At 48.8% G+C, this 142,508-nt stretch overlaps 1 protein-coding gene and 1 pseudogene across 1 annotated transcript; both read left to right on the top strand.

Annotated features, from left to right (window-relative positions):
* The first annotated feature begins 29,361 nt into the window (after window positions 1–29,361).
* SLCO2A1 (solute carrier organic anion transporter family member 2A1) lies at window positions 29,362–119,944 on the top strand. Its single transcript, XM_055569648.1, has 14 exons — window positions 29,362–29,576; window positions 75,465–75,602; window positions 80,360–80,522; window positions 98,053–98,280; window positions 99,315–99,413; window positions 101,221–101,357; window positions 103,530–103,608; window positions 104,101–104,265; window positions 105,738–105,927; window positions 107,534–107,699; window positions 110,229–110,392; window positions 114,503–114,567; window positions 116,972–117,095; window positions 117,976–119,944. Exons 1-14 carry the CDS (start codon window positions 29,481–29,483, stop codon window positions 118,094–118,096), a joined length of 1,935 nt encoding a protein of 644 aa, XP_055425623.1. The 5' UTR covers window positions 29,362–29,480; the 3' UTR covers window positions 118,097–119,944.
* Window positions 43,609–45,799, top strand: LOC129644169 (KAT8 regulatory NSL complex subunit 2-like; annotated as a pseudogene).
* Window positions 119,945–142,508: the final 22,564 nt, after the last annotated feature.

Raw genomic sequence — 142,508 nt, forward strand, 5'->3', positions numbered from 1 at the left:
TTCTTCTGTGAGCCCCATGTCTGGAGGGTTCCCATTTGGGGCAGGGGATCAAGGGCTCAGAAACCCAATCCGAGGGGCCTTGACTGAGCTGGCTGGGACTGAATGCCCCAAAGAATTGATGCTTTTGAACTGTGGTGTTGGAGAAGACTCCTGACAATCCCCTGGACTGCAAGGAGATCCAACCACTCCATCCTAAAGGAAATCAGTCCTGAATATTCATTGGAAGGACTGATGCTGAACCTGAAACTCCAATACTTTAGCCACCTGATGTGAAGAACTGACTCACTGGAAAAGACCCTGATGCTGGGAAAGATTGAAGGCAGGAGAAAGGGACGACAGAGGATGAGATGGTTGGATGGCATCACCAACTTGATGGATGTGAGTTTGAGTAACTCCGAGAGTTGGTGATGGACAGGGAAGCCTGGTGTGCTGCAGTCCATGGGGTCACAGCGTCAGACATGACTGAGTGACTGAACTGACTGAAACGCCCCACATCCATCCATCCATCCATGGGTGATTCTCCAACTGCTCTGTGAGGCTGGCATCATTAACCCTGTTTTATTTCATTTACTAAAGGAGAAATCTGATATTCTGAGCACTGAAGCAGCTATCTCTGGCCCCGGAGAGCTGCTCACTGGGGACACCAGGACTGGAATGTAGTCTGCCACATTCCAGAGACTTTCCAAAAAGAAGGAGGCAGAGATGGGGAGAGGGAGAAAGAGCAACAAGAGCAGCAGAATCTGTCAGCATCAGGGCCACCTTGTCCACGCCACTGTCCTATTAACTGGTATCCTCTCTTCCTCTCTGTTCCCCTGCCAGGTATTCTCAACACAGCAGCTGGGACCCCACTAGAAAGCGGTCAGACCATGCCTGCCTACTCTGCTCAGAGCCCTGCCGAGGTCCTGCTTCTAGACCAAGCCCAGGTCCTGGCAGTGGCTGTGAGCCTGTCCCGGGAGGCCCTTTTCCGCTCCGACTTCCCCTCCACACCGTCCTCACCCTCCTCCCTGCCTGTCTGGCCACAGGGCCCCGTGCTGTCCCTACGAAACACCAAGCACCCTCCGGGCCCAGGGCCTTGGCACTTGTTCTCTCTGCTCAGACCTTCTTTTCCAGGCATCCTCATTGTCTAACTTCTTCCTTCCCCTGAGTCTATGCTCCAGAACACCTTCCCTGAGCACCCCGTTCAATACTGCAACTTCTTCTCCCCAGCCCAGTGTTCCTGATCACCCCCACTCTGCTGCATAGGACTTACCACTTTCTAACATATATTACAATTTGATTGTTGTTGCTTAGCCAGTCAGTCGTGTCCAACTTTTTTGTGACCCCATGGACTTTAGCCCACCATGCTCCTTTGTCCATGGGATTTCCCAGGCAAGAATACTGGACTGCATTGCCATTTCCTCCTCCAGGGGATCTTCCCGACTCAGGGATCATACCCGTGCCTCCTGTAAGTCTCCTGCATTGCAGGCGTATTCTTTACCACGGAGCCACCAGGGAAACCATAATACAATTTACCTATTTACTATATTTATTGTTTGTCTCCCTCTGGACAACTCTAGCTCCATAAACACAGGGCTCAGTGTCTCTTTTGTAAATAGATTAAACCCAAACAACTAGAGTGGCACCTTGAACAGTGCCTGGCATGGAGCAGACCTCTAATAAACACTTGCTGAGTAACTGAATTTGTTGAGGGTTGCTACCCTCGAAAGATAAGGGCTTGTGAATCACCCTTTCCTGGTTTCACTGCACCCTTCCAGCACTGACCAGCAGCTCAGTTTTACCTCCTTAAGCCGCCATTTCTCATCTATGAAATACGATTAATTTTTGATATAATATACATGAGGGGCCTTGCAGAGCACCTGGCTCACAACAGCTGTGTGAGAGCCAAATGTAGAGAGAAGTGACTTTATTTAGCAAATAAATGTTAACTAGAAGAAGCTCTGGCACATTAAATAGGACGAGGAGCCTGAAAGCCTGCAAACTTGACTTGGGTGTTAAGCTCTTATCAAAGGAAATATTTTCTTCCTTCCTTGAAGGGAAATGTTGTAGTCCCTGAAGTAGGGAGTTTGAAGGAACAGTGCCAAGGAGTGAGGAGCCCAGTCTCAGCCCAGAACGTTCACTTCCTGGCAGGGGGCTTGGGGACACTAACTTTAGCTCTCATGACCTGTTTTCTCATCTATGAAATGAGACGAGGATGCGTCTCTGCTGACTCCAGGGGAGGTTATAGGGTTTGAAGCAGAAAGCACTTGTGAAATACCCAGTGGGCAACATGGATTGCCTTTACGGAGGGAGCACCCAGATGCCATCCAGAAGTAGATGCTGCTTGGGCAGGTGTTATAGGTTGGGCTACGCCATCTCACATTCACATGTTGAAGTGCTGCCCACAGAATGTGATCGTACTTGGAAATAAGATCTGTAATGTTGTCTAGTCACTAAGTCGTGTCCGACTCTGCAAACCCATGGACTGCAGCATGCCAGGCCTCCCTGTCCCTCACTATCTCCTAGAGTTTGCTCAAATTGATGTCTATTAAGTCAGTGATGTCATCCAACTGTCTCATCCTCTGTCACCTCCTCTTCTCTTGCCCTCAGTCTTTCCCAGCATCAGGGTTTTTTCCAATGAGTTGCCTCTTCACATCAGGTGCCCAAAGTATTGGAGCTTCAGCTTCAGCATCAGTCCTTCCAATGAGTATTCAGGGTTGATTTCCTTTAGGATTGACTGGTTTGATCTCCTTGCAGTCCAAGGGACTCTCAACAGTCTTCTTCAGTAACAATTTGAAAGTATCAATTCGTTGGTGCTCTGTCTTCTTTATGGTCCAACACTCACATCTGTACATGGCAACTGGAAAGACCATAGCTTTGACTATATGGACCTCTGTCAGCAAGTGATGTCTTTGCTTTTTAATATGCTGTCTAGGTTTGTCCTTGCTTTCCTTCCAAGAAGCGAGCATCTTCTAATTTCATGGCTGCAGTCACCATCTGCAGTGATTTTGGAGACCATGAAGAGAAAATCTGTCATTGCTTCCACTTTTTCCCCATTTACTTGCCATGAAGTGATGGGACTGGGCCCTGATCTTAGTTTTTTGAATGCTGAGTTTAAGCCAGCTTTTTCACTCTCCTCTTTCACCCTCATCAAAAGGCTCTTTAGTTCCTCCTCACTTCCTGCCTTTCAGTTTCAGTTCAGTCACTAAGTCGTGTCCGACTCTTTGCAACCCCATGAATTGCAGCACGCCAGGCCTCCTTGTCCATCACCAACTCCCGGAATTCACCCAGACTCACGTCCATCGAGTCAGTGATGCCATCCAGCCATCTCATCCTCTGTCGTCCCCTTCTCCTCCTGCCCCCAATCCCTCCCAGCACCAGAGTCTTTTTCAATGAGTCAACTCTTCGCATGAGGTGGCCAAAGTACTGGAGTTTCAGCTTTAGCATCATTCCTTCCAAAGAAATCTCAGGGCTGATCTCCTTCAGAATGGACTGGTTGGATCTCCTTGCAGTCCAAGGGACTCTCAAGAGTCTTCTCCAACACCACAGTTCAAAAGCATCAATTCTTTGGCGCTCAGCTTTCTTCACAGTCCAACTCTCACATCCATACATGACCACTGGAAAAACCATAGCCTTGACTAGACTTCCTGCCATTAGGGTGGTGTTATCTGCATATCTGAGGTTGTTGATATTTCTCCTGGTGATCTTGATTCCAGCTTATAATTCATCCAGCCTGGCATTTGGCATGATGTACTCTGCATATAAGTTAAATAATCAGGGTGACAATATGTAGCCTTGTTGTACTCCTTTCCCAATTTTGAACCAGTCCATGTAGAAGCCTAACTGTTGCTTCTTGACCCATGTATAGGTTTCTCAGAAGACAGATAAGATGGTCTGGTATTCCCATCTCTTTAAGAATTTTTCGCAGTTTGTTGTGATCCACATAGTGAAAGGCTTTAGCATAGTCAATGACGTATAAGTAGATGTTTTACTGGAATTCCATTGCTTTCTTTATGATCCAGCAAATGTTGGCAATTTGATCTCTGGTTCCTGTGACTTTTGTAAATCTAGCTTGGACATCCGGAAGTTCTCAATTCAAGTATTGCTGAAGCCTAAATTAAAGGATTTTGAGCATGACCTTACTAGCATGGGAAATGAGCACAATTGTCCGGTAGTTTGAACATTCTTTAGCACTGCCCTTCTTTGGGATTGGGATAAGCATTGACCTTTTCTAGTCCTGTGGCCACTGCTGGGTTTTCCAAATTTGCTGACATATTGAGTGCAACATTTTCACAGCATCATCTTTTAGGATTTGAAATAGCTCACCTGGAATTCCATCACTTCCACTAGCTTTGTTCATAGTATTGCTACCTGAGGCCCACTTGACTTCACATTTCGGGATGTCTGGCTCTAGGTGAGTGAGCACATCATTGTGGTTATCTGGGTCATTAAGACCTTTTTTTGTATAGTTCTTCTGTGTATTCTTGCCACCTCTTCTTAATCTCTTCTGCCTCTGTTAGGTCCTTACTATTTCTGTCCTTTATCATGCACATCATTGCGTGAAATGATCCTTTGATGTCTCCAATTTTCTTGAAAAGATCTCTAGTCTTTCCCATTCTATTGTTTTCCTCTATTTCTTTGTATTGTTCATTAAAGAAGGCCTTCTCTCTCCTTGCTATTCTTTGGAACTCTGCATTCAGTTGGGTATATCTTTCCCTTTCTCCCTTGCTTTTCACTTCTCTTCTTTCCTCAGCTATTTGTAAGGCCTCCTCAGACAACCACTTTGCCTTATTGCATTTCTTTTTCTCTGGGATGGTTTTGGTCACTGCTTCCTGTAAAATGTTATGAACCTCTGTCCATATTTTTTCAGGCACTCGTCTACCAGGTCTAATCCTTTGAATCTATTCATCACCTCCACTATATAATCATAAGCCATTTGATTTAAGTCATTGCTGAATGGCCTAGTGGTTTTCCCCACTTTCTTCAGTCTAAGCCTGAATTTTGCAATAAGGTGCTGATGATCTGAGCCACAGTCAGCTCCAGATCTTGTTTTTGCTGACTGTATAGAGCTTCTCCATCTTCAGATGCAAAGAATGTAATCAGTCTAATTTCGGTATTGACCATTAGGTGATGTCCATGTGTAGAGTTGTCTCTTGTGTTGTTGGAAAAGGGTGTTTGCTATGACCAGGGTGTTTGCTGTGAAAAGAGTGTCTGCTTACAGACCAGGTCTGTAAGGAGGTAATTAAATTAAAAAAAGGTCTTTAGGACCATTCTAATCCTATATGGCTAGTGCTATAAGAGGAGGAATTTTGGTCACGGACACACAGGGAAGGAAGACCATGTGAAGATTCAGGGAGAGGACAGCTGTCTACAAGTCAAGGAGAGAAGCCTCAGAAGAAACCACCCTTGCCGTCACCTTGACCTTGGATTTCTGGCCTCTAGAGCTGTGAGACAATAAAGTTCTCTTGTGTCAGCACCCCATCCTGTGGAACTAAAGTTACAGCAGCCCCAGGAAACTAAGAGAGGAGGTCGGGATGAGATTCACGGAATGTTAGGAAGCCCAGGAACTCACTTCCTCTCCAACTTAGAACCCCTCCCCAAACTTACAACTGATGATGACCCCAACATCAGTCCTCTGGGGCCCTGAGTTCACCCGCTGCCTCCCTGGGTCCTGGAGTTGTCCAATTGAGTCTCTCAGGGAAATATTAAGTGATTTAAGGGGAGTCCTGGTGGCACCATGAGGCTTCTCTGGGCAAAGACCCTCAGGAATACACCCCATTGAGGTTTCAGGAGGAGAGGTGTCTGGGAGGGTCTTGGTCACATTGACTGAGAGGGGAAGGGCAGCCTCTGCTCACCTTTTTCCTCTTGGCAGTGCAAGGAGAGACGGTGCCTGTTCATTCCTGAAAGGACTGGCACCGCCCAAGGCCCTGTGCCCACCCACTCGGCCCTCTCATGCTCCTAGGCCCTGCCTTGGGTGCTGGGCTGTCGGGTTTGGGAGAACTGATTGTGTGGAGGGATTCCCTCTGGGCAGAGATGGCTCAGACCCCTCCCATGAGAGTGCAGGGCTCTGGGGACCTGTCCTCAGATGGTCCTCACTCCTCTCTGAGGTCACTTCCGCTGGGGCAGTGCATCTCCAGATCCTCCTCTCCTGTAGTGGACTTATTTAGTCATGACATGCAGTGGGTCCACTCGCCTCCCCCAGAATCACCCACCTCTGTCCCCATTCAGATCCCACACCCCTTTAAAGTGCTTCTGTCAACAATGCAGGCTAAAATCAGGGGACTGAGACCCACATATCAACTTTGTGAAGGTGGACCCTCTTGGAAGAGTTTCCAAGTCAGGTGCTGGGCTAGGAATCCTGTAAAACCTTGGTAGAAAGTTGCCTATTTCTGCTGCAGAATAAGGGGGGGAATCAAGGTTTTTCTTGCCAAGCAAGGCCACTGACATGCACTCCTTTAAAAAATCAAGGCAACTGTGAGTGTTGGTCTGTTGTCGGGTAACTGTCAGCCTGCAGCACATGGTCTGAAGCCATCTCCTCGTTTGGCTCCTGACTTAGGAAAACAGGAGCCCGAGGCCAGGCCAACATTCCCCCAGTTACCCACACCCATGCGCCCAGGCCCGTGGGGAGAGAGGTCTGAATTCCAGCCCCACAGCCTCGTGCCTAGCTGCCGCCTGGGCTGAAGGAGACTCTAAAGGTCAGTCATCCTCGGTCAGTTCAGGGCACAGCTCCCAAGGAGATGGCTGTCCTGGAAAAGCCCTGCTTCCGCAGTAGCTGCTAGCATGTGGGGTTTCAGATCCACAGGGAATACTGTTTGACGTTAGGCAGAGTCCAGAATCCAGATTGTAGCTTTGGGTGTGAATATTCCCTCCCACTCGGTCATTTTCAGTGAAGGATTTGGGACTTTTGCTCCTTCTTTTAAGCTTCTCTATAAATACGGATATTTTCTAACAGGATCTGGACCACACGCTGACATGAAGTCTGCGGCCTCTAATGTTTTTATGGAAAGGATCAAATTGAAATGGGCTGCTCCTGACAGTCCCAAGGGAGGGTGGCTTGGTGGCCTGTGCTTGCGGGTGTTATGGGCTGAGTGACCCGAGACCCCCACCTCTGTCCTCTATCAGTGGAGGAGGCTCCTGGGAATGCAGATGACTGAGGAGCTGGCCCGGGACCCTCCACGCCTAGGTGCCCCCAGAGGCCCCTTGATGTGGGTGGCCTTCTGCAGCCAAGGCTGAAAATTCCCAGGCGAAGGAAGCTGCCTCACCCAGGGACCCTGCCTGCATCTGCAGCCACGACGCTTAGCTCACTGAACCTGCTGCCAGGGAGTTTCCTCTTTGTTGCCTCTAAATTAACGTTAAGGCAAAAAACTCATCAAGAATGTTTAAAAAGATGTTTAGGGAGTTTCCTGGTTGTCACCACCATCCGCTCTCCATCCCTTCTGCTTTGGCTGCTTGATGCACTTGGAATGCAGAAGGATGCCCCAGTAATCATAAAATCCTGACTAGTTTTTGTAGCTATTCAATTATGCTTACTAGATGAATCTTACCAAGTCAAGACAATGAGAAATATGTTCAGAAAAAAATTCCAATAACAGTATTTGAAACCACACTGGACAACCTGGGGTTGGTAGTGTGTCTTGCCCCATCCCCAGGGCATCTGAGAGTGACTAGCTGTCCTGACCACAGCTGAGCGCCTCGCCCCAAGGCATCTGCTCACTGTGGGAAGGAAGGGAGTGGAGCATGGGTCCAGTCTGGCTGAAACTTCGCTCGTTTTACTTTCAGAGTGGTTCCGCACTGGCTAGAATCTGACTGATGCTAAGGGTCCCCTCTCGGAAGTTTTAGATAGAGACACACAGAGTAGGAAGCAGAGACAGACAGACAAACATCCAGAGATGGGGGAAGTCATCTCAAGAGAAAGCCAGATACACCAGGTCGAGAGCCACAGACACCAGCTTCTGGGAGCGGCATTGTGGGGCCTCCTTGGTACGTGGACGGGCCCCTGACCGCGGGGCTCACGTCCCAGCCTGCACTCACTAGCTGCAGGACTTCAGGCAAGTCACAGACTATTTCAGCCTCACCATCCTCTTTGAATGGACAGTGATGGGAACTCCTGCATAAGGCTGCTGTGAGCACCCCTTAATAACACACCCTAGGCGTCTGGTGCTGTGCTTGGGACCCAGGTGGGGCAGACACTCTTCTTAGGGTTAAACCCAAACTCAAGTCCCAACTGCAGGACACTGCTGTGGTCCTGCCCATGCATCTCTCTCTGGCCCTCCTTTTCTTCCTTCCAATGAACAGCCACCATTCCAAATAACCCGAGTGTCTATGTTTCTGTGTTTCTGACAGCTTGGAATAGCCTCTCTAACACAGAGATAAGAAGAACCATATTGATTTGTTCCAGAGTCCAGGTAGCCAAGATGCCAGTTCCTCCAGCGCTGCATGTTCAATGTGTGGGAAAAACAGCTGGCAGGTGTTGGCTTGGCCTTCGAAGGGCGGGGTCTCAAAGGGAGTGCCCTTTAAGTCAGTGCAAACAGAACCAGATGCAGTTATGGGGCCCTGCCCAGTTGGTTGAGCTCAGGAAGGTGGTGGAGACCATTCCTAGATGGCAGTGGAGGGAGGGGCTGGTGTCCCTGCCCTGTGCACAGAGGAATAGCCACCCAAGGGCTTGAAAGCCATCAGCAGAGAGGCCCATGCACCTGTCTGTGTACTGGGCATGAGCACACGTAGGGAGACTGGATATGCAAGAATGCAGGGTTTCCCAGATGGCACTAGTGGTAAAGAACCCGCCTGCCAATGCAGGAGATGTAAGAGACGCAGATTCAATCCGTGGGTGGGGAAGATCCCCTGGAGGAGGGCATGGCAACCCACTCTAGTATTCTTGCCTGGAGAATCCCACGGACAGAGGAGCCTGGTGGGCTACTGCCCATAGGGTCACAAACAGTTGGATGTGACTAAAGTGACCTAGCACGCACAGGGTGTTCCGTGTCTGTGCTCGTGAGTGTGCTTCTGCCAGGATGGGTGTGTGAGGGCTGAGCTGGGAGAGGGGTGTGTGCAGGCTTGTGTTTGGGGAGAGCTGCGGGGGTACCTGAGGACAGGTCCTGTGCACCGGTGTGAGTTCTGTGTGAACCACATGCAGAACCACATGCTCGGTTCTGTGTGTGGCTGGCATGTGGGGAGATGACCCTTTGTCAGTGCAGGGCTGGGTGGAGCAGCCATCTGGCTGACAGGGCCATGATGACAGCCTGTGCAGGGCTGTGTGTGCCAGGAACCAGAGCCACGCAGGAAATGCGACGGAAGACAGGAATGCGGAAGTCACAAAGGTTTCTCTGGGTCTCATTTCAAGGGACACAAAGTGATCTTTGCCTGCCCCTTCGGGAGGTTTCACTTTTCTTCCCGTTGTTTTCACTTTCAGACTCCCTTGATGAAACACCGGGGCAGGATGGTAGGACAGCTGTGGTGATGTGTGCCCGGCTCAGGTGCCAAGGCTGGCCATCCTGCGTGGAAGCCACATGCTTGGTCCACACCAGTGGCTGTACTGGGCCAGCCTGGCTGACCCGACATGAAGCTGTGACTTCCCAGAGCACATGAAGGGGGTCTCCTGTGTTGCTGTGAAAATAGCTCCTGAGAGGAGACACGGTTTCTCCAAAGAACACGGAGTCGGTGCCAGAACTGGGACCAGACCCACTGTCGGGCCATGGTGGAAGGCACCCGGCCGATTGGCCAACAGCAGGTGAAGGCAGGAGCTGAACCCCTGACCCCTGTCCTAAGGGTCTAAATCAGACAGTGTGTGTGGCTCCTTTCAGCCCTGTCCACTCCGGCTGTGTGGCTACTGCTCTCTGTGGCCGCTCTGTCACCATCCTCACTGCCCCCTCCTGCCGATGTGCCAGGCAGGCCCCAGTCACTCCCACTTGGGCCACACTCACCCAACAGCCTCTGAGGTCCCCTCAAGACTTCTGCCAGGATAATAAACCTGGGCTTCTCAGCTCTAGTCTCCAACCCTTCAGACAGACTTCCCCTGCCACTCTCAAGAGGGTCCCTTCTGTGTGGCAGGCCAAGAGCAAACCTGGACTTCTCTCTGGGTGGCTAACCTCCAGCTCCCATGCCACCTTCCACTTATGATACTGAGCAGAGCCCTGTGGGGCTCCTGGGCACAAAGCCTTTCTGTGTCCATTATTTCTTTGGTTATAGGAAGCAGCTTTCACTCAGCCTCCAGGACCTTCCTGGGTTCCAATGGACAGATTTCAAGCAGTTACAAATTAGGGAAGGGAGAGTATGTGAGACCAGTGAGAAGCAGTTAAGAGCAGCCTTGGGGCAAGGTCCTGATTCCCCATCAGTAGATACACCACAATATATTTGAGCTATTTTGCAGATACTGAAACACCCTTTGGGTGGGAGAAGTCAACAGTTAACAATGGTATGCTGCCCACAAACATGCAGATCCCAGACCAGCTGGAACCAGAAAGTTGATGATGCCGACTCCCACTCACCTCCACACCAACCAATGAGAAGAATGTCCGCAAGCTGACCATGTCCTCTTTGAACAATTACTGTAAAACTTCTCACTATTGTCTCCCAAGTTGGGACAGTTGGTTTTGAAGGCCTTGGCTTGCTGAGGCCCCCTTTGCCTGGCAGAGTAAGAAAGCTATTCTTTTCGACTTCACCCAAAACTCTGTCTCCAAGATTCAACTCAGCACTGGTACACAGAGAAGCTGAGCTTTCAGCATCCCTTGGGGTCTGCCTGATTTGCCCCTGCTCACTGCCCTCCAGGGCCTTGGGCTCTGGTGGACAGTCATCTGGGCTCTGCATTCTCCAGAGTGCCCCCCAACAACAACAATGCCACACACATGTGGGAGCACATGGTCCCCAGGTGGCCATGTGCTCCCACAGACACCATGCATCCTTAGGGAACACCCCCTCTCCCAAAGCACTGCTTGCCCCTCTTCTGGCCCTTGTGAACCAGTCCAGCTCTGCCTGAGGCTTGCTTTCTTGGCTTCTTCTCCTATCATCTCCGGGGTCTCCATCTGGGTTATGAATCTATTAACAAGCAGTGTCCTGATGGGTCCTTGACAGTCCTCAGGCTGGAGTATGTATGTTCTCCATGTCAAATAAAATAATGGCAGTCTTTCTCCAATTAACAGAAAAAGTTCATAAAGAGAACTCTCTGTTAAGTCCTGTTGCCATTAAACTTTTGACATCTGTGACCTCAAAAAGAAAAAAAGAAAGAATAACACATTTGACATAAAGCATCTAGATTCCAGCAGCAGTTTGCCACCCTTAATCTTCACATTAAATTTGCGGCTGTTTATTTTTACCCCGCTGACATATGTCAGAAGTGAAATGGTGGCATGGGGACCCTCCCGCACTGGTGGAATGGGTTCAGTGGCCCATCCTCTCAGAAGTCATTCAAGAGCAGCTCTGCTATCACCTGACCGGGGGGACACCTGATCTCAGTGTCTGGGGAGGCCTGGCCAGGTTGGATGCCTGTCCCCAGCACCCTGACTTGGTCCAGAAAGGCCCTCAGACACCTAGTATAGCGAGTTGCTAGATTTAAGGAGTAAAAATAAAGAGCACACAGTTCAATGTGAATGTCCAGTTAACAATGAATAATTTTTAGTATAAGCATGTCCCATGAGATATTTAGGACATACTTATGCTTAAAAAAAAACCCAAAAACTGTTGTTTGTTGGAAATTCAAATTGAACTGGGCATCTGGCATATTTTTGGAGAACCCTAACCTGGCACTTACATCTATGGTGTGTGCCATCCAGTGTCAGAGACTCTGCAAGCAGCTTGTAACTGGCAGTCAGAACTGAGCTTGGTCAATGATCTATGTGTGTGGGCAAGTGGAGGCCTCTCCTGGCATAATGCCCCTCTCTGGGGTTCTAGAAAGTGCATACAGCCTCTAGCCAATCTTATGGATGCCCAGATCCTCAACCCCCACAGAGGTCACTCCAGCACAGCAGTTTATGCAGTGGTCACCAAACATGTAGTGCTCTGGGTGTATGCTTCCATCATCTTTCTTGCTTTTCTTTCTCTTCTTTGTGCATTGCTATAGATTGAATTGAAGAAGGAAATGGCAACCCACTCCAGTATTCTTGCCTAGAAAATCCTGGGGACAGAGGAGCCTGGTGGGCTGCTGTCCATATGGTTGCACAGGGTCGGACATGACTGATGTGACTCAGCATGCATGCATGCATAGGTTGAATGCTGTGCCCCTAAAATTCATATATTGACACCTAACCCTGACAGTGATGATATTTGGAGGTGGGGCCTTTAGGAGGCAATGAGGTCATGAAGGTGGAGCCCTCAGGAATGGGATTAGTGCCCTTATATAAAGGACCCTAGAGAGCCTCCTTTCCCCTTGTGAGGGCACAGTGAGAAGACGCTGTCCACGAACCAGGAATCTGCCAATGCTTTGATCTTGGACTTCCAGACTCCAGAAGTATGAGAAGTAAATTTCTGTTGCTTATTAGCCTAGGGCTATGGTATTCTGTTATCGCAACCTGCTGCTGCTGCTAAGTCACTTCAGTCGTGTCCGACTTTGTGCAATCCCATAGACGACAGCCCACTAGGCTCCTCTGTCCCTGGGATTCTCCAGGCAAGAACACTGGGGTGGGTTGCCATTTCCTTCTCCAATGCATGAAAGTGAAAAGTGAAAGTGAAGTCGTTCAGTCGTGCCTGACACTTAGCGACCCCATGAACTGCAGCCTACCAGGCTCCTCCGTCCATGGGATTTTCCAGGCAAGAGTACTGGAGTGGGTTGCCATTGCCTTCTCCATATTGCAACCTAGACATCCTTTTTTTTTTTTTCTGAACACATTTTTGGAAAGGAAGAAGGCATCATGGCAAAAGCCCTCAGCTCAACAACATAAGCACCATAGACATGGAGAGCATCTCTGTGACTGATTCCCACGTGAGCTCAGAGCTGGACATTTTCTAGGTTAACAACACTGCTGTACGTATCTGTAAGTGAGATAAACATGTTTTCTCTATTCTTCATCTTCAATAGCATTTCTAAACCTTCTTAATAATACTTGTGGATTGGAGATATACAAATAGAATCAACATTTATTGAAAAATACTCAGTATTTGAAACTTAGATTAATTATTCACTTTTCCTCTGAAGAGTCACACTTTAGGCTGGTGTTTACTCATACACTTGTAAAATACTTTGGGATGATTGCTCCAAAAGCTGCAGCAAGGTCTGCCCCATGACCTTTCATGGGTTTCTGGGGTGGTGTCCACGCCCCAGTCAGCCCTGGGAGGGGTGGAGGACTGGGTTCCTGCCCCTCCCCAGCTTCGAGGGGCAGCAATCACATTTTCCTCGACATCAGTCTGGGCTAAAATTGCTGGCAGGTTGACTCCTATTTCTTTTTGTCATGAGTTCCCTGAAGATGCCAGGTCATGAAGTGCATTGGATGTTGACAGAAGGAGTGGAGAAGAGTGGAGCTGGACTGCCTTTTATTTGTGGAGGCAAAGGGCCAGGATGGGAGGGTGGTAGACCCCGGCCTTGGCTGAGTGGTGAACACACTTCCTGCTTGCTGTGCTCCAGGGCTCTGCTCCAACAAGTCACTTAGGCATCTGAGCCCACAGAGGAAAACCTGGGTTCTGATTTTGGGTCATATGGCCCAGTAGGGCAGTGCAATCCAGCCTCATCCAGCATGCTCCATGTCTGCCTGGCTGGCCTCGGGGGCAATAGTTATCTGCTAGAGCCACATATGGGGAGTCTTCTTAGGCCAGGGGCTGGAAGTCACACTGTCCAAGGAAAGGAGCACATTCGGTGGGGGACACTTGGTGTGAGTTTAGCCACATGAACTTTAGCATTTTTGTAAATGGTTATAAATTTTTTCCTAACTCATTCAAAGCTAGAAAAATGTGACACCAAACTCACCAGTAATCATTTATGATACTGTGACAAGCTGTAGAATGATTTCTTTAACATCTGCCACATTGTCAAGTTGTGTGGCTATTTGATGAAGATGGCTTTGTCTGCCCAGCAACACTGTGACCTTACAGGGAGGGCTGTGTGGTGACAGCTTGGTCCATAAGGGGAACCATGCATGAAAGAAGCAGAGTTGAGCGAGATCTTCCCAACTCTTAGCTCCAAAAAGCAGGTTTATTTTACAAGTTGGAGATCAAATCAATTCATTAAAAACATCTTTCATCTGCCTTTTATTGACACCTGGCTCACCTCCCTGACCCTTCTTTGTTCTTAGTCCTTCTTCGAGGCCCCAAATCTCCTGAGGCCTGAGAATGCAGGGCGCACGTCACGAGGAATCTACAAGGGGAGAGACACCTGCATAGTTGCCAGGAGACACCTGCCCTGGCAGATTCCAGGAGCTGCAGATCTCCAGAGAAGGAGAGGCAGCTTTATGTTCATTTAGGGGGCTGCCATGGGCTCCCTCTGTGGTGTGGCCGCTGGAGGAATGGCTGGGTTGGCTGAGTGCACAGGGAGCCCATGGTCAGGGATTTTCATGTGTGTATTGGTTCCATGTTCCCTGGCAGGATGAAAGAGGATTTGTTATATGCCCCATCTGAGAACTTTAGAAAGGGAAAGATGAAAAGAAACAGGAAAAACTCGGTTTAGATGAGAGCAGCCAGGATCACGTCAGATTTCTTGGAATGAGCAGATTATCCTGGAGTGAACACATTCATTCACTCAACAAATATTTATTGAGCATCTTTTGAGTGCTAGGCAAGGATCCAGGGACTGTTCCACAGGCTCTAGTAAACTGTGGCTGTTTTGAGTGATTGAGTAACATCTGGGTCAACCCCTGCCTCAGAGACTTCATGCATTCATGAGCACAAGCACGCCAGCCCTCCTTCCTATGCAGATATGATCAGCCCATGCTGCTGTGGGAAACAGGCAGACCCTTGGCAAGGGCCCAAGGTGAAGTTTGTTTATTTAGCCCCTCGGGCAGATGCAGAGCAAAGAGGAAGGAGCCTAGCAGCTCTGAGGCTCAGCCCTGCGGAATGACCCTGGCCTTGGTATTAGGCTGTCCTTATGTTCCTATAAGGGGATTCCCTGGTGGCTCAGAGGTTAAAGAGTCTGCCTGCAATGTGGGAGACCCGGGTTTGATCCCTGAGCTGGGACGATCCCCTGGAGAAAGAAATGGCAACCCACTCCAGTACTCTTGCCTGGAGAATCCCATGGAGGGAAGAGCCTGGCAGACTACAGTCCACGGGGTCGCAAAGAGTCGGACACGACTGAGCTACTTCACTATGTTCCTATAGCAGGAATACGTGCATTCTGTTCCCTCTTCGGGGGACATCTGCCCTGCTTGGAGAGTCCTCTGACTCTCAACCCAGAAGCAGGTGCTGGGGATGGAGCTCAGGGAGTCAGAAGAAACTGAGGGAGAATTCTGAATGCAATTACTAGATAACATTTTTTAGGTCTCTGTAGAAGTATGGCTTGATGTGCTCTTAAAACACGAAAGATGGGGCAAAGAGAAAATGCAGCGGAGAAAAGAAAGGCCTGAGTCTGACCTGGGAGCAGGCAGAACACCCTTTGATGGGCATCCCTGCCTCTTACCTCCACTTTGAGCACCAATAATGACCCTCAATGCCTGTGTTCTGTTCTTTAGCCACAGCAACAATGACTAGGAGTAAGCTGGAAAATGAGCCAAGAGTCAGCGCAAGCCAATGCCAAAGGCCTCACTGCTGTGAGCTGAGCCCAAGTGGAGCCAGAACCTTCCCCAGCTTGGGCAGCAGGGGCCCACTTTGCGATGAGCCTGCTATGTTCACTGAAGGCCTCAGGCCAAGGCTGACTTTCCTCTATAAAGTGGCAGTTCTGAAGCGTGGTCTGTGGACCAGCAGCAGCAGCATCACTCAGGAACTTGTAAGGGATGCAAATTCTTGGCCCTTCTCAGACCAGCTGCATCAGAATTTCCCCTGGGTGTTTGAGGAGTGTTTACCATGAGGATGCCAGGAGGGAGCCTGAGAAGCAGTTGAGGTGGGGACAAGGGAAGCAGGAAGGGGTGGTGTGTAGACTAGACTGAGAGCAAATTCCCATGAGTACATGTTCGAGGCTGTGGAGAGCCTGCCAGGATCAGGCATCTAGGGAATAAGTTAACAAGGTCCCTGGTGCTCTTGTCGAGAGCAATCCATTGTGATGGTGTAATCCCCAGGCCAGCGTGCAATGGATCGAGAGAAAAATAGAGACAATCTCAGGAAGCTTGACCATAAAAAAGGACAAAAGACAGAGCAGGGGCAAGAGGAAGCCAAGAGGTAGGTGATTGTTCTGTTATTAATGTCGGAAACATGGACACATAAGCAAATTTGCTGAAGGAAGAGGTTCAAAAGAGAGAGTTGAGGCTGCAGGAGGGAGGGGAGCAAATCTGAAGGAACAGATTACTTCCCAAGGGAGCAGAAGGGGATGGACTCAGGGTGCAGCCTAAGGGTTGGTCACTCTTGGTCAAGGAGATGGATAGCTCTTGCTGGAAATTCTCTGGGTTCTAAGCTAGAAGGAGATAGAAGCAGGTGGGGACAGATAAATGGGAGAATCAAAGGTGTTAACGCGCTGTGTGATGGTGAAGTGTGAGGTCAGCTGCAGTGGGATGTGCCAGCATAGAGTGTGGGTGTTCCAGGCGTGCAGCAGCGCCCAGGGGAGGGAGGCAAGGAAGGGGCCGAGGGGGCCTGGGCTGGATGTCTGAGCTTACAGGAGGCAGGGCTCAAGGAGCAAAGGCTTGGAAGTGGCCTCAGGGACACAAAAGAAAACCTCCAGCTGGCCCCATGGCCACCACCTGGCCTTGGAGTTTGGAGAATGAGCAGCTTTTCTCAGGCATGCGTCCTGAGGGCAGTCAGTCCTACAAGATGCAGGTGGAAGAAGCAGAGGGGCAGAGGCTGAGCAGGTGGGGAGTGGGGACCGCAGACCCAGGGTTCAAGGTGGGCTAGGCTGGGCTGAAAGGGGTGGGATGGAGGGAGCAGTTGGGTCTAAGATGAAACATGGAGGGCTCTTGGAATAGAGGAGGAGGAGGATCTGACTCCAAAGACCTTGAGTTTGGGGCCATGTCCTGGGCCAGGGTGGGAGCCTAACTGCTGGACTAGGTGGACACAGGCTGAACCTCAGGGGCCCAGAGGTTGCCAGGGCCAGCCAATGCTCTGCAGGCTCTGAGCCTGAAGGAGGTAGCAGGGACGAGGGGGCCAACATCCCATTCCCTGAGTCAGCAGAACCCATCCCCACCAGGCTGTGATGTTGCCTTTGAAGGCCTCTTCTCTCACTCTGCCCAGATTAACCCATCCCAGTGCAGCTCCCACCTTCTCTCCAAGCCTTTCCTGATCACCGTGATGCATAGTTTCATGTACATGAATGCATGAACAAGATCATATGCCAATCAAAGAGTAATCACCTATGTTTTATAAGGATGTCACTATAGAGTATGGGCTTCCCTGGTGGCTTAGTGGTAAAGATTCCATCTGCAAGGCAGGAGACATGGGTTTGATCCCTGGGTGAGGAAGATCCCTTGAAGGAGGGCATGGCAACCCACTCCAGTATTCTTACCTGGGGAATCCCATCGACAGAGAAGCCACAGTCCGAAGGGTCACAAAGAGTCAAACACAACTAAGCCACTGAGTACACATGTTGCTGCTGCTGCTAAGTCGCTTCAGTCGTGTCTGACTCTGTGCGACCCCATAGACAGTAGCCCACCAGGCTCCCCCGTCCCTAGGGTTCTCCAGGCAAGAACAGTGGAGTGGGTTGCCATTTCCTTCTCCAATGCATGAAAGTGAAAAGTGAAAGTGAAGTCGCCCAGTCGTGTCCGACCCTCAGCAACCCCATGGACTGCAGCCTTCAAGGCTCCTCCATCCATGGGATTTTCCAGGCAAGAGTACTGGAGTGGGGGAGTACATATGCAGTATGCAGTATATCATATGTATTATAAATGCTTAAAAATAGAAATGAAAAAATATTAGAAAACAGCTACAAATAGAAGTTGGGATGTATTCTGCCTGCTCCTTAAAAGATGACCCAGCAACCCCAGGCTGCACACATCCCGCTTTGAGACAATAGGGCTGCAGTGTGAGCTGCTGGGGTGTGCTGATATCTCAGATTTTCTCCCCACGTCTCCTTTGTGAATAATAATTGTGTCATGGGCATAGTAAGTGGTCAGTAAATATTTGTGAAAGGGACAAAGAAACAAGTGACCCAGGAAGGTTTTATTTTTTTATTTTCTTTTTTTAATTTAATTTTATTTAACTTTATAATATTGTATTGGTTTTGCCATATATCAAAATGAATCTGCCACAGGTATACATGTATTCCCCATCCTGAACCCTCCTCCCTCCTCCCTCCCCATACCATCCCTCTGGGTCATCCCAGTGCTCCAGCCCCAAGCATCCAGTATTGTGCATCGAACCTGGACTGGTGACTCGTTTCATATATGATATTATACATATTTCAATGCCATTCTCCCAAATCATCCCACCCTCTCCTTCTCCCATAGAGTCCAAAAGACTGATGTATAGAACAGGAAGGTTTTAGAATAGAGGCTGCGTCACATCATGGCCAGAGGTGTGGACTTTGGAATCAGATGGATTGCAGTTCAAGTTCCAGCTCTGCCCAGCCCTGACACTGAGGGCAAATTCTTAGGTCTCCTGGACCTTGATTTTCTCCCCAGCGAAAGGGGCACAATGCCCAGAGTTCCCTGTAGGGTGCTGTGGGCTGGAGCTCACCATGAGGGGGACTACTGCCAAGCAGCGGTGTGATGTGAGCCCCCTGAATAGCCAAGCTCTCATAGGAAGGCACAGGGTGGGTGTGAATTTTGGCCAAAGTCAGTGACTGGAACTTGAGCGCCAGGGGAAAGTGGTCAAGGCAGGACTGGACCAAGAGTAGCTTCCCTGATGTTGTTTCAGACAAAGGATTGGTTTGTTTTCAATTTGGAAAATGGTACTTATGGAAAACTGCTATGTGACCAAGCGATTTTCTGTTTTTTTCTTTAAATAAAGCTTATTATATTTGCTTCATTATAAAGCAAATTTATCAAAGAAATGAGAAAGATGTAGGAAAAATGAGATGAAAAAACTCACATTTCCACCACGGAAAGATCCTCTTTCTAACATTTGCTATATGTTTAGTCTTAAAAAAATTCTATGCCTTTTGAAAAACATAATTGTGAATATTATATAAATACATATATGTGTGTGTAATCTATAAGTTTGTCCTATTTTTTATTTGACATTATGACATAGTGTTTTCCTCATTATTACAGATTCTTTCTGAGCATGAATTTTAGTGGCCATGTCCACCCCCAGAGCTGTTTCCCCATGTGTTTCTGGAGCCTCTGCAGCTTGGCTGTCTCCTCCGGTGGTGCGCGGTCCAGCCTCCATCCTTGTGTCTTCAACGGGCAGAGCCTGACTCCAGCACGGCATGGGGCTCCGTGGCACATGGACCCAGCAGCAGGATGAGGTCTGTGTTCAGAAGACGCAGGTGCCGAACCACACTCACCTCTGACCTTTACTCCTCTACTTCTTCCGAGTAGTAACCACGAGACCTGCCGAGCAAGGCAACTTTGAGGTTATGTGAGATTCTGGCTCTGAGGCCGCTCTCTGAATTGCCTGGTGTTGTCCAAACCTTGGTTTATTGGATTCATCAGTGTACTTTACCTGTGAGCAACAGGAAGCCAAGGTCAACACAACTGCCTCACAGACCTGCAGAGTCCAGATGCTGAGGTCCAGTGGGACCCAGAGCCTGAGGGACACAGTCACAAGCCTCAGTGACCTTTGTCCCACATTCCTGTTCCTTCAGTGGCCACATCCTGGGACAGATTCACCCAGCATCTGCGCCCTCCCCCACCCCCACATCCAGGAAGGAAACCCCACTGCTGGCAGCCCCCGAAGAAAGCATGCTCTCCCGACTGCTCCAGCAGAGGCCCAGGCCCCATGCCCTCTGCCTCAGTGGGGCCCACCCACCTACACTCATAACCTGAGAGTGGGAAGGGGGGAACCAGGAGATGTGGGGAAGGGTCAGCAGGAGATGTCCACTTCGCTGGCCATCGTTCCTGCCACTGCGGCCAGAGCGAGGTTCTAAGAGCACCTCAGTGTGAGGGAACTGTGGATCTCCCGGGTCTTGGGTTCGAACACTCCGGGTGGCCCTCCTACTCCTCCCCCATTGGCTTCACACGGAAACAATCAACATTCTCTTCCCGAATTCCCAGCAATGGGGCCACACCCCCCAGAGCTCCCGCCTGGTGACCCATGACCAGGGAGGAGGCCTCACGGAGAAGAGATCACTGGAAAGTGACCTCATCAGGTGACTCAGCACCCGAGGAACACGGGCCAGGGTGTGTTAGGGACCCCAGCCCAGTTGAAGGACCCCACAGAGCTCTAGAGGCCCCAAAGTTACCGCTGAGAAATCAGAGCTGTTTCTTCCTGGAAGGGTGGGGGCGGCAGAGGACAGACTGGGGAACTGTCAGAGGAAGGGTTGGCTGCATCAGGTCAGGTGCCCCAGAAGGCCCAGGTCTGTTTATCTGGGAGGTAAGATCTGTGTGATCAGTGCAATGGGGGATCCCAGGTGTGGTGGGGGACTCTGCAGACAGCAGGGCTCCTGTTCTGTCTCCCGGGGCATCCTGCTATCTCCGTGTGTTTGTCCTTGGTCCCTGCCCCGAAAGCTCACAATCCACCTGATATGGGGTCTGTCCAAACAGTGCAGAGGGTGTGTGCACAGCCAGGTAGGACCCATTCCCTCTCAGAGGAGGAGAAAGAAGCAGGCCTCAGAGAACCTTTTGGAGCCCTGGCAGGTAGGAGGGGAAGGAAAGAGGGAGCCACAGGCCTTTCTGATGAAGAGGCCCCAGATCTGGACAAATACAGGAGGATGAGATTTGGGTCAAGAAGCGACTGATAAAAGAACCGACTGCCTTCAGAAGCCAGGTGGGAGCATGAGGCCAGACCTTGACCCAGAGCCTGACAGGGAGCAGAGGAGGATCCGGTGCCCCGGGGGACAATCAAAATTGTCCAGGCTGGGTGGGAACTTTCAGAAATTCGAAAAGTGCTTAGCACACCCTCCATCGGGGCTCCCGTGGATTGACCCTGCTGTGGACAGTGTGAAGATTCAAGGAGAGGGCGGGATGAGGAGATGTCTCTGTGTTTGTGTTGCAGCCCAGGCCTCCAGCTCCCAGGCAGGGGGTGGTGGGGGGGTAGAATTCCAGGGCGGGGACTGGGACGCCCAGCTTCTCCTAGTGCACATGGAGGGAACGAGGCAACGCTTCAGTGTGGAGAGTGGAGAGGGGACCTGGGAGGGTCCCACTCTGGTGGGAGGCTCCCACCAGAGTGGTGAGGGTGCCTCAGTCTGCAGTGCCTCTCCTGGACCCCCAACTCCATCCCCACCATCAGGAGAGGGTGGGGCTCCAGTTAAGCTCCTTAGGGACAGGCAGGTTGGGCCTTTCATGCCTTCAGCCACCTCAGGCCTGGGTAACAGGTGACCCCCCCACCCCGCACGCAGCTGCCACAGTGGGGGCTGGATTAAGGGTCTCCTTGGAGAAGGAAATGGCAACCCACTCCAGTGTTCTTGCCTGGAGAATCCCAGGGACAGGGGAACCTGGTGGGCTGCTGTCTATGGGGTCGCACAGAGTCGGACACGACTGAAGTGACTTAGCAGCAGGCTCCCTCTGGGAAGACATTTCTGGAGAAAGGAGGCCTCCTAAGGAGAAAAGCAGGGAACAGCTGAGGATGGAACAGGGCCTAGGAGGGAGCACTGCTGAGCTGGGAGAAAACAACCACGCTACCAGTGATGATCGTATCGAGGGCTTGTGAGTCCCGCTCAGTCCTCAGGCAGCTCCGAGAGGCCGATGCTGCATCAAGAGGTTGAGCGACTTGCCTTAGGCGACACAGCCAGTAAGCTGACAGGGCAGAGAGAAAAAGGGGTCCCTCTCTGGACCATACAGGTGCGGATCAGCTCTTTCTGGGAAGGTGCCTACCCGAGGCCTCTGACCTACAGTTCTTTCTCCAGAGCTGGGGCAGGGGAAAGAGCTGCAGATCAAGGCAGCCACATCACCTGGCACCCGTGGATCAGCCTGGAGGTGTCTCTCTGAGTTCTGGGGCTCTGTTTGAGCCACTGGAAACAAGAAAGACCTTCGGAGGTCCCCAGGACCTGGGTGGACTTTTACAGCAAGTCGGGCCATTTCCCCTGGGGGCCAGCCACCCTCTACAGGAGCCAGGAGGGATGTCATTGGTGAGGAGAAGAGACCTAAATGGTAGAAATATAGCAGGAGGCATAATTTTGAATATCACAGAGAAAAATATCTAGCAGTGTTCAAATGACACTGCTGGCCATCAGTCCTAAGGCAAAGAGTTTTTTTTGCAAAAAGTTATCCATCAAGTCCCTGTGTATAAAAGACAAAAGTTAGAGACACCCCCAACATTCAACAGCAGTAGAGCTTACATAACTCCTGGTTGCCCACACAGCCATTCAAAGAATGGTGACAAGCCCCTTGCAGCATGGAAAAATGCTTACTGTAAAAAGTAGGAGCCAAAGAGTACACTGTGATTTTTCTAGGTGAAAACATGCTTATTGGAAAGAAACAGGAAAAATAGAAAAGTCAGTAAAGGTTTAATAGTGTTGCCAAATGATGGGTGGAGTAGAGTTCAAACACAGTTAAATTATTTTTGAAAGTCTATAACCTAAAGATTAACAAACAGTTCAAAAACAAACGCCATGGCAAAGAGACAAAGCACTAGTTTTCTGGTTACTTGGCAACATCCATAGGACAGGATCCATGGGCCTGGGGCCCTCGCATGGCAGGATCAGGAGGTTGAAGTGAAGTCTGTGTGCTGCAGGAGGCTGGCTGGTGATCACACAGGAGGACTGGCTGTGATAACACCGCTTGGGGACAACCCGAACCTGGGTGGATGGACCACAGAGGGTGGGGGCCAGCTAGGGCTCCTTGCCCAGGGGGAGGAGTGCAGAGTCAGGGCTGTGGGGGGTCTCTCTTCTTCCTGCCTCTGCTGAATCTCCTGCCATACCTCCCCTCAAAGCGGCAAGTAACCTGCACTGGGTGAGACCCAGAGCTGGAACAAGACATCAGGCCATGAGAAGCCCTTCCGGGAAGAAGGTAGACAAGCCATCAGTGTGCCCACCCTGAGCAAACACTGGTGTCCCACAGGTAACACGCAATGCAGCTGGGGTCCCAGGAGTGGGACACCCTGCCCCTCCCTCTCTTTGCTGCATTTTCCCGTGGGGAGAGGGGAGCAAGATCAGCCCCAAGTGAGGCCCAGGTGGCCTGCTGCCGGTGCCGCAGGAGGGAAGGTGCGGGTAGAGAAGAAAGGCGTGAAGGGCCCTCAGAGCTGGACTGAGAAGGACCCCAGTGGCCCCAGGCTGTACTCAAACCCCCACTCAGGCTGGTGTGCTGCTGGCAGCGGAGGTCCTGAGGGGGCAGGGATGGGTGAGGCCCAAGGTGGGTTTCAGACCCCTGAAGGGCCCTCCGGTGGGGGAGGGGGGAGCAGGGGACGCATTTAGGAGCTGAGACTCTGCTCTGAGCGGCCAGGGTTTGAATCTCGGCTCTGCCACCTTCTAGCTGTGTGGCCGTGAGCAAGTTATTTTAAACTCTCTAAGCCTCAGTTTCTCCAAATATGAAATGGCACTAATAAAAGTAACTCCTCTTATTGGGTTGTTCTGAGGATTAAATGAATCAGCTTTGTGCCAGTGCGAGGCAAGGACTGTCAACACTGAGCGTTCGTTCAATAAAAATATAAACTAGTGGCCAGAGCTTCACAGGGGACGAGGCTGCCACACCAGTGTCAGTTGGATGCAGATATACCCTGCACCTAGTGGGGTGTGTAGTCACTGGGGGATCCCTGCCCCACCCCAACCCCACCCCACCCCATGCCCATCACCTTGGCACACAAGGAGCTAGGTGGGCAATGAAGTGAAGTGAAGTGAAAGTCGCTTAGTCGTGTCCAACTCTTTGCAAACCCATGGACTACACAGTCCATGGAATTCTCCAGGCTAGAACACTGGAGTGGGGAGCCATTCTCTTCTCCAGGGGATCCTCCCAACCCAGGCAGAGTTAGCCCAAAATCATAGTTAAGTCCAAACTGTCATAGATCTCTATCTGTGGCTGCAGGAGTGGTGGGTGTGGCCCGGGGACCGATAAACACACCAAGGGGCCCCTGGCCACTCAACAGTGACAACAAGGCCGACTAGGGAGGCCTAGGGTAGGGGGTGGAGGCGGCGGAGTGGAAGGGAGGGCAGCGGGAGGGGGGAGCCTGGTATGCAGGCAGTAGCGGCTTGGAGGCCTCTGGAGCAATGAGGCCTTCCCCAGTCACTGGGTCTTTCTGGGATTCATTTCAGCTCAATTCCACTTAATAAACATCTTAAAGCTACAGGATATGGTTGGCGAAGAGAATGAACACAGAAGCTTTGTCCCAAAGGGCTCACAACTGACTTAGAGGAAGAGACCAAGCTCAATCCTGCCAACCACTGGCGCCCACTGGGCACCAGCAACTCCCACACCAGCACTGGCAAGTTAGCACGGCCTCATGCACACTTACAACAGCTGGGAAGGGGCACAGAGGCACCGAGAGGTGATGCAGGCGTCTTTATTAAAGTAACAGCTTGTGAGGAGGGGCAGTGGTGTTTATGTGTGACTCGGGGGTCTGTGCCCTCAGCAACACACGTATCGTCTCCACTGCTACCTGTGATAATAAAGGCAGGAGGAACACATGGTGTGTGTTAGGAAAGAGCTCCAAGCCTCAGTTTATTCATCTGTGAAATGGGCACAATGGCCTTTAGTTTCCTTTAGTTCTATTGTTGTTATGGGGGCCCAGAACAGATAGTAACAGGAGCCACCCTTGAAGGGCAGAAACCAAGTGCTACAAGGCAGGGGGAGGACCATGAGCCAAAGCCCTAGAGGAACGTAACTGCTCCAGTTTCAGGCGGAGAGGAAGTTTCAGGGCTAAGATGAGAAGCTGCTTGGCTCCTTTGTTTTTCTCCCCCCCTCTGCACCTGGAGCAAGTTCTACTGGCCCCTGTTTGCACTTTCTCCCTCTCAGATCTTCCTCAGGCCACATAGTCTGGCCTCTGCTCATATCACCCATCACAAACACTCCTGCCAAGGTCCTATTGCCGGTCCAATGGCCATCCTTGGATCTTATCGTCCCTCCTCAGCATCCCAGGCATGCTCCCGACCTCCTCCTCAGAACACTGCCCTGGGGCTCTATCAACATGCGGACGTGAGTTCTGGGGTTTGCTCCTCTCCATGTTGGACTCTTCCCCTCTGTCTCCTTTGCTGGCTTCACCCCCTGTGCCACCTGGGTGTTGCTGGGGCTGCTCCCGGACCTACTTCTCCAACACATGCTCACCAGGAGACACATCTGTTCTCGAGGCTTATCCACTGCCTCCATGTGGATACCCAGCCCCTGACCTCTAGCCCAGCATACCCTCTGAGCACGGGACCCCTGTGCCAAACTGCCTGCTGGATCTCTTTCCTGCATGAACTCCAGGCAATGTGAACTCAAATGAGCTTCAGGGACTCACCACATTCCTCCAATTGCTGCTGCTCCTGGGCCCCTCTTCAGCACTCGGCATCACCAATGCAGGTTGCCCAAGTCAGACCCTGGGAGTCATCCCTAACATCTCCCTCACTGACACTTGGATGCCCAACATCTTTTGTGCCTTTCCTTCCTCCCCAGAATCATCCCCATTGCTGCAGAGCTCCTGGGATGTCTTCCAGACTGCCCACTGCACACTGACCCAGCTGCCCCAGAGGCCCAAGTAAAATGCAAACCAGCATGGTCACTCTCTGTTCAGAAGCCTTTAAAGGCTCTCCATTATGTTGGGCAGAGAAGGCAATGACTACCCCACTCCAGTACTCTTGCCTGGAAAATCCCATGGATGGAGGAGCCTGGTGGGCTGCAGTCCATGGGGTCGCAAAGAGTCAGACACGACTGAGTGACTTCACTTTCACTTTTCATGCATTGGAGAAGGAAATGGCAAAAACACTCCAGTGTTTTTGTCTGGAGAATCCCAGGGACAGGGGAGCCTGGTGGGCTGCCATCTATGGGGCTGCACAGAGTCGGACACGACTGACGCAACTTAGCAGCAGCAGCATTATGTTGGAAATAAGACCTGCACTTCATTGCATGCCACTCGGTGTTCCACCTTCTTCACTGCACACCTCTCACTGTCTTCTGGTCTCATTTCCAGCCAGGCTGAAATCATGGAGTAGATTTACCTTCCTTCACTCTAATCCTCCCGATCCTTATAGTCCCTAGGGCCAGGCAGCTTTCTTATTGCTCTTCTTTTGTGTTCCCACAGCCAATGTATGCAACAGCTCTTTCGCTACATTACGCTAATGCATTCTCTTCTTGCTCCCCACCCCGAGATCCGAGAATCTTTGGAGTCAGGAACTGTCCTTGCGCTTTGTTTTTCTAGTGCCGAGAAGTATTTGCTGAAATCACAGGATCTGAAAAGAATCTTAGAAACAGACGCTGAGGGTGTTCTTTTAGGGGAAATGGGTTGCTGTAGACACTGAAAGGAAGCAGTCAGATATTAACTACAATTCTTAGCCTCCTTCTAATGGGTGACCGTGTGACCCAGTTTGGGCCAACAAGATTTAAGGAAAAGTAGTTGAGCATGCTGGAGAAGGCAATGGCACCCCACTCCAGTACTCTTGCCTGGAAAATCCCATGGACGGAGAAGCCTGGTAGGCTGCAGTCCATGGGGTCGCTAGAGTCTGACACGACTGAGCGACTTCACTTTCACTTTTCACTTTCATGCATTGGAGAAGGAAATGACAACCCACTCCAGTGTTCTTGCGTGGAGAATCCCAGGGACAGGGGAGCCTGGTGGGCTGCCGTCTATGGGGTCGCACAGAGTCGGACTTGACTGAAGCGACTTAGCAGCAGCAGTAGCAGCAGCAGTTGAGCATGCACAGGAGAGATCTGCTTCCCTGATGTGATCACAGCCCCTTCCTATTTTCTGTCTTCCACCTCCTCCCTGGAATTAGGAGAGGAAGCTGGTAGAGGAGCCAGCCATGAGGACAAGAAAGTGAAAGTGTTAGTCGCTCAGTTGAGTCTGACCCTTTGTAACCCCAATCACTGTAGCTCTCTAGGCTCCTCTGCCCATGGGATTTTCCAGGCAAGAATACTGGAGTGGGTTGACATTCCCTTTTCCAGGGGATCTTCCCAACAGAGGGATCAAACCCAAGTCTCCTGCATTGCAGGTGGATTCTTTGCCATCTGAGCCCAGGGAAGCACACAAACTAAAGAATCTTGAAGGAACCTAGGTCATGATTTTGGACTACCTACTAGCGTCTTCTTGCTATGAGAGACCAGTAAAACTCATTGAAGTCCCAACTTCAGTTAGCCCAACTGTTGGGTCTCCACTACATTTAGGTGAACTCCCCCTAGGAAAGGTAGATGATGGCAGATAACCATCTGTGGGCATCTGAATAGACCTTTCCTTTAAAGATGATGCTAGTCCTGAGAATGGGCAAAGGCAAGATTAATGGAGGAGGAAAAGGTGGGGTTGGAGAGGCTGACCCTGCCTGGGATTCTATCAGAGGACCACAGCAAGGCCTCACTCAATGTGTGAGGAAGATGCTCTAGTGATGCGGCCCTAACATGACCATAACCTTGACCTGGGCCTTCTCTGCTAACTGCTTGGTCTCACTCATGAAATGAGGCTGTTAGAATAGATAACTTTTCAAAGGTATAGTGCTATAAGTCTGGACTTTGGAGTCAGGAAAGCAAGGTCCATCTTCATGGCTTACTAGCTATATGACTTCCAGGCACTCTTTTTGGTTGACCTCATCATCATCTGTAAAATCCAGGTTATAACAGTGCTAATAACTGTTGGGCTAATGCTGGGGTTCTGTGGCATCACATCTGGGAGTGCTAGCAGAATGCCTCGTGGAGTCCACCATGGCTGCTAGAGCCCAGTGCCCAGCACATGCTGAGTGCTCTGTAGGGGGCCATTTTTGTGTTTCAAATTCTCCAAGCTGGCTTACTAACCACTGCCGTTTCGTGCTTCCTCTGGGTCTGGGCCTGGGCCTGCTGCAGGGCTCCCAAAAGCCTCTCTGGTTGACTCTTGATCTGTGGGTGAGAGAACTGGCCCAAAGCCACCTACAGTCCAATGGCTTTTCCTCCAGCACTCTGTGCTGTTGTGTCCAGGGTCCTGGGGCCGCAGGTGGAAAGGAGAAGCCCCTGGACACAGACAGCCCAGACCAGGCCCAGAAAGGCATCAATCAAGCCTTGGGTAGAAATAAGAGACCTACGTGGTCCATCTGTCCTGTGGCTCCTGTCTTAGCCAAATCTCCCTGGGAATTGAGGAGCGTCTTTTCCTGGGAATAGCTGGGAGGGGGGATGTGTGTGTGTGTGGGGGGGGGGGGGGTGGCTTGAAAACGTTGGCTCTTCAAGAATGACAGGAATTACGGAGCTGGAAAAACACCTCCAGAACTAGATTTCTTAGTGCAGCTGCTTTGGGTAGAACCTTCTTATCCTTCCCTTGGAAGTCTCACCTTCTTTCTCTTTCCAGCACTATGTATCTTGGTGGAAAAAATCTTAGGGAAAAAAATTAAGCGTCTGTTCTATTCCAGCCCTGAAAAGGAGATCAGTGGGTGTACCCCGTTTGTCCACGGCCCCACTCTCACCGCTCCTCCCGACTCCCACCCTCCTGGCAACACTCCAGGCCAGAGCGAGCCAGGCTGACACTGGACAGCACCTCCAGTTTACCTTGGCTCGGGTCCAGCCCGGGGCGGCCCCCACTTCTCCACCTTTGTTACCCGGCCCCTCTCTAGTGCAAAGAGCAGTTTAAATATAAATCAGTCCTCGACACAAACAGAGCCTCAGCGAGTCTCAGAGCCATCACCGGAACTAAGAGCCCAGGTTTTCGGCGAGTGCAAACAAGCAGAGACCGGCTCTGTAAATCTCCCAGATCGCATCGGGAGGGGCGCGGAAGCTCCCCCTCCCTTCACAAACTTAGGCTCCCCTCCAACCACCCTGGCTCCCGTTGGTTCCCTCAGCGCCCCTCGCCCCCGCCTCCTGTCTTCTACCCTCGTAGCCCTGCCTATCCCTTCTCTGGCCCCCTCGAGTCTGCGGGCCTGCGGCGCCCACCCTGCCACGCCAGCGCCCCGGGTGCCCCCACGCTCTGCAGCCGGCCGCTCCCCCTGCAGACCTCCCTCTCCCCGGCCCGCCACCCCCGCCCCCACCCTCCGGCGGGCGGGACCTTCTCGAGGGGCGGTCGAGCCTTGCGGGTCCCAGCCCAGCTGCGGACGCAGAGACAACTTCGGCCGGAAAGAGGTCAAGTGCCGCCGGCCACCGCGTCACACCTGTCTGAGGGGGCGGCGGCGGCGGGGCGGGGGCTCGCAGCGCCTTTGACACCGAAGGGAAAGAGGGAGGAGGGAGTGCGCGTTTCATCATCGGCCGCGGCGGCGGCCACTTATAAAACTTCTAGGCGCGCACCCTCGCGCTCAGTCTCCTCCGGCCACCGACACGGCGCCCGCCACCCGCTGGCCGCCCGCCCCAGCCCAAGCGCCCCGGCCCCGCTCTCCCGGCCTCCCGCCCCGTGCTGCCGCCTCCATGGGGCTCCTGTCCAAGCCCGGCGCGGGCCAGGGTAGCGCCGCCTCTACGGGCCAAGCCGGCTGCAATCCCCGCTCTATCTTCAGCAACATTAAGGTGAGCGGAGAAGCGGGGCCGTCGAGCCCGAGCCGCACAGGGCGCACCGTCGGCGCGGTCCCGGCGTCGGTGCTGCAGGCGCCTGGGAGGCGCTGAGGATGCGGGCGCCCACCCTCGCAGTCCCTCGGTCGGTGCTGCGCTCCCCAACGCATCTTTGCGGACCCCGCACCGCGGGCAAGGGGGCGCCCTGCCAGGCAAGCCGGTGCTGGTCGTGTGTGCGTGTGCGTGTGTGTGCATGTGTGTATGCATGCGTGCGTGTGTGTGTATGTGTGCGCGTGCGCTTACTCACACGCTCTCCTCAGGGTAGGAAACGGCGATGAAAGTTACCTGCTTATTGGGCCAACTCTATTCAGGTAGTCTTGGCACTAGGGTAGGGAATTACCCAGTTCTTTGAAAAAGAACATCTCCGGGACACGGTTTTGGGCTCCTGTGGCAGTTACTTTGTTAAGGGCGTGGGCTTGGAAGTGCCTGGTCTGGCGCCTTGTAGGGGACAGGCTGTGGTCCCTCTGAGATGAAGATCAGAGCCCGTTTCAGCTTGAATGGGTGGCAGAAGAGCCATTCTGCACTATGCTTTCCTCGTCCCTGAGGGCGGCAGCCAGCGCGTGGGCTCTGCTACCTGATCGGACTGCTGCCTGCAATGTTAAGAATTCCCCCCAGGCTGGCAACCTACACTGCAGCTCTTGGACCAGCTTTCCAGGTCCGGAACTAGCCCCCGGAAAGCAGCGGCTTTTGGTCTACGCAATAAAGTCTAGGCAGGTGCCTGGCAAGTTATGGGGAGTGGGTGAAGAAAAGCTGGGTGTAGGCAGTTGTGTGGTGAGGTTGCTTTCCTCCACTCACAGGTCCAAGAGGACTGGAATGGTGGAATCCACACTCAGGCTTTTTTGCCTCTTCTGGGAGGGCAAAATGCACCTCCTGTGGTGAGGATGTGGGAGGTAGTGGAGCCCAGGTCAGGTTTCCTTGGAGTCGGGGCAAATGGTGCAGACAGGTTGTTTATGGCAGTCACACAGTCAGAATCCGGGCGGTAAAGCCTCCAGTGGTACAATTAAGGGGGACCCAGAACACACGAAGGGAATATAAAGGTCTCTCTGGGCTGGTTTTGTGTCCAAAAGAAAGGGATCTGGAGGTCACAGTGGAACCCATCTGTGTACTTAAACATATTGTTAGCAATAGAGCTGGGCTCCCCACTCCCGCTTCTCTTCTTTCCCCATACCACACTTGGCTGAATTGATTCCATGGTTGGATGTAAGTAAGACAGAAATTTTGAGAGAGTTTAAAATAATCCTCAAATCTCCTCACCTTTGGCCAGACCCTGATGAGAACACTGTGTGTGGTTTTGGTCCCATTATTTTAAGAAAGTTTAGAAAGGTTTCAGCAGAGAATTGTGGAAAAATTTGGTGTTTATAAATTAGGAATTGGGAGGAAAGGGCCAGAGTAATCATCAGATGGTCTGAAAAGAAAGAGGCCCAGAAGGGAGCCAGACTGAGGCTAAGTCCTCTATTTTCACCACTCTTAGTGTTGGGAGCAGGAGGGACAGCTCATAGCCAGGGTAACCCCAAATGAAATTGATCTGTTTAGACCCGCCCTGAGTCTCTAAAATAAATGAGTTTACGGCAGCAGTTTCTTTGAAGATCTATAAAAATAAGATAATTTATCACATGCTGATGATTTAGTCACACGTGCGTGAGGCCTGGGCCCAGGCCAATGGGCCTCCTTAAGACTCATACCAGTTAAAAGTTTTTCTGATCTCTGAAAACCAGAATTTTTTCAATCATTTCCTCCCTTAATCCATAGTAATTCTAAGGCCAGAGTTAGGAGCAGCTTCCACTTAGCTTCACTTACCAGCTTGAAAACAGGTAGGAAATTTGATATCTCAAGGCAAATCTGGGGGCTGGAATTCCATTAGTTAAACTCCCTGAAGCCTTTTCTTCCAGGGGACATTGCTGACATGTGGGGGCTTTGCGATTTGATGAGAGATTTCCTCCTCCCAATAAGAAGGTTGGTGGCTGCCCTGCACCTTCCCAGGGGGTGTGGACCGCACATGTCTTGTGACATGTGTGATATGGGAGGAACAAGGGACACCCAACCTAAGGACCCATCATTTTTCCAGGTTCCTCATTGTTGGGACAGATTGACCAATAGGCTTTAGGTGTGCATGTGTTTAGTCGCTCAATCATGTCTAACTCTTTGCAACCCCATAGACTTTAGCCGCCAGGCTCTTCTGTCCATGGGATTTCCCAGGCAAGAATGCTGGCATGGGTTGCCATTTCCTCCTTCAGGGGAACTTCTGACCCAGGGATCAAATCCTCCTGCATTGGCAGACAGATTCCTTACCACTGAGCCACATGGGAAGTCCAATAGTCTTTATGACATTCCTGCAATACCCCACATACCATATGGTTTGGGAAAAGGCATGAAACAAGGGGACTAAGACCCAACCCTCATGCCATCCCCTTACTTAACTAGGTGACACAGGAAAGCATTCCTGAGCCTCAGAGTCCTTAAGTGAAAAATACTGGGTAATATGAACAATGCCTACCCCCCCGAGGGCTGGTAGGGGAGGGCTTCCTAAGAATTATGTGGAAAGAGGCAGAGGAAACAGCTTTATAAATCATGCTGGGCTTTCTGGTATTGGCATCATTGTGAGGTCAGTTCTTGCCTCAGCAAACAAGACTCAGCATACGAACGTCATTTCGGATCTATTATTCCACCAATTATACCTCATTCTGTGAGACACAGTTAATAGTTAAGAGAAGCTGCAGTTTATAATAATAATATCCCAAAAATAACAATAGTAGCTAACAGCAATGGATCTGTCTGAATGTACTTCAACTATGGAAATAGTTTACCCACATGCAATCCTCATTACAGCTCTATCAACTTTATACTGTTACTGTTCCCTTTAATCATGAGGAAAACAAGGCTTTGTGAGGCTGGTCTCTTGGGTGTGGATACATAGGAAGGGTGGTGTGTAGAGGAACCAGGAATGTGAGCCTCCGGAATCAGAGCCCCAAACCCTAACCCCTGTGCCTGGCCCTGTCTATTGCACGGTGCTGGTTAGCTCTGTATAAGCACGTGGAGATACCTTGGATGTACTTAGTCCGAGGCACTAACAGGTTCAGATCTTCTCATTCTCCCTGGTCTCATTTCAAGAGCCTGGTGACTCTCAGGCGTGGGGTGGGTTTTTGGTACCTCCTTCTGCAGGAGTCAATACAATTGTTATTTACTCTGGAGAGTCACTATTGCTTCTGACTTGTGTGCATGCCTGCATAATTGCTCAGTTGTGTCCAACTCTTTTGTGACCCTGTGGACCGCAGCCCACAGTGTTAGTGAACAAAATCTTGTCTTTCTCTGTCCACTGAAGCCAAATAAAAATTACAGAGACAGAGTTTGGAGGATATAAAAAGGTGGCTTTAATCCTTAGCTGGCGGAGAGGGCAACATAGTAGGCTCATGCCTTAAGAACTGTGCCAGCCTCCCCGCCCCCCTCCAGGAGGGGCCTAGGGGTTTATATGCAGTTAAGGGTCAGTGATGAGGAACAAAGGTGTTAGGATCTTGTCTTCTTCCTCCTGCATTGTTTCAAAAATAGCCATAGGCTGGCTTCAGGTAGCCTCTGGCAGTCTGGTGGCCCAGTAGTTGGGTCCATTGTGTATTTTTACTTGGGCCTTCTTTCTGATACAGAAAAACTTCTGAGGGTTGATCTGCCAAGAGAGTGCTATAAAGGTGAACACCAAATACAGGATGTAATTGGCATAGAACCAAAGGATAATAGGTGCAAAATGTAGCTTATGCAGAATTAGGGGGCAGAAAACCAAACTTATTTACAGACATGCAGAGTTAGGGGGCAAAAAAGCAAGCTTAGTTACAGAGTACAGATTAGGAACAGTTAAAAGTAAAAACTAGGAAAGTTTGGGACTGTTTACTGTTCTCTTTATCTTCTTTGTTCTCAGGAAAGAGAAAGAAAAACTCATTCCTCATTTTTCCTTTTCACTGCAATACCAGGCTCCTCTGTCCATGGAATTCTCCAGGCAAGAATATGGGAGTGTGTTGACTTTCCCTCCTCCAGGGGATCTTGCTAACCCAGGGATCGAACCCACATCTTCTGCATTGGCAGACAGATGCTTTAGCACTGAGCCACCTTGCTTACAGCATTCTTTTTTTTTTTAACATGTAATGCTTTTTAGTAACATAAGGCTAATTAGAATGTTACTGAATACAAATTATAAACACACATTTTTAGAAATAATTACTGTGTGTATTGTATTTTTTAAACTTCTTTTCTAATTAAATAATTTTTAAATTAAGAAGTAGAGGACCTGCTCTGGAGAAGGCAATGGCAACCCACTCCAGTACTCTTGCCCGGAAAATCCAATGGGCGGAGGAGCCTGGTAGGCTGCAGTCCATGGGGTCGCAAAGAGTCGGACACGACTGAGCGACTTCACTTTCCCTTTTCACTTTCATGCATTGGAGAAGGAAATGGCAACCCACTCCAGTGTTCTTGCCTGGAGAATCCCAGGGACGGGGGAGCCTGGTGGGCTGCCGTCTGTGGGGTTGCACAGAGTCGGACAGAGTGCCTGCTCACCAGCTATTGTCAGGGGGAGCAGTTCAGCTTCCAGAACTCCTAAGCTCCAAATTAAGAACAGGTTCATTCAATGTTTATGGGGCACGAGTCAGGGAGGCGAGGGGAAACCTTGGTGGCTAACATATCCTAGCAACCTCAAAGAGATCTGTTTCTTCTTAAAATGAAACTTTTGGAGCCAAACTGGGGTTATCTTATAGAAGGAGTGGTTGATTGGTAATTGCTGCCCACGAACTTTCACACCCAGGGTCCCAGCCTAGCGAAATAATGGCTGTCCTGTCAGTGAGGGTGGAAGGTGGGGGAAGAACAGTGGGAAGAAGGAGATCTCACAGCTGGGCCTGAGAGGCTCTGGTGACCCCCCTAAGTGAGGGAGGGGTGCTTTGTTCTGGCCTGTGTCCATAATGTCCAGAGGCTTCTGACCCCCAGCCGTGGGGCAGCAGCTTGGGCCTAACCTCTCAGTTTCCAGAAAAAAGTGCTACATCCCCACAACCTGCAATCCATGCCTGGGAAGACACTGAAGAGAATCCCCTGGGCCAGAGAATGCCCTCATCCCCTATGAGTTGACATGCTTTCCTTCCTGGGCTGTTTCTCTGACACAAGGGACAGCATATGTTATTCTCTCCAGGGTGTCTGTCCCCTGAGAGGCCCATCTTGCTCTGCTTATGGGTGTGTTGGGGGTCGAGGAGGGAGAATTATGGGACTGGGTGGGGTGGAGATCAAAGGTTATTCAGATCCTTTCCTCCTGTGACTGTGCCTCAAGCCCTTCCCTAGTTTTCATTTTGTCTTCTGGTGATGAATTTAACAAGTGGAAAGTGAAAGTGAAATTCGCTCAGTAGTGTCCGACTCTTGCGACCCCATAGAGTATACAGTCCATGGAATTGTCCAGGCCAGAATACTGGAGTGGATAGCCTTTCCCTTCTCCAGCGGATCTTCCTAACCCAGGGATCAAACCCAGGTCTTCCACATTGCAGGCGGATTCTTTACCAGCTGAGCCACCAGGGAAGCCCAAGAATACAGGAGTGGGTAGCCTATTCCTTCTCCAGCAGATCTTCCCGATCTAGAAATCAAACCGGGGTCTCCTGCATTGCAGGTGGATTCTTTACCAGCTGAGCTATCAGGGAAGCAAGTGGAAGAAGGATTTATTTTGAAATAATTACAGATTCATAGGAAAAATGGTGCTGAGAGGACCTATGTACTTTTTACCTGGTTCCTTCCAAGGGTTTCACCTTACATAGCTGCAATGTAAGACCAAAAACAGGAGAGTGAGATTACAGTAATATGTGAGTATAGTTCCAGGCCATTCGATCATGTGTACAGGTTCAGGGAACTGCCATCCCTCTGCTTTAAGACTATCCCATTGCCACCGAGATCTCCTTCTGACAACCCTAATATGTTCTCTAGCACTGTAACTTTGTCATTTTGAGACATTGATATAAATGAAATCATGAAATATGTGTGTGACCTTTTGAGATTGCTTTTTTCATTCAGCATAATGCCCTTGAGATCATTCCAAGTTGTTCCATGTATCAATAGTTTGTTACTCTTTATTGCTGAATACTGTTCCATGGCATGGATGTTATCATGATTTGTCCAGCCATTCACCTACTGAAGGATATCTGGATTGTTTCCAGTTTGGAGCTATTACAGATAAAGCTGCTATATAGAACAATCATGTATAGGTTTTTGTGTGGGCATAAATTCTCATTTTGTTGGGGTAAAAACCCTAATGCTGGGAAAGATTGAAGGCAGGAGGAAGAGGGGATGACAGAGGATGAGATGGTTGATGGCATCACTGACTCAATGGACGTGAGTTTGAGCCAGCTCTGGGAGTTGGAGATGGACAGAGAAACAGCGTGCTGCAGTCCCTGGGGCCGTGGAGTCGGACACGACTGGTCAACTGAACTGAACTGAAAAACCCAGGAGTGCATTTTCTGGGTTGCATGGTGGTTTCTTGTTGATTTTTTTTTTTCTTAAAGAAACTGCCAAACTATTTTCCAGAGTGGGTATAACATTTTACATTTGCACTAGCAAGGTTTGAGAAATTCAGTTCCTCTACTGAATTTGATGTTGTTATTGTTTTTTATTTTAGCTATCCTTTTTTTTTTTTTTTGAAAGAATTCCTCCCCTACAGAAGGGCACTGCCACTGGTGAAAATAAATTGGAGGACCCCATTTTTATACAACAATAGAATGTCAACACTGGCCAGAACCTCCTCCAAATGAAAAATGGACCCAGAAAGGGGTGGTGACCCCTGCAAGGTCTCAGGGAACTAGGAGTATTTTAGCTGTTTGAATTGGTGTGTAGTGAGATCTCAGTGTGGTCTTTATTTGCATTTCCCAATTGGCTGGCACTGTTGAACATCTTTTCATGTGCTCATTTGCCATGTGTATACCCTCCTCAGGCTTCCCTGCTGGCTCAGTTGGTAAAGAATCCGCCCACAATGCAGGAGCCTGAGGTTCAATCCCTGGGTTAGGAAGGTCCCGTGGAGAAGGAAATTGCAACCCACTCCACTATTCACGCCTGGAGAATCCCATGGTAGACAGAGGAGCCTGGCGGGCCACAGTCCATGGGGTTGCAAGGAGTCAGACACGACTGAGCAACTAAACAGCAACAGCAGCAATACCGTCTTCACTGAAATATGTGTTCATATATTTTGTCCCTTTTCTTATTGTATTTTTGAATTATTGTTTTGAGACTTTTTTTACATAAATGAGATACAAGTCCTTCATTGGGCATATTGTTTGCAAACATTTCCTCCCAGTCTGTAGCTTTTCATCCTCTCAGCAGAATCTTTCACAGAGAAAAAGGTTTTGGTTCCAATAAAGTCTAATTTATCAATTTTTAAACTTATGGATCCTGCTTTTATTGTTGTCTAAAAACTCTGCACCAAATCCTAACTCATAAAAGAGAAATCCTGTGTTTCTTCTAAAAGTTTTATACGTTTTTTTTACGTTTCAATCTGTGACCCATTTTGAGTTAATTTTTTGTATAGGTGTGAGGTTTAGGTCAAGGTTTCATTGTTTTGCCTGTGGTTAGGAACAAATAAATGGTTCCTACACTGTCTGTTGACAAGACTGTCCATACTCTATTGGATTGCCTCTGGGTCTTTGTCGAAGATCAGTCGGCCATACTTGTGTGTGTGCGTTCGGGCTTTTCCATCATGCTTCATTGATATATGTGTTTATCTCTCTGCCCACACCACCATGTCTTGATTACTGTAGCTAAACAGCAAGTCTCGCTGTCAGGTAAAACGTGATTTTCATCCTGCAATGGTATGATTACCAAATCTTACCACCCACTCAGTTTCCTTCTCCTTTGCCTTTTACGAAGAGTTAAGAGCAGATTCAAAGCTTGCTTTTAGTAACTGGATGGAATCTTATGTATTTACATGCTCCAGCTTTTCTTCTGGCTTGAGCTGAATGGTTGTCTTTTCCCTTGAATTTGATTTTTCAGTATATGTTTCTAAACTTTTTCTATTCGTAATAACAGCCCCGCAAAGGAGGTATAAGCATTTCCATTTCATGCTTGAAATCTAGGTTCATCCAAGGCCAAATATCCAGTCAGTGGCAAAGCAGGAATTCCCACAGGTGTCAGCTCACTCCAACCCCCTCCTTCCCATGGCCACAAAACGCCTCTCAGTTCCAGATACTCTTGTCCATGAACATTTGGGTCTGAGCTTAGTGATCTCTGAGGTCCTTTTAGGTTCTCAGATTCCCATCTCATGCTAACAAGTTGCTGATTGAGATGAGACCAGGAGTAGGGCCAGATGGATCTGAGCTTTGCTGGGAGACCTGCTCTCAGTTCAGTTCAGTTCAGTTCAGTCACTCAGTCGTGTCCGACTCTTTGCAACCCCATGGACTGCAGCACGCCAGGCCTCCTTGTCCATCACCAACTCCCAGAGTTCACTCAAACTCATGTCCAGTGGTCGAGTCAGTGATGCCATCCAGCCATCTCATCCTCTGTCGACCCCTTCTCCTCCTGCCCCCAATCCCTCCCAGCATCAGAGTCTTTTCCAATGAGTCAACTCTTTGCATGAGGTGGCCCTTAAAGTACTGGAGTTTCAGCTTCAGCATCAGTCCTTCCAATGAACACCCAGGACTGATCTCCTTTAGGATGGACTGGTTGGATCTCCTTGCAGTCCAAGGGACTCTCAAGAGTCTTCTCCAGCACCACAGTTCAAAAGCATCAATTCTTCAGTGCTCAGCTTTCTTCACAGTCCAACTCTCACATCCATACACGACCACTGGAAAAACCATAGCCTTGACTAGAGGGACCTTTGTTGACAAAGTAATCTCTCTGCTTTTTAATATGCTGTCTAGGTTGGTCATAACTTTCCTTCCAAGGAGTAAGCATCTTTTAATTTCATGGCTGCAGTCACCATCTGCAGTGATTTTGGAACCCCCCAAAATAAAGTCTGACACTGTTTCCATTGTTTCCCCATCAATTTCCCATGAAGTGATGGGACCAGATGCCATGATCTTCGTTTTATGAATGTTGAACTTTAAGCCAACTTTTTCACTCTCCTCCTTCACTTTCATCAAGAGGCTTTTTAGTTCCTCTTCACTTTCTGCCATAAGGGTGGTGTCATCTGCATATCTGAGGTTATTGATATTTATCCCGGCACTCTTGATTCCAGCTTGTGCTTCTTCCAGCCCATGGTTTCTCATGATGTACTCTGTATATAAGTTAAATAAGCAGGGTGACAATATACAGCCTTGACGTAGTCCTTTTCCTATTTGGAACCAGTCTGTTGTTCCATGTCCAGTTCTAACTGTTGCTTCCTAACCTGCTTACAGGTTTCTCAAGAGGCAGGTCAGGTGATCTGGTATTCCCATCTCCTTCAGAATTTTCCACAGTTAATTGTGATCCACACAGTCAAAGACTTTGGCATAGTCAATAAAGCAGAAATAGATGTTTTTCTGGAACTCGCTTGCTTTTTCCATGATCCAGTGGATGTTGACAATTTGATCTCTGGTTCCTCTGCCTTTTCTAAAACCAGCTTGAACATCTGGAAGTTCATGGTTCATGTACTGCTGAAGCCTGGCTTGGAGAATTTTGAGCATTACTTTACTAGCGTGTGAGATGAGTGCAATTGTGCGGTAGTTTGAGCATCTTTGGCATTGCCTTTCTTTGGGATTGGAATGAAAACGGACCTTTTCCAGTCCTGTGGCCACTGCTGAGTTTTCCAAATTTGCTGGCATATTGAGTGCAGCACTTTCACAGCATCATCTTTCAGGATTTGAAATAGCTCCACTGGAATTCCATCACCTCCACTAGCTTTGTTCGTAGTGATGCTTCCTGAGGCCCACTTGACTTCACATTCCAGGATGTCTGGCTCTAGGTGAGTGATCACACCATCATGATTATCTGGGTCGTGAAGATCTTTTTTGTACAATTCTTCTGTGTATACTTGCCACCTCTTCTTAATATCATCTGCTTCTGTTAGGTCCATACCATTTCTGTCCTTTATTAAGCCCATCTTTGCATGAAATGTTTCCTTGGTATCTCTAATTTTCTTGAAGAGATCTCTACTCTTTCCCATTCTGTTGTTTTCCTCTATTTCTTTGAATTGACTGCTGAGGAAGGCTTTCTTATCTCTCCTTGCTATTCTTTGGAACTCTGCATTCAGATGCTTATATCTTTCCTTTTCTCCTTTGCTGTTCACTTCTCTTCTTTTCACAGCTATTTGTAAGGCCTCCCCAGACAGCCATTTTGCTTTTTTGCATTTCTTTTCCATGGGGATGGTCTTCATCCCTGTCTCCTGTACAATATCATGAACCTCATTCCATAGTTCATCAGGCACTCTATCTATCAGATCTAGGCCCTTAAATCTATTTCTCACTTCCACTGTATAATCATAAGGGATTTGATTTAGGTCATACCTGAATGGTCTAGTGGTTTTCCCTACTTTCTTCAATTTCAGTCTGAATTTGGCAATAAGGAGTTCATGATCTGAGCCACAGTCAGCTCCTGGTCTTGTTTTTGCTAACTGTATAGAGCGTCTCCATCTTTGGCTGCAAAGAATATAATCAATCTGATTTCAGTATTGACCATCTGGTGATGTCCATGTGTAGAGTCTTCTCTTGTGTTGTTGGAAGAGGGTGTTTGCTATGACCAGTGCATTCTCTTGGCAAAACTCTATTAGCCTTTGCCCTGCTTCATTCCATATTCCAAGGCCAAATTTGCCTGTTACCCCAGGTGTTTCTGACTTCCTACTTTTGCATTCCAGTCCCCTATAATGAAAAGGACATCTTTTTTGGTATTAGTTCTAAAAGGTCTTGTAGATCTCCATAGAACTGTTCAACTTCAGCTTCTTCAGCGTTACTGGTTGGAGCATAGGCTTGGATTACCGTGATATTGAATGGTTTGCCTTAGAAACGAACAGAGATCATTCTGTCGTTTTTGAGATTGCATCCAAGTACTGCATTTCGGACTCTTTTGTTGACAATGATGGCTACTCCATTTCTTCTAAGGGATTCCTGCCCACAGTAGTAGATATAATGGTCATCTGAGTTAAATTCACCCATTCCAGTCCATTTTATTTATTTATTTATTTATTTTTTTATACCTAATAGCTCCTTTTTATTTTTTATTTTATTTTTTTATTTTTTAAATTTTATTTTATTTTTAAACTTTACAATATTGTATTGGTTTTTGCCAAATATTGAAATGAATCCACCACAGGTATACATGTGTTCCCCATCCTGAACCCTCCTCCCTCCTCCCTCCCTCCAGTCCATTTTAGTTTGCCGATTCCTAGAATGTCAACGTTCACTCTTGCCATCTCCTGTTTGACCACTTCCAATTTGCCTTGATTCATGGACCTGACATTCCAGGTTCCTATGCAATATTGCTCTTTACAGCATCGGACCTTGCTTCTATCACCAGTCACATCCACAACTGAGTATTGTTTTTGCTTTGGCTCCATCCCTTCATTCTTTCTGGAGTTATTTCTCCACTGATCTCCAGAAGCATATTGGTCACCTACTGACCTGGGGAGTTCCTCTTTCAGTATCCTATCATTTTGCCTTTTCATACTGTTCATGGGGTTTCAAGGCAAGAATACTGAAGTGGTTTGCCATTCCCTTTCCAGTGGACCACATTCTGTCAGACCTCTCCACCATGACCTTCCCGTCTTGGGTGGCCCCACACGGCATGGCTTAGTTTCATTGAGTTAGACAAGGCTGTGGTCTGTGTAATTCGATTGACTAGTTTTCTGTGCTAATGGTTTCAGTGTGTCTGCCCTCTGATGCCCTCTTGCAGCACCTACCTCTTACTTGGGTTTCTCTTACCTTGGGCGTGGGGTATCTCCTCACGGCTGCTCCAGCAAAGTGCAGCCACTGCTCCTTACCTTGGATGAGGGGTATCTCCCCAGGGCCGCCCCTCCTGACCTTGAATGTGGAGTAGCTCCTCTCGGCCCTCCTGCGCCCATGCAGCCACTGCTCCTTGGACGTGGGGTTGTTCCTCTTGGCCGCCGTCCTGCTCTGAAACCTGGCAAAAGAGGAGGATGTGGGCTGGCTGGGTTGTCTGCAATTAATCCCAGCTCTCTTTGTTTAGAGGACCTTGATTCCCTAGAATGGATTAAATTTGATGAGGAGTGATGGATGAAACCAAGGCCCAGAGACTCAGACTACACTGCAGGCTGGATAGATGGGATGATGCTGTGCAGTGACCAGCCCGCTCACCATCTCCCCGGCCTCATCACCTTGTTGGGTGGAGGTGTCACAGAGGCTGTGGGTTGAGCAGAGAGCACCAGCTGGGGCAGTAACCCGAGGACTGTGACCTGTGGGACACTCAGTCTGGTCAGCATCAGCACTGACCCCTACAGGGTTGACCTTTGCCTCTAGAAATGTGGGAACATTAACCCTTTCTTGAAGATTTAGTGTGTACTCAAGTCCTTTAGGACCCTGAGAGTCCCGATGATGAGTTTTGTTTATCCAAACATCAGCCTTAACTATATATGTTCTGAAGGGTGTCCCATCCAACACCCTTGGCAGATGCTGGCCTGGAGCACAGAAGGCCTCAGTTAAAATGCAGGTGGCACCAGGGGAACTTCAGTAAGCTAGTGGCTGGCCCTGAATTCTAAAGGAGTGACCAGATCTCCACACTGGAGGAGGACAAGGGGATGAAGGTGGGCTCTGGAGATGTGGTCTAACTAACAGTGATCGTTACGTTTCTGTGGTAGTTGACATTTTATCCTAGAATCAAGTGAATTTTATATTTTTCTCCCACAATATATCTGTGTGCTTCCAAATAATATGTTGTGTCTACCTCCAAATGTTGTAGTAACGCTGATGCTCCAGGAAGCCACACCATGTTTGGCTCAGGTCGTCCAGGTGTGACCCCAGGTAGAGTTTGGGAAATGATACCCCAGGCCTCAGGTTAGAACTAGTTTATGTGATTAACTCACCCAGCCAGCTTGTTGGGCATGGAGGGAACAATACCTAGGAAATGTCAGTGGGACAGGTATGGGGTGCGGGTGCAGGCCATTCCTGGGCTAAGCCTGTGGGACACCCCAGGAGAGGAGCTGGCTAGAGGACACAGTGAGGCCCCTGTGGGCTTGGGGAGAGGGGGTGCCTGGTTGGGGCCAGGCAGCAGGCAGCAAGGGCCACAGTGGTCCTGCCCCACTGGCTGCCTGACAGATTGCAGGATGAATTAAACTTTTTAGAAGTCCTTCCTGCCACAGTCCAGGCCCTTATGAAATTGCCCTGCTTTGCCTTCTATTCACAGTGCATTTGAGGGGAGTGGGGGGAGCTAAGCATTACTCGCTCACAAGCCTGTACAGCATGTCTACTGTGGAGGCACTTCCCCAGACATCACTGGTTTCACTCAGCTCCCTAAGAGGCCCCCATGTTCCTAAGAAACAGTGATCTGTAGCGTCCTGCCTCTCAGCATGACCCACAGCCTCAATTTGTGTAGGACCCAGGGGGTTCCCAGCATGTAGACTTTCAGGGGTTTTTTTGATATAAATTTATTTTAATTGGAGGCTAATTACTTTGCAACATTGTATTGGTTTTGCCATACATCAACATGAATCCGCCATGGGTGTACAAGTGTTCCCCATCCTTCAGTTTTAAAACTGAAGATGTTCTGGGCAGATGGGGATAAGTTGGTCACCTCACTGCCTCCCTTGCTGTGACATTTTACAAGAATGGACTTCCAGCCCCTGACTATAGGGTGGGAGAGGAGACTATTGCAGGTCAGGGATGGTACCCAGGATGGAAATAAGCCTCACGGCAGGAAGGAACTGGAGGCTTCCAGGAGAAGACGGGTGGCAGGGCCCACTTCTCCCTCTTGTTTGTATGGGGAAGTCCTCCCGTCTGGCCCTGCCTTCATTGCCTGTTATGACTTGTACAACATTTTTAACTTACTGTGTAGAATCCATACAAGTAATGATAAACCTGAGCTATAGAAACACAGCGCCGGAGTGGAGCGGCGCAGCGGCAGAGGTTTCGGTATGACCAGGATGCAGATCCACATCTTGCTAACCGATCGAGTGAGGATCACCCCAGTGCCCAGGGCTCAAGAGCCCCTGTGCTGTTCACTCATTCATCGCCCATGCTAGCAACCTTATCTGGTGGGGCAGAAGTTTTGCTCAGTATATCCTCGAAGACAAGAATGCACCTTGCAAGAGGCGAAAAATGGAAAAAGATGTCAGTGCTGCCCTAAAGCCTGAGAAGAAAGATGGGGTGTCCTTCTGTGCTGAACATACCCATGGGAATGCCCTGATACTTCATGCTCAAGCGAAGAAGACCAGTCCAGGGCTTGTGGGTGAAGCATTCTTCTGCCAGCTGAGCTCACATGCTGGACAGAGCTGGGTCTTAGACCCCAAAATGTAGCTGCAGTGAAGCCAGCCAAATTTTGAACGTGCTGGCGTCTACATAGCTGAAGAAGTGGCCTTGATTATGCGTGAGAAGCTTATTTGTTTGCAATTTTTGTGCACTGACCAGGTCAGGAAGCAACAGTTAGAACTGGACACGGAACAACAGATTGGTTCCAAATAGGAAAAGGAGTACGTCAAGGCTGTATATTGTCGCCCTGCTTATTTAACTTATATGCAGAGTACATCATGAGAAACGCTGGGCTGGAAGGAACACAAGCTGGAATCAAGATTTCCAGGAGAAATATCAATAACCTCAGATATGCAGATGACACCACCCTTATGGCAGAAAGTGAAGAGGAACTCAAAAGCCTCTTGATGAAAGTGAAAGTGGAGAGTGAAAAAGTTGGCTTAAAGCTCAACATTCAGAATACAAAGATCATGGCATCCGGTCCCATCACTTCATGGGAAATAGATGGGGAAACAGTGGAAACAGTGTCAGACTTTATTTTGGGGGGCTCCAAAATCACTGCAGATGGTGACTGCAGCCATGAAATTAAAAGACGCTTACTCCTTGGAAGAAAAGTTATGACCAACCTAGACAGCATATTGAAAAGCAGAGACATTACTTTGCCAACAAAGGTCCGTCTAGTCAAGGCTATGGTTTTTCCAGTGATCATGTATGGATGTGAGAGTTGGACTGTGAAGAAGGCTGAGCACGGAAGAATTGATGCTTTTGAACTGTGGTGTTGGAGAAGACTCTTGAGAGTCTCTTGGACTGCAAGGAGATGCAACCAGTCCATTCTGAAGGAGATCAGCCCTGGGATTTCTTTGGAGGGAATGATGCTGAAGCTGAAACTCCAGTACTTTAAGGGCCACCTCATGCAAAGAGTTGACTCATTGGAAAAGACTCTGATGCTGGGAGGGATGGGGGGCAGGAGGAGAAGGGGACGACAGAGGATGAGATGGCTGGATGGCATCACTGACTCGATGGACGTGAGTCTGAGTGAACTCTGGGAGTTGGTGATGGACAGGGAGGCCTGGTGTGCTGTGATTCATGGGGTTGCAAAGAGTCAGACATGACTGAGCGACTGAACTGAACTGAACTGAACTGACCAGTTTAAACGACTTCAGCATCTGCTCAAAGAGAAGAAGCAATGTTACTGACATAATTACAAAGTGGAACATGCAGCTGTAGGTAGTAGTCTCGTGAGTGGCCCGGAGAGACTTCTGGCCAAAGAACGAGAGAAGTTAAAGCATCTAAAATGTCGTCAGTGGTATTGTCAGTGCTGTGGAGTGGAAGCCTTACTACACAGGCAAGCCGAAGGAGCGCAGAAAGCTGGCCACACACAGTACTGCCTGACAGGCTCATACCACTTGCTCCATTCAGAGGTGCTTGGGCTTTGTGGATTCCAGTGGCCAGACACTGCCTTACTTCTGTTTGTCAGGGCACAGATCAGGCTCTCTTCAATGCTGCCATTGGTGTGAACAGGTACCGTGCAACAAACCAGTTCCCATCAGCCATTCTGAGGCTCCTTTTTGCTGCCCACTGCATTTCAAGTTGCCTCAGACGTATAAGCCCGAGCTGTGGGTGATGGTATGCAGTGCCCTCCCTCACCCTTGCGTTGTGACCCTTCACTAACCCTTGAAGATCATCTGGTGAAAGAAATTGCTGAAGGTCCAGAGGACATTTTGGGCCACATGCAGATTGCTGGAGATGGGTGCTGATCACAGGGATCTCAAAATTCTGAGACAGCCTCTGCAACCATTGCCTCAGAGTGGAGTGGCTACTGCATACGGGAAGCCAGAACCCACCCGTGTCAGCTGATACTGTGTTTCGGAAACCAGTTGACTTTGGGGGATTTGTATTTCCCATTCTCTAAGGCAGTATTTCTGACCGTCTCTCACGAAAGGACAACCCAGGCTACCTTGTTTTTCTTCTGGATTATTGAACGCTATATAGTCTAACCAAATGTTGGGGGCAGGGACCAATAGTGTCTTTAAATTGTGATGTTTTCCCACTCTAGGCAAGGAAGAGAGTAGGTGATTCCTGTCGTAGCTGCCGAGATTGGGGCTGTGCCTAAGGGAAGAGGGATTTTTATAATGCTGTTTCCCAAGTCTTGGGATAGCGATAATCCCAGTGGCTCGTTATCTCTGTCTAGCAGCCTATATTTTAGCCTTTCCTCACCTTTTCCCTAATCAAGTAATCTGAAGCTCCTCTCCTCAGTGATCTCTGACCTATAGCCTCAGAAAATAGCCCACAGGACTGGGCCCTTCTTAACCATCCATCTTGCTTCTAAACTATGTAAGTTTCTGTAGTGGCTATCTTCTGTAAGATGCAATAAAAAATATTATATATGGTTTCTATTAAATGTTAAAATGTAATATATATATATATATATAGAGAGAGAGAGAGAGATAGATAGATATAAAGGAAACACAGTGCCCTTTGCACTTTTCAGAATTACTGAATTTCAGAATTGAAAGTGATGCGAAAGCTCATGTGTTGAAAGAGGCGGGAATCTTCCTGGCAATGTCCTTGCACAGCCCCAGTGATGGGGACCTCACCACATCACGAGGCAGGCCCAACAGCTGTGGCCCCACAGGCAGTAGGCAGCTCTCTCCCATGTGGGGTCATGTCTGCCCTTCTGTGTCTATCCCCTGGAGCCAATCCAGCAGAGCCCCTCTTCCTGGTCACTTTCCTCACTGTGTCTGATAGAAGGGCAACCTTCCTTCTCCCACAGGTCCTTCTAACTGGGTTGAAACAGAAAGCTGGTGGGCCTGGGATTTCCTGGAACCAGCAAAAATCTTCCTATGATGGGCATCCTCACCCCATCAGGCCCTGCCAGTTTGTTATGCCCTCAGGAGCCCAAGGCCTACTCACACGCTGCCTTCTCTCCACCATCTTCTCTCACTTCTCCCTGACTTGGGTGCTCTTACAGAGAATCCTTGCCAAGCATGGAAGAACCCTGGAAAGGTCGTTGGGTCCATTCTCCAGGCTCCAGCTGGGCAACATCTCTCTGGAGCAAGTAGACGAGGGGCTTGCTGGGACCACACTCCCTGACTTTATCACCAGGGAGTGGGACAGAGACCCTTACGGAGGGCATCTGCCCTAATGCCAGTGGGAACACTCCTGTGGATCCCTGCCTGTACCCTAGACTGCACCCCCCACATCCCACCCACCCATGGCCAAGCCAAAGTGATGTAGAACTGGTCTTGCTAGTGGGCCATCTGCAGCCCTGGACTTTGTCACTGACTTGGACAAGTGAGCCTCAGGGCCATGGCTGCTGTTGGGATGCTGCCCTGCTGGACTCGCTGCTGCTCCAGCCTCCCTGTCCCAGGAAAGCTTGGGGCCCATGAGTCAACCTGTAGGTTTAATACACAAACATGTATATACAGTTCACAAGGAGTGGGAACAAGTGTTAGTCAGGCCTGTTTTGGTTTACCTTAAAGTCACAAGTATTTAGAATTCCCACCCTCAGCACCAACACATTTTTAGCAGCAATTATGACTTTCTGAGCTATCACCACAAAGTCCAATGCATTTTATTAGGACACATCTGTGTGATATAACATGGGTCATATGGATATGTAGTTGTGAATGCCAGTGCATTGGGGGGCACCTGTATGTGCCAAATTTAGTGACATAACAAGGTCAGGTCTTCTCGGCAATGCTCTCTGTGCTGTGGGGTGCATGTTGTCCACATTGTAGAGTGGATAAAATTGATGGGCCGTTCATGGGAACTGCTGCATCACACAGTGAGCTGGGGTTCAGGGACACTGTCTTAAGAGCCAGTTTGTGTCCCGCCACAAACCCCAACCAGCCAAGCCAAGCCTTTGCTACTTCAGTCTCCAGACCGACAGACACAGCAGGCTGCTTACTTATATTTATTGCTTTATTTTCCCAAGCCAAACTTGACACTGGTGACCCCCAAATTCCTTGTTCCTCAGTTTTCCTCCCTTGCTGCGCCTTCCCTCAGCCGCAGCACATAGGCATGCACAACAGGGCCTGGCATGCGGGTGAGGGCAGCAATCAAGAGGCTTGGAAACCCTTCCTGAATGAATCAATGGAAACCCAGTCCACTGAACAATGCTTAATCATGTAATTCATCTGTTCAGAGACGTATAGTGAGGAAACGACTTGTGTATCTGGCAATTGGCAAGACAGTAAATAAATCTTGGGACATCCGCCTATGAAATATTTACAAGTCAGGTTTTAAAGATTTATTGTGAACAGTTTTGACTTGGGGGAAGAGTTCATTCTATAAGTTTAAGTAGAGGTGGCAGGATGGACATCCGTGTGAAGAGAGGATCCGGATCCACAAGACTTGAAGAGGATATGCCTGAACAGAGGTAGTTCTCTGAGTGGGAAGCCTATAAATGGTTTCATTCTTCCTCTTTGTGACATTCTGCATTTTCCATATTTTTACAATAAATGTGTCCCGCATTTATAATTAGAAGAAACTACCAATTAAAAGCCCTGAAGTTTGTGATGATACCCCCATAACCATCTTTGCCTGGTGCAGCGAGGTCTGTCATTGTGGTCTGAGAAATGAGATGTGAGGTGGGAGGAGGCTGGTCTCCAGGTCCCCGAGGCTGGACCAAGGATGCGGCCAGGAGGGCAGCCAGGGAATGGGGTTGTCTGCAAGGACCATTCCTATGCCGGTCACTGTTCCTGCTGCATATTTTTTTTTTTTTTTTTGCTGCACTGGGTCTTCGTTGTTTCATGCAGGCTTTCTCTAGTTTCGGTGCTAGGGCTTCTCATTGTCATGACTGCTCTTGTTGCAGAGCACAGGCTCTAGGCACGCGGGCTTCAGTAGTTGTGGCTTTCAGGCTCAATAGTTGTGGCACATGGGCTTAGTTGCCCCATGGCATGTGAAATCTACCCAGACCAGGGATCAAACCTGTGTCCCCTTCATTGGCAGATGGATTCTTAACCACTAGACCACCAGGGAAGTCCTCCCACTGCATTTTTTTTTTTTTTTTTCAGTTTTATGGCTCCTCAGTGATGGAGGTGAAGTAAGATAATAATACTTTAGTTCTTAAAGAGAGGCAAACCTATGGAACATTTTCTTTTCTGGGAAGATTGAGAAGTGTCTCTGTCCAGGAGGCCTCTCTGCTGTTCTGGTGCCCTCTCCCAAAGGCTGGCTTAGAGCTTGGGAATCCAGTCCTAAGGGTTCGCCAAACGTCTTAGGGAAGTGAGTGTACCTGATGGGCTCTGTGCCATTTAGGAAGAGTGGGCCTAAGTGGTGAGGAAAGAGGCCAGGACAGCATCTGCTCAGGGGTGCCTTGGATCCAGTGCTGAGTCTGGAGTTTTATACCAGGGAGGATGTGGTGACATCCCTGGGTGGGCTTTCATGCAATCATTTTGGTTAGCCCTGAGTCATTTGGTGACCACTCTTTGCAGGTTGGCACTCTGTTAATGTCATAAACAGCAGGGGTTTCAGAACTCTGAGGCCAGGAATGGTATCAGGACAGCTGCCTGAAATGCAGTCATTCATTCATTTATTCATTGTTGTTCAGTAATTCAGTCATGTCTGACTCTTTGAGACCCTATGGACTGCAGCATGCCAGGCTTCCTTGCCCTTCCCTATCTCCCAGAGTTTACTCAAACTCATGTCCATTGAGTCAGTGATGCCATCCAACCATCTCATCCTCTGTTGTCCTCTTCTCCTCCTGCCCTCAATCTGTCCCAGCATCAGGGTCTTTTCCAATGAATCAGCTCCTCACACCAGGTAGCCCAAGTATTGGAGCTTCAGCTTCAGCATCAGTCCTTCCAATGAATATTCAGGGTTGATTTCTTTTAGGATTGACTGTTTTGATATCCTTTCTGCCCAAGGGACTCTCAAGAGTCTTCTCCAGCACCACAGTTTGAAAGCACCAATTCTTTGGCACTAAGCCTTCTTTATGATCCAGCTCTCACATCCATACATGACTACTGGAAAAACCATAGCTTTGACTATATGGACCTTTTTCAGCAAAGTGATATCTCTGCTTCATGTAATATGTAATTATTGATCACCTAGTCTCAACCATTGAAGGTACAATGATGAACAAAGCAGAGTGGACCAAGCCCTCCTGAGAGACATAAACAGTGGGCAGATGCACAAATAGATGCAAAGTTATGTGTCAAATAAGAGGGGAAAGAATTGGGTTTTGTGAGGAAGGAGGAGGTAGAAACAGAGCTGGATTCTGCTCAATACATCTGGGGTCATGTACTCTGAACTCTAACATGCCACCTTCATGCTTCTGCTATTTAACCTCTGCATGGGGAACACGAATGTGAATCGGAAGGTGCCTGTCTTCCAAAGGCTTTTGTTTGTTTGTTTGTTTACAGGTTTATTCAACATAAAACAACCCCTTTCCAAAGGCTCTTGTTAGTTGCAGTAAGATGAGAGAACTCTAGTGAATTGTGGTTTTCATCAATATGACAGGTTTACATAACATGGGACCCTCCTATTACAAATACTTAGAGTTTCTGGATAAAATAGAATACCATCAAATATTTGAATACAGAGCTGAACTTATAAGAAAGGAAGTGAAATCTTCAGGGGCAGGAAGTAAAGAACAGTGTATCTGCTGACTCTGTAGCAGGGATTAAGGGGAAACTGTGTAAAGAAACTCTCAAGAAACTCGTGATGGAGATTGGGTATTAGTACTCTCACAGGCACCAAATATGACATGGGTGTCGGCACACAGACTCATGCATGAAATTGGGTCCCTGATGAGAAAGTGACCAGAAGAACTCTGCCCACCACCTGGTTAGAGGCAAGAGGCGTATCTCTAACTGGACCTCTAGGTGAAACAATTCTGAGAAATCAAAACCTCATGTCTGAGCCACGTGAACTTGGAAGCAGAATGTATACTATCCACACAGTGTGGGGATCTCTAATCAAATAAATTAGCATAAGAAATTGGTTCTGGACTGGTGCTAACTCTTTGCTATCTGGTAGACACGGAGGAAAACCACTCTGGAGGGATACTTCTGCAATCCAGACCAAAAGTATCCCAAGAGAAGACTGTGCTCATGGAAGAGGAGCTTACCCTAAACAGTCACACAGAAAATGACCCACCATAAGCCACAGACAGCACATATATCATATATCATTGAGGAAGACTAGCACCTCAAGATTTTGAGATAATGGTACACTTTGAAAGAGACTATAAAATTATATTGAGGGCTTCCCTGGTAGTCCTGGGTTTAAGAATCCACCATGCAATGCAGGGCACACTGGTTTGATCCCCGGTCTGAGAAGATTCCACATGCTGAGTGGCAACTAAGCCCGTGCAACACAACAACTGAGCCTGAGCTCTAGGAGCCTGGGAGCCACAATTACTGAGCAGTGGGCAGCGACCACTGAAGCCCACGTGCCCTGGAGCCCATATGCCACAAGAGAAGCCACCAGAAAGAGAAGCCCATACACTGCACCTAGAGGTAGGCCCACTCCTGGCAACTAGAGCAAGCCCACGTGCAGCAATGGAGACCCAGTGGAGCCAATAAATAAATATAAATATATACTGACATGTTTAAAGAAATGTAAGAAGAAATAGAAAACACCAGGGAAGAACAAACACTATAAAAAAGGAACAAGCAGATTTGAGAAACACATAGAAATTCTATAGCTATAGAAAGTAAAAAGTGAATGGTTAGGTAGTAGGTTAGATGCAATGACTGGTTAATTAATAGAGTAGATAAGTTCCCAATTTGAAGTCCTTAACTTCATGACATCTGCACTAAATGATACCAAGTGGAAGACAGGGTTGAAGAGTCACCTGAACGCAGCACAGAGGAATAAAGAAGTGGAAACTGTGGCGCTTCCAGAGGAGAAACCTGGCAAGCTCAGCCTTGGCCAAGTGACCAAGTTTAGCATCACCAGTGATAAGTTATCTTGAAAATATGTACCCTTTAACTAATAGGGTGAGAAGAGCATTTCACCTCTGTGGTCTTCCTCCCTGAAAAATATAACCCCTGTCTAACCTTGAGAAAATCATCAACAAACCCAATATGAAGAGCATTTTACAAAATATCTGATCAATACTCCTCCAAACTAGGAACGTCTAAATGTCTTGTCACAGTCAAGAGGAGCCTAAGGAGACCAGACAGCCAAATGTGGTGTGGTGTCCTGGCTGGGATTCTGGGACAGAAAAAGGACATGAGAAAACCCAATGAGATCTGAATAAAGTATAGTTTCATGAGTTAAAAGAAAAAAAGAAGTGAAAAGTATAAAAGGCAGTTTAAGACACATGGAAACAGTAAAAACAAAGTCCAATATAAGTCTGAAATGAGTTTCAAAGAAGAGAACAGAATGAATAGGTGAAATAGACAGTATTGAAAAAAATGACCAAAAAATCTCCAGAATTAATAAGACATATAGTACCTCAAAAAAAAAAAAAAAAAGCATAGTAACGTCTAACAGGAATTTACAAAAAGAAAGTATCCCTATACGTATCATGTATAGCTTCCCTGCACCAGCTTCCCTGGTGGCTCAGTGGTAGAGAGTCCGCCTGCAATGCAGGAGACCCTAGCACGATCCCTGGGTTGGGAAGATCCCCTGGAGAAGGGAATGGCTACCCACACCAGTATTCTTGCCTGGAGAATTCCATAGACAGAAGAACCTGGAGGGCCCTAGTCCATGAGGTCGCAAAGAGTCAGACACAACTGAGCGACTAACAGGCTGATTTGACTTGAGTCCCTTACTTCTGTCTCCTACCCAGACTCAAGAAAAGGGAAGTAGCTCACTTCTGGGCTCTTTCTTCAGCATCATCATTTCTCTGATCTGCAATTACAATTTCCCCCCTGGAGAAAGGAATGGCTACCCACTCCAGTATTCTTGCCTCAAGAATCCCATGGACAGACGAGCCTGGTGGGTTACAGTCCATGGGGTTGCAAAGAGTCAGACATGACTGAGCAACTAAGCACAGTGTCCGTATATAGGGGTTGGGAGGCTATTATTTTGTCTACTGCAGGGTTTAATCACACCAGAGCCAATAGCAGATACAAACACACATACGTATGTATTGATATATGCGTTTAAAGATTTATTTCAAGGAATTGGCCTATACAATTGTGGGAGCTGAATAAGCAAACCTAGAATTCACAGGGCAAGCAGTCAGGAAAGGATGATCACAGGCATTGGGCCAAAGCCCCTGTTGAGGGGAGTCAATCTCTCTCTCTTTCCACTGTGCTTTTAATGTCTTCTGATTATTTAAACCAGGCCCACCCAGGTTATCTAAGATAATCTTCCTGAAAGTCAACTCATTATATATTTTAATTACAGCTGCAAACTTGCTTCACAGCCAACACCTAGATTAATGTTTGATTGAATAGCTGGAGACTGTAGCGTAGCCAAATGGACACATCTAGATGCTGATACAGGGTCAAAGGGCAGTGACATTCAGGACAAGTATGGAACAGAATGTGGCAGCAGGGAGGAGAGGTGAGGACCCCTGGGCAATAGGCCTGCAAAAGGAGAGATTTGCAGGGGGCTTTGCTGACATCACTGATGGGAGGAATGGGTACGTAGGGGTGAGCTTCTGCAAGGGGCCTGAAATGGGGCATGGCATCTTCTCCTTCCCACAGTGAAAATCCCGTTATCAGTCTGTGCTTCCCTCCCCTCCACAGAGCAGACCCCCAGTGTATCACTAACATCTTGACAACCCTTCCTACTCTGCCCGCTGGTGTTCGTCTCTGACCTGCTGCTGCAGTCAGAGCCCCCTGGGCTGCAGACATGGGTTGGTCAAGATACTGGAAAGGGGGTGCGCTCACGTCTGCCGCCCCCAAGGCTGCGGCTTGTAGGTGTCAAGTATTCACTTAGCTAATCTTTCTCCATCTACAGATGCTTATTGATGATTTCATTCAGGAGTCTTGAAACCTGCTGGGAGAGAGCACATGTGGATGATGAAACCACATTGCCTTGCACTTGCTGTCCAGAGCTCCAGGCGAGGCAGCGGGGATGTTCCAAGGAGCTGAGAGGCCAATGGAAGTGCACAGTCAGAGCTAGTTGTGGGGTGCTCCTGGCTGCTGCCATGACAGTGCTGACAGAGCCTTAGCATGCAAACAGACCCCATACCCAGATGGGCAGATGGCCAAGGGGAGGGCAGAGGAATCAAGGGTGCGCCTCTCAGTTTTACCCTCATTCCTTTGTAATGGGTTTACAGAGGTTAGGCCTTGTCTCCAGGAAGGAGATGCTGGAAAGAAGGATTTGGGTTAGAGTTCAGGGGGACCTACCTGAATCTGAGGTGATGGTTCCCGAAGTGTGGCCCCTGTACCAGCAGCATTGGCGTCACATGGGAGCTGGTTAGAAATACGAGTTCTTGTGCCCTATTGCAGATCTACTGAATCCAAAACTGGTGGTGGGGCACACCGCTTTAACAAACCCTCTAGGCCACTCTACTGTGCCCTGAAGTTCAAGAACCTCTGCTCCGAGGCAAAGCACACATCAGACCACTAATTCGTAAGCAGAGGTCACTGAGGTGGCTGTGGTAGTCTTGTCCCCACAGTATTCGTTAAAGTGACTGATGGGAAGTAACCGTATTAAACTGAAATGGTTGCCAGGAATGTGAGTATCTAATGTGGAGTTGTAATTGATGGGAAGAACGTTGAGGAGCATTCCAGGCAGGCCAGTGGAGGCCTCCCAGGGCACACCGTGGAGAGAGGAGGTTGGGGAGGGGAGGGTGGGGTGGACAGAGCCTTCTTGGGCTTGACGAGCATGGTGGCCACGTGTTGGAATTGGGAGAATCTCCAGGGGATCTTGGGCACACAGGTGTGCTGTGCGAGGCTGAGTTCCATTTTAACCTCTTTCTTCCCACAGGTGGTTTGGAAATGGCAAATTTTCTTGGAGGTCAAGATCAGGGGTGTTCTAACTAGTGATATTTATAGCTTAAAGCTTACTGTAGGTAAACAGGGAATTTGAAAAATTGGCTAGCTTTCCCCCTTGCTCTTGCTCCTGCCCTCATTTCCTGTGTTTAGACTGGACATTTCACGTCATAGAAAAGACCTTGATACCCTGGACGACCCCTCTGGACAACAGGGCGACAGTGGAGGTCCCTGTGGCCCACTCCCCTGAGCACTCCCTGGGGCCCTGGGCAGCGGAGGTGGGAGGAAGCAGCTGAGGGTGCGGGTACCAGGGAAGGATGTTTGATTGCTTTTATCTAATGTACTTTCTGATGGGAAGGAGGCTAGCATGCCTTGCTTGGCCTCCTGCCTTGACCTTTCCCGTAAGAGTTTCCTTTCCTCTCTCAGTTCAACCTAGCACCCAAGGAAATTTTCCAAGAAAGGTTTTCAGCATTTTCTGCAGAGCTGACGGTCCTCTCCTACCAGCCAAAGGCTGGATCCCACCCAGTGTCTTCTACCTTGCCCTCTCCAGACCCTGCCAGTGTTTCTTCCTTTCCCCTGCTCCTTGCTGATCTGAGGAGTGGAGTGGGGAGGAAGGCAGACAAAGCGGAGGGCAAGGGGAGGCATATAGGGGTCCAAGAGGTGAGGCCGTGGAAGGGGTGGCCCTCAGTCCAGAAAGGGCCGGAGATAAATTGAAGTGGTGGAGAGAGGGGAACTGGAATAGAGGCTCCTTTTGGGGCAGATACCCTGGGCCACTGTGCTGGCCAGGGGTGACCAAAGAAGACCAAGCAGATGTGCTGACCACCTGCATTCGGATGTAGTCTTCAGTGACAAAGCTGCCGACCCCTGGAGCAGGGGGCGAGACAAGCAGACTCTTACCCATTTAAAGACTAGACACAAGACTGGACTTGGACCAAATCATATATGTTGTTAGAAATCAGATCGCCTCTGTCAGGTACCAGATCCTTTATCTTTCAAGTCAGAATTCCCATGTCCCAGAGAGCCTCATCAAAGGCCCGTTTTCCCTCCAGATTCTTCTGCAAATTTAGCCAGTGACATTCTGTTAGGAGAAATCCCTGGGGCTCCACTGCAGGCAAACCTTCCATCCATAGATGGTGTCGTGCATCTATGTGAAGTCTAACAAGGCACGAGGCTCTGCCCTCATGAAACAAAAGTTAACAGAGATAATCAGACAAGACATCTTCCCACAGCTGCCTTCTTGCTCAGACTGTCAACATAAAGCCCTAAGGGGATTGATTTCAAGACCCCAAATAGTGGCTACTGAGTCACCATTTTAATTTAGTGATTAGTCCCTGGATTCTATATGGTCCCAAAGGGATCTTCTTTCTTCCTAGGTGTGGGGTTCAATAGCTGTCAGAAGTGAGGCTCTTTTTCCCTACGGGCACCTGCCAGCTCTCCTGAAACCAGGGATGGCTCCATTAATGTGCACTTGGGTCTTTCCCTGCCCCACAGCCCACTTCTGCCTCCCACCACTTACCCTGCTCCCCATTGTCTTTGGAGCCCCCTGCTTCCCTTTCCTTGGTCTTCAGATGCTCACCCCATCCCCACCTCTCCTTAGTCATCAGGTCATGACCTTCTCCCTTGCTGACGTCCCCTGGTCTACTGACACACCCTGACTGGAGGCTCCTTCAGTCTTGTCCCCAGATCCTTCACTGGCCTCCCTGACTCTACTCTGTTACAGGTTGTTGTTTTTCAGTCGCTCAGTGATGTCTGACTTTTTGTGACTCTATGAGCTGCAGCACACCAGGCTTCCCTGTCCTTCACCGTCTCCTAGAGTTTGCTCAGACTCATATCCATTGAGTCGATGTTCCCATCCAACCATCTCATCCTCTGCTTCCCCCTTCTCCTCCTGCCTTCAGTCTTTCCCAGCATAAGGGTTTTTCCAGTGAGTCGGCTCTTCGCATCAGGTGGCCAAAGTACTGGAGCTTCAGCATCAGTACTTTCAACGAATATTCAGGGTTGATTTCCTTTAGGATTGACTGGTTTGATCTTCTTGCTGTCAAGGGATTCTCAAGAGTCTTCTGCAACACTACAGTTCGAAAGCATCAATTCTTCAGTGCTCAGCCTTCTATATGGTCCAACTCTCACATTTGTATATGACTACTGGAACATGGGAAATAGATGGGGAAACAGTGGAAACAGTGTCAGACTTTATTTTGGGGGGCTCCAAAATCATGGCAGATGGTGACTGCAGCCATGAAATTAAAAGACGCTTACTCCTTGGAAGGAAAGTTATGACCAACCTAGATAGCATATTGAAAAGCAGAGACATTACTTTGCCAACAAAGGTCCGTCTAGTCAAAGCTATGGTTTTTCCTGTGGTCATGTATGGATGTGAGAGTTGGACTGTGAAGAAGGCTGAATGCCGAAGAATTGATGCTTTTGAACTGTAGTGTTGGAGAAGACTCTTGAGAGTCCCTTGGACTGCAAGGAGATCCAACCAGTCCATTCTGAAGGAGATCAGCCCTGGGATTTCTTTGGAAGGAATGATGCTAAAGCTGAAACTCCAGTACTTTGGCCACCTGATGCAAAGAGTTGACTCATTGGAAAAGACTCTGATGCTGGGAGGGATTGGGGGCAGGAGGAGAAGGGGACGACAGAGGATGAGATGGCTGGATGGCATCACTGACTCGATGGACGTGAGTCTGAGTGAACTCCGGGCGTTGGTGATGGACAAGGAGGCCTGGTGTGCTGCGATTCATGGGGTCGCAAAGAGTTGGACACGACTGAGTGACTGAACTGAACTGAACTGGAAAAACCATAGCTTTGACTATATGGACTTTTGTCAGCAGCTTTACTTCCAAGGAGGAAGCATCTTTTAATTTCATGGCTGCAATAACCATCCACAATGATTTTGGAGCCCAAGAAAATGAAATCTGTCACTGCTTCTACTTTTCCCCCTTCTATTTGCTGTGAAGTGATGGGACCAAATGCCATGATCTTAGTTTTTTTTTTTTTTTTTAATGTTGAGTTTCAAGCCAGCTTTTTCACTCTCTTCTTTCATCCTCATCAAGAGGATCTTTAGTTCCTCCTCATTTTCTGCCATTATAGTATCATCTACACATCTCAGTTTGTTGATAGTTCTCCTGGCGATCTTGATTCCAGCTTGTGATTCATCCGGCCCAGCATTTTGCATAATGTACTTTGCATATAAGTTAAATAAGCAGGGTGACAGTATACAGCCTTGTCATACTCCTTTCCCAATTTTAAACCTGTTGGTTGTTCCATGTCTGATACTAACTTTTGCTTCTTTACATGCCTACAGATTTCTCAGGAAAGATGTAAGGTGTTGTGTGTGTGGTGGTGTATGTGTGTACACATACCTCATCGTATTTACAAACTGCTCTAGAGGGGTTGAGCCCTGCTTAAACCATAATGATATTCAATAAACATTTGCTTATCACATTACTTCAAGTGTTCCTTCTGGGAGAAATTAGCAATAATGTACCCCTGTATCCCCTGCCACCTCTAGCCCCCACTAAGATTTGTTAAAGCAAATAGACCAAGGGAATTGTAGACTGTGTCTGCACCTTTCCCAGAGGGAGGCACCGTTTCAGTCTTCATAAGGAGACACGGCATCCTGTGAAGGTTAAGTCTTGACTTGTGTGTTTTTTGAACTAAGCAAGGTCTTTGGGAGCTGATCCGCTGTATAGCCATGATGGCCCTGGGGTCACAATTGTGATGGTGTCAGAGAGAGAGGTCCTCAGCTTCCTAAGGGGATGTGTCAGCAGGGGAGTAGCCTAAATAAGGGAAGCGATGTTCAAACAGAGCTTGACAAGGGGAATCAGGCCAGCAAGGAGGCAAGGGGAGGGGTGGGAGAATGTTCTAGGCATAGGGAAGCATACACAAGGACTCTGAACCTGGATGAAAAGGACCACATTCAAAGAGTAGATACAAGTTCAGTGTGTTGGGGCTGCTGAGCCAGGAGACCTCTTAAAGGTTTGCAGGCTGTGGGCTCTGGTTTAGATCAAGTCTAGAAAAGCCAATCAGTCTGGAGTTCTGTCCTTCATAAGGTCCAGACAGATTGGTGGGTAGACGTTTCTGGCCTGTGGAGAAATGCCTGAAGACTGACCCTGCTACTTGTGAGAATTTGCCCTCAGCTAAGGCAGCAGGACACCCTACAAGACAGCTTCGAAAGGCTGGAGGGGAGGCAGTTTCACTTTGTGGAGACAAGGAAGGCCCCTCCATTCCACATGGGCTTCCTGTAACTACTTGGCTTCCACAGAGGAGAGGTCCACACGTTTAGGGAAAATTCTCATGGAACGTGAGTCAGGTCCCTCCAGGAATGGAGAGAATGTGGGAGAGCCTGGGGATAAGAAGGAGACACCCAGGTCAAGGGAGTGGAGCCCAGAGGCAATCAAATCAAGGATGGGAGGGGAAGAGGCATAGGAGGCTTTGGCTGTCATGGTGTTTGTCCACAAAGGAAAACCATGAGCAATAGAAGAATTAAGAAAACATCTGGGTGAATTGGGAGGGACATGAACAGCTAAGAAAGCAACCTGCTTTCTCAGTCACCTGAAGAGTGGGTGAGTGCAGACTCTCTGAAGCTGGAGGAGGAAATGTAGTGGGCCCGAGAGAGGTAAAGATGGTTTCTAGTAGGGTCAGCTGAGGACATCTGGGCCAGAGGGACAGGATTCTGTCATTGAACAGAGTGAAGAGGACCAAGGGAGTTTCAGGCATGCTTCTAGTGATTGCCAGAAATCCTTGGCTTGTAGCCACATCACTCCAGTGTCTTCTGCCTCCAGTGTCCTGTGTCTCCAGATCCAAATTTGCTCTTGTAAGGGCGCCTGTCATTGGATTAAGGTTCACCCTACTCCAGGATGACCTCACCATAAATTGATTATATTTGCAAAGATCCTATTTCCAATAACGTCACATTCACAAGCACCAGGGGTTAGGCCTTTGACATATCTCTTTGGAGACACAATTCAGCCCATAATATCCAGCAAAGAGGCTGGGGACAGCACAGGTCATAGAAAGTGTCCCTAGCAGAGGCAGAGGGTGAAGAGAGAGGTAAGATCAGTCATGAGGACCATAAGATGCTGGGGGACATAAAGATCATAAAGATGCTGGGGGGCCACCTGGGGGACTGAAAGGGAGAGGAGCTTGTGGGGAGGGGAAGTGGAGGCCCATGGGTCATGATGGCGACAGATATTCTGGGTTTCCTGCCAGAGTTATCTGCAGGTAGCGTGGTTCCTTTGGGTTCATATCCTTGATATTTTGACTGTCATCAATCAGTAGGGAATGGAGACCACCAGCTTCCACGTCCCTCTGGGGATCCTCAGGAGGTCAAGGGTGGGGTCTGGATTTGTGCTCAGCACTTACAAAGGACACGTCTTCCTCCTGATGCATCTGACAAAGCCTTTTCCTCCTGCCATGCTTCTACTAGCAGCCAGGAAAGCAGAAGGAAGTCATGCCACAAAGTGTGGCAATTGTGCTGTGTTGGGGCATCTGCCCTGAACATCTTGTCCTGCTGGCAGGGGCGAGCTGGAGTTTCCAGGGAGCTGCTGTCACTTTTAGATTGATGGGGTCTTGGAAGGAAACGGGCACGTGTGAGGACCACTGTGGTTGGGAATGGGCAGGGGAATGCTGGAGTGAGCAGGATGGGGCGTGAAGATGCTTCTGTGCAGGAGAATGTTGCTGCCAGGGGCGGCCTGTCGCAGGGGAGCATGCCTTTCTGCAGCTTGTGTACGTCTCTGGAACACTACAGCCTCAGGAGGCGCTCTGACATCAGGACGGCCAGTGAGGAGGACAGTGACAATGAGCAGACCCGGAGTCTTGGCGTCCATGCACGCCCATGTCCTGGCCTGTCCTGGTGGGCAGCCGGCCCACTCTTGTATCAGGCGTGTCTGCTGTCTTTGACTCTATTACAGGTTCTTCAAGCTTGGTTCTCAGATTTCCAGTGACTTTAATTGGGCAGGGTGTGCTGTGGTTTATCAGGAACCCGGCGGCCTCTGAGAGGGTGAGCACAGGCTTCCAGGCAGGGCTTCCCTGGGTGAGGATTCCTTCCTCGGCCTGCTGGGGCACCTACCATTCCCTATAGAACCTCAAACTCCTCATGGGGCAGCCTCAGGGTGACATCCAGACCTGCCCCCCTTCACTGCTCAGTGTGACTCCAGTCTTTCTGTTAAAAAGCCTGGCAAGAGGTGAACATGAGTCCAGGGTTTCATTTTTCCAAATGAAGATGTTTGGGAGCTCTGATGTGCAGCTGGCCCTGGGTGTCACCCTGCTGACAGTGAAAGAATTAACAAGAATTTGCTAAGTAGTTGATTTATCTCCTTGGGAGATAAATGGGCACAATAGAAGGAGAAAAGGAAAAAAACCCCTATATCTTCAAGGAATTCACAATCTGCTTTAATAATTTTACATCTTCCTACTCGTGGCTTACAGGTGCTGATGTAATCGGTGGTTACATTCCCTGAAGTTCATTCTTTCCCGTTGATTTGTTTATCGTCAGATATTTGCCGAGCAGATCACCTCTTCCTCATAAAGTAGTAGCCAGCCGTGCTTTGCGGTCACTTCCCTCCTCCGCCCACTGGCTGGCGACGGCTCTGTGCTGGATGCCAGGATTGCTGTAGGGCCCCAAACACGCAAGGTCGTTGTAATCGCAGTCTGGGCTCAGGGCCATGAAGGAACAATGGAGAATGTATGACAGGAGGGACATTCTTCACCATCATATAGATACGTGAGTAGAAGCTAAACAAGGGAGGGGGTGGAAATAAAGAGCCCCCCGCCCCAGACCCTGGTAGACAGAATGGGCCCCACCCCCAGAAGCTCTAAGGTAACACGTCATCTCACACAGGTGATGAGTTTTCCAGCCAGCTACAAATTTTACTGCCTGTTACCCCAGACCGTAGCTAGGGTAGTACGCAAGGAGAGGCCGTAGTGGCGGGAAGCTCAGCGAGGCCAGAGGTGGACGTGAGCTGGAACAGGGAGGCCCTGCAGGCTGGGGTGCTCTGCTTGATCTTGATCTGAGCTGGTGGAATTCCACTGGAGGGATTTTTCATGGGTCATGAGAGGCTCTGATCTCCATCTTCAGAAGATCACGCTGACACACCATGTGATTGTACTTCTTTAAAGTACAAACCCGGCAAACTACGTGAGCTGCTAGAGGACAGGCGATCACTACCCTGGAGGGGAGGGTGACTGACAGGGTGCCCGAGGCTGGCTGGGAGGCTAGAAATGCTCTCTTTCTTGGTCTGCGTGCTGTCCCTCTGGCACTGTATCAAGCTGACTTGTGCCTTTTTGCGGTGAATGTTATCCATTCTTCAAAGATCACTCTGGCTGCTGGCTAGAGAATCGATTGGAAGGAGTGGGCTTCAGGAAAGCATAGACCCACCTGACCAGTAGTGGCCAGGTGGGCCTGCCAGCCTCTGGATGGAGAGCGGCAGTGGAGGCGGAGACACAGCGTGGCTTGGAGCCTTGGTTTGGAGGTGAATCCGCAGGAGGCAGTGTAGGGTAACATGGTCGTTTGAATTTCAGATACTAGTTGTTGGGAGTAAAGTCGAACCGTATGGGAAGTAGGCAGTTGAGGTGGGAGGTCTGCAGTCTAGCATGGACTGGAGGCTTTGGCATGCCACGAAGGTGAGCTCTGTGGTGGATGAGCAGGATGCCCATGGGGTATGTGTGTGCAGAGAGACAGACAACGGGCCTAAGGATGGAACAGAAAGAGCTCCCACAGGAATTTCTAAGGAGGAACACTTACAGAGACTGCATGAGTTCGGGAAGCAATGGCATCAGAGATGCTGAGGGAAACAAGAGTGTCAGGTGCTGCAGGACTTAGGCAAAACTGTCATCGGATTTGGCACTGGGTTTGGCAGCTAGGTAACCAGCTATCTTGATGAAGACAGCTTCATTGGTGCCTTCTTTGCCCAAACTCTCATGTGATCAGGGTGCTGGGTGGAGCAGAATGATGGTGTCACTTGGCGTACCTTGGGTGCTACCATTTACCAACTGTATGATAAGAGAATTTTGTAAGCTTAACTGAACCTCAGTTCCCTCGTCCTTAAACCAGCAGAATCGTATTTGCCTCTCAGGGTATGAGGATTCACTGTATGCAGCAGGTGTTTATTAAACATCTATTATGTGCCAGATGGAGAAGGCAATGGCACCCCACTCCAGTACTCTTGCCTGGAAAATCCCATGGACGGAGGAGCCTGGTAGGCTGCAGTCCATGGGGTCGCGAAGAGTCGGACACGACTGAGCTACTTCGCTTTCACTTTTCACTTTCATGCATTGGAGAAGGAAATGGCAACCCACTCCAGTGTTCTTGCCTGGAGAATCCCAGGGACCAGGGAGCCTGGTGGGCTGCTGTCTATGGGGTCACACAGAGTCGGACACAACTGAAGCAACTTAGCAGCAGCAGCAGCAGCATGTGCCAGATACTCAGCCAGATGCAGAAGATACAGACCAAAAACAAGCAGACAAACTAATCATTACACAAACAAGGAGATGTGTGGAGAACTGCCCTTCATGCTTCCCTGTGGCCGCGAACCAGCCTTCTTGGGCAGAGGGGTCCCTCCTTCCTAGCCAGCTTCCCAGGATTCTGGGCTCTTCCAATACATGCTTCCACACCCTACTTTCTCTCTGAAAAACTCACTTCCCCTTCCTTGAGAGCAGGAAGGGAAGGGCTTAATCTGCAAACCCTTCAGGGAGGTGAGGGAAAATATTAACATCCCATCTTGTTTTACAAAGAATAGGAGGAATATAAAATAGGTGAAGTTTCTATATTAATACAGTATGAGTGGTGTTTTCCTGCCACAAATGGATTCAAAGTTTCCCGAATGACGCCTTATTTCACCTAACAAATTACTCTTGTGCCAACTTCCAAAAAAAAGACAAATGGTACTTGTTTTCCAAGAAGGAAAGCTATTCTGACTTAAAAAATAAAAGTGACTTTGGAAATTTCTAGAGAAGAATTTGGACACATACTTACATAAATGTCAATGATAATTTTGTTTCAAAGTTTTTATTTTTCTGGGAACCCTTGAGCACCATGGTTCTAGTTAATCTAAAGACTAAATCACAGGCTAAATTCATTTAGTCTGCGTGCTCGTGTTTCATCTCTTCCAGAATTTTTTTAAATCTACGATTTCTGAAGCCCATGCCACATGTCCTGCTCACCCTGGGCCATCTCTCGCCCTTCGCTCTTTCATCCTCCTTCACAAATGCCACCAGGAGAGTCTAGACATCTGACTTCCTCGTGGCTGGGGCTGAGCTTCAGACAGTCACCACCAGGAAAAAGCCAAAGGAAAACAACTGCAGCCAAAAGTGTTTGAAGATTTCTGATATCACTGCAGTGTCCCTTCCGCTGCCACGGAAATCCACATGTTTCTTTATAGATAGTGCTGATTTTTGTACATCCAAGGGCCCTCAGGATTCAGTCCTATCAAAGGCCTCTCCTAGTCACAATAACAACAAAAACTACAGAATTATGTGGCTTGGGGCTTGCAGTGTCCTATTCAATTTTCTCTTACCTAGAGGCCTTTAGGTGAGATTTTTTTTTTCTAAGCGAGTGGACTAAACTAAAAAATGGCTGGAAGATCCTGATCTAACCCAATTCCTTGGTGACCTGGATTGGAGAGGTCCTTGGCCCACCCCGCACCCCCACCAAGCAGTGTGACCCATGGGAGAGACCACTGAAGTGCTGTGGTCCTCTGGGCTTGCTGTGGCATCTGGTGGACTCCCGGCCTCCACTGAAGCTCCTCCAGTCCTCCAGGGAGCAGCTCCCACAGACCTCTGATGGCCCTTTGAGGTCACATGAGGAGAACCTGCCAGACAGTAAGGTCACGGTGTGGAGAGCAAAAGCTAGTGAGAGGGTGCTGGGCAGAGACGCCTAGGGGCCTCCCTGATGGGCAGAACCAGAGTCTCAGCTCTCCAGACTGGCCACTGCCCTCTTAGAGAACAAGGAAGCCGTGAGGGGAATCTGTGTTATTCTTTTTAGATTGTTCTGATTTTCATACTTCCCAGAGCACCCAGGACCATGTCTTATCAAAGGCTTTGTCTAGTTTATGATAATACAAAAGATACAACTACAAGTACCTTCCGTGACTACTTCCCACTTGGACCCTGGGCTGGCTATTTTGAATCTCTGAGCTTTATCTTGTTCAGGCATTCTTCCCACGTGGGAACGTACCTGATCTCCTGAATCACTTCTTAAAAGACATATTCCCCTTTGGGGCCACTGAACCATGGTTTGGATCCAAAGTCACACCCTGCTGAAGGTACAGGAGGGTAAGCAGGCCGATGGGGTGAAGGAGGCCTTCACTCCAGGACCCATCTTTGCTTTGCTTCCCCTCTTGGCAGGACAGGGGCAAGATTCCCCTCTCCCCTCCAGCTCAGAGGAGTCAACCCACAGACCTCCTTTCCTTTCAGATGCTGCCTCTTTGAGGTCATTGGGAACAGCCGGAAGTCACCTTTTCTGAGTTTCCTTCTTTGTCCCTATTGCATTAGGACCTCTTGAGCCTGGAGTCTCACCTCCCAGATCTTATCCATTGGGTGAACTTCCAACCAGGACTGAGAATGGGCCATGAGAGTAAAGACACTAAAAAAAATAGAAATATTTAGGTGGAGATGGAGAGACACCCTAAGCCAGCACAACTCTCCAGCCATGTGACTTCTGTTGGAGATAGACTGACCACTTTGGAAAATCCTAGTCAAATGAATGAGGTGTCAGGATGCACGAGTATCCTATGGGGTGAGGGAGGGAAGGTTTTGGAGAAGAGCCTGGGAACACTTCTTGGCTTGACTACTTAGGCCCCTGACAAGTACATATGCCTTTTTTTTCCCCTTTGAAAAAGTGAGGACAGAATTATTAATTTGTTTACTGGACTTAGCATCAGGAGGTGGATTTGGTTCATAATTCAAGGTGGCAGGCTCAGCATGTGTTTGTCTCCCTTCATCTCTAATACCCTCGTTAGGATAAGAGCAATGAATTAAAAAATTATGAAAACTAATAACAGAAAAAAGAAAAGTACAGGAATTATGAGTGGATGAAACATCCCAAAAATTTCAGTAAGATGAAGAGTGGTTGGAAAGTATCGATAGATGAGACAAAGTGGAGGAGAGTGGACTCTGAATTGCATGTGTGGGGCTGACAGTGGGGGAGCCCCTGGACTTGGAACTTGACACAGTCATGAAGAGCTGCAGGTTCAGAGTGGGCAGGGATGGAAGAAGGCAGAGACGACAGACAAGTGGAGCTGGACCTGAGGGGTTAATGCAGCGCAGCCCTTTACCTTGGGCTTCTCTCCATGCCTTGAGGGATCGTCAGCTGGTGTGGGTGGGCACCCAGAAGGTAAGCCCCACTGCTGGCTCCAGGCTTGCTTGCCACAAAGTGAAGTATTTATATCCAATAAGGATATAAAAACTGATAGAACTATTAAAAGTTGGGGGAAAGAGAGAGAGAGAGGGGACCTGAATAAGTGAGCTAAATCCTCTTCTATCGTGGCACACAGTCAAAAGTGATAAATCAAGAAATTGCAAAACAAGAATATTATTTTGAGATATGTGGATGTAATCGACAGAAACACTAAAAAGAGTATGTCCCTGGACTGTACTACTTGAGGTAGCCTACAGTTGAGCATAGGGCTGGCCTTGTCATTCTTAGTCCTTCCATATGACAATTCTTTTAAAAACATGTGCATGTGATACATTGAATTCAAAATTTTTAAAAAAAAAGTGAAAGTAAATGTAAGTGGATTTGTGATTAAGTAGGAGGGATCCCAGCTGACCATGAAAAGGGGCTTCTGAATGGCAATGTGGCTCAAACCCAGCTGGGTTGTCACCATGGCTGGGCAGCTCTGGTGCTGCCCAAGAGATGTGCGAGCCTCCAGCTGTTCCTGCCTCCCTGCCCCAGTCCACTTCAACCTGGTGAGGAGGAACAACAAGGATTCTGGGGCCAGATCTTGACTCACACAGGTTGGAGGGACTAAAGCAAGTGGCACCTCTAAGACTCCTCTCCCACTTAGGAGAACTGCGAGCAGCCATCCTCTGAGCTCTGCCTGCACTGCTGGGCTGGGGCAGAGTAAGGTTTCCCTGAGCTCTTCTTTACTCTTCTCAGTCTTCCTCCTTCCTTCCAAATAGCTCCATTTAGACTACTGACATCTGCTGTTTAAGGCTGGGAACATCCTTGATCTAAACTGGCAGGTCACAGCCAGTGTCCCAGTCCAGTCCCATCTCCTGCTCCTGAATGGCTTTCTTCCCACTCCTGGTTCCCATAAGTGTGTTAAACTATCTCAGAGACATCACATCCTGGTGACCCTAAGGCATCGGCTGAATTTTCTAGAGTTTTGCCTTCATCGGGATGCATGTGGACAAAATCAGACTTGGTTGACAGCAGAGTCAGTGATTAGATGGGTAGTAATCCTGTGAGGACCACATTTCAGAAATTCTTCTAGTGTCCCTATAATTCTAAGTAGGTGCTTCAGATCATAGTTCTCTGTTTAGTTCAGAAAAGAATGTCATGAACATGCATAGCAGAAGAAACTATGGCTGGGCTGCACTTTGACCCTTCTTGTTCATCCCGAGCTATAAGGGTGTCACTGTTTGTCCTAACGGTTTACCCTTACAGTCTGATTATTTACTTACATAGAGCTCTGAAATTTGACTGGGGCCTGGGGTCCCACTCTGAACCTTCACTTGGTGTCTCAGCATCTTTCAGCCATTCTTAGCTCTTTGGCAAAGGTGGTAAAAAGAGTCATCTCTGTTAGAAGAAAGATCTTCATGACCACTCCAATCTCTCTGCTTCCTTCCTGTCTGAATTTCCTCTCCATGTTTGTTAAGATTGGAAAAAGAATAGAGCTGTGAACGTGAACAGTTAGATGTTTTAGAGCTTCCCGTCCACCACACCCTGCAAGAATGTTGTTCCCTTGCATTAACTTTCCCTTCGTACTTCCTTCTACAAGATGTGTCTGAAGACTTGTATAGTTTTAACACACACACATTTAAATATCTACTTGGATTTTGATGGTTTCAAAGTGAACTCTTTAACAGATTTATTCCAATGACACTGCCAACGCTCATAGTTTAAAAAAAAAACTGTTTGTGGAATTCCCTTCAAAGCCTCAGAAGATTATTTTGAATACCTTGCTGGTTGCAAATCATTTTGAAGTCAAATTTTCCTTAAATCAACTTTATTGAGGTATAGTTTACATATTATAGGGCTTCCTTGGTGGCTCAGATGGTAAAGAATCTGCCTGCAATGCAGGGGACCTGGGTTTGATCCCTGGATTGAGAAGATCCTGTGGAGAAGGGAATGGCAACCCACTCCAGTATTACTGCCTGGAGAATTCCATGGACAGAGGAACCCAGTGGGCTACAATCCATGATGTCACAAAGAATCACACACGACTGAGTGACTAACACTTCATTTCACTTTACATAATAAAGTGCACAGATTTTAAATGATTGATGAGTTCCTTTAGACTGATTAAAAGCAATGCTGAAGGGGAATTTTATAATGATTGAGGACAGACCATTGGAACAAACCTGCAGCTTCCCAAATGGCTCCTCTGATGGACATATATTCTGGAAGAGAGTTCATCAGTTAGACTATTTAAAGACCTATTCATTCACTTGACAATGAATGAGCCCCAATTAAGGACTAGGCATTGTTCCAGACAAGAGGACATGGCATCTTAAAAAGCACACATCATTTTTCCTCTGTGAATTCCTCTGGATTTTGGTGGGGGTGATGACCATAAGTGATAAATGTGTGATGTAATTTTAGGAAGCAATTCAGTTCACTTTAGTTGCTCAGACGTGTCTGACACTTTGCGACCTCATGGACTGCAGCACACCAGGCTTACCTGTCCATCATCAACTCCCAGAGCTTGCTCAAACTCATGTCCATTGAGTCAGTGATGCCATCCAACCATCTCATCCTCTATTGTTCCCTTTTTCTCCTGCTTTCAATATTTTCCAGCATCAGGGTCTTTTCTAATGAGCCAGTTCTTCGCATCAGGTGGCCAGAAGTATTGGAACTTCAGCTTCAGCATCAGTCCTTCCAATGAACATCAGGGTTGATTTCCTTTAGGATTGACTGGTTTGATCTCCTTGCCATCCAAGGGACTCTCAAGAGTCTTCTCCAACACCACAGTTCAAAAGCATCAATTCTTCGGCACTCAGCCTTTTTTATGGTCCAACTCTCACATTTATACATGACTACTGGAAAAACCATAGCTTTGACTAGACGGATTTTTGTCAGCAAAGTAATGTCTCTGCTTTTTAATATGCTTTCAAGGTTTATCATAGCTTTTCTTCCAAGGAGCAAGTGTCTTTCAATTTTATGGCTGCAGTCACCATCTGCAGTGATTTTGGAGCCCAAGAAAATAAAGCCTGTCACTGTTTCCATTGTTTCCCTGTCTATTTGCCATGAAGTGATGGGGCCGGATGGCATGATCTTAGTTTTTGAATGTTGAGTTTTAAACCAGCTTTTTCACTCTCCTAGGAAGTAATAACGCTATAAAAAGGAAAAAAAAAGTGGAGTGAGGAGACAGAAAATGCTGGTGGGCTGTTCTAAAAAAGATAATACAGCCATGTAATAGATCTTTATTTTCTTTTCCTTTTGTGAAGAAATCTCAAGACCCAGATTCTACCATTAGCTACTTTTAAAAGGGATGTGGAATCCTTCCATAAACTATATTCTTTGGAATGCTAGAGTCTGTAGACATTTCATATATATACAGGGGGTCACACGGCTAAAGAAGCCATGGAGAAAGTTGGGTAAAACAAAGCTAAAAGCCAGTCTTTACTGAAGGTTTTCTTAGAGACTTTAATATTCTGATACGAACTGTGAACATTCACGGGGAAGTATGGTAGCATGCAAAGTTTTCCAAACTTTTTCCTCCTGGGAATCCTTTCAACTCAGAGCATCTCAAACAAGTGGTGACCTGCCTAACACATTGTGGGAAACTCTGTCCTAGAGTTTTCATGCCTCAGGAGATGGGAAAGCAACAGAGAGGTTCAATTATTTGGGCAGGAGGAGTGAGAGGTGGGAGCCTGGGCTTATTAGCTATCTCTCCAGAATGTGGAGCACACGCTGTGGGTCAAGCGGGTCTCGAGGGCTTTAAACACAGACCCTTTTATGCAAACCTCCCAAGACAGCAGGAACAGGTATTGTCAAAGCTCCTGTTTGCTAGTGGGAAACCTGTTGTCAGAGGATCAAATACATAGTCAGAGGTCACACCATTCATTACAGAGTCAGGATGTGAGCTTTGGCTTGTTTGAGTCCCAAACCCCAACTATCAAATCCCACGACACCATGTTGTCTAAATGGTGGTGGAGGATGTGTTGCAACCCAATGAGCAAAGCTTTCCTTCTCCCACCAGTCTGTCTCCTTATGCTCATAAGCCCCACAGTCTCACAAGGGATGGATTTCTATCTGCCCTGCATGGTGTCAAGTGTTTGCTGCTCCATACTATACTGGCCATGGAGCTGCTGCTGCTGCTGCTAAGTTGCTTCAGTTGTGTTCGACTCTGTGCGACCCCATAGATGGCAGCCCACCAGGCTCCTCCATCCCTGGGATTCTCCAACCAAGAACACTGGAGTGGGTTGCCATTTCCTTCTCCAATGCATGAAAGTGAAAAGTGAAAGTGAAGTTGCCCAGTCGCGTCCAACTCTTCACGACCCCAGGGACTGCAGCCTAAGGGGCTCCTCTGTCCATGGGATTTTCCAGGCAAGAGTACTGGAGTGGGGTGCCATTGCCTTCTCCAGGCCATGGAGCAGGCACTTGATAACTTCCAGTAGCCTGAGTCCTGTCCATGTAAGCTCAGTAGTGAAACCAGATGGCTGTGGTGACCTTGAGCAGCTCTGGACAGAAATCTACTGGAATCTTCTCTCCACTTCTATCTCTTTACCCAGCATCTTCTCCCCACCTTTCCTTCCCCTGAAGCCACAGATCTCATTCCTCTTCATCTGCTGAGTCCACTGGAACCTGGGGTCTCAGGTACACACCAGCACTTCCACTGGGCCGCCTGTAAGGGACCCCAACCCGACAGGGCTGCAGTGAGTGAAAGCTGGCAGTGCAGTAGGCTCTGCTGGGGTGTGAGGTGAGAAAGGCGCCCTCTAGCTCTAGGTGGAGTCTTCCACGTCATGTCTGAAGGGATTTTTGTATTTACTGGAAAGAGCAAAGACGTATCTTTCAGGAAAAGATCTGAGACAGATTTTTTTCCCCACCATCCTCACCTTTCTCTCCTCAGACTGCTAGGGAACCAAGTAGAGATTGTGTGTGCTTCGTCCCTCAGTTATGTCCGACTCTGCAACCCCATGGACTGTAGCCCACCAGGCTCCTCTGTCCATGGGGGTTCGCCAGGCAAGAATACTGGAGTGGGTTGCCATGCCCTCTTCCAGGGGACCTTCCTAACCCAGGAACTGAACCCAGTTTTTCCGCATTGCAGGCAGATTCTTTACCGTGTGAGCCACCAATCAGCTGCTCGAGTAGAGATCAATCAGTCCTGTTAATTCATTACCGATTTGCTTAGAAGGAGACTGGTATTTTTGAACTTTATATGCAGTAACTTGGGTGTTCCAAACCTGAACTCCTGTCCTCTCTCTCCATCTGCACCTCCTCCTGGGCCCCCATCTCACGCACAGCCTTGACCCCTTCCTGGCCCTCAGGCTGGAAACTCTGCCCCTTTTCTTCCACCTCAAATCAAGAACAAGAGCCTTGTCAATTTAACCTCTGCAGGAGCCTCTAAGCTGCCACTCCCTGCCTCCCCACTGCCTTGGACATTGGCCCAGCCCTCAGTGTCTCTCCCAGGCTGCTCTGACAGCCCTCAGCCCTCTGCTGGATGCCACCCTGAATGCCAGTCACATGCCAAGCCATCCGGAAGCCTTTGCGCAGAAGTCAGCATCAGGTGCCAGGACTTTTGGAAGCTACTTTGAACTGGACACATAGCTGAGCCCTGTGCTGGGCAAGGGAAGCATTGAAGGGTTATCCAGACAGAGATGGGAAAGATGATTTTTGTGAAGACTGAGCAGAGATGCAGACAGTGAGTGTGCGCTGTGGGGTAGTGTGTGACCTTGATGAAGTTTGAAGGACAAGAGGTTCTAGCTCTAGTGCTACATAACAAAGCAGCCCTAAACTTAGTGCTTAAAACAAAGGCAGCATTTAGTTTGCTCATGGATCTGCCCTCTGTGGAAGGCTTGGTGGGCATAGCTCACCTGTCATTGAAGGCTGGAATCCTAAGCTGGCTACAGGCTGAAACTTTAACTGGATTTATTGGCTGGAACATCACCATGTGGATTCCCCCATGAGTAGGGAAGAGGGGCTTCCTTATAATGTGATGTCTGGAGTCTAAGTTCCCATGAGCTGGGGGATTCACTATTAACTGTCAAGACTTAGCCACAGAGGTCACAGAGCCTCACTTCTGCTTCCTTCTCTTTTTCAGAAGCAAATAGGTAAGATTGACCCATATTGAAAGGAAGAGAACACAGATCCCACTTCTTGATGGATGAATGTGATTGTCACATTATAAGGGGTGTATGTGGGACAGGAGACATTGGTGTAGCCATCTTTGTAAAACATGATCCACCCAGCAGACTAGGGAAAAGAGGCAGTCAGAGTCCAGGACCCATAGCATCGTGGATGACTCTCCAAAGGGCATTGGTTTTCATCTTGTGAAAAGTGGGAAGCCAGTGAGAGGTATTAATCTGGGTGTAACTGGCTCACATTGCTGTTTGATAAAGCTCTTCCTGGAGTGATGAGATGGAAGACTGGAAGGCGGCAGACAGGAGATCTGTGATAGACTGTTGAAGGAATCTGGAGGAGATAAGAGAGGGAGGGCCTGAAGCCAGACATAATCTGGAGGTGAGGGCAGGTCAAATGCAAGAGGCACCAGATGAAATCACAGTGGCACCAAATGTCAGAGGTGAGGACCGTGCATCCAGGATTTCCGGTTTCTGGCTTAGGGCACTGAGCGAACGTGATGGGCAATGAAGGAAAAACTGGAGAGGTTTCTGGGGGGAGGACATTGGATCCTATTTAGGAAGCGATTAGTCTGGGGGAGGGGTTTGAGAATGTCCGTATGGACATGTCCAGCACAACGTGTGATGCCCTTGAGTGTAAAATCCCTGGGGGACATTCTGGAGCATAGTCTGAGATGTGTGCACCACAAATGGGGTTTCCAGTGCACATGCACAGAAAGGGCACCGTGTCCAGGGGCGGTGACTACAGACAATTTGAGCGGGGCAGATTGGGAGGCATTAACCTTCAGGGGGTAATCAGAAGAAGACAATCTGGTAAGGCATCCAAGACTAAATTGCCTGTATCCTGGATGTAGCAGGTGCTGTGGGCTTAGTGCCAGGCTCTCCAGGTGCCTGGCATGCCCGGTTCTGGGCCTGCCTCTCACACAACGGAGTAGCCATGGCAGGTTCCTGCCCTCGTGAACCCTTGGTCTCACCAGCTCTGAGGCGCTAGGATTTCCAGCCTCTCTCCCTCTCTGAACTTCTATTTCCCCATTTGTAAGAGAGACTGGATCATTTTCTAGAGTGCCTTTATCACAAAATGTGGAAAATCCCAGTACACGAAAAGAAGCAGAGCTGAGCCTCCCTGAGGAGGCAGGGTTGGTGAGTGGACAGGCTTCCTTCTGTCACCCATGAGGCAGATGGCTGTGACCTTGAGCAGCTCTGGACAGAAATCCACTGAAACCTTCTACTCACTTCAGTCTCTTTACTCGGCAGTCTCTTTACTTCCACCCACCTTTCCTTCCCCTGAAGCCACAGATCTCATTCCTCTTCATCTGCTGAGTCCACTGGAACCTGGGGTCTCAGATATACACCAGCAATTCCGCTGGGGCGCCTGTAAGGGACCCCAACCCGACAGGGCTGCAGTGAGTGAAAGCTGGCAGTGCAGTAGGCTCTGCTGGGGTGAGAAAGGCGCCCTCTAGCTCTAGGTGGAGTCTTCCACGTCGTGCCTGAAGGGATTTTTGTATTTACTGGAAAGAGCAAAGACGTATCTTTCAGGAAAAGATCTGAGACAGATTTTTTTCCCCACCATCCTCACCTTTCTCTCCTCAGACTGCTAGGGAACCAAGTAGAGATTGTGTGTGCTTCGTCCCTCAGTTATGTCTGACTCTGCAACCCCATGGACTGTAGCCCACCAGGCTCCTCTGTCCATGGGAGTTCTCTAGGCAAGAATACTGGAGTGGGTTGCCATGCCCTCCTCCAGGAGATCTTCCCAACCCAGGGACTGAACCCAGCTCTTCCGCATTGCAGGCAGATTCTTTACCAGCTGACCCACCAACACTGCTTCTGCCCTCTCTCCCTGGCTTCAGTGTCTCCTAGCTGATCCTGGCTTCTCACCTCTCAGCCCATCCTTCTTCCCTCTAACTTTGGTTTGCATCACTGAGGGACAGTGTAAATTCCACGAGGCCCACTGTTCTGGGGTGGAGGCCACAGCCTCCCCCTCCCGGGAGCCCAGGTACAGTTAGATCTTCCCTTGACTTAGTGAAATTCAGGCCGACACAGGCAGCTTCTGAGATGGGTTGAAAAGACAGCAGACTCAGGAGGGGAGTGGCAGTTCTTGGACAAGCGTCTGGTTTTGTGGTGTGTTGGCCACCTTGATTTGGATGTGTGAGCAAGCAGCTTGGGCTGCACCCTGGGCTTCCAGAGGCTTTACGTTGACAGGTTGGAGAGGAGACGTCAGTTCTGACCCCAAGGCCTAGAGTGGGGCCCCTGTGGATGGCTGGCTTGGCTTAACAAGGAAATAGAAATGAGGGTGGATCCCTGTTGCTTTCCTGAGATGCCAGCCCTTCCAGTGAGGGAAGAGCTTTGGCAGACTAGGAGACAGACTGGCACCCCGCCCTTCCCTGAAGGAAAAGTGCTGTCCTCAGAAGGGGCACCTCCAGGGGGTTTGGGGAGCCAAGCCTGCTCTCAGCCCAACAGCCAAGAACCCAGGAGCACTGAGCGTGCAGCCAACTCCAGATGCCACGATCCCTCTCCACCCTTGCCACTGTGTATCTGCCCTGGTCAACCACGGAAAGCACATTTGCTTGTCACATTTACTCACACCCACAGGACCTATGGGACAGGGTGGGACGCCTTTCCCAGGCCTTTATCTTCATCCAGAGGAGGAGCCAGCATCGGCACAAACACCTCGTATAAGAAGAGGTGGTAGCAAGCTGGGATGGTGTGTTCACTGAAACGGCCTGGGTGAGAGCCCACCTGCAGCCTCACTGGGGTATGAGAAGGGAGTCTGGGGGGATGGGTGTCGATGGGGAAGGGGAATGGAGGCCCGGTCAAGAGGTGTGGAGCAGTGTGACCCCCCTGCTTGTTTGTGACATGAATGGGCTGGGAGGGGGACCCTCAACCTTCATGGGACGCAGGAGGAAGGGCAGAGCTATCAGAGAAAAATCTGATCAGTCAGACCTTTAAGGATGCTTCTCCAACCCTGCGGTTTTCCTGCTGTGTGACAAGAATGGCTGAAATGATGGGAATGACTGCCATGCCTTGGCCAAGGTCAGAGGTGAAACGGGTCTGAGGATGACGGCATTTCACCCTGGGACCACCTGATGGAGAACGTGTTCCCAATGAACAAGGGAGGGAATGGGTCAGGCTGTTGGGCCTCTGTGCCCCAGAGGGGAGAGCAGAAGTGGGCAGCAGGGCTCACTGTCCAGCAGCCTCACTGCCCAGTCTCCTCCCAGGTGTTCGTGCTGTGCCATGGCCTCCTGCAGCTCTGCCAGCTCCTGTATAGTGCCTACTTCAGGAGCAGCCTTACCACCATCGAGAAGCGGTTTGGCCTCTCCAGTTCTTCATCAGGCTTCATCTCCAGCTTGAATGAGGTAAGCAGGATGCTCGAGTCCATCGGAACCCACCTGAGCATCACCGTGCTCACGGGACCCAGCAGGGGGCTCTGCAGGAGCAGATCGGGGCAGGGGGCACGCGGGGGATGGAGACAGCCAGATACACTTCCCCTGGCACAAAGCACTGAGCTGAGAGCCTCCAGAGTTACCTGACCTCCTCACCACTCCCCTGCGAGTGGGTGCTCTGCACCTCCTCCAACAGGTGAGGGCACCGGGGTTCAACAAGGTCAGCGGCTTGCCTGAGGTGTGCAGGCCTGCCGCCTCCAAACTCTGTGCCTCTGGTTGAGTTCTGTGACCACCTACCAGTTTACGTGGCCTCCGTCCATCCCCATCCAGAGGAAGATGAGCCGCAGGCATGCAGATGGGGAGCAGCTCTCGGAGGCCAACTCAATGGCCTTGACTCCCAGACGGGGTCACAGGTCTATGACTTCCTGTCTTTCCTTTCCATGAGGCCCACTGTTCTGGGGTGGAGGCCACAGCCTTCCCCTCCCAGGAGCCCAAGTGCAGTTAGGTCTTCTGTTGACTTAGTGAAATTCAGGCCGATGCAGGGGCTCTCATGGGCAGCTTCTGAGATGAGCTGAAAAGAAGGCGGGAGGTCTCCCAGCGGCCCCTAACCACCACCTTCCGGCCAGCTCATCCCCCAGCCAGCTTCCCGCTGGAAGTGCCCCTTTACCCTTCAGTCCTGTGCCCCCCCAGGCCCTCACAGGAGTGCCCCCCAGGAACCCTCCCCACCATGCCAGGGCAGATCCCCCTGCAGTCCTCACAGGAGGACTGTCTTCATAGAGGTCATGTCTTTTAGGCAGAAAGCCTACCCGATCCTGGCGGCCACACCAGATCAGAGCCCAGGTCTGTCTGACGGCCACCACCCCAGACCTCCCTCTGATCCCCAAAGCCCCTCTTCTACAACCCCCGCTCTGCCCTTTGTCCACCTGCCCTGCTCTGCTCAAAAGCTAGTCCCCAGACACACTGCTGGAATCTCTACTGCTGCCTCTCTTGACATGCATGCTCTGTCTCCCTGGACTTCCTCCACTGTGGTGGGCACACCCTTGCACACGTGCAGCCCTGGGACCCATCAGTCATGCCTGCTGGCCTCATGGGCCTCAGATCCTCCTCTGAGCTCCCAGGCCCACGTGATATTTTCACTGTTTTCTGGATGTCTAATTTCTCTTTCCCAAACTCAGATGAGTTTTTCAACAATCAGGTTTTAGATATCCCTATGGGCATAGTTCGAAGCAAATATAAGGAAGTTAATTCCTTGAACCTACAATCCTGTGTGTGTGCTTTGTATGAAAATGTGCATCTCTCTGTGTGTATATCTGTTTCTACATGTGTCTGAGTCTTTGTGTGTGTCTGTGTGTATGACTGTGTGTGTCTGTGATCTGTGAGTATATTTGTGTATCTGTCTGTGTGTACTTGTGTATCTGTGTGTGTCTGGATGTGTATCTGTGTGTGTTGAAGGGAAGTGAATGGGTGAATGTGTGGAGTAGGTAGGATAGGAACTCAGCCAAAGGGTCTTCAACAATCCCATTGATTCTTTTTTTTTAATTTTTTGAAAAATTTATTATTTACTTATTTGGCTGCACCGTATCTTAGTTGTGTCATATGGAACCTTTGATCTTCATTGCGGCATGAGGGATCTTTAGCTGTGGCATGTGGAATCTAGTTCCCTGATCAGGGATCAAACCCAGGCCCCCTGCGCTAGGAGTATATGGAGTCTTAGCCACTGGACCATCAGGGAAGTCCCAATCCTATTGATTCTGACCCCAGCATTTAAAAACAGACTAGGAAAGTGGGGGTCTTACTGGGAGAGCAGAGGGCAACCAAATTAGACGGAGCTTCATGGTCAAGCTTGAGGCTCCCAGCTATTGGGGTGGGCAGCAAGGAACTGGCCTGGCTTCTTGAACAGAGTCAGGGCTGGGTGTATAGTCAGTGAAGATGAACCCTCTGGAGAGGAGCCTGGGAGACACCTGAGGTAGAAGACGGTGCATCCTGAAGTCACATGGCTAGGAGGCCTTCACTAAGCCTGGCTTCAGCAGCTGGGGGAGAAGAGGGCCTTGGTGATCCTGCAAAAGAAGAAAAGACAGGATATGGTAGCTGCTTGAGCTACCAGGATTGAAGGCTAAGTGAAGTGAAAGTTGCTTAGCTGTGTCTGACTCTTTGCAACATCATGGACTACATAGTCCATGGAATTCTCCAGGCCAGAATACTGGAGTGGGTAGCCTTTCCCTTCTCCAGGGGATCTTCCCAACCCAGGGATTGAACCCAGGTCTCCCATATTGCAGGCAGATTCTTTACCAGCTGAGCCACAGGGGGATTGGAGGCACCACAGACCAAAAGGCAGCTGCCCATCAGAAGCATGAGGGGTGTGAGAAAGAAAAGGCCTGGTGGAGGGGAAGGCAAACCCATCTGATCGCCTAGAGTGTGCAGCCAGCTTCCAGAGGTGGGAGCCTGCATGCTGCAGGCCAGACTCCAAGCCAGTGGGGCCCAGCGGTGAGGGGAAGGGGAGACAGGGTTGGTCGGACCAGGCCGGCAGCAGGAGGAGGGGCTTGTTGGCAGGGAAGGTGTCAGCATCTGCCAGTGAAGCACCAGCTTCACCTACAGTAGCCCTTAATGCCCGCTGTGGTTTGCCCTGGGTCCCTTTGTTCTGAGACATTAATGGGCAGGGATGTGTTACAAATGCTCTGACAAGAAGCCCACAGGGCTGTCTGGGGCCAGGTCAGGGCTGAGGGATGTGGCCTGGGCTGCAGAGCCCCTCCTCTCCTCAGCTAGAATTGCTGCTGCTGCTTCTTTTGTTTTTGTATTAAGGAAAGTAATTTTTTTCAAAGAAGCTCCACTGCTGAAGGGAAGATTGGGAACCAAGGGCTTAACCCAGTCATAAGAGCCATAGAGGCCCAGGTCCCTCCAAGAAGCCAGCCAAGTCTGCTCCCAGTGCTTAGGGCTGGGCACCCCCCAGTCCTTCCTGAGCCTCCCTTTGGGGCCCTCCCCCATTCTTCTCCAAAACCTTGCAAGTCAGCCTCAGTTAGCTTAGCTGATATGGTCTGACATTTACAATTACTTCCTGCAAAATGATAGGGAAACAAGAAGGGAATAAAATCTAAGAAGCATAACAAAGCTTTGTTTCCAGGTACTGGTTACAGAATGTCCTAGAACCACATCTGGCCAGGAACTGGCGCAACTTCTGAGTCAGGCTAGGCCTCCTCACCCACCTTCATATTCCCTTTCTCTGTGTGTCATAAACCATTCTTTTTCTTGGCCACACAGGAGGGGTCTCCTGGGTAATCCTTCCTCTTCTTGAAAAAGCCTACCATTTACTCCATCATGCATTCATTTATTCAACAAACCTTTCATGAGCACCAACTGTGTGTCAAATACCATTCTAGGTGCTGGGGAGACAGGAATGAACAGACAGAAAAAAAAACCTCTGCTCACATATCATTCTAATGATAAGTGTGACATTTACTTATAGAAATGTGCTTCTAATCCCCTCATGGGGGTTAGAAGCACATACAGAACACGGAAAGCTGTGGGCTGGCTGAGCTCCCAAGACAAGAGCTGAGGTGCGGAGACTGAGCTCTGAGAGTTGAGACATCAGAGAGGCAAGAAGGAACCAGCCAAGGAGACTGAGAAGGAGCAGCCAGGGGCAGCAACTAGGAGATGGTGGTGTCAGGGAAACTCAGTGAAAGGAGGGTTTTAGGAAGAGAGCAGTGGTCAACTGAATCAAAAGGTGCTGAGAGATCAAGTGAGAAGAAGATTAGCCAGTGGGCTTGGCAATGAGGAGGTCACTGATGATCATGGGAAGAGTCACCTACCAAGCCTCTGGCCCCTATTTCCTGAGACAGGGGCACCTGCTTTAATAGCCAGAAGGAGACTGTGGCATGGACAGGGCGGGTGCTACACATGCTGACATCCAGGGCTCCTCTGGCTCAGGCGAACCTACTTTCTGGGGTAGATGACCATCTTGGAGTCAAGGTCAGAAGATCTGCCAGCCCCTCTTTTACCACTGAGGAGCCTGCTCCCCAGGCTGGGGCCTTTGATTCCCCTCTTTGGTGGGGCTCAGAGAGCACACCTTCCAGGGAGCACCAGCTTGAGTTACTGGTGTTTCCAGTTGGGAAGGGACTTGGGGCGCTTTAATCCTCATCCCTTATTCACAGAAGTGGAAACCAACCCAGGGAGATCCAGGGCTGATTAGAAGCAGAGCTTCTGGGGCAGAAACCCACTTCTGCAAGGGGCAATAAACCAGTGCAGTTAAGACAGGGCACTTTAAACTCAGGTCGTCCTGGTTTGAGCCACTTCCTGACCTCATGGACACAGCAAGTTACTTAATATACCGAGTCCCAATTGTGCCATCTGCAAAATGTCTTGCTGCATGCTGAAATGAGATAGTCCATGTTGCTTGGTGGTTATTCTGACTATGAAATCAGAGTCCTTAGGGCCTTTAGTTAGAGAACATGCACTGTTTCTAGGAGCCAGCCAGAATAGGAGGCTTTCTTGAATTTGGCCCCAAAAGGTTTGGCCCTAAGATGGTTGAACTTCCCGTGGTCTCTAGATACTTCCTTTGGTCTGGCCTAGAAGGCTAAGGCTGGGAAGGGTTTCTGACAACAGGGAAAAGGAGCTCTGCTTGAGCCCTTAGGTCACACCAGGCAGCTTCTTGCCTCTCTTTTTTGATGGTCAGGTCCACTATGGGTGGGTGAGGACATAGCCTGTGGTCTCACTTGGCTCCTCTGCTCTCTCTGCAGATCAGCAACGCTGTCCTCATCATCTTCGTCAGCTACTTTGGCAGCCGGGTGCACCGTCCAAGGCTGATTGGCATTGGGGGTCTTCTGCTAGCTTTGGGGGCCTTTGTCCTCACCCTCCCACACTTCCTCTCAGAGCCTTACCAATACACCAAGACCATCATGGGTAAGTGGCCTCCCATTACTGCTTCAAGGGAATGAGGGTACATAGTTCTGTGTGTTTTGACTGTCAGATACACTCTGGGGAGGAAAGCCAAGGAAACTTTCGGGTGGGATAGGCCAGCATAGCTCAGAGTGGTATCCATTGCCCAGAAGCCCCCCTGCCAACTTTGTGAGACACCCCCTCAATCCTTCTGTGCTTTTGGTACACATTTAAGAATTTTTTGCTACATTCCAGTCAGGAAAAACTTCTACCCTGTGTTTTTATAAGTTTCATAGTTTCACATTTACATTTTGAGTTAGTTTTTTGTAAGGTTCTTTTTCTTTTTGCATATGGATGTTAAATCCTTTAAGCATCATTTGTCAAAAAGACTCTCTTTCTCCATTAAATATTTTTCGCATCACTATAAAAAATCAGTTGGACATTTTTTTTTAATAAAATAAGAGACACATTTTTAATTTATTTTTCTCTGTGCTGGGTCTTCCTTGTTGCATGGGCTTTCTCTAGTTGCAGTCAGCAGCGGGGGCTACTCTTTAGTTGTGGTGTGCAGGCTTCTCATTGCGGTAGCTTTTCTTGTTGCAGAGCATAGGCTCTAGGGTGTGCAGGCTTCAGTAGCTGTGGCATGGAGGCTCAGCAGTTGCGGCTTCCAAGCTCTAGAGCGCAGGCTTAATAGTTGTGGTGCGTGGGCTTAGTTGTTCCATGGCATGCGGGATCTTCCCGGACGAGGGTTCAGACTCTTGTCTCCTGCACTGGCAGGCAGATTCTTTACCACTGGGCCACCAGGGAAGCCCTCAGTTGGACATATTTGTAAGGGTCTATTTCTAGACTTTGTCTTCTGTTCCATCAGTCTGTGTGTCTATTCCTTTGTCACTGCCACACTCTTGATTACTATAGCTTTACAAAGAAGTCTGAAAGCTGGGTAGTGTGATTCCTCCAACACTATTCTTTTTCAGAATTGCTTCATCTATTCTTATTCATTTGTCATTCCATGTAAATTTTATAATCGGCTTGTCTATATGTTAAAAAAAAAAAAAACTCCTGGAAGTTTGATTAGACTTGTATTAAATTCATAGGTCACTTTGGGGATAGTTGACACTGAGTCTGCCAGTCTATGAACGCAGTATGAATCACTGTTCGGTTCAGTTCAGTTCAGTTCAGTCGCTCAGTCGTGTCCGACTCTTTGCGACCCCATGAATTGCAGCACGCCAGGCCTCCCTGTCCATCACCAACTCCCGGAGTTCACTCAGACTCACATCCATTGAGTCAGTGATGCCATCCAGCCATCTCATCCTCTGTCGTCCCCTTCTCCTCCTGCCTCCAATCCCTCCCAGCATCAGAGTCTTTTCCAATGAGTCAACTCTTCTCATGAGGTGGCCAAAGTATTGGAGTTTCAGCTTTAGCATCATTCCTTCCAAAGAACACCCAGGACTGGTCTCCTTCAGAATGGACTGGTTGGATCTCCTTGCAGTCCAAGGGACTCTCAAGAGTCTTCTCCAACACCACAGTTCAAAAGCATTAATTCTTCGGTGCTCAGCTGTCTTCACAGTCCAACTCTCACATCCATACGTGACCACTGGGAAAACCATAGCCTTGACTAGACAGACCTTTCTTGGCAAAGCAATGTCTCTGCTTTTGAATATGCTATCTAGGTTGGTCATAACTTTCCTTCCAAGGAGTAAGCGTCTTTTAATTTCATGGCTGCAGTCACCATCTGCAGTGATTTTGGAGCCCAGAAAAATAAAGTCTGACACTGTTTCCACTGTTTCCCCATCTATTTCCCATGAAGTGATGGGACCAGATGCCATGATCTTAGTTTTCTGAATGTTGAGCTTTAAGCCAATTTTTTCACTCTCCTCTTTCACTTTCATCAAGAGGCTTTTTAGTTCCTCTTCACTTTCTGCCATAAGGGTGGTGTCATCTGCATATCTGAGGTTATTGATATTTCTCCCGGCAATCTTGATTCCAGCTTGTGCTTCTTCCAGCCCATGGTTTCTCATGATGTACTCTGCATATAAGTTAAATAAGCAGGATGACAATATACAGCCTTGACGTACTCCTTTTCCTATTTGGAACCAGTCTGTTGCTCCATGTCCAGTTCTAACTGTTGCTTCCTGACCTGCATATAGGTTTCTCAAGAGGCAGGTCAAGTGGTCTGGTATGCCCATCTCTTTGAGCATTCTCCACAGTTTATTGTGATCCACACAGTCAAAGGCTTTGGCATAGTCAATAAAGCAGAAAGAGATGTTTTTCTGGAACTCTCTTGCTTTTTCAATGATCTAGCAGATGTTGACAATTTGATCTCTGGTTCCTCTGCCTTTTCTAAAACCAGCTTGAACATCTGGAAGTTCACGGTTCATGTATTGCTAAAGCCTGGCTTGGAGAATTTTGAGCATTACTTTAGTAGCATGTGAGATGAGTGCAATTGTGCAGTAGTTTGAGCATTCTTTGGCATTGCCTTTCTTTGGGATTGGAATGAAAACTGACCTTTTCCAGTCCTGTGGCCACTGCTGAGTTTTCCAAATTTTCTGGCATATTAAGTGCATCACTGTTACCCTTACATTTTAACAACGAACCATGATTTAGCAAACTCTACAGCTGATGAGTGAGCTTTCCAGGTTGGTCAGTGGTAAAGAATCTGCCTGCCAAGGCAGGACACATGAGTTTGATCCTTGAGTCAAGAAGATCTCCTGGAGAAGGAAATGGCCACCCACTCCAGTGTTCTTGCCTGGAAAACCCCATGGACAGAGAAACCTGATGGGCTACAGTCCATGCAGTCGAAAAGAGTCGGACTTGACTTAGGAACCGAACAACAAAAACATCTGATGAATATATCTATTCTCCAACACAACAAAATAAGGATCCTGTAATGTTTGGATGCCCACCATCTTCTGCCATCTTCCATGTTATTGTTGACTAATATTTTAGTTTTGCCTGTCTTTAACTTGCTCCCAGTGGTCATTATTACTATAGTTGTTATTTATAAATAATTCAGTAGTTATTTCTACTTACCCACAAGCTTACTGGTTTCTTTGCTCACCATTGCTTCTTGCACTTCACCCACCCTTATTGATTTAACTTTGTTTTTCCTGAAGTACATTCTCTAGTATAACTTTCAAATAGTTTTCCAAATTACCTGCCCTGTTTTCATGGTTTCTTGATAATCCCTTATGATTTCTATTTTCATTTTTGTTTCATCAGTTATTTTAAATGTATTTATTTTTATAATCCCTTTCAGATTGTTTTATTAGCACAGATTTTTAGAATGCTAATCCTCCCACATTCTGTGTCTGCTTGTTCTTGTTCATGGTGGAGTGTTTCCTTTCTGTTATGTAATGTTTGACGGCGGGGTCACTGATAGTGGGAATTCTTCCCACTGTGGACATTTTTTGTGGTTGAGGTAGGAATTGCCCCAAGAGTGGCTTTATATTTGCATTTACTTGGTATCCTGGGAATGCCACTGCTTTGGAGCTAACTGTGTGATAACGTACTGGCTTAGGATAAATTTGCACTTGTTTTAAGGGATGTGGTACGTGGCAATGGTTTTGTGAGGAGCAGCCAGTGAGAGGCCAGTCCCTAAGTGCTCATCCTTGGTCCACTGTATTGGAATTGAGGATGTCTGAGGATAGATGGGCCACCGAGGGGTGCACTGAAGGGATAACTGCTGTTTGCTTAAATACCAGGCTTATTGTTAGTCATATGTGCAGATTGGGTCCAAGAGATGAATCACTCTCCATGCCAGGAGGGAATCCCTTGTAGATTGTGAGACCTACAGTGGGGAGGTAGGCTGTGAGACCTGCAGTGGGGAGGTAGAGAGCTGGAATGGGAAAAACATGAATCAGGAACAGCCACGTCTAATGATGAAATGTTAGTTGAGTCCTGGCCGTGGGACTCTTTTCCCCACCTCCATGGTAGTCCCCAGTGAACTAATTGTTTCTTATACATTCATTGTAGCCTTGGATCTGTTTGGACTGTTTAAGCCTGAGTCTTGCTTCAGGTAGGCCCAAGAGGAAGACAGACCCAAGCCTAGGGGTCTAAGCTCTTTCCCTCTCCTTGATCTAGACAAAGGATCCGAGGCCAGCTCTGAAGGAGAGTCAGGATTTGCTGGCCACTTCAGAAAGCCTTGTGCCACGCCCACTCCAATGCAAGGTCCCAGCTCTTCCCCATCAGCAAGAAGAGTGGGATAATGAAATCAGCAGGGGAGCCCCAGATGCTGGGGCCAGGCTGTGGGGAGGGCATCCTGCCAGGCGCCACATGGTGGCTTGCCTAGCCTAGGATGGGCTCCCCCAGCCTCCCCTAGCCTGGGCCACATACCAAGGGCATTGGCTCCTCACAGAGCAGCCACCAAAGAGGGTGGGTGGAGACGGGTGGGGCTCTGAAAGCAACCCCTCTGCCCCTTGTTAGGGATGGTTGGGTGGCTTGGGTCCTTTCCACCACCATCTTCCCTGCTCCTAGGCAAACACTCCAGCTTTTAGCCCACCTCCAGGGAGAGAGGAAAGAACAAGACTTGCCTCTCAGCCTGCAGGAAGGAACTGCTGGCCAAGAGAGTGAGGTCCTTGTGTCTTTGTTTGTGTCGATTCTATTTGCAACAATAGAACATAGTCCCCCTCATGCTGGCTGGGATCAGAGCAGCGGCTGGAAGGGCGCAGGGCTGGGCTACCTTCAGGGCATCTTCATGTTGCCAGGCGCTCGGGCTAAGGAGGACTTTGGCCCAGGAGCCACACTGTGGGACCTAGCTGAGGCTATGGGTGCCAGTGCAGCGAGGGCATGTACTATGCTAATATGTGCAAACAAAAATATTTATAAAGTTTCACTTCATGGGAAAAATTTGAAGTATGATTCTTCAAATGTATTCCTATGGGAACTTCAGTTTTGAACTATGCAAGACATCAACAACAAATGAATTTCATTAAATGCACCACCCTGAAGGGTGACATGCATCTGGACAGCCCTACGTCCGAAGCTGGGCTTTGAGACCCCTTAACAGCGTGGCCTTGGGCCACTTCCTTTGCAGCTGTCTCAGCACCTCCCTGTATAAAATGGAGCCTCCCTTGCCCGGCTGCAAGGACTGAAGGATGTGTGCTCTAAGTTTAGCCCAGTGGCTGGCACGTGCAGCAACCATTCAGTGGTGGCCTTTATAACCAGCAGTGGTGGGGACAATACATGTATTATGCTGGGTAAACTAGGGTTCCAAATGAGGAAGCGCCTGCTTCCTTTGGAGTGTCTGATAGCTCCTGGCCAACAGGCTGGGCACCCTTAGGGTATCTGACTGCAGCTTCTCCCTGGTCCTCACCGTCCATCCATCCTCTGCTCTAGCTGGAGCACGGCCCCTCCTGGGCATATCCTTGCCACACCTTCACATGTGAGGCCACAGGATTTCTCTTTCCTGAAGCTTAGGCTGCTGTTCTGATCCGTTCCTAGACCCTTAAGTTGGAGGTACCTGGTAATGGGGAGAGAGAACAGAGACTTTCAAATCCCAGCTAAGCCATGTAGGTGCTAAGTCTCCTCAAGCAAGCTGCTGTTCACCTTTCTGAGCCTCAGTTTCTTAATCTGTAAAGTGGGAACAATAATTTCTCCACTTTTCAGCATGTTCTAAGGGCAAAAGTAAAATTAAATTGTGTAGATAAAGTGCTTGGCCCACAGTAGCTGTTCAGCACACTTCTCTTTGCCTGCCCTTGATGTGGTATTTGAAATCTCTTACTCATCAGCAGTGACCCCTGGACCTGGTATCATGTGTTGCCTGCTGATTCTTTCCCTTTGGAGCAGAGCTGCTCCAGAAATGGACATGGGAAATGAAAAGTGTTTTAGGAAAAACAAATTAGAGATGGAGCCATTGTGGGAATCGCAGAGACCTTTAACAACTAATTGCTAATTCTAAAAAGGCCATGCAGACGTTTTTGAGTGTTTAGATTTTCTAAATGTCAGTGGGGTCCGGAAATATGCCTGGCGCCTTTAGAGAAAAGACTAGCCACCGAGCCAAAGCCTCTAAGACCACTTCTGGAATGCGTGGAGAAGTTGGGATAGGTGGGAGACAGGCCAACAGGAGACCATTTCCCCCAGGAGACAGAAGAAGTGTCTTCGGAAACCAGTGTCTGGGAGGAGTAGGTGTAACCTGGGAGAGGTCCTGAGCCAAGACCAGAGGGAAGTCAGCTCCTCGCAGACAATGGATGTACACGGGAGGGGGTTTCCTGTGGGAACTGTGAGGTCGGGGGAGTCGATGGTATTTTTGGAGCGGTCAAGAAAAGAAAGGGAAGAGTTGTTTTCTAGTCCTCTATTTGTGAAGTTGCCAGCTCCTCACCCACGCTTGTTCATCAAAAGTGGCAGGAGGGTGGTGGGAAGGCCTGGGGACAGGAGCCTCAGGCCCCTGAGTGACTGAGCCCCTTCACTTCACTTCTTCACTTCACTTCAGCCCCAGAGCAGAACCCATGGCACTGAACCCAGAGCCATGCAGGGTCCTTGCACTGAGGGAACTGCTCAGGGATGCTGAGCTCAGGGCTGTTCAAAGGGCAGCATCTGGCCATGGGGTGAGAGGGATGTGGTGGGGAAGGAGTGTGTTTTGGGGGTGTATGGGAGTGTGTGTGAGGGAGGCTGTTCTCTGTGGTGGTAGGTGGCTGTACGTGGAAGAGGTGGGTGCATGAGGGAAGAAGTGCATGTGTGTATGTTGGGGGGGGGGTGTGGGTGTGTACCAGAGGTGTGGAGAGGGTGAGGGTCTTGTGGGTGTGGAGGTGCAGACAGGGATGGACGTGGGGGAGCAGCCTGGCAGGGGTTGGGGTCCTACACTTACATAAATGTCAGTGTGTGTGTTGTGGGCCTGGCCAGTTGGATCTATTTAACCTGAAAAGGAAGAGAAAACAACGAGGGGAAAGGGGGGATGTCACAAAACACATGAGTGTTATTAAGTCAACTGAGAGGAAAATATTCCCGAACTGATGAGCACAATGAAGCTAATGAGACTTGATGTGGAACACATTTTCAATACACAGTATAGGAAGGACAAGAAATGAGTGTGGAGACATGACAGAAAACACCAGGCTGCTGTGTTGCCTGTCAGGGGATGGCCGGGAAAAGAGCTGGGGCCACAGAGAACGGGCCTCTCTGAGACATAGCCCCAGCAGCTGACCGGAGAGTGCTTGCCTCTGTTGTGTGGCAGAGTCACATCCCTTGTTCTTCTGGGTCTCCAGTGCAGGCCCCAGTAGAGACCTGAGCATCACTCTGCCTCCCCTGGAGGCTTGTTCATCACTTCCCTTGCTCAGGAATGAGGCTGGGGGTATAGGCCTGCTTGGGTCTGGAGGGGAGGGGAGGGACGCCTGTGAGCCAGGCTGCACCCTGCGTCCTGGCTCCTCTGGGAAGAGGGCCTCTCGGGGACCCGTTGTGGACTGTCTGTCTTGGGCCCACCCAAGGCAGGGAGGTGGGTTTTCTGAGGAGAGTCCACACTCAGACTGGAAAGGAAGACTGGTTACTATTCCAGAGGCTGTGATCACCCCAGGAAAACTGTCAGGGGGATGGCCCCACAGAAGTAGGGTGCCAGCCCCTGTCCTGCAAAACACTATGGTTTGAAAAAACCATCGAGGCCTCCTCTGAGGACCCCCCAGGGGACACAGGGAGGAGCTTCTGCTCTTTTTCTAAGGGAACAAAAGGACTGCAGGACCCAGAGCTTGGATTGGCCTCCGTCAGGTAATGTAAGTAAGGCTCAGAGATCTAAAGGGGGAAGCAGCCAAGAGCAGTCAGATTTTTGGAGGCAGGGAGCTCATGGGGGTGGAGCCCCCTGGTGGGGTCCATGCCTCTGTGGAAGAGGCTAGAGAGCTGGCTGGCTCTTTCAGCCCGGTGAGGATGCAACAGGAAGTCAGCAGTCCAGCTCCCACCAGAACCCCAGCATGCTGGCACCCTGATTTTGGGCTTCCTGCCTCCAGAACTGTGAGAAACCATTCTGCTGTTTGTAAGCTGCCCAGGCTGTGACCCTTTGGTAAAGCAACCCCCACGGACTCCCTTAGATTCTGTCCCTTTGGTTGGAGCCCCTCCTCATAACCTTGGGTCTTAATTTTGAATTTTCAACCTTTGGACTGTCTTATTAACCACTGATACCAGCCTCAGGCCATTCATGTCATTCACAAATATGTCAGCTGTTCTCAGCCGTGCCCAGGGCTGAGTTGCACGATGGACCCTAGAGCCACCGTCTTCCAGGTCACCTTGGCCTGTCCGCGCCTGCACCAGGCATGCTTTGAGATGTTCTCCCCAGAGGACGCTCAGCCACGCGTCTGCATCTGGTCTGAATATCAGTCAGGATATCATGACTGGCTTTGTCAAAAGGCTTCCTCCAGTCAAGTAACACCGTGTTACGGCTTCCTGCCGGTCTCGGAGCCCCATTAACAAAGGAAATGAGGTTGGTTTGGCATGACTGGCTCTTGATGAACTCATGTTGGCTCAGCTAATCCCATTTTTTCCCCTTCAAATTGCTCCTCATCAGCCGGTTAATAAATCTGTGAATAATAAATTCTGCTTCACTCCCAATTGGGAGTGTGCAAATTAAGCACGCATTCTCTTTGAATATTAAAATTAAATGGCTCTGAGCCTCCCTCCTGTTCCTTCAGGTGTGTCTTCTTCCCTTCCTATCCACTAAGAAACAGTTTTGATGCAAGATGAGCCAGGCAATTCCTCTTTCCCTGGTCTGATGGCAGTTCCTCAGGAGCAGGTGGTGTGCAGGAGCGGGGGTGACAGGCTGGAGGCACGCCCCTTGTCTGCAGCGTCACCCTGTGCATAGTGGACTTGCCCTCTCACACTGACCTCACTGGTCATATGGCCTTCTCAGTACAAGTAGACATTTCTGCATGGCCCCTTTAGTACTGGAAAGCTGTGTGGGAAAGGGTGTCCAGCCTCAATCTCAGCCTTGGAAACCCAGTCTTGAGAACAGAGCAAAGGAACCCTCTTCTTCCACTCCCCTAAGCTCACTCTTTCCCTGCATGGATGTGAATCCTTGCAAGCAACCCACTTGCCCCAACTCCTTTATTATATCCATTCATTTCTAGTGACCAGCACTGATCTTACTTGTTTCTGGTTTCTGGACCCAGTTCCCAAGTCTTAAAAACCTGGGCAACAATGCCTGTCTCAAGAGTTCTGACATCTGTCTCATCTGTCTGAATTTCTCAAAGTTTCTGGCTTGAAACTTTGAATGAAAATTGATGTTATTGTGTAATCACCATATCCCAAGTTTTGTTACTGTTATTAGTTTTAATCTGAATAAGACTATTACAAAGTCGATGTTAGTATCTATATCTGTTTCAGAGATGAAGAGACTAAGGTTCTGAGAATTCCCATTTGAACCTGGTCTGTCTGATTTCAAAATATGATTCCTTGCACTGCTCAAGCATGTGACTCTGGCTGTCAACCCCAACTCTGTTCGTTTCTGCTGGTGCAGAATGTTTTCTCTTAGATTCCCAAAATGAAAGTCAGAAGGCACACACCCATGGGAATTGTTGTCTAAGGGGAGGCTTAGTCTAGTTGGAAAAGAACATGTGTTGTCACAGGGGCATGATGGATTGACAAGGAACCCAGCCACTTCTGCTTTGCAAACAGGTCACTTTATAAATGACTTGGAGATCTCCATCATGAGTTTGGACAGCCTGTTCCAGGCCTCCTGGTGGGTGTTGCCAGAGTTCCAGGAAGAGCTGTTGAGTAGCCGAATTTAGGAGGATGAGGAAATAGGTCCTTCAGAGTGGAACATTCTGAATGAGGTTCCAGGAGCTTGCTGATAGCCCAGTGAGGCTTGGCACATTGGGTGTGCTTCCAGGAAACTCTCAGGAAGCACCACTGCCTTTTTCTGTTGTACTCTTATGGGCTGCTTCTGAGGTCTTGCTAACCTCCTCCTCCTTTGGTCCTACTCACCCACCAGCAGTGCCCCCTTCTGAGTGGGGAGGTAATGGGTAGCTCTCAAAGTGCTGCCCTCCTGTTTCCTGGCAAGAATTCTCTCTTTCCTCTACTAGAATGACAAGAAAGATTAGTCAAAGGAAAGCCTGCTCCTGCCATGGCCTTCCTGTGTTGCTCAAACCTTCTAGCATCCTCTCATAGCCTCAGTGCTGGATTTTTGTGCAGAGATCCTTATTTAGACCTTTGATAGCCTACTACCTCAGCCTGGCCACACCTGGACTGTGTGTCCTTGAACAGTGAAGAGGCCAGACCTTGGTCTGCCCAGATCCACCCATCTCTGTGGGTCCTGCTCCAGGAAGGTAGCCCTTCCTGCTACTACGTCCCCTCTTTCCAAACTGGAGGAGCCGTTCAGAAATTAGAGCTGAAATTCTGTGTATGTAAATTGTGGGATGAGTCAAAGGGTTGACTGGCATGCAGCTGGGCTGATATGGGGGTAGCTGAAGGAGGGGAGAGGTCCCGGCCTGTTTCTAGTTAGCATCTCACAGCCCTGTGATAACTGGCACAGCTAGATCTCTGGTGTCTTGTGGGAAGAAGAATGTGCTCTGATAAGCTTGAGCTTTCCAGAAGTGGGCCTCAGGGAAGATGGGAAATAGGCTGACAGCCATCTAATGAACACACCTCCCTCCTTCCCTTTCCCAGGCCCCTCAAGTTGGAGGCAGGCAACCCCTGAGACTGTGGCTGGAATTGGTGGGCTTTTCTCTGACCTTATCACAGGATCTGATGTTGGGCAGGTCTGAGGAGGAGGAGGGCAATGAGGTTCTGTAAGTCAGTGGAGAGGACTAGGTGCCTGGCCTTTGCTGAAATGCCCAAAAAACAAAGAGAGGCTGCTCTTGCTTCTTCACATGGGCTGAGCTCCTGAATTTGCTCCAGTGAGGAGGAGTGGATGGGCTGCAGAAAGTTGAGCTCCCCAGTTCTGCCAAAGGGTCCTGATACAAGGTCTTGTCACTCCATCACTGTCTTCTTTTTAAGAGAAGAGCCTAATCTTTTAACTTGTAGAAGACTGTCTTCACCAGAGTGAGCTGGCCATGGCTGCCCTCTGCCCACGCATGGGCTCTTGGAAGGCCCACATTCTGTCTCTGATGCAAACACCTTTTCCACAATAAGTCATGAAGCAGTGGTCTCACCCACCACCACATGCTACTCTACCTGGGTCCAGGACACCCTGCCCCCAGGACAGACAGCTGCCACTTCCCTTCCTGAGGGTGGTGCTCCCAGGTGGAGGAACTTCTCGTTCCCTTTCACCTGTGTCAGAGCCTGGTCAGGGTGGGGTGGCCCCATTTAGGGCTGGCATAAGGAAAAGAAAGTTTGTTGGGAGACCTTGAATCAATTTGGAGTGCAGAATGGTCCAAGAGGAACTCAGTAGACTTGGATTTAACTGGGGCCAATTGATTATTTTTGAAAATGCGCATGTTTAATAAAGGCAGTTTCTGACAGGTAATCTAACATTCTAAAAGTTAATGTAAAACAGTTAAAAGATCCCCAGAGAATTTTGCTTCCTGGACACTTCATTAGGTAAAATTTCATGAGGATTTTTGTGGCCTTGGTGCACCATGCAACATGCTATGTAAAGGCTTAATAAGCCAGTCAACATTTTTATGAGCTTTGATCACTGTTAAATGGCTCACAGAAAAATAATTTTGCCAGCAACAATGTTCTAATGAATGTGACTTTAGTCAAATAATAAGAATCAGTAAAATTAAAAACAAGAACTCTTAAAAGAAGCACTTTTTCTCTGGCCCTTTGTTTCTCAGGCTCCTGCTCCCATACAACCAGCCTGGCCTTGTGTATCTGCTGCACACCCGCCCTGGGCTGAGCAATCCTGTGCTCACAGCCGTGGATTGGACCAGCAACCCCTGCCTGCCTCTCACGTAGCATGCAGCCTCACCTGTTTTACTATCCAAGTAGCTCTTGGCTGGGTCAATTCCGCTATTTCCACATGGGTCTTGAACACTGGTTAATCTCCCCTTCTTGATCATGACCCTCTGGGTTCTCATTAGGTTGTAATCCAGGCCCCTTCACGGGACACAGTAGCCCTCCAGGGCTGGCCAGGCCTCACCATAGTGGTGTTTGCACACTGACCCCACCAAACCTCTGCGCTCTTCCCTTCTGTCTCTTCCCATTGAGTCTTCTCAGTGCAGAGCCCATGTCCTCCAGGAATCCTTCCCAAATCCTCTCCCCAGTGAGCCTGGGTTTGGCGCCTCCCCCACATGCTCCCTGGTACACTTTCCTTTCCAGCTCAGTGGATGTGAGTGTGCATGCTAGTCACCCCAGTTGTGTCCGACTCTTTGTGACCATGGACTGTAGCCTGCGAGGCTCCTCTGTCCCTGGGATTCTTCAGGCAAGAATACTGGAGTGGGTTGCTGTGCCCTCCTCCAGGGTATGTTCCCGACCCAGGAATCAAACCCACATCTCTTGCATTGGTAGGTAGGTTCTTTATTGCTACTGCTACCTGGGAGCCCAACTCAGTGGATACCAGGCTGTATTTTTTTATTGTGGTAAACTATACATAACATAAAATTTGCCATTTTAATGTGTCCAGTTCAGGGCATTAAACACTTTCATGCTATTGTACAACCATTCTTCCCATCCATCTCCAGAACGTTTGCATCTTTCCCAACGGAAACTGTACTCCTTAAACACTAACTCCCTCTTCCTCCCCTTCCCATCCCCTGCCTGGCAACCACCATTCTGCTTTCTGTCTCTATGAATTTATCTATTCTAGGGTCCTCATGTAAATGGAATCATGCAATATTTGTAGTTTTGTGTCAGGCTCATTTCAGTGAGCCTGACTTCAAGGTTCATTCATTTTGCAATGGAGCAGGTGTGTAAGGCTCAGTGTTATTCCATTGTATGTGTGTGTCACATTATGTTTATCCATTCATCCGTTGATGGACATTTGCATCATTTCCCCCTTTTGGCTATTGCAGATAATCTTGCTATGAACATTGGTGTACAAATATCTCTTCAAGTCCCAGCTTTGATTTCTTTTGGGCAAATACCCAGAGTGGTATTTGGATAAAATACTATTTACCCAAAGTGTAAATGCTGGATAATATGGTAGTTCAATTTTTAACTTTTTGAAGAACTATACTGTTTGCCACACTGACTGCGCTATTTTACATACTTACTAGCAGTGCCCAGCATTTGTTTTCTGTTTTTCGAAGGGTGGCAAGTGGTATTTCAATGGGATTTTTATTTGACCAATATTTTGACAATATCGTGGTTGCTTCTTTGATGATGAGTGTCCCACAGCAGTCAGAGGCTTTGGAATGGCAGCTCCTGGGCTTGTCTCAGTCATCCCAGCAGAGCACCTGCCCCCAATCACGCTTGACCAAGTAACTGAACAGCCAAGAGTGAGGCAGGCATCGTCCATGGAAGCTGACAGGCCTGGGTGTGGTTCTTCAGTGGCTGCACTGGGAGCAGGGGGCAGTGCTTCCCACCTCTTTCCCAGTGTGGTCCTTTGCCACCTAGCGCAAAAGGGAGGCCTGGTCCTGCCACCCCATAGCTGATAAGACAACACTGAGAGGGAGCTTTTGTCACACCTAGACAGGGACAGGCAGCTTAGCCAAGCACATTTGCAAGTGACTCCAAACTTTGCTCATTTTCTCATACAAAATCTACTTGAAATTCGTTTGAATCTTCTGAGAACAAATGCCCATTTGAGAACTTGGTGGCAGCTTTTTTATTTATCAGTCCTTTAGACATGCTTCAGCTCAAAATTGGCAGAAGGAGGTGAGCAGGGCGTGTGTGCCGACTGAGTGACCACAGAGCTGCACCTGGCCAGTTGGGTTAGAAGGTGGCCCAGGTCAGGGGGCCTGCTCTGGCCTCATTCCTGAACCTGTCCAAATGGTCTTGAGAAGGGTAGTGGGGTCTTTTTCTAAAGACTAGCACAGCCCACCTGTGTAAATGCTCATCAGCTGGGGTGTCCCAGTGGCTGCCACATTGAGGGCCCAGAGTAAGCTGTGAGCTCACCAGCAACCACCCACCTCTGTGCGTGGCCCCTTCCCTGGAATCCTCTGAGGTCTTTCAAAGTCAAGGTCACAGATGTAGGGAGTCAGATTCAGGACTAGGACCCAGATCCCAGGCCCCCAGTCCAGCCATTCCAACATCTATGGGTCTTGCCTGCCCATGGCCAGCTGGGCCTCCTCCTGGGGGTGGGCATGAGTCTGCCAGCACCACACCTCTGGTTCTGAGAGCTGGACATGGGGCAGTGTTGGTGACAGGGTTCCTGAGCGCAGTGAAGGGCTTTCCTCCTTCTCAGCAGGAACATTTCACAGTTTTGTGCTTCCAGACTAAAGTGAGAGTCAGGCCTCTCAGCACCGCTGGGTCACACCAGCCTTCCTACAAGGGGCCAGCACAGCCATCAGCCACGCTGACTGACCAGCGGGTCTGACTTTTCATGCCTGCTCCCTTCTGGAACTATTGCCTTCTAGCCCTTTAGTGACCCACAGGAGCTGTCCCTATCTAGCCACATTATGGTCTCTGCCTAAAGGGAAATTGAAGCTCAGAGAGGGTCAGAGACTTGCTTAAGATCACACAGCTACTTAGGGCTAAAATCAATTTTTCTTTCTTTATTATTTTTTTTTTATGGTAGACTATATCTTTTATTTTTTTTCTTCTTTTTTTTTAAATTTTATTTTATTTTTAAACTTTATAATATTGTATTAGTTTTGCCAAATATCGAAATGAATCCACCACAGGTATACCTGTGTTCCCCATCCTGAACCCTCCTCCCTCCCCCCTCCCCATACCCTCCCTCTGGGTCGTCCCAGTGCACCAGCCCCAAGCATCCAGTATCATGCATCAAACCTGGAATGGCGACTCGTTTCATACATGATATTATACATGTTAAAAAATGCCTTTATTGAGATGTGATGGAACGTAAAGTGCTATACATATTAATATATAAAACTTAATGAGTTTAAGTATACACCCATGAAATTGTCATCACCGTCAAAGCATATCCATCATGTCCCCAAATTTCCTTTAATAATAATAATTATTATTGTGTGTGTGTGTGTTAAGAACACTTAAGATCTACCCTGTAAGTAAATGTTGAGTCTACAATGTGGTATTGTTATCTATAGGCACTATGCCATCTAGCAGATCTCTAGAACTTCTCTGACAGAACTGAAGCTTCTTACTCTTCACCATTGCCTCCCCTTTCCCCTTCCCCTGGTCCCTGGCAACCACCATTCTGCTCCCTGCTTCTATATATTTGACTAGTTTAGATTCCATGTATAGTGAGATCATACAGTATTTGTCTTTCTGTGTTTGGCTAATTTCACCAAAACCAATTTCTTCACTCTTTATACTCTGCTTGTTTTGTCTCTTTGTCTCGGATTTCAGTAGAACTCCCAGCAGCCAGCCCTTCCAGGATACCTCTCTCTGGGAGGAGGTTCCCAGCCACCTACAGAGATCAGAGGGCTCATGTGCTTGAATGTAACTAGGGAGGAGCAGAGGAATCACCCCAGACCTGCCTCCACCATCCCTGCAAAACCTGTGTTGGATCTTTTCAGAGCTGCCATTTCAGACTTGATTTCATTAAGGACTTTGAATCAGGCACACTTGGGTTCAAATGCCAGCTCTGCCCCAAAGCAGCCACTTAGATGGGCCAGTAACCTCTAAGCGGGACACAAAGTACGTCACAGCCTTGGCAGTGTCTGCGTGTGCAGTAAGTGAAAGTTTTAAAATTCTGGTGCTGGAATTTGGGTCTCTACAGTACAGCATGTAAGTCAGAGAAAAGCCCAGCACTCCAGCAAGGAGAGGCCTCGGGGAAGATGGGTGTCAGAGAAACTTGGCCCTGGTGTGAAGCACACCTCTGCAGGCCCAGGGCAACGGCTCTGGAACCAAGAAATAAGAAGTGGGAACAATTGTTAAATTTTGGCTATATACTTTTTATGAAAAATATTTTTAATTGAAAAGTTTTCACTGTTGCTTTATTTCAAAAGCATCATGTGTTCCTTATAGAAAAATTAGAAAGTACACCGAGGCAAACACACACGCATGCAAAGATGCCACAATCCCATCACCCTGGGACAGCCATGGTCTTCCAGTTTTTCTCTGCATATTCAATCAGATCACATAAGTTTTATAAATTAGGGATCATGTTCTTCTCCAAACTACTAGGTATTTTTTGAATCTACAAGATGTTATAGCTTCCTTCCCATGTCAGCAAAGCTACATCCCTCTAAGAGTCTGTCTCCCACTTACCCCTGTGGTTGGACCACTCTACCCAAACCCCATACCCTGCACTGAAAGGCAGGATAATGGGTGGGATGGAGGGACACTAACCAAAGGGGCTGGGCGCTGGCCTGGGTACACAGAGCTTCCTTGCATGCAGCTACTATCAGGTCTGGACGACCTTGACCAGATGACATCTTGGCCTCCTTTGCTTTTACTGAGCGGGCCTCCCTGATTGATGAGGGGACCCCCAAGCCAGCAGTTTTCACACGTGTTCAACACAAACTCCAGTGAAGAGGAAGGGAGATGGGGAGGCCTGGCTGGATGAAGCATGTGTGTCTGGTGAAAAGGAGGGGAAATGAGATGAGGAGGGCAGACCCCTCACCAGCCCCACCGCCCAGAGCAGCCCTGAGCTCAACAGCACCAGGCAGAGTCGAGGAGGATGGACAGATCTTGTCCACGGCCCTCATGGTTCCTCTCCACGGGACTCTGAGGTCCACCCAGCTCGGAGCTCTGTCCTCTCTGAAAGGACAAATGAGAGTGAAACTGAACCCCACGGAGCAGGGTCAGGGATGTTAGTGGTTTCCATTGGCCTCTTCAAGGCTGGGAAAGAAGGCATCTCATGGAAAGGAGCCCTCAGAGCCTTGGAGAGCTGGCAGTGCTGTCTGTTTAGCGTGGGCCAAATTGGAAACAGCAGCATGGGAACAGCAGGCCAGCCTGGCCAGGTCCCCAAAGCCATGGGCACTGGTGCCCACGGGCCACACTGGGGCCTCTGGGGCCCTCACAGTAGGTGCAGCCTGGCCCCTCTGGTGGGTGCAGCCTCAGCCCCTATCTGGAACAGGAAGTTTGAACCAGAGGGTGTCAAAATCCCTTTAGCATCCCAAATTCTTGATCCTTGGCCAGACTGGGTAGCACGTTCAATGCCTTTGGCAGTAAGGCTCCCTAGTGTGACCCAATGTGTGGCTTATCCAAGAGGGAGAATTCTGGGAGTCATGACCCCTGGGAGCCTTCCAGGCTGCAGGCGACACCGTATTCTGGGGTACAGAATGACTTCTGTCTCGCTAAAGAGAAAACACATCTTGGGGGCCTGAGCCTGAGGCTGCCCACAGGGGCGCTGAAGGCCCACAGGCCTGGATATGGATCTTGGCTCCCCATTTCCCCGCTGGATGGCCTTGCCTCCAGGGCAGAAGCTTTGTGTTACTAACACCACCCCCCTGCCAGTACCCAGAGAGGGGAAAGAACGGTCCCCCAGAAGAGGAAGATGCCTCTCCTACCCGATGAGGGCTAGGTCCCCTTAGAGCAGGGAGTCCGCCTCTCCCCTCCTCTCACCATTGTTTCTAGAGCCACTCCAAGAAGGCCTGGGAGAAAGGCCGGGTTTAGAGGCCCCAGCAGGACACCAGGGTGGCGGTGACGGGTGTGTGCTCTCCCATTTCAGGGAACAGCAGCCACCTCCAGACCGAGCTCTGTCAGAAATCCTGGCAGGGCCCGCCCCCCAGCAAGTGCCACGGCAGCCCCCAGGACTCTCAGAAAGAGACCAGCAGCATGTGGGGCCTGATGGTGATCGCCCAGCTACTGGCAGGCATTGGCACGGTGCCCATCCAGCCATTTGGGATCTCCTACGTGGATGACTTCTCGGAGCCCAACAACTCGCCCCTGTACATCTGTGAGTCAGGCTTGAAGAGGGCTTGGGGTGGGGGCGGGTCCTCACGTGGCACAGCCAAGGCATACAGAGGTCTGGGGACCTGACGCACCTTGTTTGAGTCCCAGCCCAGGCTGCAGCTTTTCACCAGCAGGACGGGGCCCACGGTCTCTGTGCGCTGGAGCCGTGGGAGTCCCCGAGGGGATCTGCATGACCCCTTGGTCCCGGGCCAGGAACAGGGCAGCTCCTTGACCAGCAGTACGTGGTCAAGTATCTGGTCAAGGTACTGGTCAGGAGCAGTACCACTGCTTTCCAGACCAGGCACCGGCCAGCACACGTGTCTTCTGAGCCACCCACAGGACAAGTTGGCCTCATAGAAAAACATGCAAAATAGATGAAGTGAAAGTGACATCGCTCAGTCGAGTCCGACTCTTTGCAACCCCATGGACTGTAGCCTACCAGGCTCCTCCATCCATGGGATTTTCCAGGAAAGAATACTGGAGTGGGCTGCCATTTCCTTCTCCAGGGGATCTTCCCAACCCAGGGATCAAACCCAGGTCTCCTACATTGCAGACAGACACTTTACCGTCTGAGCCACCAGGGAAGCCCAAAATAGATAGCAAAATAGATAGCAGATGACCAAATTCTTCCCTTAGAACAAGCCACACTGAGCATCCTCAGGGCCCAGACCAGACAGGCCACATCCAGAGGCTCTGTGGCCCACAGCTCCCACCACTGCTGTTACATCATACCTGCAGGGAGCCTTGCCCCCAGCCCACGCCTGGGTCTTCATCCGTAAATGCCCAGGAGGCCACTTCTCTCCCAGTAAGCAGATCGCTCTGGCATCTAGCCAGAGGAGAAGCAGCTTGGGTTCCGCACCTTCCAGGGTCTCGAGTGGCTCTGGCATTGTCTGTGGGAAATGCTACAGGTGTGGACTTGTCAGGGCCAGGGGACAGACTGGGGAACGTCCTGGGAACCCCCTTGGTGAGAGAAAGAGCCCGGGTGCCACCCTCAGTCCTCTCAGCCCCCTCAGCATCTTTTCTCTCTCCCCTCTCTAGCCATCCTGTTTGCCATCGCTGTGTTTGGACCAGCTTTCGGGTACCTGCTGGGCTCGGTCATGCTGCAGATCTTTGTAGACTATGGCAGGGTGGACACAGGTGAGTGTGTGCCAGGGCTCCCTCGCCCCAACTCCCTCCCTCCCACCTGCAGTCGTCAGCCGGCCTCAGATAGTGGAGAGCAGACAGCATGTACCTCCTCTCTCTCCAGGGCCAGGCTTTATGATGGAGTGGGGGTTGCCACTGAAGAAAACACACTTTCTTCCCTAAGAAAACATACTTTCTGCAGTGGGAAACCTTGAGACCTGGGCAGGGCCTCAGGTGTTGCCATCACAGCTGCCTTCTGAGGTCGTGGTGTTAAAAATAACTCTATAATTCTTTGATTCTAAGATGGCTTTGATTGTTTAAAAATTTTGAGAAGACTTCTTTAAAGGAAAGCAAGAAGCAGTATGTGAAATATACACATGGCTTATGACTCCCACCCAGAAGAGTGTAACAGAGTTTAACCATGTGGACACAGATAGCAGAGAACCTGTGTCTAATCCTGGTTCCACCTCTACTAGCTGAATTCTTGGGCACAAACCTTCATCTTCCTATGCCTCAGTTCCTCATCTGTAAAATGGGGCTAATGATAGTGAAATAAAGTTGCTGTGATGTTTAAAAATGGCTGATATATACTGAGGCTGACAGAAGCGAGCTATTAACAAAACGATATGGATTAAGCCTCTCTATCTCAGGATGAGAAAATACAATCCAAAGACAAGAGCACATGTACTGAGTTAACCATTCAGGGAGGCGACCCCGGGAAGAATCCGACAAGGGCATATGGCTGTTGTAAGCCTGCCCGACACCCCTCAGCCTCCTGCAAGGCAGAGAGGGCCAGCACCATAACAGAGGGACAGGCAAAGTGCTTTGGCACTTCCAAGGCCAGAAAAGTGCTTCTGCGTGAGGTGATGAGGGAGGGCCTCCCAGGGAGATCATGCGTGTCTCCATCCCATGTGAGTGGAAATTCCACAGCTGGTGGTGGCTGGTGGCAGAGGCCTTCCCAGGTAGAGGAAACCATCTGGACAAAGTCAAGACAGGGAATGCACGGGGAGTGTGTGTGTAGTATGTAAATTCCCGCAGGCCTGATGTGGCTGGAAGGCAGGTCTGCCAGACCCTCAGAAATAACATCCCCACCCCAGTGCCCGGCGCTCAGATCAGAGCCTGCCTGTCTCACAAAGAATGTGGGCAATCATGCTGCCAGACACCACAGACTCCTGACCTTGGGACTGTCAGACCACAGTGTCATCCGCTCAGTGTCATCCACCTATACTTCAAATCAAAGGGCAAAGCTGGAGGAGCTGTCTGCTCGGGGTCAAGCCATGCTTGCCCTTCATTGGCACTTCCTGAGCTGGGTCCTAGCTCTTCATTACCCAAAGAGACTGGCACCTGAGCTCCCAGTCCACCAGGGGCAGGGCCCAGGACAGTGTTCTCCCTCTTCTCCCTCCCTGCATGCCCATGTAGCTTCTTTACTTACAAAGAGAAACACAACAGCAGACCCTTGGATGTGGATGGGAGACTGCACAGGAGAAAGCATCTGCTTACCCAAGAGCCTACTCTGTTCATGGCGGTTTTTTGAGTTTCTAAGAATTGCGAGGCCTCCTTCTTTAGGGGTTAACAAAAGTGGGAGGCAGAGCACTCAGTTATTAAGAGTGCAGGTTTGGAAACCAGGAATGCATGGGTTTGAAACTGGCCAATGAAATGGTGCTTGCAGGGCAAGGTTAACCTTGCTGATCCTCCCACAGGCCTCTGTTCTCTGGGAAGAGAGAGAGGATGTTGTCTTGACCAAGGTGCTAGTTCCCTTGATGAGTAAAGTGAGATCATGCATTCATCCAACAAATACTTGTGTCCTGTGCTTTCTCTTCAGCTTCGGTTAACTTGAGCCCTGGAGACCCCCGATGGATAGGAGCCTGGTGGTTGGGCCTGCTCATTTCCTCTGCCTGCTTGGTTGTCACTTCTTTCCCCTTCTTCTTCTTTCCTCGAGCAATACCCACAAAAATGGAGGTAAGCTTCTGAGAACCCACAATTCTACCTATTATAAGAGTTTCCTAAAAGGAGGTACTGTGTCAGTCATTTAGTCCTGTCTGACTTTTTGAGACCCCATGGACTACAGCCTGCCAGGCTCCTCTATCCATGGAATTTTCCAGGCAAGAATACTGGAGTGGTTTGCCATTTCCTTCTCCAGGGGATCTTCCTGACTCAGGGATCAAACCTGGGTCTCCCACACTGCAGGTAGATTCTTTACCATCTGAGCCACCAGGAGGTATGGAGGGGTAGATAATAAAGCTGAGAAGTTTCAGTAAGTTAATTCTGGGTGAAATCTAATCAAGTTTCTTGATGCAGGACTTCTCAGAGGCTTTGAAAGGTGAGCGTGCTTGTGAATTTCCCAAAGATGTGATTTAATCAGTGTTCCCTCACCATGGTAGCATCTCAGGGATTAGGAGGGCTCCAGGAAATATAGTCTGGGTAAGTTCTGAGTTATCTAAAGTGAGATAAAGAACTAAGAGTCAATAAAAATTGAATATGTGACCTGGAGCAGTTGACTTTTGCATGTAATAGGGCTGGTCATGTCTAATCCTAAAGGACTGAGTAAAAAAGACATTCCTAGTGCTGAAGAGTGTGAGATTGGGCTGAGAGTGGAGCATACTTTGAGCAGACTGACCTGCATGCATCTTCCAGTCGTATCTATTGGGGAAAAAAATCAGGGAAGGATGAGATTGGAAAACAGTGGGGAGAAGTCTGAGTGGGGGCCTTGACATTAGCCTGAAGGATCTGAAACTTGTTCTGATCTCATGAAGTTCTAAGTGACTGGAGCCCACTTGGGTGACAGCTACATGAGGTTGTGGTTGGGGAGTCGGGAAGGAATGAAGGCTGGAGATATGATGAAGCCAGTGTAGAGATGATACCGCTGAGGACCAGGGCCGTGGCTGCTAGGCACCTGAAACAGGGCAGTATAGATGTCCTTGGAAGCGTTGCTCAGAAGGACTTAGCCATAAGCAGCTAAAGTTTGTGCCAAGGCTTAGAGCCAGAGGCTAAGCTGGACGTTCTGCAATAAGGTGTGTGAGACTGGGTGAAATCTAGGCCCGGCCGGGGCGGGGGTGGGGCAGGGATAGATGGCCTCAACTTGTCTTGAAGAAGAATTTCAAAGTGTGGCAGTACATTATCGTGATGCTGGAGTCGGACAAACCTGAGTCTGAATCTAGCTCTGCTACTTCTAAACTAGCTGAGAGATCCTAGGCAAGTTTTCTTGCTCCTAAGTTTCATCTACTTTAAAGTACTGGCGATAGAGACTTCTCTGGTGGTCCCATGGTTAAGAATCTGTGCTCTCAATGATTCCTGGTCTAGGAACTAAGATTCAACATGCCGCAACTAAGACCTGGCAGAGCTGAATAAGTAAATAAAAATAAATACAAAAGTACTGGAGATAAGAGCACCTATCTCAGGAGGAGGATGTGAGGAATGGGACAGTGTATGCAGAATGCTGGGCACGGGGCCCACCATGGAGGAAGCATGACATAAGTGGGAGCGCCTGCACCTGGTGATGAGTCTGCAGGGGGATCCCAACAGTGTCTGAGCTCGGGGGCCTTGCATCTGTTTAGTGGTTCAGAGCTGGGCCTCCGGCTGCAGCTGACAAGTTCAGAAGTGGAAGGCGAGTTCACTGAGAGGGTTTGCACAGAAAGTGCAGGCTAAGAGGCAGGTCAGAGCCTTGGACAGGATCCAACTTTGGGCCCAGAATGAAGGGACTCCACAGAGGAGACTGAAAGAGAGAACTAGGAACAGAGGTCATTATAGACCAGAGTGTCCCAGAGGCCCATAGCTCCTGGAACCTGAGGACAAGGAAGAAGTGTAGTCATGACAGACAGACAAAGGCTGATGTTCACTCATGCCTCTTGGCATCAGCCAACAGTTAGATATGAAATAATATGCACAGATATGAAATCATATCTGGGAGGCCCTAGCGTGGATGCATTCTGGCCAGTGGCCAAAGCACCAGGCTCACTGACATGCATGTGGTGACTGCTTTGGACACCCTTCTACACACTACCAGGGTGGCTGAGCACCACCCTGCCATGAGCCACTAAGACCAGAAGGATCAAGGGCCTGGGAAAGATGGCTGTAAGGAACCTGTTAACATTCAAGGATGCCATTAACACTCACCCCCTTTGCTGCCTTCAGAGGACTCATCCCATGGTGGATGAAGCAAGGAAGATGGAAGAGGCCAAGTCAAGAAGATCCCTGGTGGATTTCATTAAAAGTAACTGAGTGACCTGGCAGTCCTGGGTGGGCTGGTTTGGGGTGGGGGTGGTCTAGGGTCACCTGGCCCATGTGGGATTGGGTGTGGTGAGGGGCAGTAAGAGCAACACTGGCCCATCCCTTCATGAGAGGTTCTGCCGACTGCTGCTTTGCAGAGAGCAGGAGACCCAAAATCAGGCAGAGGCAGCCCCGCCCTCATGGTCTGGCCCACGTTCTCCTCTCTCTTCCCTTCACATGGATGCGGCTGTCCTGTGTAATCACCCGCCACCTGATTTCTTCCAGGCCCGTCCTCATTTTATTTAGCCCATGAGCATGTTGAGTGGATCCTGAGTGGCTCTGTGCCCCCAGCTGGCCACTGAGCAGCTTGGGGCCTGGGTTTCTGTCCGGAGGAAGAGAGGGGAGCTGCCGGGGGGGCAGGAAGGGCAGAGGTCAGGCTTACGGAGCCCAGTGACCACTGCCTGGAGGTGCAGCCCTGACAGCAGTCTGTCCACAGGATTCCCCCGCATCTTCCTGAGGCTCCTGATGAACCCACTCTTCATGCTGGTGGTCCTGGCCCAGTGCACCTTTTCCTCCGTCATCGCCGGCCTTTCTACCTTCCTCAACAAGTTCCTGGAGAAGCAGTACGGCGCCTCCGCAGCCTATGCCAACTTCCTCATCGGTGAGTCCCCAGGGCTGCCGCAGCCGGGCCTTCCCCCGTTCATCCAGGGAGGTGCGCCACCAGACCGGATAAGGGCAGGAGCCAGCGGGTTCTTGCCCAGGAGAAAGGATTTTAAGGACATTTTTCCTGGTTGGCAATCCAGAATGTTCTTGGCAGCTTTCTTGGGCCCCTATAATTCTGGGCAGGAGTGGGTGGAGGTTGGGGGCTGCTTCCTCCCTGTCAGAGGGGCTGAAAGCCTGACTGTCTCCCAGAGGCTCTGACATCATCAAGGACAAGAGAGGAAAGAGCACAGATTGAGCTGGGGGCTAGGCAAGATGCTGCTGGGTGTTTTTCTTCTCCAAGGGCTTGAAGACATTCACCTGGATAAGGACTGTGGGGCCCAGTGATTCTCAAGCCCCTATACTTTAGGCTCCCCAGGAGAGCTTTAAGAAATACAGATGCCCAGGCCCCACCTTCGAGCAGTGAAAGCAGAATCTCTGGCAGAGGGTGCCAGCATCCAGCACCTGTGTTTTTGGCAGCTGAGGTTGCAAAATACTGATGCAGTCCCATCAAGTACCCAAGGGAATAATGGGGGCCAATTCACTGGTGAACTTGACCATGTGGATGTGGCAGGGTGGTCAGGGCATGACCCCTGACCTCCTGTGTGGCTCTTGGCTGTGACTTCGCCCTTCTAGCCTTTGGCCTCTGACTAGCACATCAAGCAGGAAGCACCACCAGGGCCTTGCTAACCCCATGTGGTTACAGTGCAGTAAAGGGCCAGGTAATGAAAGCCTTAATAAGGGCTTCCCAGGTGGCTCAGCGGTTAAAGAATCTGCCTGCAATGCAGGAGGTGCAGGAGACTTGGGTTCAATTCCTGGGTCCAGAAGACCCCCTGAAGGAGGGCATGGCAACCCACTCCAGTATTGTTGCCTGGAGAGTACTATGGACAGAGGAGCCTGCCTGCAGTCCACGGGATCACAAAGAATTGGATGCAACTATGCACGCACAGAGTTATTTGGGCTTCCCTGGTGATTCAGACTATGAAGAATCTCCCTGCAATGCAGGAGACCCAGCTTCTATCCCTGGGTAAGGAAGATCCACTGGAGAAGGGAATGGCTACCCACTCCAGTATTCTTGCCTAGAGAATCCCATAGACAGAGGAGCCTAGTAGGCTAGAGTCCATGGGGTCACAAAGAGTTGGACATGACTGAGGAACTAACACTTTCACTTTCTAATAAATGCACATTCAACCCACATGTCTGGTTGTAAGGGTCCCACTTCTTTCTTTACTGTTTGCACCAGCAGAGCAATCCTCCACGTCAAGATAACTCTGTCAGTATGCCAGGCAAACAGTAAATGCTCACTTAATGTCATCTATTACTGTTGCAATTAAACATATTGAATGTCCCTTCAGGAAGCCATGCCCCCTTCTCAGTGGTCCACATTAGCACTCCAAGGCCTATGTGCCCAGACCAGCTTCTCTCTGCCTGTAGGTGCTGTGAACCTCCCTGCTGCGGCCTTGGGGATGCTGCTTGGAGGGATCCTCATGAAGCGCTGTGCTTTCTCTCTGCAAACCATTCCCCGTGTAGCTGCCACCATCATCATCATCTCCATGATCCTTTGTGCCCCTCTGTTCTTCATGGGCTGCTCCACCCCGCTCGTGGCGGAGGTCTACCCCCCCAGGTAAGGGAAGCGAGGGTAAGGAGTCCAGAACTTGCAGGTGGCTGCCACATCTTCTTTCTGCTTCTTCAACTGTCCTCTCTCCTTTTCCCTTGTTGATCTGATCTCGTATGTGGCAACTGAGAAAGCCAGGTCTTAGTGTGCTCAATTATGAGAAGAAATCAGAGAGTGCTAGTGGGCCACTAGCAATCAGGATTAGCGTTCTGCATTTTAAGAAGCACCAGAAACTGATTTGTTTGGTTTCAAGATGAATCTGTAGTGCTGTGAGCCTCAGGAACCAGGAAATAGCTATGTTTAGCATCTGCTCTCTACCAGCTAGAATTACAGAGTCTTATTGAGCTGCTGAGGAAAGATGAGAGACAGAGACTTGAAAAGGTTTGGAGAAGAACAATGAAAGTGATGGCAGACTTAAAAAATTAGGGCAGGTGAGGAAGAGGGCAGGTAAAGGATACCTGTCGGCTTGCATAAAGCGACATGGTTTTAAGTTCTAAGTTTGGCTTCATGTTCAGGAAGGGCTTTGAAGCCAAGGAGGGGATGTGCTTTTTTGCTTTTTTGCCTCAGAGCCACCTTTCCACACCTCTTCTTTTAGATTTTGCCCAGTGAGGTTGCAATGCCGGAAGACAGCGTACTTTTCAGTTTTGGTGCTTTATCTTTCCCTGTGAAAGGACCTCTCCTGTCTCCAGAGGGTATGAAGGAGGGGAGTGTTATTCAGGATGGAACTGCCCCTCCCCACATGCTGGCCCACTCTCAGTTTGTACTGCTCTTCTGGCTGTGGTTGACAGAGGCCAAGAATGCTTTCCTGGGTGTTTAGCACAGGGCTTTGTCATCAGACCAGGTCCGAGGTCTGGCGCTGCTCTTTCCTAGTTGGGGAAATTTACTTCAGGTTTCTCATCCACAAAGGGAGCATCATTATCAGAACATTTACTGTGATGTCAATGCATGAAAAGCCCCAAGGCACAGTGCCTGGAGCATGAGAGATGCCCCATTACTGTTAACCAGCACTGGAATAATTATTTTAGCAAAGTTCTGAACTGTGGTTTATCAGCCCCTAACCCCCACCCTTCCCAGAAGAGATCATGAATATTGGATATGGAGGGCGGAGAGACTGGTGTGACCAGCCAGTGAAACCCCTGGGTTAAAGCTCAGGGGGATGCAGTAACCTGGGCGATGGCTACATAGACCCAGAGACAGGAGCCATTGAGACCCTAGATGACCTCAAGGGGCTTCAGCCCAAGCCCAGATGAAAGAGAAAGGAAAGGAAATATCACCTGTGACTTTCCCATAGCATCTGCCTTCTCTCTCATCAGAGTCCTGGCAGGTTGTTCGTCTCAACCCCTTCTGCAGTGGGGGATTTGCCAACCAAGCATTCCCAATGACTAGTTGGTAGGTTTGGGCTCCTACTGGCAGAAGAAGCAGAGGTGCCATGAACACCGCCCAAGTTGACTCTTGGCTCCAGTAGACATGATTCAGATCTCCGGGTGGCGCTGGCCCAAGACAAACAGAGAAGCACAAGCACGCTAACCAGGCGGGGAAGTCACGCTGGGCTTGAGTGGCGAGGCTTTCCTTTGGTCTTGCTTTGTTTGATTCCCATTTCCTGTTTTGCTGGCAGCACATCAAGTTCTATACGTCCACAACCTCCCGCCTGCAGCCGGGACTGCTCGTGCCCAGATTCTGTCTTCCACCCGGTCTGTGGAGACGATGGGGTTGAATACCTCTCCCCTTGCCACGCTGGCTGCAGTGAAGTCAACTTCAGCTCCATAGCTCTCAAGCAACCGGTAAGGGCCGGAGGGGCCCCAGGTCTCTGCTGAGTGTGTGCTCTGACAGCCTGCTCCTCCACTTGGGATGGGCAGGGCTCCACCCCACTCATTCCCAGCATCCTGGCCTCTGGGCCACACCCACCTTTTCTCCACCTCCAGTACCCTAGGGTCATGATCAGATGCTTACAGCCCAAAGTCAATTAAAGACTGGCCAATGTCCAATGAACTCACATTCCTGAAGTCTAACAATGCTCAAAGCCGAAACAAGTCAGAGCACTCCTTCCGCTGAAGCCTGCCAGTCTCACCCTGATGGGTCCTTATTGGGCACACCAGTGTCCTGCAACCTTGTTATGTCGCAAAGCCACATGAACAGGCCCACATAGATCGAGGGCAGAGGGCCTCTGTGATGTGGACCTGGAAGGTTAGAGCCGGAAGTGGTGATGGAGGCCCTTTGGTTCAACCCTTCTGAGCACTCTCAGCTGTGGCCACACAACTGGCTTGAAGGCTGTAGCTATTCATGGGGCAGATCTGGGACTAGAACCCAGGGAGCTGCCTCAGCCCAGGGCATGTCTGTGCAAGATCAGGTGTCTCCCAGCCACAGCCTCCCACTCACACAGCTCACATTCACGATACTCACTTGGCAAGGTCCTGGCCAGCCCTCAGAGTGCTCCCTGCCTCCCCAGATCAGACAGCAGCAAACCAACTCCAGTCATCTGTGTGGTTATTCAACAGACACGTAGTGAACACCAGACACATACATGGGTGCTGAGGATTCAGTGGGGAACCCATCAGCCCATGTCCCCGCCCTCATGAACTTGTATTCACCAAATAAAGGCACAAGAGTGTTTTTAGAAGGTAACCCATGCCACAAAGAGACTTAATGAGACAGAGAATATCTGGGGACCTCCCAGAGGAGGTGACATTAGGACTGAACCACCAGAGGAAGAAAACGCTATGAAGACCTGGGAGTGAAGCAAATTCAAGAGCAAGACCCAAGGGCATGAATGATCTGGCAAATGGGAAGAGCGAGAAGGCTAGGGCTGGCACAGGGTGTGGAGGAGGGTCATACCCAGCTAGGCCTGGGAGCAGGCAGGGCTCAGGCTTAAGACTTGAACATTCTTTATCCTAAGAGCACGGGAAGGCTATGCAGCTCCCTAGGGAGAGGATGCAGCCTGTTCCTTTAAACCTGTGTGGAGGGCATGGGCAAGGTTAGCCATCTTCCCTGAGAGGACAGGCAAGGCTGCTTCCATGGCCACCTCTGCTGGCAGAGGAGCATGGTTCTCAGGAGGTGCAAGGACCAAGAGCTTGGACAAGATGCTTTCTCAGTTGCCTTCTTGTTGGAGGAGCCTGTGGTGGCTTCTGTGGTTTTCTTATCTTTATTTACTTACCTCTGAGTTGTCTACCTCCAGAAATAATCTTGACAAGTTTCCAATAACAGCACAAGCACATCAAGACCAAGATTCATTAGCATAATATCAAGAAAAAAATAGCAAATTATAAGGGAAAATATGTGTAAAAAATCCAGACTGAGGAAGGTAGCAGCAACATTGTATACAACTTAATTATGAGCTTCCCAGCAGCCCAAGTAAAGAAGGTCCATAGTTCCAGTCCTTGGTAGAAGGAAGCATACCAGTTTATTAGTTCCAATCTCGGCCCTCTAATGGCTTTGACACTTAAAGCAGTTGGACCATAGGCTGGTCCATCAGATGATGTGAGAGGGAAGATGAAGCCACCTGACAGACAGGGTCCACCAAGGTGAGCTGTACAACAATGTTGAGCTGTATGGATTTATAGACTTGAGACAGAGACCTTTAGAGGAAGGAGGAATTTATCTCAGGCAGAAAGTTCAGTGGATTTCACCGTGTTTCCACTGGTGCTGTGCTGCACTGCACTTAGTCGCTCAGTTGTGTCAGGCTCTGTGCGACCTCATGGACTGTAGCCTGCCAGGCTTCTCTGTCCATGGGGATTCGCCAGGCAAGAATACTGAGTGAGTTGCCATGCCCTCCTCCAGGGGATCTTCCCAACCTAGGGATTGAACCCAGGTCTCCCGAACTGCAGGCAGATTCTTTGCCAGCTGAGCTACCTGGGAAGTCCATTCCCACTGGTATCTCCTCCTATTTTTATCTTCCTTTAATGTCCCTGCAATAAACACACAAACAGCAAAAACAAAAACCCAGAAAACTACTACTGCTGGGCAGCAGGTGGCCTGGCCCAGAGGAGGGCCCTCCCAAACCCAAGTCTGCAACTGGTGGACTATACCTGGCAGCAGGATCCTGCAGATCCCCTCATGGTGTAACTGCAGGAGGAGTCCAGCGCACACTGGACGACTGGTTTTGGTGAAACAAACACTGTTTGTTGCCCAGTGATCAGAAGCGAGATCCCTGGGGCACCTGAAATCCCCACCTCATCTCCTCTCCAGTCTCTGCATCTAGCATCACCAGGTCCCTAGGGAGGGCAGAGGGGTGACCGTTGGAGCAGGCATTTAAAATGTGTGGACTCGAAATAATAACAGCAGGTTTCCCCTGTTCCCCTCCATCTCCTTCCAAGATCTACTTGAACTGCATCTGCATTGTCAGGGGATCTGCTTCAGCGAAGACAGGCCCGTGTCCCGTCTCCTGCGCCCACTTCCTGCTCCCGACCACCTTCCTCATCTCCTTTGCGGCGCTCATAGCCTGCATCTCGCACAACCCCCTCTACATGATGGTGCTGCGGTGAGTGCGCCTCTCCTTCCCAATGCTCTCCTCACTTAAAGTCCAGCTGCCCCCTTCTCAGCTCTCCTGCCTCTCCTGGTCCTCTGAGTCCTCGGACATGAGATATTCTTGGGGTGATACAGGGAGATAATACTAGTGCGCCAGTGCCAGGGCTTTGGTGCCAGCCCGTGCGGAGTTCCATACTGCAGCCTCATTTGGTGGGTGTCCCTGCCTCTCCATCCTGTATGAGGAGGGAGGAGGAGGCGGAGCCTGAAGAGGAGGCGGAGCCTGAAGAGGAGGCGGAGCCTGAAGAGGAGGCGGAGCCTGAAGAGGAGGCGGAGCCTGAAGAGGAGGCGGAGCCTGAAGAGGAGGCGGAGCCTGCCGGCTGAGCCACGTAACCCCTCCAGGCTTCCAGGCTCCAGGCTGACGCCGCACTTGTAGATTCACCTATCTTTAACTCTCAAAAGAACAGAGAGGAGGGAGGAGAATTCAGTTAGAGGCATAAAATCAGAGAAGGAAAACGAGAAAAGTTCCAGAGACAGAATAAGGACTGTGGAAAGGATGACAATGAGAAAAGCCCCCGTGTACTAGGAGCCAGGTCAGAAGGGAGGGCAGGACAGGCGGCAGGCCAAGGCAGGTGTCCTGTTACAGTGGCACCAAGCTGCCCCTGAGGTGTTGGCATGAAATGACCCTCCATTCACCTCACCCTCTGGAAAGGAGAAAATAAGGTTTCAACCATGTTGGCATAACTTACCCTGCCTGCCTCCCTCCTGTCCTTATCAGTCTGGCAACAGAGATAGAAAAACAGGATTTGAAAGACCCGGTCCAGGGTCAAAGGCCTAGCTCTACCATAAACTGGCTAAATGTCCTTCAGTGTTGTCAAGTTCACCAAGTCTCAATTTCCTCATGTATGTGTGTGCTTAGTTACTCAGTCGTGTCCAGTTCTGCGACCCCATGGACATAGGCTGCCAGGTTCTTCTGTCCATGGAATTTTCCAGGCAAGAATCTGGAGTGGGTTGCCATTTCCTACTCCAGGGTATCTTCCCCACTCAAGGATCAAACCCATGTCTCTGTGTCTCCTGCATTGGCAGGCAGATTCTTTACCACTGTATCACCTAAGAAGCCCTTCCTCATGAATGAAAGGGCATTAATGATATTGGCCTCAAAGGATTCATGTGGGGGTTGTATGGTAAATTGCTTTGCTCTGCATAATGGTTCATTATCAATATTTACCAAAGTATTCAGTTCAGTTCAGTTCAGTCGCTCAGTCGTGTTTGACTCTTTGCAATCCCATGGACTGCAGCACACCAGGCCTCCCTGTCCATCACAAACTACCAGAGTTTACTCAAACTCATTTCCATTGAGTCAGTGATGCCATCCAACAATTTAATCCTCTGTCGTCCCCTTCTCCTCCTGCCTTCAATCTTTCCCAGCATCAGAGTCTTTTCCAGTGAATCAGTTCTTCACGTCATGTGGCCAAAGTATTGGAGTTTCAGCTTCAGCATCAGTCCTTTCACTGAATATTCAGGGCTGATTTCCTTTAGGATGGACTGGTTGGATCTCCTTGCTGTCCAAGGGACTCTCAAGGGTCTTCTCCAACATCACATTTCAAAAGCATCAATTCTTCAGCGCTCAGCTTTCTTTATAGTCCAACTCTCACATCCATACATGACTACTGGAAAAATTATTACCACCAAATTATTATTACTATTCTTATCAACAACTAGTTTCCCCAGAAGACTAGGAGTTGAGGGGTCTGGGGTTTTATCCTATTTACAAGTTAGCTTGCAAACTACCAAGCTCCTGTTTCTGTTACTGTTTCATAAGGATGCTGGCAGAAGCTGGAAGACTCCTAGGTCAAAGGCAAAGGACTTTGTTGCTCACAGGACAGCAAGCAATGTGAAGCTCATGCTGCATCATTTATTTGTGACCCCATGTCCTGCTGGGCGACGTGGAGGGCTTCAGGTGTATGTGTCACCTGCAGTGGGTGCAGGGCACAGCTGAGGAGCACTGAGCTTGGGAGAGTCACTGCTTCTATAGACCAAGCCTGCAGCTGGTCTAGCAGCTTTTACCTCATGCCTTAGGTCTGTTCACGGCAACCACACCCTTGGGAAATGACCCAGGAAGCACACAGTCAGGCCCTTGTATTCTTAGCATACTCCACGAGAACGTGTAGGGGTGCTCAGAGCAGGTTGCTTGTCTCAACACGGTCATCACCCTCTCCTCTACCACTCTGCATCTGTGCATTCCAAGTACCCATGATTTCACTCAAGGCCCCTGAGTGTGGGTCCCTTCTTGCACTCCAGGTCAGATGGACCACAGTGGACCCAGTAATCCTGAGAAAGGTACGTGGGTGGCCATGACAAAAAGAGGGAATAGAATAAGGAAATTTCATAGGGAAGCCCCCAAACATTGGAGAAGGGCATTGCTGTTAGATTGCCTCCCAGAGGACTGCCAAGCATCAGGGATGAGGAAGTAGTGGAGGGAAAGCACCATTTGAACCCCAGGGTGGGCTTTTTTAGAAAAATCTCTCCCCTTCAAGTTTGGTCAGGAGCTGGAGTGAAATTGAAGAAGAGGACCCAGTATCCCCAAATAATTTAAAGATAAATTCCCCTGGGAAAGATGAAAGAATGGATGCTATGTAGTGCAAAGAAGGTGAGGTGTAAAGCCAATGTTGTACGTGGCCCAAACCTTATTTGTATCACTCATGGCCCTCAACCAGGCATGGAAATACAGTCTGGGAGTAAAGATGTGCCAATAATGTATCACAAGACAGAGGTCAGAGAGCCAGTGTTAATTCAGGGGTGAAGGGGCAGAGATCACAAGGAACTCAAACTCTCTGTTAGAAGCCAGTTTGGGGTTCCCAAGTCCCATTTAGTTGAGAAACCAGGGGAGTCTATCCAGAGATAAGGACCAAAACATGGAAGCAAAGGACCAAAACAAATCCATCTATTGTGGATTGGCCCATTGAAGGGACTTATTTCAATAAAGGGAGTGTCCATTAGATTGAGATTTGAGGCACTTTCCATTGGGGGCTCCCAGTGGGTACCTCTCCCCTGCTTCACCCCAGTGGGGATTCTGAGAAGCTGAAAGATGGTCCCTTTCCAGTTTGCTAGCAGAACTGTGGAAATAAAACAAAATGTGTGTGGAGATCTGAGTTCCCTTCAGCTCCGAATGCTTTCCCCTAACCAGCTCCCACTCAGGAGTGTGCGCTCAGGGCACATGGAAGCCTGGTGCCCTGGCTGGCCCACTCCTGACTCCCCATGTCGTGGATGGGGGCCTTCCTCTCCGCTCACTGCCTAGCTGGCATGGCAAGGCCCAGCAATTCCTCCTCCAGACAGCCTCCCTCGCCTCTCTCAGTCTCCTTCCTCAGGCAAGTGCTTTCCTCCTCTAGAGGGAAGAAGGGCGGGGACAGGACTGGCTGCATAATTTGCAGGACCCAGTGCAAAATGGAAATGCAAGGCTCATGGTTCCAAAATTATCAAGAATGTCAAGCTAGCCACAGCAGAGCATTAAAGCGAACATGAGGCCTTTCTGAGGGTGTAGCCCAGCAAGGCCACACAGGTCACATGCCCACCGCGCCAGCCCAAAGTAGAGGATTCTGTTAGCTGCTCAAAGGAGCCCTCAGCCCAGGGGCTCTGGCTACACTTTGCATCAGGGCTGTCTTCTACTGCTATAAAACACCACCAGAGCTATTCAGACCTGTTGCCATAAACACAGCCTTCAGTATCCTCTGGTTCCCAGATGCTCTGTCCTCTGCCTCTTGAAGGGAGCTCTGGGCAGCCCTGAAAATCACAGAGACCAGTGGTTCTCAAACCTGAGTGTGCACAGAATCTTCTAGAGGGCTTCTTACAATACAGAGGGCAGGCCTCACCTCCAGAGTGTCTGCTTCTTCATCTGAGGTGCAGCCTGAGAACCTGCGTTTCTAGCAAGTTCCCAGGGGATGCCGATGATGCTGTTGGTGCAGTGATCACACTGTGAGATCCTCTGAGAGGAACAGTAGGAGCACAGGGCCCAGGTGAATCCAGGGGGCCTCGAGAGGGCAGGTCTGATGCGCCCTGAGACTGCCCCAGCAGAGGGAAGGCTCAGCCCTGAGTCCTCCCCCTGCTGATTTCCTGTTTGCCTTTTCAGTGTGGTGAACCAGGAGGAAAAGTCCTTCGCCATTGGAGTACAGTTCTTGCTGATGCGTCTGCTGGGTAAGTATCAGGGATGCCCCCTTCCTGGTGGCCCCAGATTAAGGGAAATCAGAGGGCTGTGGGGTGCGGGGTGGGGAGGGGAAAAGCCCCATCTCATCCCTGTCATAAGAAGCTGTACATAATAAGCATAAGCACAACAGCAAATGCCAAATCCCATATGGACTGTTTCCGCATCACTTGAGGTTAGGAAAGTTTCCATCTATGGCATTAATTCCAAACGAAACTGTGTAAGAAGGAAAAGTGGACAAAACTGCGAATGCCTAATAGAATGCTGAGTGTAGGTATTTTTTCATCTCTCTCCAAGAATTCACTGTAGGAACAAAACCTCGCGTTCCTGCCGCGGCCAGAACAGCAGCAGAGCCCAGCCCTGGCTTCCCTTCCATTTTACAAAATCCACTCCTCCTACCTCTATTCAGCAAAGGGGGGCCCTCTGCTGGCAAACCCTGCCAAAGCAGTCAGAGCCCAAGGAGGAAGGGCGCTGTGCCCAGGGATCAGGACCGGCTGTGCATGCGCTGTCTGCAGGCATCTGCAAACACCCAGCTCGCCCCAGGTGTGGGGACGCTGCAGGTCCTTCCCCAGACTGCTCATGCTGTACTGTCCCCTCTGGCTGCCTCCAGGCACTGGATTAAACACAAGGCACTCGTATGGAGACTCTTGCAGTGACAGGTACAGGAAGTAAAGGGACTGATTGAGGAGGGACTTATTAAGGACCCCGGGGGTGCCCACTGCAGTGGGGAATATGCTGACTTCAGTGGAGAGACTTCAGTTGGCATCAGAGTGCACTTTCTGACCTTAAATGCTGAAATCCCTGCAGAGCCTACGGTGCATTATTATTTGGGAGTCTGGCTGCACATCACTCTGTAGCAACTTCCATGATCACCCTGGGGTGTGTGGGTGATGTATTTCCTGGGCCTAACCAGCGGGGCCCTCTCCTACCAAAGCTGGGTGAGTGTGGGATAAGGAGGAGTGAGCCAGATTTTTCAGTGGAATTTCTTGGTCTCTGGCCACTTGCTCCAAAAGCCCCCCTCTTGAGACTCTGCTCCTCTGGCCTATATTACGAGGACACAAAGCACCAGGGTCTACCCTGTCCTGACGGCAGAGGCACAGATGTCACCACAGTGCCTTTCCATTTATAACTTGCTCTGAAACCTCCACTGGGAAGGAAACCTTACATTCCGCCCAGCTCAACGGCAGCTAGGATAGGCTCTGGAGCACCTCGCCCTGCTTCTTCCCACCACTGTGAAAACACCCCCTCCTGTGCTCAAAGCACCTGCTGCCTTTGTTTTTTTCATTCAAGCTCAGATAACTCAATGTGAGATCACAGATAGAAATCTCAGGCTGGAGGGATCCATTCATCACCCAAGAATGCAATTCCACCCTGGGTAGAGAAAAGGACTTGGCCAGCTTCAAATTACCCACTGGAACTTAGTTGGAAATTTTTCTGGACTTCATTTCTATTCAGGGAACATCATTTAGGAAGGTCATTCCTTGTGGCCAACTTCCATCCCCCATTCACCTGGAGATTTGGGAGCAAGCAGGTCTGATACAGAGGCTGGTTCTTAAAGGTCCCCACTTCAGAGCAGAGCCACAAGCAGAACATTGCCTGTTTCTTTCCCCCAAAAGCAGCTTCTCACAGGGCCCTAAACAGAGTCTGGGAGGCTGTTTTCAGTGGGTCTGAGAATGGGGTGGCCTGACCCGGGTGTGGATCTGGCCAAGCCCGCCCCTGTCTAGACCCGTAGCTAAGGATGCAGGACTGACCTGAATATTCAGCAGCCATAGGGCACGGCCCCTGCTGGACCAGTTCTCAGCACTCAGCTTCGGGGCAGAGGCTCTGAACAGCCAGGGTGTTGGGGGCCTGGAGGTGGTGCTTGCTGTCTAAGGGCAGCTTGCCATTGTGGAAAAACGTGGGATTCGAACCTCCGAGAACTAGGGTTCCTAGTCCAGCCCTGACCCTGCTTAGCTATGCAAAGGTGAGCCAGCCGAGCCCACCTTCCTCCCCATTAAAATGAGGGCACCTGCCTGCCTCTGGGCTGCTCTGAGGGCCTGAGGAGTCGGTGTCCTCAAGAGCCTTCTCCTGCCACCCGGCGAGCCCAGCAATCCCAAGCGTGGGAACTCTGGTACCTGTCTGAGCTGGTACCAGGGGACGCCTGCAGCTCACTGTCCTGGAAGGATGGCTCAGGTCCCTCTTCTCTTCTGAGCCTCCAGTGAAAGAGTAATTCAGGCTTCACAGAAAGCTAGTCTGCTTTCCAAAGTCACTGTGGTTCCCAGGGGTGGGGCAGAGCTGTTCTCATGCCTGTGAGCTGTGTAGGGGCCCCAGGCACCTGGCTCCCCACCCTGCCCTGGCGCCTCTGCTGACAGCTCCAAGTGACCTGAGCTCTCTCAACTCTCTTCCTGCTGATGCTAGCCTGGTTGCCGTCTCCAGCCCTCTATGGCCTCACCATTGACTACTCCTGCATCCTGTGGAGTGCAAAGTGCTCGGGGAGCAGAGGGGCCTGTGCCTACTATGACAACAATGCTCTCCGGAACAGGTGAGAGCCTGCACGATGCGCCAGGCCCCACGCCCGGGCAAAGGGCGGTCATCACTCCGGTGGCAATTGTGAGGCTCTCAGGCCTGCGAGGGAGAGCTGGAGGGGAACTTGCCATGGGCAGGAGTGGGGGCCACCACTGACCAGCAAGTCAGGCTCACAGAGAGCCATCCAAGTAACAAGACCCAGAGGCTGCTCTGATGTGTCCTGGCCCCCGTCTTCAGGTCCCCCTGGCCCTCGAGAGGGACAGCATCACAAAGAGGGTTGTTAAAGGAAGAGGTCATGGCTGTGGAACGATGATGCCAGGCCAGCCTCCTATTGCTCAGAAAGAGGTGGCCCCTCATAGCTCCTGGCAGAGACCAAGGGCAGGCGGGATCAAGCCCAGCTGCAGCACCACTGAGCTCTGCACCCCTTCAGCCACCTCACCTGCTGCCTTGTCACAAACAAAGTGGGGAGAGTGGGCTTCAGGGGGCTGGACGGGGTCTGGAAATGCTGTGGCAGGGGCATAGAAGTCCAGGAGGAGGGCAGACCAAGAGGGCAGGGAGAAGGCACCCTTCCTGGCTGTACTGGGACACAACACCCTCCCAGATGGCTGGTGCTGCAGTGTTTCACTGGCCCTCTGGGGGGCGAGGGGCGCCAAGGAAGGTGGCAACAAGGAGCACTGGACTGGGAGTCCCACGTAGCTCCCATGTCCTACAAGCCTCTCTAGGCTTGTGTACAAAAGGGATGAGGAAGGTGGCTCCCACTCAGGTGGGGACGGATCCTTACCTGAGTGGTGATGACACATGACCCCGGGGCCACTGTGACGAGGATTCTGCTCTGCTCAGTGGCCCTGGCCACAGCATCGCCATACCCCTCACATGTCCTGCCTCCTGCTTCACAGGTACCTGGGCCTGCAGGTGGCCTACAAGGCTCTGGGCTCGGTGCTGCTTATCTTCATCAGCTGGCGGGTGAAGAAGAACAAGGAGTACAATGTGCAGGAGAAGGCGGCCAGCCTCATCTGACCCTCGGACTCAGCTGCTGCCCTGCTCCTGAGAGCGGACCTGCCCCCATACCTGCCCATATTTACTAATGTTACCACGGCGCCTCCTTTCTGTTTCGTAAATGAGAAAGAAACCCCATCACCATTTGCTTTCCCTGTCTCCTCCTCCCGGAGCACCCCCAGGGTGCCCAGGGGCCCGGTGGGCACAGACCTGGAGGGCTGGGTCTCTCCTGGCCCCTTGGGCGAGGCCCCCACAGGCCCAGTCTCGTCCTGTGCGATGGGGATGCTCACTGACGCAGCCCCGCCCGTCCCTCACCAGCTCCGTGGTTTCTCTGTGGGGAGACCTCTGGGTATCTGCCCAGAGGAAAGAGGGAGGGGGGTGAGCTATTACTGCCCAGAGCCAGGCTAGGGGAGGGGAGGCTGGCTGCAGTCCCTTTTGTATCTGGGTTCAACGCCAGCACAGAGCCTAGGAGGACCGACTTGCTTCCCCTCCGATCTTCGCTTCCTGCCCAAGAGGCTGCTTTGGAAGCTCTCGTGGGGAAGAATGGCCAGTGGGTCCTTTCAGCTACCCACGCTCAGGACCAGAGCTCGGACTAACACCTGAAGACAGGCCATCCAAATGGTGTTCACGTTAACTGTAGACTCTTCTGTACCCAGCTCTGTGTAGGTTTATCTCCGTCTTTCCAGGAGTATGTCTTACACTAAGAAATTCACATGGTGGTGAAGACCTGTGGCTGGCTGTGGATGGTCATGACACCTGGCCCTCATCCCACAGTGGGGAGACAGGACTCCTCATCTCAGAGTGATGGGAGGACCACCCTCCCCAAAGCTGACTCGGATGCAGATGAGGTGGCTTCACATGGGCTTCTCCATCTGGACTTTAGCCTGTGGGTCGTGGAGTAAAGAGAGGCTGTCGGGGATGTCAGCAATCAGGTTAGGAAGTCCAGCGAATGTCAAAAGCCATCAAGCTGTCTGGCCTCCTGTAGCCCACAGAGTAGAGGCCCGAGAGGTTGACTTTCCTGGTTTTGAACATGCTTGTGCTTATTAGCATTTTCTCAGCCTCTTCTCACTGCCTCCAGTGAGGTGGGTGCCTTCCCTGGGCTTGGGCTGAGAGGTACTGCTGCCCTGGGTGGAGGTTCAGAGTCAGAAGCCAACGAAGGACTCCTTTCATCCACAAATGTTTATTGGAGACCAACTTTGTGCAAGGCAGCACTGGGGGGGCATGGTTCTCCCTGGAGCTTCCCTGCCCTCCATCTACACTAAGGCTGCCTCCCAGAGCAGGCTCACTGGGCAGGGGGGGCACACAGCAAGAACCTGGAGATTATCAACAGAACCTTGACCGTCCATGCCTCAGCATACTGAGTCTGCTCCTGGCCTTTACTGTATAGGGAGCTGACTTACCATGTCCTCTGGAGTTGCTGGACATTGGTCATGGTCACATGCAGATCTCTTGAGTGCCACTGCTCTTAGAAGACCCTTCCAGAAGCCACCTCTGGAAAGGCCTCATATGATGGAACCTCAGTGGCCACAGTGCCATCGTCTGAAGTCTTTGTGAAAGCCACTGACACTGTGACACAGACAGCCTGATTCCAAAGCCACCAGCTCTATTTCCACAGATCTCACTCAGGAAGGGAAGCTCCATGCAACCTCAGAAGCCAGTTTCAGCCCTTTCAGCGGTCATGCTTGGAAAATGATTCTCTGCAACTAACCCTGGTTCTTCTCTCTGCAGTTTAACCAAATTCTGAAGGCACTGCCTTTAGCCGAGCTCATGAACAATGAATGCCAGCCTTCAGATTCTAGAAGATGGTTGCTATTCCAAGCCTTTTTTCTATTTTGATATTTCTATTAATATAATGTAACTTGGTCATGAATTTGTACTGTCATGTATATTTGCTAGAGAGCAGACAGAACCTATATGTTCTGGCCAGAGACTGTCCCTTGCCCAATCCTTGGGGGCCTAAGACCATGGGGATGGGAGGTAATGCGACTCCCAACTTATCATACTGGTACAGAGAAGCAGCAGGTGCCTCTTGTCCTTTCAGTGAAATCCCTTCAGTCAAGACCCCACAGTGCTGGGCTCTCAGAGTCTCTGATCCCTGCCCTTGAGTTTATATGCAGAAGTGGGGTAAGACACAGACAGCTAAGTCCATGATATGACGTGGAACTAATATCATAGTCATCACTGATCACTTGGTCACAGCCAGTACGACTACCCTACAGCAAATCTGCCTGCAGGACCTGTAATGATGTCACCTTCATTTCCCTTCAGGTGCAAAGCTTAACAAGCTTCCTTGACTGTTGGACTCTCATAGAGCGTGTCGTTAAAATGCAGATCTCTGGGACGTCCCTGGTGGTCCAATGGCTAAGACTCTGCACTCCCAATGCAGGGGTTTGGGTCCGATTCCTGGTCAGAGAACTAGATCCCACGTGTTGCAACTAAGACCCAGCACAGTCAAATAAAATACCCGTGGAGGATTCATCTCGATATTTGGCAAAACCAATATTGTAAAGTTTAAAAATAAAATAAAATTAAAAAAAAAATAGATAAATAAAGTGCAGATTCCCAACCCTCTCCACCCTGCCCCAGGAGCTATTTATATGGGGCTGAAGGGAAACCAGGAGTGGCATTTTTAATAGGTCCTTTGTGTGAGGCTGATGTGGGTGGTTGTCAAACCCTGTGTGAGGGTCATCAGAGCCTTAGGGATGCCCACTTAGGCTTGGACCACTGAGAAATTGACAATAGGCCTTTGGTCCGCTCAAATGTGAGTGGAGGTGACTGATTTCCTGGGTGGCGCCAATCAGGGGCTAGTGGACATGGAAAACAATGCAAGAGCCCACATTTATATTAGGTTCTATCAGTCCTGAGAGTGGAATTCTCCCTCTACAAGCCTGAAAGTGCAAATGCGGCACAGTCATTTCTTTATATTGGTTGTGTCTGACTTCAGGCCTTCATGGTGCTGCCTGGCTGGAAATTCAACATCAGTCAGCCTTGGTTTGGCTCTCAGAGCCATCCACATGTCCTTGGGTCCTGCCACTGTGGGTTTTTGGTCCCTTCCTGGTCTGAGGCCCCTAGAAGCCAGGTTTCTCCCCTGAGCCTGGAAACTCTGCAGAGGCTGGATCCCAAGACTAGGGTCCTGTGTACCCCAGTGATGCCCTCCACCCCCATCCAGTCTAGGAAACCCACTCCCCTGTCAGCCCTTCAGGGGCTGGATGAAAAAGCCAGAAAAGGAAGGATCTGCAGGAATCTTTTTGTCTTATCCTTCTTTGAGCCTTCTTGGCACAGGAGAGGGAAAATGCAGTAGAATTAAATGCCATATCTCCATAAATTATCTTTTGGCCCAAAGCCCTTTTGGGTAATCTTTACCATAGCCCCATGTTGGAGGCCAGATTGGTCTTAAGGCTCCATTTGAAGATGAGGAATCTGAAATTAAGGAAGTAACCATGTGATCAACTTTATGCAAATAAAAACTGGTTGGGCCTGGACTCCAATCAGGCTATCCAGCCCTCTCTGCTCTAGCTCCCCTACTGAGTCAGTTCCCATGGAGGTCCACCGGACCACAAGACAGAGGTGGGAGAATCTACTGAAGGCCAAGTAAAGTTGTTAATGGAGGTGGAGAGAACAGGTAATATTTTACTTACCCACCTTCTATTCAAGTAACAAGAACATTCTAACTGTTCATTAAGCAGGACCACGTCAGCCCTATAGCACCACGAGTTTAAAGAGAGTCACAGAGAAAAGGGACAAAGAGGAAAAGGTTTTAAAGAGAAAAAGCCTTGGAAGAGCTACAGGCAGACAGACCTTCAAGGAGACACCCCCACTTGGTGATGAGTCAGCAGGGTTTTGCTTAGGAAACAAAGCCACATCGTGATTTTCTCCAGCTGCTTCCAAAGATGGAGAGATACAGTTAATCTGGGGGCTGAATCCGGTCAGTATCAAACTGTTATTAAAATATTATATTATAGATTCCCAGAGATTGACAGGGGCTGTGTGTGTGAGAGAGAGAGAGAAGAGAAAGAAAACAAACAAAAAAACCCTGTGAATCCAACAGAAAAACACTATGTTTTTACAACCATAAGAACTAAATACCTGGGAGAAATGTCCATCTCCCGCCAACAGCACAGGATTCATTGTAACCTTTCATCAGAGATTAAATATGTATACAGGTTGTGGGCAAGCCCTTGGCAAATTATAAGCGAGAGAAAGTTTTTCTCCCACGACACACCCTGCCCACTCATCCACTGCGATCCACCCTGACCCTGCCGTGTTGTTGCCACACCACATGGGGTCACCGCAGTTTGATGAAGTCCCTGCCTCCCAGGCACCTGCTGCAGCTTGATGACAGTGGCCAAAATGTACACAGATCTTTACAGCTCACAACACCATCCACTCATTTAACAAACTCCTTTAACTGGGAACTCGGGATAGGCTTGGCTGTGCTGGGAAACAAACAAATCTCACCAACTGTCACATGATCCAACAGGAGTTCACGTCTTGCTCACCCAAAGTCCACCGTCAGTCTGGGCGACTCTCAGGGCAGTGGCTCGGTACCTCCTTTACATAACACACTGCCATGGCGGATGAGGCAGTGCCAGGGAGTCTTTGAAGGTCTTGCACCACTAAGTAAACTTCTGGCACAGAAGCTACACGCTTCACCTCCGCTTCCAGCCCCTTGGCCAGAACTAGTCGCTGTTGCTGCCTAACTGCCGCAGAGATGGGGAAAGATAATCCTTCTGTGAGCTCAGAAGAGACAGAAAGCAAATATGATGGACAAGCTCTAGGCTCCTCCACCATTGGGGCAAACCTAGATGGAGACAGGTGCTCACTGCAACGCGTAAGCAAAGTTTGCCAGGCGCTGGGGGAGGGGGCGCAGCCAGAAGAAAGTTTTCTGAAGGCAGCGACATGAACATTGGGTCCCTGAAGGCGAGGAGATGAATTTGAGGCAAGGCTGAACCTGCAGGCAGTTTGCAGAAGAACGAGGAGATGAGGAGGGAGGTTGGCTCAGAGGAAGCGGATGGTGTAGTGGCAGAGGGAGATGTGGGGTTGGGAGAGGGGTCTCCTGGGGTGAGACTTGCTGGGGCAAAAGGCCAAAGACTCAGGGAGGCTGAAGAGCCAGAGAAAGGCCCTAAGGAGGAAGAGAGGGTGAGTTGATCCTCAGTGGAGGAATCTCAGCCACAGCTTCCACCAGCTCTGAAAGGCCAGTATGACTAGTAATGTCCTACAAATGGAGAAAACAAGACCCCTCCCAGCCGTCACTTGTGCCTGATTTATTTATTCATTTAGTCCCCAATGTACATGAGGACAAAAGATGATGCACATATGGTCCCTAACCTCCAAGGTCACATAATTAGAAGCAAGAATTAGGTGCAAGGGCTGAGAGCGCATTCAACCGAGAGATCAGAGAAGGGGCTTGATCCATCCTTACAAGATGGACTAGATTTCAAGAAATCTCAAGGTGCAAGAGAAGACATTCCAGGAGTCCGGAGAACTCACTGGACATAGGGTGCTTGAAGGAGAGCTCGGGTCACCTCTGGCTCCTGGGGCAGTGCCCAGGCCCCCCTCTTCCCACTTGGGCCTGACAGAGGGCCTCTGAGCCTCAGCCAACACATCCCAGGAAGATCCTCCTAACTCAGGCCCCCTCCTGGACTCTGTCTGCACTGCGAAGGGGCTCCTGAGTGGGCCCTTCCATCTTTCCAGGAGTGGTCCTCTTGACACCCCAGCCACGCCAGCCTGCCCACCAGTTCCCAGGAAGTCCTGCCTCTGGAGCTTGGAGGAACTGCCCATTTGCAGTCCGCTTCTTGGCCAGAGTTCCAAGGCTGCCCCAGCCCAGAGTGGGGTGGAAGCTTCTCTATGCCCTCTCGTCCCCTCTTGTCTCCTCTCTCTTCCCACCCAAGCCCTGGAAACTCAGGCTTGGAGCTGGGAGTCAGAAAGGTTGAGTCTCAGGGCACAAAATGGCAGCTAATTTAAAGGAACGTCCATCCGGTCCCCAGTGTGTTGCTACCCGCTTCTCCTTTTTGTGGTCCATGCATGTGCGATAGGACAGGAATCCCCTTCTACAGACACCAGATCCATAACGTGACCTCAGAGATTCCAGACGGGGCCCAACATTTGTTTAAACCTTGGCCCTCATTACACTTCACTGACTTGAACTTACAGAAGAGGGAGCAGTTGAGTCCAGAAGAGGCAGAAGCTCTCCCCTGGGTCCCCACTGGGTAAATCTGAGGTGTGTTTCACACTCTTCTCATCTGGCTCCTTGACCTCAGCTTCCTCTCTATTCACTCTGAGATTCCAGAAGGGCTCCTGCAGCCCAGCATTCGGCAGTTCAGGGTGTTGAGCACCCAGACTCTGCCCTAAGAGCTTCACATAAGTTTGCACCTTTATTCGTCACCAAAGAGATGCAATTATCATGCCATTTCCCGTGAGGAACCTGAGGCACAGCCAACTGTGGTCAGTTCAGTTCGGTCACTCAGTCGTATCTGACTCTCTGCAACCCCATGGACTGCAACAAGCCAGGCTTCCCTGTTCATCACCAACTCCCGAAGCTTGCTCAAATTCATGTGCATTGAGTCGGTGATGCCATGCAACCATCTCATCCTCTGTTGTCCCCTTCTCCTCCTGCCCTCAATCTTTCCCAGCACCAGGGTCTTTTCCAATGAATCAGTCCTTCGCATCAGGTAGCCAAAGTACTGGAGTTTTGGCTTCAGCATCAGTCCTCCCCATGAATATTTAGGATTGATTTCCTTAAGGGTTGACTGGTTTGATCTCCTTGAGGAGAGTTCGAGGGACTCTCAAGAGTCTTCTCCAACACCACAGTTCAAAAGCAACAATTCTTTGGTGCTCAGCTTTCTTTATGGTCCAACTCTCACATCCATACATGACTACTGGAAAAACCACAGCTTTGACTAGACAGACCTTTGTTGGTGAAGTAATGTCTCTGCTTTTTAGTACGATGTCTAGGTTAGGCATAGCTTTTCTTCCAAGGAGCAAGTGTCTTTTAATTTCATGGTTGCAGTCACCATCTGCAGTGATTTTGGAGCCCAAGAAAATAAAGTCTCTCACTGTTTCTCTTGTTCTCCATCTATTTGCCATGAAGTGATGGGACCGGATGCCATGATCTTCGTTTTCTGAATGTTGAGTTTTAAGACAACTTTTTCACTCTCCTCTTTCACTTTCATTAAGAGGCTCTTTGGTTCTTCTTCACTTTCTGCCATAAGGGTGGGGTCATCAGCGTGTCTGAACAACTGTGATGCTGTCTCTCCTTTCCTCCGAAGGCGGCCTGGGCAGGCACCAGGGTAGGCGCCGGGGTCTGCACCTCGTGGGCGCCACCAGGGGGCGCCACCCGCCACGCCGGGCCCGGGCGTGGAAGGGGCGCGAGGAAGACCGGATTTGCATCCCCACTGGGCGCGTCCTCTGCGCCCCCGCGCCCCCGCTCCCCTACCCCGCCACCAACTAGCCCCACTTCCTGCAGCCCAGCGTACCCACCCTGGCGTCCACTCGCTCACCCCACCCCAGCGTGCATCCACCGATCCTGGCCACCGCGAATCTGTCCGCAGTCTGAGCCCGCCTGCGCCAGCCTTGCGTGTCCTTGAGAAGATGTCCCACCCCCGCCGCGCGATAAAGCACCGTTTGGTCTGTTTATTTGTATTTTTAGTACGAGAGTGTAATAAACACACTCAAGAACGAGGAAGGTAGAGGAAAAAGTACCAGGAAGCCCGACAGGGTCGGGGAGCACACACTGCTTCCCCACGCCCTCCAAAGTGCGGTGGGCGGGGGAAGGGGAGTAGGAGGGTGTCACAGCCTTCCCGGGGAGCCGCCGCCTGGGAACCATCGTTCTGTGGCTGCAGGGCGCTCAGGTATCCTCCCACCCCTGCTTCCTCCGGCTGGCTCCCGGAGCACCTCGTGGGACCTGGCCCTGAACAGAAGCGGGCATCAGAGAGAAACCGCAGATCCAGGCCCTGTCCATCTCAAGGAGTGCCGATTGCCCATCCTGTCGCAGACTCTAGCATCCGGCAGGTGCTGGGGTGGGGGTGGGGGTGGGGGGCGGCAGGCAGTAAACAAGACAAATAGAACCCATTCCCTGGGGGAATTTACGGTTTGGGAAGGAAAGCATAACCAAGACATAACCAAGAAGGCACACAAATTGTGTGGTTGAGATTGGCTAATCATTCCAGATGCAACAGTGCCATGGAGGAGAGATGCAGACAGATGCCTGCATCAGAATGCAGGGGGGAGAGGTATGTGTGGTGATATCACAAAGGTGATAGAAGCCAGTTTCTTAGTGCGGTAAGGATCAATAGGGAGGTGAACTCCAGCTGCATCATGAAGGATGGCAGCAAGGATGGCGCAGGGGCCTTAGAATGAAGGTGTTCTGGGCAGAGGGAACTTCAGGCTTGGAGACTCACAGGTGAGATGCTTGAGGTGTGTTTGCCTGGAGGACAGCAGGGAGGAAGCACGGTTACAAATGGCTGGAGGTGGAGTGTAGTGGGAGGCAAGCTCTAGAGGGAGGGTTACTGTGTATACACCTCCTTCAGTGGCTGGATGCTGCTGTGGATAATGGGGAGCCACCAACAGGTTTTTAAGAGGCAATATGCCACCCGATTTCTGAGTTTCAAAAGCCATTGGGGCTGCTTTGTACTTGGGAAAAGGAGCCTGGCTGGCACAGGTAGGTTCTTAGGAAGATGGCTTCCTTCTTGTCTTTGTGGCTGCTGGGGAGCTCGGGCACAGGAGGAGATCCAAGCCAAGGGGCTCCGACAGGTCAGAGCGGAGGGCAGGACCAGTGAGCAGCAGGAGCCTCCCAGGTGCCTCCCTGGAGCCAGGCCGAGCTGCCCAGAGTACTGGGAGTTAGCGTGAGACGTGCTGGAGCAGATTCTTGCACCAGAATGTGCCTTGTTAAAGAGCAGATGTTGGGAACTGGCTGTCTGTGGGCCCAACACATGGGGTCTAATTGGCCCACTTGACACTTATGTTTTTAAATTATCCACAAACATTGAGAGAGTTTGAATCTTGGGATTTTTTCTTTGAAAAAACCTGGACCAGCACTCAAGTCCTACAACAAGTCACTGCAGCTGAATAGAGACAATCTTGGGAGCTGGTCCCTGTATTCTTAGGGTTACTGAGGATCCCCACATCACCTGTTCAGCCCCTTTGGGTATTTAAATTTCCACACATATCCACACCCTTAAAGAATCAAGCTAAGCCACGGAAATCTGGGTGAATGTTGGAAAGGGCCAGTCCAGAAGCAAAACGTTGTGTTTGAGAAATAATAGCCGGATAGATGACTGTCTGGGAGAAACTGTGAGGGACAAGCGACTGCAGGTGCCTGATTGGGCCCACTGGAGGATGAAGTCCAAACAGAATGCCCATATTTCTCCCCAGACATCCTTTCACTGACTTTCCCATCTCACTTAACGGCACTCCAGCCTTCTAGTTTAGTTCAGTTCAGTTTAGTCGCTCAGTCGTGTCCGACTCTTCACAACCCCATGAACCGCAGCACGCCAGGCCTCCCTGTCCATTAACAACTCCCGGAGTCCACCCAAACCCATGTCCATCGAGTTGGTGATGCCACTGAACATCTCATCCTCTGTCATCCCCTTCTCCTCCTGCCCCCAATCCCTCTCAGCATCAGGGTCTTTTCAGATGAGTCAGCTGTTCGCATCAGGTGGCCAACGTATTGGAGTTTCAGCTTCAACATCAGTCCTTCCAATGAACACCCAGGACTGATCTCCTTTAGGTTGGACTGGTTGGATCTCCTTGCAGTCCAAGGGACTCTCAAGAGTCTTCTCCAACACCACAGTCCAAAAGCATCAATTCTTCAGCATTCAGCTTTCTTTATAGTCCAACTCTCACATCCATACATGACTACTGTGTATGGAAAAACCATAGCCTTGACTAGACGGACCTTTGTTGGCAAAGTAATGTCTCTGCTTTTCAATATGCTATCTAGGTTGGTCATAACTTTCCTTCCAAGGAGTAAGCGTCTTTTAACTTCATGGCTGCAGTCACCATCTGCAGTGATTTTGGAGTCCCAAAAAATAAAGTCAGCCACTGTTTCCACTGTTTCCCCATCTATTTGCCATGAAGTGATGGGACCGGATGCCATGATCTTAGTTTTCTGAATGTTGAGTTTTAAGCCAACTTTTTCACTCTCCACTTTCACTTTCATCAAGAGGTTCTTTAGTTCTTCACTTTCTGCCATAAGGGTGGTGTCATCTGCATATCTGAGGTTATTGATATTTCTCCCGGCAATCTTGATTCCAGCTTGTGCTTCCTTCAGTCCAGCATTTATCGTGATGTACTCTGCATATAAGTTAAATAAGCAGGGTGACAATATACAGCCTTGATTTACTCCTTTTCCTATTTGGAACCAGTCTGTTATTCCATGTCCAGTTCTAACTGTTGCTTCCTGATCTGCATACAGGTTTCTCAAGAGGCAGGTCAGGTGGTCTGGTATTCCCATCTCTTTCAGAATTTTCCACAGTTTATTGTGATCCACACAGTCAAAGTCTTTGGCATAGTCAATAAAGCAGAAATAGATGTTTTTCTGGAACTCTCTTACTTTTTTGATGATCCAGCCTTCTAGTGATTAGACCAAAAACTTGAAGACAGTAGAAAATAAGCTTTTCTAAAAAAAAAAAAAAAAAAAAAATCAACTTTACTGATATGTAATTTGCATATAACAAAAAGCACTCATTTTAAGCCTACTTAAATGAATTATGAATTCATTTAGTGAATTTTGAATCCAGATACATAGTTTCCACAACTGCCAGAAAGCTTTTTGATACCCTTCCAGCAGTACTCCCCTCACCTCCCTAACCCATCCTCCCTCCTCATGCCAATCAGTTCATGGCAAACAGAAGTGGGAAAAGTGGAAGCAGTGACAGATTCATTTTCTTGGGCTCCAAAATCACTGTGGACAGTGATGGCAGCCTTGAAATTAAAAGATGTTTGCTCCTTGGAAGGAAAGCTATGACAAACCCAGGAGGAGGAGGAAGTGAAAGCTGTTCAGTCGTGTCTGATTCTTTGCAACCCCATGGACTATAGAGTCTATGGAATTCTCCAGGCCAGAGTACTGGAGTGGGTAGCCTTTCCCTTCTCCAGGGGATCTTCCCAACCCAGGAAACGAACCAGGGTCTCCTGCATTGCAGGTGGATTCTTTACCAACTGAGCTATCAGGGAAGCCCATGACAAACTTAAACAACATATTAAAAAGCAGAGACATTACTTTGCTGACAAAGGTGCATAGAGTCAAGCTGTGGTTTCTCCATTAGTCACGTACTGATGTGAGAATTGGACCATAAAGAAACCTGAGCACTGAAGAATTGATGTTTTTTGAATTGTGGTGCTGGAGAAGATCCTTGAGAGTCCCTTGGACTGCAAGGAGATCAAACCAGTCAACCCTAAAGGAAGTCAACAATGAATATTCATTGGAAGGACTGATGCTGAAGCTGAAGCTCCAATACTCTGCTGCCTGATGCAAAGAGCTGACTCATTGGAAAAGACCCTGATGCTGGGAAAGATTGAAGGCAAAAGGAGAAAGGGGGCAGCAGAGGATGAGATGGTTAGACAGCATCACCAACTCAATGGATTTGAGCTTGAGCAAACTCCAGGAGATAGTGAAGGACAAGGGCAGCCTGGTGCACTGCCGTGCATGGAATGGCCAAGAGTTGGACATGACTTAGTGACCAAACAAGAATAACATGAGTAAAAGTGCTATGAAAATTTGTGCACACATCTTTTTATTGATCTATGTTTTCATTTCTCTTTGGGAAAAACCTAGGAGTAAATATTGCTAGATCAAAGGGTATGTTTATGTGTAACTTCATAAGAAACTATTAATACCTGTTTCCAAAGTTGAAATGGAGGCGGAAAAACACAGGAATGATCTCTTACATAGAATACAAGTATCACTAACCATAAAAGAAGATTGATAAATTGAACTACATGAAAATTCAATACTTTCTTTTATCAAAAACATCATTAAAAGAGTAAAACAGCAAGCCACAGAGAAAGGAGATTTCCAACTTATATAACAGATAAAACACTTGTATCCAGATTCTATACAGAAAATAAGAAACAGATACACCCAACAGAAGAATGGGCAAAGGACTTGTACACATAATTCTCAAAAAAGAATATCCGAATGCCAACAAATACATTAAAATGTACTTAATATCATTAGTCATGAACAGCATGAAAAGGCAAAAAGATTTGACACTGAAAGATGAACTCCCCAGGTCAGTAGGTGCCCAATATCCTACCAGAGTGGAGAAATAACTCCAGAAACAATGAAGAGATGGAGCCAAAGCGAAAACAACACCCAGTTGTGGATGTGTCTGGTGATGGAAGTAAAGTCCAATTCTGTAAAGAACAATATTGCACAGGAACCTGGAATATTAGGTCCATGAATCAAGGCAAATTGGAAGTGGTCAAACAGGAGATGGCAAGAGTGAACATGACATTTTAAGAATCAGTGAACTAAAATGGACTGAAACAGGTGAATTTAATTCAGATGACGATTATATCTACTCCTGTGGGCAAGAATCCCTTAGAAGAAATGGAGTAGCTCTCATAGTCAACAAAAGAGTCTGAAATGCAGTACTTGGATGCAATCTCAAAAATGACAGAATGATCTCTGTTTCATTCCAAGGCAAACCACTCAATATCAAAGTAATCCAAGTCTATGCCCCAACCACTAATGCCAAAGAAGCTGAAGTTCTATGATGACCTACAAGACCTTCTGGAACTAACACCAAAAAAAGATGTTCTTTTCATCATAGGGGACTGGAATGCAAAAATAGGAAGTCAAGAGATACCTGGAGTAACAGGCAAGTTTGGCCTTGGAGTACAAAAAGAAGCAGCACAAAGGCTAACAGAGTTTTGCCAAAAGAACACACTGGTCATAGCAAACACCTTTTCCAACAACACAAGAGAAAACTCTACACATGGACATCACCAGCTGGTCAACACCAAAATCAGATTGATTATATTCTTTGCAGTCGAAGATGCAGAAACTATATAGTCAGCAAAAACAAGACCAGGAGCTGACTGTGGCTCAGATCATGAACTCCTTATTGCCAAATTCAGACTTAAATTGGAGAAATTAGGGGAAACCACTAGACAATTCAGGTATGACCTAAATCAAATCCCTTATGATTATATAGTGGAAGTGACAAATAGATTCAAGGGATTAGATCTGATAGACAGAGTGCCTGAACTATGGACAGAGGCTCGTCACATTGTACAGGAGGCAGTGATCAAGACCATCCCCAAGAAAAAGAAATGCAAAAATGTCTGAAGAGACCTTGAAATAGCTGATAAAAGAGATCAAAAGGCAAAGGAGAAAAGGAAAGATATACCCATTTGAATGCAGAGTTCCAAAGAAGAGCAAGGAGAGATAAGAAAGCCTTCCTTGGCCATCAATGCAAAGAAATAGAGGAAAACAATAGAATGGAAAAGACTAGATCTCTCTTCAAGAAAATTAGAGATACCAAGGGAACACATTTCATGCAAAGATTGTCACAATAAAGGACAAAAATAGTATGGACCTAACAGAAGCAGAAGATATTAAGAAGAGGTGGCAAGTATACACAGAAGAACTGTACAAAAAAGATCTTCATGACCAAGATAATGAGAGGGTAACAGGCAGGAAGGCCAGGGGTCTCCAAATGGAGGACATAGCCTGCAAGTGTCAGACATTTTTATCTCTCTTAAGCGGCAGGAGGAAACAAACTAGCAATATTTTTTTCCTTCTCTATACAAATTTAAAGAGAGGTTTCTCTTAAAATACTGTGTTGCCATAATGACACCTGGTTTCGCCTGAAGTTAGCTATTCCTGAGCCTAGAGATAACCAATGCCTTTTTCTTATGGAAATGTTTGTCTTAAGCTATGCTAATGTACTACGCCTTTACCCCAAACTCTGTCTCCAAGTCGGTTCCGCCTCTTGGCCCAAAACCTACTTGACAAACCAGTATGTTATACTCAGATATTGTTCCCCTAATCTATGTAAATGAAACTATTTGTATGGTGGTCTGCCCTTCTTTAAGATTCAAGTTAATTATTTTATGGCCCAAGATAAACCATTTGGTGCCATTCTAAATTTTAAGACATTCCTTTCTTTCATTAACAGACTGCTAGTGACTATATAACATCCAGCTGAAGACTAGCAAGGGGGTACTCTTTCTGCCCCCTTCTGATGCCTATGTCAGAAGCTTTCTCTATCTCCTTTATACTTTAATAAAACTTTATTACACCAAAAGCTCTGAGCGATCAAGCCTCGTCTCTGGCCCCGGATTGAATTCTTCTCCTCCGGGGGCCAAGAATCCCGGTGTATTCGCGTGATTCAACAACAACCTTTCAATAATCACGATGGTGTGATCACTGACCTAGAGCCAGACATCCTGGAATGTGAAGTCAAGTGGGCCTTAGAAAGCATCACTACGAATAAAGCTAGTGGAGGTGATGGAATTCCAGTTGAGCTATTTCAAATCCTGGAAGATGATGCTGTGAAAGTGCTGCACTCAATATGCCAGCAAATTTGGAAAACTCAGCAGTGGCCACAGGACTGGAAAAGGTCAGTTTTCATTCCAATCCCAAAGAAAGGCAATGCCAAACAATGTTCACACTACCACACAATTGTACTCATCTCACATGCAAACAAAGTAATGCTCAAAATTCTCCAAACCAGGCTTCAACAGTACATGAACTGAGAATTTCCAGATGTTCAAGCTGGTTTTAGACAAGAAGAAGGAATCAGAGATCAAATTGTCAACATCCATTTTATCATAGAAAAAGCAAGAGAGTTCCAGAAAAACATTTACTTTTGCTTTATTGACAATGCCAAAGCCTAGTGTGGATCGCAACAAACTGGAAAATTTTTCAGAGATGGGAATACCAGACCACCTGACCTGTCGCTTGAGAAATCTGTAATGAAGGTCAAGAAACAACAGTTAGAACCGGACATCACAGCAATCGGATCACGGCATCCAGTTCCATCACTTCTTAGCATATAGATGGGGAAACAATGGAAACAGTGAGAGACTTTATTTTCTTGGGCTCCAAAATTACTGCAGATGGTGATGGCAGTCATAAAATTAAAAGACACTTGCTCCATGGAAGAAAAGCTATGACCAACCTAGACAGCATATTAAAAGGCAGAGACATTACTTTGCTGACAAAGGTCTGTCTACTCAAAGCTATGGTTTTTCCAGCAGTCATGTATGGATGTGAGAGTTGGACCATAAAGAAAGCTGAGCACCGAAGAATTGATGCATTTTGAACTGTGGTGTTGGAGAAGACTCTTGAGACTTTGGACTTTGGATCTCCTTGGACTGCAAGGAGATCCAACCAGTCCATCCTAAAGTAAAACAGTCCTTGAATATTCATTGGAAGGACTGATGCTGAAGCTGAAGCTTCAATATTTTGGCCACCTGATGTGAAGAACTGACCCATTGGAAAAGACCCTGATGCTGGGAAAGATTGAAAGCAGGAGGAGAAGGGGATGACAGAGAATGAGATGGTTGGATAGCATCACTGACTCGATGGACATGAGTTTGAGCAAGGTCCAGGAATTGGTGATGGACAGGTAAGCCTGGTATGCTGCAGTCCATGGGGTCGCAAAGAGTCGGACATGACTGAGTGGCTAAACTGAACTGAATATCATTAGTCATTCAGGAAAAAAAAGTAAAACTCCAACATGATTTTACTACATCTCCACCAGGATGACTACAGTCAGAAAGACTGGTGATACTAAGTGTTGGTTCAGTTCAGTTCAGTCGCTCAGTCGTGTCTGACTCTTTGTGACCCCATGAATCACAGCACGCCAGGCCTCCCTGTCCATCACCAACTCCCGGAGTTCACTCAGACTCATGTCCATCGAGTCGGTGATGCCATCCAGCCATCTCATCCTCTGTCGTCCCCTTCTCCTCCTGCCCCCAATCCCTCCCAGCATCAGAGTCTTTTCCAATGAGTCAACTCTTCACATGAGGTGGCCAAAGTACTGGAGTTTCAGCTCTAGCATCATTCTTTCCAAAGAAATCCCAGGGCTGATCTCCTTCAGAATGGACTGGTTGGATCTCCTTGCAGTCCAAGGGACTCTCAAGAGTCTTCTCCAACACCACAGTTCAAAAGCATAAAGTCTTCAGTGCTCAGCCTTCTTTATAGTCCAACTCTCACATCCATACATGACTACTGTGTATGGAAAAACCATAGCCTTGACTAGACAGACCTTTGTTGACAAAGTAATGTCTCTGTTTTTGAATATGCTATCTAGGTTGGTCATAACTTTCCTTCCAAGGAGTAAGCGTCTTTTAATTTCATGGCTGCAGTCACCATCTGCAGTGATTTTGGAGCCCAGAAAAATAAAGTCTGACACTGTTTCCACTGTTTTCCCATCTATTTCCCATGAAGTGATGGGACCAGGTGCCATGATCTTCGTTTTCTGAATGTTGAGCTTTAAGCCAATTTTTTCACTCTCCACTTTCACTTTCATCAAGAGGCTTTTTAGTTCCTCTTCACTTTCTGCCATAAGGGTGGTGTCATCTGCATATATGAGGTTATTGATATTTCTCCCGGCAATCTTGATTCCAGCTTGTGCTTCCTCCAGTCCAGCATTTCTCATGATGTACTCTGCATAGAAGTTAAATAAGCAGGGTGACAATATACAGCCTTGATGTATTCCTTTCCTGTTTGGAACCAGTCTGTTATTCCATGTCCAGTTCTAACTGTTGCTTCCTGACCTGCATATAGGTTTCTCAAGAGGCAGGTCAGGTGGTCTGGTATTACCATCTCCTTCAGAATTTTCCACAGTTTATTGTGATCTACACAGTCAAAGTCTTTGGCATAGTCAATAAAGCAGAAATAGATGTTTTTCTGAAACTCTCTTGCTTTTTCAATGATCCAGCAGTTGTTTGCAACTTGATATCTGGTTCCTCTGCCTTTTCTAAAACTAGCTTGAATATCTGGATGTTCACAATTCACATATAGCTGAAGCCTGGATTGGAGAATTTTGAGCATTACTTTACTAGCGTGTGTGATGAGTGCAATTGTGTGGTAGTTTGAGCATTCTTTGGTATTGCCTTTCTTTGGGATCAGTAAAAATAGGAATTCTCATATGTTACTGCTAGGGGTGTAAACTGGTATGATCATTTTGAATGCATTTTGGCATTTTCTACTGAGGTTGAACACATGCATATCATCTGACTCAGAAGCCCCACTCCTAGGAATATACCCACAGAAATACACCACCTTTGTGCAGGAGACACAGGCAAGCTGTTTCATAACAAAATCATTCATAATAACCCCACCTGGAAACCCTGCCATATATATAAGAGCATACATATACAACACATAAAACTAATATAGCATCATGGATGAATTTGCAAACATTTAATTGAGTGAAAAACTAAGACAAAAGAATTCATACACAGGGCCTCCAGAACTACTCAAATGAAAATGCCTAAAAGAAAGAAAGAAAGAAAGAAAGAAAATGCCTGTTGTAAGTCAGAAAAGCATTTATGTTTGGGAAGAAAGGAAGGCTTAATAACTGGGAAAGGAGAGAGGAAAACTGCTGTGATTGTAGCAATGTTCTACTTCTTGAACGCCTGCTGGGTATATTCTTTTGTGATAATTCTTGAGGCATACAGTTATGCTTCATGTGCATCTGTGTATCATCATTCACAGTACAAAGTGTCAAAATGGCAGGCATGCGTCTCTGTTGGGACCCATCATAAATGTACTGCTGACTCAGGGATGAGACACAGAGTCATCCGTTGGATAAAACTCACACCTAAGATTTGATTTTCCAAGGGTTTATTTAATTGTGGCCTTTTGGTAAATTTTGTATTAAAATCAACACTCATGGTTTTATTATACAGTAACATGTTACTGAAACTCCGATACTTTGGCCACCTGATGTGAAGAACTGATTCATTTGAAAAGACCCTGATGCTGGGAAAGATCCAAGGCGGGAGGAGAAGGGGACGACAGAGGATGAGATGGTTGGATGGTATCACCGCCTCAATGAACATGAGTTTGAGTAGACTTTGGGAGCTGGTGATGGACAGGGAGGCCTGGTGTGATGCAGTTCATGGGGTCGAAAAGAGTCGGACATGACTGAGCGACAGAACTGAACATGTTACTATCTTTTTAAATAAATAGTCTTTGTATTTATGTACTTCAAATGGAAAGCATTTCCAACTGTAAAAGTTTCACCAATTTACCTTGTATTTATGATTTTTTTAAATGAAGGCCAGTATTATCATGTTACACAGCACTACCTGCTCTGCAACTTATTTTAGACAGGGAAGGTTTCAAGCCAAAAGTCTGCTATTTTTTGTAACTTAAAAAAATGAAGAAAATAAGTGACTTTTTTAGTCCCTGCTTTCTCAGTCTGTACTGTCTGATTAGGGAGAAAACAAATTAGGTGGGAAAAAAATTTAATTATCAGTTTTAACATTCAGCATGAATTATAATAAATTTTAATCTTTATTGTTCAAACTTCATCTGGCAGTTATGATGTTCTAATTAATAGCTTTTTACCCCAAAATATATGCATACATTTGTTCTCTCTTTCAGAGCACAGTATTTACTTGTTAGATTGTTTAACAATTTAAATTGTTAATAATTAATTAATAGCTTAATTAATTAATTTTATAAGTTAATAAGGGATCTTAATTGTTAATACATAGTTTAATTTTATTCTTAAAATCTACCTTTTTCAAGAACAAAGTTTTTATTTTATAAAGTTCAGTTCTCTAACCATGAATTTTCTTAACTCATTTAATATGCTTGAACACATTTTAGAATTTGAAAATCACGCTCTTCCACTGGCCGTTGTATGAGATTGCCAAAGGAGGGCAAGGGGGAGGGCAGGGGAACTGAACAGAAAGTTTCATTGATCCTTAAGGCAACGAGTCAGGTATCTACCAATCACTGTACTGTCTGTCTGAATACCCCTTAAATCCTATTCCATGTCTTTGGATGGGTAACCTCATAGGACCGTGATGATATGTGCTGAGCAAGGATCCATGGAGATGCCCCTTCCCCTCTCCTACCACCTCCCTGTGCTGGGATGTTCATGGCACAAATAATTCACACTTTTAAAAGGAACAGAGCTGTAACCATGGTGCAGCCAGAGAGCAACAGGAGACCCTCCCAACCAGCATGGTGCTGCCGGGACTTCATCAAGTTTGGGTATTTCGTGGGGTGCAAAGCAGAGGGCACACATCCAGAAAGACGCTACACATCCTGAGACACACACAGCAAGCGTCCCCTTTTCATTGCAGGCCCCATTGTTTACGTGTGAATGATGCTGCCCCAGATCACCCCAGGGGCAGTTTGGGAAAGGAAAGAGACACACACGTGGTCAGAACGGACTCCTGTGGAAACAAGCCCTAGGGTGGCCATTTCTGGATCAATACACCACTTTCTGCCTTCCGGTCCTCACCCAGGGTCCTGAAGAGCAAACATTCAGAGCACCAGCATAGGCATCTTTTCTGAGTGAGGGTTTGTCCTCTTGCATAGAGAAACTTCAGGGAACAGAGGCCAGTGGGTGCCAGGGGAGCGCTGAGGAGAGCCAGGCCTCTGCCTTGGTCTGGGGCAGAGATGGAAACCTACCAGGTCGGGGTTTCACAATTTAGATCAGAGTAACTTCACACATTCACAGCTTTCAGATGGAGACTTAGTTTATACAGTGTGAGAAGAGGAAAACTTTGCTAGCTGTTTCTCTGTCTTAGGCTGTGTGGTATGCTAAGTGGCCCCACACATCCTCGTCCTAATCCTCTGAGCCTGTGAAGGTTACTTTATATGGCAAAGTCTTTGCAGCTGTAATTAAGGATCTTAACAGCAGGAGATTATCCTGGATTACCTGGGTGGACCCTAATGCAATCACAAGTGTCCTTTTAAGAGAGGGGAAGAGAAGATGACACAGAGAAAAGGAGAAGGCAGTGGAACATGGAGGTAGAGACGGTGATGCAGAGGCCACAAGTCAGGGGATGCAGGCAGCCAGCAGCAGCTGGAAGAGGCAGGGACTGAATTTTCCCCTCAGCCTCTGGGAGCACTGCCCCACGCACCCCCCTCCTCAAACCCCCACCCAGGCTGCCCCAGCCCAGTTCTTAGTTTCAGCCCAGTTCTGGCCTCTAGAACTGTCAGAATAAATTTCTCTTACTCTCTGTTGGTTATAAAAAATTCTGACCAAAGTTGTGTCATTTGTTACAGCAGCCAAAGAGAGTTAGTATACCACATCTCAGCCAGAACCCTAAATTCTTAAAGAAAACTTCCTCTTGACAGTTTCGAAAATGTTGGTTCTCAACCCATTTAACTGGCAGGCGTTTCCTTTCTATATACGACTTAGTAGTTATAAAACATAATGAGCCACCTCTTAGCCTTGAGCTGGTTAGGGGGTTTGCTGTGCACCCAGACCTGATGGAGCCGCAGGCTGGGGAGCTGGCTCCATCTACCCCCACTCCCCATAAATCCATGATTGTCGAAAACGGATTCTATGTTTTATTTAAAAGTGACTATTCCTATGTATTTTTAGAAGAGAAAGCTTACCATCAAATTTCTTATTCTCCATAGACTCTACTTAGTTTATATACTCTCAGGTTGGTTATAACAGGGTCAGAGGGGATGCAGTCAATGATTACTTTTCAAGGATTGTGAGCAAATTTATTTTCCTACCACAAATACAGTTTGCAATAATTTTTATAATAAATATCTTAATAACACTTTTCTCTAACAAACATACAAAGTAAAGTCAGCATAGCATTTCTGCATCCTGAGATTAAAGGTTACATTCCAAAGAGAATTAACAGTAAGCCTAGAGTTAGAAGGTTGCAGGGTGCTCCTACAAATAAACTACTTAAGTTAATGATGAAACGATTTGAATAAGCAGAACATTAATTTTTTTTAAAAATTTCTCTTTTATATAAAGGAAAACCAGTATGAGTTTTGTAGAAAGAATGCATATTATTATAAATTATTCAAGCACTGCATAAAGGTTAAAAAAATTAAATGCCACTGCTCATAAATAATTAGTATTTACACTAGGAGGGTATCATTCTAAACATCATTCCATGTATGTGTTCAAGAAAAGCTAAATAGATATACTGAAATATTTTATTGTTTCTCAATCTTTTGGCTAAGATCAAATGTAGATATATTGAAGTATTTTGATAAACGTGATTTTTTAAATATGTTTTTGTAATGTTATTGCATTTGAATTCATTTGTAGTTAAAACTTGAAAAATTAATCAAAATGAACATGAAAGAATGATAAAATTCCAAATAAGTGTTTATTCACTTCAAGAGAATTCTGTAGGGACTTCTCTGGTGGTCCAGGGGTTAAGAATCCACCTGGCGATGCAAGGTGTGATCCTCGTCTGGGAGGATCCCACAGGCTTGGGGCCACAACCATTCAGCAGAGCTCCAGAGCCTGTGAGCCGCAGCTGCTGAGACTGCATGCCTCAACTGCTGAAGCCCACGTGCCCAGAGCCCATGCTCTGCCATAAGAGAAGCCACTGTAGTGAAAAGCCCATGCACGGCAAGGAAGACCAACGCAGCCAAAAAATTAAATTAATTAATTAAAAAAATAAAAAGAGTTTTGCAAAAGTACAAGATGCTTCTGTAATTACAACAATAGATTTTGGAGGAAAAAAAACATATTGATATGAGGGTAATCATTTTTAAATCCATACTTCAATGTAGGCATTATCATTGGACTCTCTGATGTGAAAGATGAGGTCATCTGATCCACAGCCTTTTCTCCCCCATGCTGCAATATTCATATTATATAATTATATAAATAGTATTTATATTTTAGTTGTGGGTTTTCCAGGTGGTGCTAGTGGATATTTTAGTTTGTAACTATAATTTGTAAAATGTTTTATACTACTATTATTTCATAGTTAAATGTTTCCAAATCTTAGCACAGTTTCTTCACTCATGAAATCATTTTGATTTATAGATGTTTAGAACTAACACCCAAAAAAGATGTCCTTTTCATTATAGGGGACTGGAATGCAAAAGTAGGAAGTCAAGAAACACCTGGAGTAACAGGCAAATTTGGCCTTGGTATACAGAATGAAGCAAGGCAAAGACTGATAGAGTTTTGCCAAGAAAATGCACTGGTCATAACAAACACCCTCTTCCAACAACACAAGAGAAGACTCTATACATGGACATCACCAGATGGTCAACTCTGAATTCAGATTGATTATATTCTTTGCAGCCAAAGATGGAGAAGCTCTATACAGTCAGCAAAAACAAGACCAGGAGCTGACTGTGGCTCAGACCATGAACTCCTTATTGCCAAATTAATTGAAGAAAGTAGGGAAAACCACTAGACCATTCAGGTATGACCTAAATCAAATCCCTTATGACTATACAGTGGAAGTGAGAAATAGATTTAAGGGCCTAGATCTGATAGATAGAGTGCCTGATGAACGATGGAATGAGGTTTGTGACATTGTACAGGAGACAGGGATCAAGACCATTCCCATAGAAAAGAAATGCAAAAAAGCAAAATGGCTGTCTGGGGAGGCCTTACAAATAGCTGTGAAAAGAAGGGAAGTGAAAAGCAAAGGAGAAAAGGAAAGATATAAACATCTGAATGCAGAGTTTCAAAGAATAGCAAGAAGAGATAAGAAAGCCTTCTTCAGTGATCAATGCAAAGAAATAGAGGAAAACAACAGAATGGGAAAGACTAGGGATCTCTTCAAGAAAATCAGAGATACCAAAGGAATATTCCATGCAAAGATGAGCTCGATAAAGGACAGAAATGGTATGGACCTAACAGAAGCAGAAGAGATTAAGAAGAGATGGCAAGAATACACAGAAGAACTGTACAAAAAAGATCTTCACAACCCAGATAATCATGATGGTGTGATCACTGACCTAGAGCCAGACATGCTGGAATGTGAAGTCAAGTGGGCCTTAGAAAGCATCACTACAAACAAAGCTAGTGGAGGTGATGGAATTCCAGTTGAGCTATTCCAAATCCTGAAAGATGATGCTGTGAAAGTGCTGCACTCAATATGCCAGCAAATGTGGAAATCTCAGCAGTGGCCACAGGACTGGAAAAGGTCCGTTTTCATTCCAATCCCAAAGAAAGGCAATGCCAAAGAATGCTCAAACTACCACACAATTGCACGCATCTCACACACTAGTAAAGTCATGCTCAAAATTCTCCAAGCCAGGCTTCAGCAATATGTGAACCGTGAACTTCCTGATGTTCAAGCTGGATTTAGAAAAGGCAGAGGAACCAGAGATCAAATTGCCAACATTCGCTGGATCATGGAAAAAGCAAGAGAGTTCCATAAATACATCTATTTCTGCTTTATTGACTATGCCAAAGCCTTTGACTGTGTGGATCACAATAAACTGTGGAAAATTCTGAAAAAGATGGGAATACCAGACCACTTGATCTGCCTCTTGAGAAATTTGTATGCAGGTCAGGAAGCAAGTTAGAACTGGACATGGAACAATAGACTGGTTCCAAATAGGAAAAGGAGTTCGTCAAGGCTGTTGTCACCCTGTTTATTTAACTTATATGCAGAGTACATAATGAGAAATGCTGGACTGGAAGAAACACAAGCTGGAATCAAGATTGCCGGGAGAAATATCAATAACCTCATATATGCAGATGACACCACCCTTATGGCAGAAAGTGAAGAGGAACTCAAAAACCTCTTGATGAAAGTGAAAGTGGAGAGTGAAAAAGTTGGCTTAAAGCTCAACATTCAGAAAATGAAGATCATGGCATCAGGTCCCACCACTTCATGGGAAATAGATGGGGAAACAGTGGAAACAGTGTCAGACTTTATTTTTCTGGGCTCCCAAATCACTACAGATGGTGACTGCAGCCATGAAATTAAAAGACCCTTACTCCTTGGAAGGAAAGTTATGACCGACCTAGATAGCATATTCAAAAGCAGAGACATTACTTTGCCAACAAAGGTTCATCTAGTCAAGGCTATGGTTTTTCCTGTGGTCATGTATGGATGTGAGAGTTGGACTGTGAAGAAGGCTGATCGCCGAAGAATTGATGCTTTTGAACTGTGGTGTTGGAGAAGACTCTTGAGAGTCCCTTGGACTGCAAGGAGAACCAACCAGTCCATTCTGAAGGAGATCAGCCCTGGGATTTCTTTGGAAGGAATGATGCTAAAGCTGAAACTCCAGTACTTTGGCCACGTCATGCAAAGAGTTGACTCATTGGAAAAGACTCTGATGCTGGGAGGGATTGGGGGCAGGAGGAGAAGGGGACGACAGAGGATGAGATGGCTGGATGGCATCACTGACTCAATGGATGTGAGTCTGAGTGAACTCCGGGGGTTGATGATGGACAGGGAGGCCTGGCGTGCTGCGATTCATGGGGTCGCAAAGAGTCGGACACGACTGAGGGACTGATCTGATCTGATCTGAACTTCAAATAAGACCTTAATC

Source organism: Bubalus kerabau, chromosome 2, assembly GCF_029407905.1.
Source record: "Bubalus kerabau isolate K-KA32 ecotype Philippines breed swamp buffalo chromosome 2, PCC_UOA_SB_1v2, whole genome shotgun sequence".
Lineage (NCBI taxonomy): Eukaryota > Metazoa > Chordata > Mammalia > Artiodactyla > Bovidae > Bubalus > Bubalus kerabau.

Coding starts and splice junctions, on each gene's coding strand:
- SLCO2A1 (XM_055569648.1), top strand. CDS start 29,481: ATGGGGCTCCTGTCCAAGCCCGGCGCGGGCCAGGGTAGCGCCGCCTCT. Junction 98,281..99,314: donor CAACTCGCCCCTGTACATCT/GTGAGTCAGGCT, acceptor TCCCCTCTCTAG/CCATCCTGTTTGCCATCGCT. Junction 117,096..117,975: donor AACAATGCTCTCCGGAACAG/GTGAGAGCCTGC, acceptor CCTGCTTCACAG/GTACCTGGGCCTGCAGGTGG.